The sequence below is a fragment of the Heptranchias perlo genome, chromosome 27 (genome assembly GCF_035084215.1).
Source record: "Heptranchias perlo isolate sHepPer1 chromosome 27, sHepPer1.hap1, whole genome shotgun sequence".
Lineage (NCBI taxonomy): Eukaryota > Metazoa > Chordata > Chondrichthyes > Hexanchiformes > Hexanchidae > Heptranchias > Heptranchias perlo.
Window position 1 is genome coordinate 10379777 of NC_090351.1, and position 116107 is coordinate 10495883.

At 41.2% G+C, this 116107-nt stretch overlaps 2 protein-coding genes across 6 annotated transcripts; one reads left to right on the forward strand and one right to left on the reverse strand.

Annotated features, from left to right (window-relative positions):
* The first annotated feature begins 1198 nt into the window (after window positions 1-1198).
* Window positions 1199-2196, forward strand: mcee (methylmalonyl CoA epimerase). The gene has a single exon (XM_068007800.1). The coding sequence runs from the start codon at window positions 1242-1244 to the stop codon at window positions 1713-1715; it is 474 nt and encodes a 157-aa protein (XP_067863901.1). The 5' UTR covers window positions 1199-1241; the 3' UTR covers window positions 1716-2196.
* Window positions 2197-17311: 15115 nt separating this feature from the next.
* LOC137344390 (homeodomain-interacting protein kinase 1-like) lies at window positions 17312-109530 on the reverse strand. 5 transcript variants are annotated; one of them, XM_068007299.1, is made up of 18 exons: window positions 109128-109530; window positions 99583-99912; window positions 95264-95320; window positions 93907-94999; window positions 60973-61096; window positions 52689-52808; window positions 50764-50850; window positions 47902-48086; window positions 47034-47208; window positions 44684-44903; window positions 43233-43351; window positions 39957-40091; window positions 34789-34931; window positions 31978-32151; window positions 29193-29402; window positions 27877-28127; window positions 24583-24695; window positions 17312-23357 (listed from the first exon to the last, which is right to left on the reverse strand). In XM_068007299.1, the coding sequence occupies exons 4-18, from the start codon at window positions 94995-94997 to the stop codon at window positions 22872-22874; spliced, it is 3633 nt and encodes a 1210-aa protein (XP_067863400.1). In that variant the 5' UTR covers window positions 94998-94999; window positions 95264-95320; window positions 99583-99912; window positions 109128-109530; the 3' UTR covers window positions 17312-22871. The 5 variants fall into 5 exon arrangements, with proteins under 5 accessions (XP_067863400.1, XP_067863401.1, XP_067863399.1 ...); XM_068007300.1 differs by lacking the exon at window positions 95264-95320 and having other exon boundaries at window positions 34789-34928; XM_068007298.1 differs by lacking the exon at window positions 95264-95320.
* Between the last annotated feature and the right edge of the window lie 6577 nt (window positions 109531-116107).

Here is a 116107-nt window from a genome sequence, read left to right on the forward strand (position 1 = left end):
GAGGCTCTATTAACTCAGCACAGACTGGACATTGAACCCGGGACCTTTCTTGCAGCTAACATCCTCGTGTGTAACATCTGACTCCTGGTATTGAGATAGGTGACTTTGTACAGAGTTTAGAATTTTTTTCCCCACAGACCCATAATCAGTGGGTGTCACTCGATCTCACTGGAACGGTTAACAAACACTTCCCGTTACAGGAAGGCAGCACATGCGTGTTTTAGTCAAGACGTGCCTCCCATTTCATAGCAAGGGCATCACAAGTATTTTGAGGAGGGGCAGTAAGTCCAAGGTGAAGTTGTTTTAAGCAGATAGTGACACACATAGACACTTTCAGTCTTCAGTGACGTTAGTATTTTGGAATGGCTATTTGTTGACGATATGCTGCAGAACGAGTCTGCTTAACACCATACTTCACCTCTAGTGATTTCTTACCATCGAGAACAGGAATTGAGTATAACCCCCATTATCATACAGCACAGTAATATAGTACAGTAAAATGCCTTCAGCCATCTAGGCCCTAAGTTCTGGAATTCCCTCCCTTAACCTCTCTGCCTCTCTCTCCTCCTTTAAGACGCTCCTTAAAACCTACCTCTTTAACCAAGCTTTTGGTCACCTGACCAAATATCTCCTTATGTGGTTTGGTGTCCAAATCTGTTTGATAACACTCCTGTGAAGCACCTTAGGACATTTTACTTCATTAAAGGCACAATATATAAATGCAACTTATAAAAACACATGTGCGCGCACACACGAGCCGACATGAGTGCCAGTCCAGCCAGACACAAACATAAACCAGTAACAACGGTGAGCCACCAAAGGGTTTACTTTAAGTGGTTCCAAAATCAGCTGTTTTCCAGGTGTTTGCTTTATTTTAAGCATCTTCCATTGGATTAGACCACATTTTAGATTGTATTAGTGGTGCCCTTTGAAACATTTACCTGAGGAAGGAGGAAGTCTCCGAAAGCTTGTGAATTTAAAATAAAATTGCTGGACTATAACTTGGTGTTGTAAAATTGTTTACAATTACCCTTTGAAAGGGGCAGTGGTGGCACTGACTCTCCTGCCAGGTGGCACTGGGGTAACTCAGTAGCCCCCCCTATCGGTTCTAATGAAAATAGGGCCCAGGTGAGCAGGAGGGGCGGGGCTTCAGTTTGTCCCTGTGTTTGCTCCCCCCCCCCCCCCCCCCCGGGCAGGGAGTGTCAATAAAGTTGTTTTGTTTTAAAAGAGCGGCACCCAAGATGGCGGCCTCCATGCTGAAGGTTGCCCTGGGGAACCGGGCGCTCAGCTCGGGAGCCCGGGACGCGCTCTGGAAGCTCGGGCGCCTCAACCACGTGGCGATCGCGGTGCCGGAGATGGAGAAGGCCCGCTCTTTCTACCGGGAGATGCTGGGGGCCCGGGTCAGCGAGCCGGTGGCCCTGCCCGAGCACGGGGTCCTCACCGCCTTCGTGGAGCTGGGCAACGCCAAGCTGGAGCTGCTGGAGCCGCTGGGCCCCGACAGCCCGATCCGCCGCTTCCTGCAGAAGAACCGAGGCGGCGGCATGCACCACATCTGCATCGAGGTGGACCACCTGCCCGCCGCCGTGGAGCAGCTCCGGGCCCGCGAGGTGCGCACCCTGAGCCGGGAGGCCCGGATCGGAGCGCACGGCAAACCCGTCATCTTCCTCCACCCCAAAGACTGCGGCGGGGTCCTGGTGGAGCTGGAGGAGGCCTGAGGACTGGGGCGGTGAAATGAACACCCTCCTCTCCTGAAACTGACCAGAAAGGAGGAAATTAACACCCGGAATCTGCAGAACAAAACACCCGGGGGGGGGGGGGGATTTGAACTTAACTTCAGGGGTGTCTGTGACCAAGGGAGGGGGGGAGGGGGAGCTGATGCTGACAGTGACATTATCTGATTGACCCCTTGTGTGTCTGGTTTTTATTTGATGTACTGGATTAAAAACCAAAACGACTGACTTTTCCCCACCAGCAACACTTGGCAGATCTGGAATATGTCAGAAGATCTTTGCTCTGCACAATAGCCACTCGGGGGAAGGGAGCGAGAGTTACTTTATGAAGCAATATCCCGTGGTTGTGCTCAGATCAAGGTTATCGGTCTCCTGCTCCACTTCTTTGCCCACAGGCTGTGAATTTAAACTTGGGATATTGTTAATTCCTTTGAGATCAACATTAATAAAGGTTGGGGGGAAACAATGGTATTTGTGGTCAACTTGTTTTGTTAAATTTTACACTCTTGTGTGCATTTGGACAAATCTAAATGTTAAATCAGTATTCCTCCACAGATGTTTATTAGTGAGGCTGCATCATGTACTTTGCTCACAAATTCACTGCCCATTAACCCAATTGATCTCACCCTTTCAAGGTGTCAGGTTCGGCTCAGTGGTAGCACTCTCGCCTCTGAGTCAGAAGGTTGTGGGTTCCAGTCCCACTGCAGGGGACATAAGCTGATACTCCAGTGCAGTACTGTTGGAGGTGCCCTCTTTCAGATGAGATTTTGGGCCTCAGCTGCCCTCCCAAGTGCATGTAAAAGATCTCATGGCCCTATTTCAAGAAGAGTAGGGGAGTTCTCCCCAGTGTCCTAGCCAATATTTATCCCTCAACCATAGAATCGTAGAAAGGTCACAGTACAGAAGGAGGCCATTCGGTCCTTCAAGTCCTATACAAGAGCAATTCAGCTAGGCCCACTCCCCCATCCTATCCCCATAGCCCTGCAATTTTGTTTCTTTCAAGTACTTATCCAGTTCCCTTTTGAAAGCCATGATTGAATCTGCCACCACCTCGCTCTCAGGCAGTGCATTCCAGATCATACCGTGTAAAAAAGTTTTTCCTCATGTCACCTTTAGTTCTTTTGCCAATCACCTTAAATCTATGTCATCTGGTTCTTGGCCCTTCCGCCAATGGGAACAGTTTCTCTCTATCTATTCTGTCTTGACCCTTCATGATTTTAAATACCTCTATCAAATCTCCTCTCAATCTTCTCTGTTCCAAGGAGAACAACCCCAGCTTCTTCAGTCTATCCACGTAACTAAAGTCCCTCATTCTAGTATCATTCTAGTAAATCTTTTCTGCATCCACTCTAAGGCCTTCACATCTTTCCTAAAGTGCGGTGCCCAGAACTGGACACAATACTCCAATTGTGGTTGAACCAGTGTTTTATAAAGGTTCATCATAACTTCCTTGCTTTTGTACTCTATGCCTCTACTTATAAAGCCCAGGATCCCGTATGCTTTTTTAACCACTTTCTCAATCTGCCCTGCCACCTTCAACGATTTGTGCACATGTACCCCCAGATCGCTCTGTTCCTGTACCCATTTTAAAATTGTGCCCTTCAGTTTATATTGCCTCCCCTCGTTCTTCCTACCGAGCATTTCTCTGCTTTGAATTTCATCTGCCACGTGTCCGCCCATTCCACCAGCCTGTCTATATCCTCTTCAAGTCTATCACTATCCTCCTCACTGTTCACTACACTTCCAAGTTTTGTGTCATCTGCAAATTATCGTTTCTAAAGTTTCCCCACCACCGAGGTTAAACTGACTGGCCTGAAGTTGCTGTGTTTATCCTTGCATCTTTTTTGAACAAGCGTGTAACATTTGCAACCAACGTCACTAAAACAGATTATCTGGTCATTATCTTATTGCTGTTTGTGGGACCTTGCTGTGTGCAAATCGGCTGCTGCATTTCCTATATTACAACAATGACTACACTTCCAAAAGTAATTAATTGGCTGTGAAGTACTTTGGGATGTCCTGAGGTCGTGAAAGGTGCTATATAAATGCAAGTTCTTTCTTTCAGAATGGCAACCTAACGTCTTCCCATTTAGTCGATTCTTAAATGTGTCCAGTGACCTGATATTGGCCACACCTCTGCCGAACCCATTCTAGCTCCATCTATTTATTTCTGTTTACAAGGACTGTCTTCCTTCACTGGATGTATTTGAAATAACTGGGTCCCACCCAAAATGTTAACTTACCTTTCAACCTGACCTGCAATCAGTTGGTTTACACCTCTGACAGTGCAGCACTCCCTCAGTACCAAATTGGAGTGTCAGTCGAGATGATGTGCTTTTTTTTTATTCGTTCACGGGATGTGGGCGTCGCTGGCAAGGCCGGCATTTATTGCCCATCCCTAATTGCCCTTGAGAAGGTGGTGGTGAGCCGCCTTCTTGAACCGCTGCAGTCCGTGTGGTGACGGTTCTCCCACAGTGCTGTTAGGAAGGGAGTTCCAGGATTTTGACCCAGCGACAATGAAGGAACGGCGATATATTTCCAAGTCGGGATGGTGTGTGACTTGGAGGGGAACGTGCAGGTGGTGTTGTTCCCATGCGCCTGCTGCCCTTGTCCTTCTAGGTGGTAGAGGTCGCGGGTTTGGGAGGTGCTGTCGAAGAAGCCTTGGCGAGTTGCTGCAGTGCATCCTGTGGATGGTACACACTGCAGCCACAGTGCGCCGGTGGTGAAGGGAGTGAATATTTAGGGTGGTGGATGGGGTGCCAATCAAGCGGGCTGCTTTATCTTGGATGGTGTTGAGCTTCTTGAGTGTTGTTGGAGCTGCACTCATCCAGGCAAGTGGAGAGTATTCCATCACACTCCTGACTTGTGCCTTGTAGATGGTGGAAAGGCTTTGGGGAGTCAGGAGGTGAGTCACTCGCCGCAGAATACCCAGCCTCTGACCTGCTCTCGTAGCCACAGTATTTATATGGCTGGTCCAGTTAAGTTTCTGGTCAATGGTGACCCCCAGGATGTTGATGGTGGGGGATTCGGCGATGGTAATGCCGTTGAATGTCAAGGGGAGGTGGTTAGACTCTCTCTTGTTGGAGATGGTCATTGCCTGGCACTTATCTGGCGCGAATGTTACTTGCCACTTATGAGCCCAAGCCTGGATGTTGTCCAGGTCTTGCTGCATGCGGGCTCGGACTGCTTCATTATCTGAGGGGTTGCGAATGGAACTGAACACTGTGCAGTCATCAGCGAACATCCCCATTTCTGACCTTATGATGGAGGGAAGGTCATTGATGAAGCAGCTGAAGATGGTTGGGCCTAGGACACTGCCCTGAGGAACTCCTGCAGCAATGCCCTGGGGCTGAGATGATTGGCCTCCAACAACCACTACCATCTTCCTTTGTGCTAGGTATGACTCCAGCCACTGGAGAGTTTTCCCCCTGATTCCCATTGACTTCAATTTTACTAGGGCTCCTTGGTGCCACACTCGGTCAAATGCTACCTTGATGTCAAGGGCAGTCACTCTCACCTCACCTCTGGAATTCAGCTCTTTTGTCCATGTTTGGACCAAGGCTGTAATGAGGTCTGGAGCCGAGTGGTCCTGGCGGAACCCAAACTGAGCATCCGTGAGCAGGTTATTGGTGAGTAAGTGCCGCTTGATAGCACTGTCGACGACACCTTCCATCACTTTGCTGATGATTGAGAGTAGACTGATGGGGCGGTAATTGGCCGGATTGGATTTGTCCTGCTTTTTGTGGACAGGACATACCTGGGCAATTTTCCACATTGTCGGGTGGATGCCAGTGTTGTCGCTGTACTGGAACAGCTTGGCTGGAGGCGCAGCTAGTTCTGGAGCACAAGTCTTCAGCACTACAGCTGGGATGTTGTCGGGGCCCATAGCCTTTGCTGTATCCAGTGCACTCAGCCGTTTCTTGATATCACGTGGAGTGAATCGAATTGGCCGAAGACTGGCTTCCGTGATGGTGGGGATATCGGGAGGAGGCTGAGATGGATTATCCACTCGGCACTTCTGGCTGAAGATGGTTGCAAACGCTTCAGCCTTGTCTTTTGCACTCACGTGCTGGACTCCGCCATCGTTGAGAATGGGGATGTTTGCAGAGCCTCCTCCTCCCGTTAGTTGTTTAATTGTCCACCACCACTCACGACTGGATGTGGCAGGACTGCAGAGCTTTGATCTGATCCGTTGGTTGTGGAATCGCTTAGCTCTGTCTATAGCATGTTGCTTCCACTGTTTAGCATGCATGTAGTCCTGAGTTGTAGCTTCACCAGGTTGGCACCTCATTTTTAGGTACGCCTGGTGCTGCTCCTGGCATGCTCTTCTGCACTCCTCATTGAACCAGGGTTGATCCCCTGGCTTGTTGGTAATGGTAGAGTGAGGAATATGCCGGGCCATGAGGTTACAGATTGTGCTGGAATACAATTCTGCTGCTGCTGCTGATGGCCCACAGCGCCTCATGGATGCCCAGTTTTGAGCTGCTAGATCTGTTCTGAATCTATCCCATTTAGCACGGTGGTAGTGCCACACAACACGTTGGATGGTGTCCTCAGTGCGAAGACGGGATTTCATCTCCACGAGGACTGGTGCGGTGGTCACTCCTACCAATACTGTCATGGACAGATGCATTTGCGACAGGTAGATTGGTGAGGACGAGGTCAAGTAAGTTTTTCCCTCGTGTTGGTTCGCTCACCACCTGCCGCAGGCCCAGTCTAGCAGCTATGTCCTTCAGGACTCGGCCAGCTCGGTCAGTAGTGGTGCTACCGAGCCACTCTTGGTGATGGACATTGAAGTCCCCCACCCAGAGTACATTTTGTGCCCTTGCTACCCTCAGTGCTTCCTCCAAGTGGTGGTCAACATGGAGGAGGACTGATTCATCAGCTGAGGGAGGACAGTAGGTGGTAATCAGCAGGAGGTTTCCTTGCCCATGTTTGACCTGATGCCATGAGATTTCATGGGGTCCAGAGTCAATGTTGAGGACTCCCAGGGCCACTCCCTCCTGACTGTATATCACTGTACCGCCACCTCTGGTGGGTCTGTCCTGCCGGTGGGACAGGACATACCCAGGGATGGTGATGGAAGAGTCTGGGACGTTGGCTGAAAGATATGATTCTGTGAGTATGGCTATGTCAGGCTGTTGCTTGAGTCGTCTGTGGGACAGCTCTCCCAATTTTGGCACAAGTCCCCAGATGTTAGTGAGGAGGACCTTGCAGGGTCGACTGGGCTTGGTGTTTTGCCGTTGTCGTGTCCGGTGCCTAGTGGTCCGATGCCGGGTGGTCCGTCCGGTTTTATTCTTATTATGACTTTTCGTAGCAAGATTTTACAACTGAGTGGCTTGCTAGGCCATTTCAGAGGGCAATTAAGAATCAACCACATTGCTGTGGGTCTGGAGTCACATATAGGCCAGACCGGGTAAGGGCGGCAGGCTTCCTTCCCTAAAGGACATTAGTGAACCAGATGGGTTTTTACGACAATCCGGTAGTTTCATGGCCATCATTACTGATACTAGTATTTTAATTCCAGATTTTTATTTAATTAATTGAATTTAATTAATTAATTGAATTTAAATTCACCAGCTGCCGTGGCGGGATTTGAACTCATGACTCTGGATTTTAGTCCAGGCCTCTGGATTACTAGCCCAGTAACATAACCACTATGCTACCGTCTCTGGAGTGGGACTTGAACCCAAGCCTTTCTGGACTCAGAAGCAACAGTGTTACCAACTGAGCCACAGCTGACACCTTTACAGTGAAGAGGGAACTTTACATTTAACCTGTTCTATACCTGACCTGGAGAACACATGAGGGTTGACACTGGGTTCCCAAAATAGCAAAGTGTTCCATTACCCAGCACTAACATTCTTTATTTTGATGAGCTTAAAATTCAGCATTTTTTTAATTTAAAAAAAAAGGCAAATCAACACGAGGTTGAATGATGGACAACCGACTGCCAATGTTGAGCACTTCTAAGTTAACTTCGGCATAGTTGAGATGAAGCTCAGCGCTCCATCCAATTAGCCTCATCATGTCATGGTGTAGCCAGAGGGTCCGAGCAGGGAGGGAAACCCTACGTATGATGGTAAGAAATAGCAGTCCAGCTGAAACCAGCCAACTCAGTACAGACCAGAATCGAATCTGGGACCTTTCTAGTCTGTATAAAGATAGAAAGAACTTGCATTTATATAGCGTCTTTCACGACCTCAGGACTTCCCAAAGTGCTTTACAGCCAATAGTGTAGTCACTGTTGTATGGTTTTTAGACTATAATAAATATTTTAAAAGCAGCTTTGGTACAAAGTGAGATTGCGGTGCAGTTAATGGTATTGTAAATATTATAAACTTCAGTATTATTTTATGAAATAGATGGAGAATCGCAACAAGGCGTTTGGAGCAGCAATGGGCTGCACTGATGGATAGTAGCCAACTGGGGGCAGTATTTATCCAACCACATCCCAGCTCTTGTTTTCCACCTCCAGAACCATTATGCAATACTTTTATGATGAGACTGCAGCTCTAAGCTTTTAAGGGGATTCCAGCAGTGGAATTTTCCACTGTGAAGCACTGTTATTGAATCTGTTACAAAGTAGTTTAGTTACCGACCAAAGTAATAGCGTTAACTGTCATACAAAACAACAAATCCCAACTAAAAATGGATTGAGCAATTCCCTCTCCCCCCCTGACTCTGATCCTGTACACCTGCAGTTCCAACAGGATCATTGTATGATGAGCAGGAACTGGAACAATATTTGATTTCCCCTCCCATCCCTTCCCCCCCTCCACCCCAACCCCCCGAGATCTCTTGTGGATGGGCAATAAATGCTGGCCTTGCTAGTGGCCCCCACATCCTGAGAATTTTTTTTTTTTTTTAAATTTGCACTGATGCAGTCGGAGTGACGCACTGAGGTTGAAATACAAATAACATTAAAAAAGATAATTCCATCCATCTAAAGTGGACATGTTTTTCCAAGACCTTGAAGCCAGGACATTGAGAGACAAGTAGTGCCATTCCCCAAAGTACAGTGTACAAGGTTAACGGTCGACAGAGGAGAACCACAGGCTCCAAGCTGCTATTATTGAACACATAGAACTTTACAAACTTTAAACTCGACAATCACTATCAACTGCACGGAGGGGAGAGGCAGGGGGGGGGGTAAATAATTTGAATGTTTTTGCACATACTGAAAGCAGCCATTATTGCTGCAGAGTGGCACCAGCCTTCTCGGATGGTTGACTAAAATAAGAAAGACTTGCATTTATGTATCGCCTACACAACCTCGGGACATCCCAAAGTGCTTTACAGCCAATTAAGTATTTTTGAAGTGTGGTCACTGTTGTAATGTAGGAAACGTGGCAGAGAAAATGCGCACAGCAAGAGCCCACAAATGGCAATGAGATAAATAACCAGATCATCTGTTTTAGGTGTTGGTTGAGGGATAAATATTGGCCAGGACATTGGGAGAACTCTTCTGTTCTTCTTCGAAATAGTGCTGTGGGATCTTCTACGTCCACCTGAGAAGGCAGATGGGGTCTCGGTTTAATGTGTCATCTGAAAGACGGCACATCCGAAAGTGCAGCGCTCCCTCAGTGCTTCACTGGAGTGTTAGATTATGTGATTAATGTGGTAGGGTTGGAGTTTCCCATTAAATGTGCAGATTGACCATTCAGTTAAAAACAAACTGTCTTTAAATCCAAACTGAGAAAGAAAATCTGTCTGGATAGCAGCCTCTTTTAAAAACATCAATATAAAGGAATAGCTTAACATTAGATAACAACTCTTACTGGTTTTTCCATGGGTTACATAATGGGCTTTCTACTCTAAATGTGTATTATAGCACTGTTAGATTATTCATTATTGGTATAATAAATTTGCTTAAAATGAGCACTGATATGATGCCATGCATCCTTCTAAGACTAGAGTGATCCTATTGAGGCCTAGAATAAATCACAGTGGCTTAAAAATAATGAATAGACAGGGTTTTCTGTCTCATTATCCCTACCGTGTTAGCGAAAGCTAACTGAGATCTCAAGGCTAGGATAGATACTTACAAAGGATATTCTTGCCGTAGAGGGAGTGCAACGAAGGTTCACCAGACTGATTCCTGGGATGGCGGGATTGTGGTATGAGGAGAGATTGAGTAGACTAGGCCTGTATTCTCTAGAGTTTAGAAGAATGAGAGGTGATCGCATTGAAACATACAAAATTCTTACAGGGCTCGACAGGGTAGATGCTGGGAGGATGTTTCCCCTGGCTGGGGAGCCTCGAACCATGGGTCACAGTCTCAGAATAAGGGGTAGGCCATTTAGGACTGAGATGAGGAGAAATTTCTTCACTCAGAGGGTGGTGAATCTTTCGAATTCTCTACCCCAGAGGGCTGTGGAGGCTCAGTCATTGAGTATATTCAAAACAGATCGATAGATTTCTAGGTATTAAAGACATCAAGGGATATGGGGATAGTGCAGGAAAATGGCGTTGAGGTAGAAGATCAGCCATGATCTTGTTGAATGGCGGAGCAGGCTCGAGGGGCCGGATGGCCTACTCCTGCTCCTATTTCTTATGTTCTAAGGTATAGGGAGTTGGGACTCGCTGATGAGGGTGATCGAAAATACGAGAGCCAAAACAATCTAGAGTAAGAAGGATAGAAAAGACTCAAATGTAACACAACCAACGGAGGGAGATCTGTAATGCGTAATTGCACAGTATGAACATACAAAAATGACAGGCAGGAAAAGACCAGCTGGTCTATCAAGCCTGCCCCATACTCATGGTGGCTGGAGCATGACTAGACATTTCCTACCCCATCTGCAGCCATGTAATCTCCTGGCTGAGGCAAAAAACCTCCAATATAAGAGCATCTTTAACATACTCCAGTTTCAAACTCAATTAACTCATTAATATTACAGAACCTCTTCAACTTGAAGCTTTTTTTTAACAAAGTGTCGATTAACAGTGCTCTGAATTTGCAGGGTGGAATTCAGAGAACCAGTAGAAACCGAGGACCAACTGTACATGTGTTTCCGCAGTTGCTGTTCTGGTAGCAGCTGCATTGCCCACGTTTGTAATGTAATATTGCTGAAAAAAGACACACTGTAAAATAAATGGGGTACAGAATCAATTAACACCTTCAATAAGAGAGATGGACGGGAGCTCATTAGAAACAAGAATTAAAGGCAAGAAGGATAAATAGATGGAAATTATCAGATGGTGTGTAGAGCTTGATGCCTGGCTGCTGTGACCATTGAACCGTATTATAGAAGGGAAAAATAAATCAATTAAGTAAAACATGTAGGTTGTAAAGTCATAGAGAAATTCTGGGGTTTTTCCCAATTTATTTTTAGCAGACGGTGAGAAACAATGCAGAATCTTTCCTCACATTAAATGGGAACAGTAAAGTAGATTGGATATGATCTGTGGAATGAACAGGCTTAATAAATTGAACGATCCTTTCTCATCCCAATGCTTTAAATACCACAGGCATAGGGTGATGTGTAAAAACACTATCAAGAAACATTGGTATTTCACTTCTGGGACCCAGCTGTGAATGGCTAAGATTAGGATTAAAATTTCTCAAATGGCTGTGAGGATCCTAAATGAAGTGAGTTTAGGTTTAAGTAATGAAATGGGCTCACAGTACAAATGTGTCCACAGTTCAGCACCCGATAAGTCTCACCAATGGCCCAAAGATATTTGTTGCAGAATATGTTGATCAATGCCCACCAGCGCTGTAGGAATTTTTTTTAAAAAGAGATTAATCTTAAGGATCACTGTCGAGGCAGTGCAGAAGGCAGGGTACATCTGATTTGGGAGCATACATTGAGCAAAAAGAAAAAGTGGAAAAATATTCCATGTGCTTAAGTGCAAAAATTCACCCCTGTAAAAACTCTTGCTCCTTCATATTGGCAAATGAAGTAGTAATCCTTCATAGAATTGTAGCTGATCTTTGTGTTTATATTAATAGATCACACCAATCTAACAGGACTTAGTACTGCACCCAAGAAAAACAGAAACTGCAAGTTAATGATTAGAAATCTAATCATTCAGTGGCTGTTTTTCTCAAGATATCTTTTTCCAGTCACCAGAGTTGCTAATGTGAACATTGAGGCTTATAGTTTGATATATTCATTCTGCTGGTGCTTAAAAAAAGACCTTTGCTTTTGCTGTAATGCAGTTAATATGGTCTATGCGACAAGGTCAGTTTTTGTTTATAAACTCCTGCGCTCTTTCCAGTCAAGCTGCTGCTCTAATTGGATTCAGGAAAATACTAAAAGCATGAAATACTGAAAGATTAACTTGTTGCTAACATTTTGCTAACCTTCAAAACCATACACCAGAACAGTTATATAGGCAATTCTCACAAATTTGTTCTAAATGATCAGTTCCATTATTTTGCCATTTATCAATGCAAGAATCATGGGTTTGTAGTGGCACTTTACAGGTAGTATATCGGCTTGATTCCAATTCATTGAGACCTCTTTTTTCCCCACATTCCCTCATAACGACCTCTCAGCACCTTTAGATTCCATCCTTTGTCTCACTTCACACCATTAGCTGTACAACAGTCAACCCTGGGGATTTATTGGTTTTGAGGCCATTTGGGGCCTCGATGCAAGTGATATCAACATTGTAGAGCCTCCTATAGTGGGTGGTGTGCTACTAGTGTCGCTTCTGGTGAATACTTTGAAAGTAATCTTTTTACAATGTGGGATTTTTTTTGTGGTACTGCAGCTGCTGGTAATGGTTCTGCTGCTGCCATTTACAGCTCCTCTAAACCCATCTCTTATTTATTAATTTGTTCCATTACCACCCTCCTTGCCTTGCACCATCATCACTTTTGTCATTTAATCACTTTTGCCCTCTACCCTATCACAGATCTTCCCTTTTGTTCTTTCCTCCCCTCCCCTCCATGGCTCTGTATTTGCTTAAAAACTGTTAACTCTTTAACATCTTCCAGTTCTGATGCAAGGTCTTCAACCTGAAACGTTAATTCTGTTTCTTTCTCCAGATGCTGCCTCACTTGCTGAGCTTCTCCAGCATTTTCTGTTTTTATTTCAGATTTCCAGCATCCGCCGTATTTTGCTTTCGATTTAGTGTTTAATTCACGGCCATTTTTCCTCCAGGAATGCCCCACCTTGAAGAAGTTCTGTGCTTCTCTCCGACGGGATTTCTGTTTGTCTCTTTTAACTTATTCACCTTCATTGCTTTCTGTTTCCCGTTTTGTGTTTGATCAGGTATCCACTAAAACTCACTTTCACAGCCACATCTCTTCTCTCAGTATCTGTCTCTGGCTCCGACTTAGTCCACGTGGATTCCAACTTAAATTTGTGTTTCGGATCCACCCGTGATTACAGATATCTCCATGAGATTCAGCGTTACCACTGCTCCCGCCGCTTCCTGACAACCACGCTCAACGCCCTGTGCCGCCAAACGCACAGCCACACGCACACTCTCGTCCTCGCTCTCCAGCACCACCAACTCACTCTACTTCAGAGCTGTCCTGGTTTTCAGTTCCATTTCATCCTTCGCCTCATCTGGTGCTTTAACAAAAAACGTTTTTCTCTTCCTTTCAGGTGTCAAGGACCGCAAGCTTGAACAACTCTTAGATACCAATGCCCCTCCTGATCCTTCATCCCCATCACTTTCCTCTGACTCCACCCCTCCCTCCAATGTCACCCTTTGTCGTGTTTTCACTATCCCCTCTGACCTTCCCCTCTTCTGACCCCGCACGATCAGTCCTCAGCAAAGGCCTCAGTTTCACCCCCTTACACCCCCACCTCAATTTCGAGCTCGACACAAGGCTGAGCTCTTCTTCCATCGCCTTTGCCTCCGCACCCACTTCTTTGGCCAGGAGTCCTCCCCACCAACACAGCGGACCCTTTCTCCCCTCTTCAGAACTCTCGTTCCACCTGGACCCCTCCCCCTAGCCTCTTACCTTTTCTTAATCTATTCATTGGGAATTACCGGCATGACATCGGCCGTTTCAATTTCTCTACTCCCCTCACTCACTCTAACCTACCTCCCTCTCAACTTGCAGCACTCCATTCTCTCAGGTCCAACCCTGACATTGACATTAAACCTGCTGACAAGGGCTGCGCTTTTGTTCTTTGGCAAACAGACCTCTACCTTGTGCAGGCTGAACGCCAACTCTCCGACACCTCCGCCTCCCATCCCCTGGACCATGACCCCATCGCCAAACATCAAGCCATAGTTTCCCAGACTGCCACTGGCCTCATCTCCCCTGGATATCTTCCCCCCCCACACCATTGTCTCCAACCCCGCACTGTCCGCTTCTGCCTCCCTCCCAAGATCTACCAAGCAGGACTGCGCTGGTAAACCAATCGTTTCAGCCTGGTCTTGCCCCACAGATCTTATTTCTTCCGATCTAGGCTCTATTTCTTCTCCCCTTGTCCAGTCTCTTCCGACGCCCTCCGCTACTTTGAAGGTTCCAGTTTCCCAGCACTAACTGCGTCCCTATTGCTATGGACATCCAATCCCTCTACATCTCCATCCCCTATCGGACGGCCTGCAGGCATTCTGCTTCTTCCTTGAACGGAGGCCCAACCAGTCCCCATCTAGCACCGCCCTCCTCCACCTGGCTGAACTTGTTCTTATGTTGAACAACTTCTTCTTTGACTTCACTCACTTCCTCCAAATAAAAGGTGTCACTATGGGAACCCGTATGGGTCCTAGCTGTGCCTGCCTTTTTGTGGGATACGTGGAACATTCTTTATTCCAGTCCTACTCAGGTCCCTTCCCTCACCTCTTTTTCAGGTATATTGATGACTGTATCGGTGCAGCTTCCTGCTCTCGCCCCAAACTGGAAAATTTCATCAACTTTACTTCCAATTTCCACCCTTCCCTCACCTTCATGTGGTCCGTCTCCGACTCTTCCCTTCCTCAACTTCTCTATCTCCGTTTCTGGGAATATGCTGTCAACCAATATCTATTATAAGCCTACTGTCTCCCAAGGCTACCTTGATTACACTTCCACCCCGCTTCCTGTAAGGACTCTTTCCATTCTCCCAGTTTCTCCATCTCTGTTGCATCTGTTCCGACGATGCCACCTTCCAAAGCAGTGCTTCCAACATATCTTCCTTTTTCCTCAACCGAGGATTCCCCTCACTGTAGTTGACAGGGCCCTCAACTGTGTCCGTCCCATTTCCTGCACCTCTGCCCTCACCCCTTCCCCTCCCTCCCAGAATCAAGATCGGGTCCCCCTCATCCTCACCTTCCAACCCACCAACCTCCGCCACCTCCAAACACATCTTCCCCTCCCCTCCCAGCATCCCGCAGAGGCCGTTCCCTCCACGACACTCTGGTCCACTCTTCCAAAACCCTCAACACCCGCTTTCCTCCCTACGGCACCTTCCCATGCGAGCGCAGGATATGCAACACCTGCCCTTTCACCTCCTCCCTTCTCACGATCCAGGGCCCCACACACTCCTTCCAGGTGAAACAGCAGTTTATTTGTACTTCTTTCAATTCGCTGCTCACGATACAGTCTGCTCTACATTGGGGAGACCAAACACAGATTGGGTGATCGCTTTGCTCAACACTTCCGTTCAGTCCACAAGTGTGACCCTGAGCTTCCAGTCGCTTGCCATTTTATTTCTCCCTCCCACTCTGACCCCTCTGTTCTCAGCCTCTTACACTGTTCCAAAGAAGCTCAAGGAACAGCATCTCATCTTTCATTTAGGCACTTTACAACCTTCCGGACTCTACATTGATTTTAGTAACTTTAGATCATTACTACTGCTCCCATTTTTTTTGTGCTGGTAATGGTTCTGATGTTGCCATTTACCAGTTCCTCTAGACCCATCTTTTGTTTCTTAACTTGTCCCATTACCACCCTCCTTGCCTTGCACCATCATCCCTTTTGTCATTTAATCACTCCTGTCCTTCACCCTATCACTTCCCTTTTGTTCTTTCCTCCCCTCCCTCCCTGGCTCTGTACTTGCTTAAAAACTGTTAACAATGTTAACATCTTCCAGTTCTGAAAATAGTTAACAGTTCTGACGAAAGGTCTTCGACCTGAAATGTTAACTGTTTCTTTCCCCACAGATGCTGCCTGACTTGCTGAATATTTCTAGCATTTTGTTATTATTTCAGATTTCCAGCATCTGCAGTATTTTGCTTCTCTTTTACAATGTTGACTATTCTCAGTTATTTTTGACCCTATTTAATCTCAATTCTTCTTTGATATATCTCACTATAACAGTTATGCTTGCTTCTACAACTGGACTCATTTCTAGTTTCTTCTTTACCTTTCTGACTTTTTTTTTTAAATTGAAGGTTCCTTATTCTTCCCAGTGGGTTCCCCTCACCGTTCTCCCTACAGGCTTTTGTAGTTTGTTTTTCTTACACCACTTCATATTTTAATGGGAGTCTGTGAGTGAACTATACGGCCATAATCTTAGCAAGAAAACATCTACCAGCACCTATAGTGCTACATCGATGCTCAGGTGTAACCTGGTAGCTACTGGTTGTAATTTACAGCAAAAAGTAGTTTCTGACGGGTTAAAATACCACCTTGAGGTAGAAATTAGAAAATGAGCAGGAAGATTCCTTTGAAGCAAAGATAAATTTGCATCTAGACTATGTTTATGTATCTGCTTAGTGTGGAACTGGGCAATACAGGAAGGTGCCAGGTTTAATCTGTGCTCTGCACTGAATTAGCTGATCTCAGTCACAGTGATGGAGTGTTACAATTGGCTGTATTCCTGGGTGAGGGAAGTCAGCCAGCGATACCACTTTGGATCTCTATTGACTCCTTCTGGAAAGCGTGCATTTAGACATCAGGTGAGGACAGCATCAGTCTCAGATGTGATACAGTACCCTCTTCCCCTCCATGTTCAAACAGCCTATTGGTAACCACACTCTAGGCTCATTGATGAAGAACCAAAAGGTAGAGAGAGGAAAGCCACCACCTGTGAAGCTGTACCCAGCACGAGTTAGTATGCCCCGGGGGAGTGAGGGGGGAAACTGAAGTTGAGAGCAATTTACTCCTTTGTCAAATTTTACATTTTACAAAGCTTCTTTCTCTGGATCATTTTATCTGGAATCTGAACTTCAGATCCCACAAAAGGCAATAGTTACAAAATTACATGCACTAAAAAAATGGAAAAGCCTGGATTACAAACTGCAAGCCTTTATAAAAGAAAAATTGCATTTATATAGCACCTTTTACATCCCCAAGACATCCCAAAGTGCTTCACAGCCAATGAAATACTTTTGAAGTGTAGTCACTGTTGTAATGTAGGAAATGCAGCAGCCAATTTGCGCACAGCAAGTTCCCACAAACAGCAATGTGATAATGACCAGATAATATGTTTTTTGAGGTGTTGGTTAAGGGATAAATATTGGCCAGAACACCTGGGACGGCAGACAGGGCCTCAGTTTAATGTCTCATCCAAAAGATGGCACCTCCATCAGTACTGCACTGGAGTGTCAGCCTAGATTTTGTGCTCAAGTCCCTGGAGTGGGACTTGAGCCCATGACATTCTGACTCAGAGAGAGTGCTACTCACTGTTTATAGAACAACAGACGGAATCTATGAATTTAGATAAAATGACGCAGGCACAAAATACACAAATGTAGCCCATTTTATTGGTAACTCAATGCATTTTTAACATATGTAGAAAATACTTCAATCAGAAGACAAGCTACTTTGGAAACCAAAGACAATATAACAGTGAATTACAAGATAAAACAGTTTCATCACAATGGACCCCTTTTCCCAGTTTAAAGTTAGTATTATGAACTTTTTTTTAAATAACTATAATCTCTTTATCTTTTGTTAAATTTATTATTTTACAATAACCTCTACAGTTTAACTGCCAGACTACCATAGAAAAATCAATAATTTCTATGAGCTGCCTACACATTACATGTGATAATCACATAGCTATATCAAAAAGTAAGAAACCGCAGTTCATACAAGAACTAGAGTAGCAAATAACATTATACAAACCAGTCAAATAACCTATTATAGCAATATCAATGATACAAGCCAAGTATGCTACTAACAATTGTTGCATTCGCTACAATCATACTATTAAAAAAACACTAAAGTTCACCCACATATGATTAGCATTAGTAAATGCAGACACATACAGCAAAATAATGAGAACATGCTCCAGCCAACAGTAAATAATGACACACCCATATGTAACCATATATAAGTCAACCCTATAAATATATACTGTTTATATAGATTTTAAAGAGACAGTGCTTTTGCAGCCCTACACAGGTTATGTTAAAAAATAAAATCCTGGAAAATTTTGTTTGAATCAGTGCAGCAACCTCCAATCCCTAGAAATGCTTAGTCGAGCTTAAATCAAAGTTGTTATAACGATTTTCAAAAATAAAAATCAACGATTGGCTGCATAATTAGCTTGAAGTTATTCATGATTAGTCTCAGTCTAAATTCCAATCCCTCCATCCTCCCCATCAAAAAAAAAGCAAGCAAGCTGCTATTATATTCAAAGGTGGCTGTGACAAGGTTCATTAGGTGTTGCTTAGATCCCATGTCAATCATTTTAAATACAACCAGTGTGGGCCTCTATCTCTTTAAATGTACATTTTAGATACTTAATGACTTACACAGGATACAGATGGTTTCCTTACAAAACATTGACAAAAAATTTGTTACAAAGTAGTACGTAAAGGTGCGAGAACACCGGCAGGTTTACCTACAGGTCTGTTTGACCTGCATTTATGGTCAAAACCAGTGTTATTCCTTGGGCTAATGTTTTCATAAATAAAATTAAACTTCCAAAATTTTGCATTTTACTCCTTCCAAGAAAATCCCACAGAAATTTATCATCAAGGATATCCTCATAGCAGGTACGGCCACAAGCATCTAGAACTGGGCAGAAATCTAACGTGGCGAGAGTCTCCAATGACTGCACTTGTTAATAATGAGCAACAGTAGAAACTCCACCTTTCGTTCGTATTTGCCTGTGCTGCTAATTGGGGGCACTCCATGGAACTGGAGCAACCTAGTTTGTGGACAGGATAAAAAGACAATGTGCATCTCAACCTGCAGCAAGTGCATTTCTCAATGACAGGACATGGAACAGTAATTGACAGCAAAGATCACACAGTGCTTGGCGGTAGTCACTACCATTTGTATGTTTGTCATTGTTTTCAAGGCTCGTTTTTTGAACCATACGTGTATGAATGTTAGTTTAAAAAAAACTGTCCCATTTTACAAAGCCAAGAATTATCAAAAATGCACTTCACTGCACCAATAAAATACAGATACGATACAGCAGGACTATGAAACGCCACATCATGTCAGCACTTTGCACAGTCTTAGTAGAGGTAAAAGTGAACATTTGGCTCAGCAGAAATCCAATAGTCACAATATGTCAAAATATTTTCTCTGGATTCCAGATGCAGCACCAACCTGGGGGGAGGGGCAGTAGGTTTGAGAGATTTGTCAAAATGAATCCGCCATGAGCAAGCAGTAAAAATTAGCCTCTGCAAAGTATTTTTGAGCACCACTTCCCCCGACCCCCCACAAGTCTAAGTGAACCACATTAACCTACTCAATGTGCTAAAATTTTGCTGTGCATCGTGATGTTTTAGTGGCTTTCTGTGAAGTCAAATTCAGATTTTCTTGGCCTGTGGAGTGCTCTCCACCTCTGCTGAAGATGTGCTCAGCTCTGAGAGCGATATCCCTTTTTAACTAATTATTCTGTCCTCATACCTTGGTTTGCTTTATACAAACCCGGTTTGTGACAACTAGAAAGCACACGTCTCAATGTTTTAGATATCTGAAAGGTCCAGAAGGTGGAGCACTCTTTAAAAAAAAATGCTGTAGAAATAGTAACCTGGTACAGAGCATTGGTGGAATGTTTGTCTCATGTTAGAAATTTAATTTTTTAAAAAAAACATCTGAACCAGCAGGCTAGTGTATTTCTGTAAACCCTCACAGTTCTACCAGTTTATCATTTTATAAAGCTGGTACTGCTCCTGATAAATTCTAGTTTAGATCTGTGCTCTCCAAATGTATACATAGGACTAAAGCCTTTCCTACAGAAACACCCACAAAACACCATCTCCCATTAAACCTTGAAACAAGATAGGTTTTGCAACACCAGAGGTATTTGATATAGGCATTTTTCTGAAAGCCATTTCTCTGGGAGATCGCCAAGCACGCATCAACTCCTTGCAACCTTATGAAGCCAGGGCATGAAATAAGAGAGTAAGAAAGAAAAAAAACAAATGGCTTTCATAAACACGTTCAACAGCAGATAGGGGAAATAGTGTGCGTAGTACTTTCCTTTCAAATGCGGAGTGCAGCACTGAGCAGCTATTTGCAAACAAGAATTTTTAGCTTGTTGGAATGAACAGCAGGATTTTTTTTTTTTAAAAGTTAAAAAAATGATTAGCAAATACTTGCATATCTGTTAAGCAATACCACTTATTCCATGCCCTGTAAATGAGGCAGAATAAATAGGCTTTTCTTTGGTGTGATGAACATGTGCTTTACAGTTTGCCTGCATGAAGCCAAATCTAGGCAGTCGCCTCAAAGGGTTTACTCAGAACAGCATCCTACTGCCACAAGGAATGTTAGCATCCATAAACTATTGAAAAATAAAGTTTAAAAAATTACACATCTAGAAGAACCACAACTACCTAAAGCTAATTGCACATAATTTTCTTTGTCCGAAAACTCATTAAACAAACCAAAATACTGCACTATCCTCACACAAGTACGACATGCTCAGCCATACCATTGTAACTTAATAATAAAAAGGTAAAAATCAAAAAGAACTGAAGTTCAGAAGACAGTACATGGATACATGCATTTTCACATTCTAAGTAGCTTGCTGCATTAAAAGGAGCATGGTTATATGTGCCAACTTTTTAAATGAAAAGAAAAATTAAAAACAAGAGAAACAAGAATACTGTTTCAAATTCCATCTCCCTTTTTAAACTAAAAGGAACTTCAATTAAAATACTCAACTGATTTTTTTTTTTAAAAAGACCAACTTAAATGATTTAAAATCAGTTTCAACAGCACAATACCCTTTCCTGTGCTACTCTCCCATCACTTAGTTTTGTACTCCCGAGAGGCCTTCCATGCACACACAAGTCCAATGATCTAACTGTAACAAGTTGGGATTTTCTAAAGCACAGTGTAAAAGTATTAATTCAACGTACTATGTAAAAATCTGTTAAGGCACTAACTAGGGGAAAGAACTCATCAAATAAACCCCCACAACATTCACACCTGTGCAAAAACTGAGTCAAAGAATTACTCCCATTCAGAACACACAGATGATGCCTGTTCTGCAACCACTTCTTTTCAAACACAATTACTTTTTCATCAGTGCTACAACATTTAATAAAGTTCCAAAATGTATCTAAAGACATTGCATGTACATTCCAACATGTTCCAACTTAATTTCTCTTAAAATGACAGGTACGTAAAAAAACATCCCTCTGGGTGATCAAGGAACTAAAACTTGAGTTACTAAAAATACAGAATTCAAGTATCATAATTTACATATTCCATCAAAGACTGTTGTGGCTAATTCCGTTGGAAGCTCTGAGAGTCACACGTCTTGCTTCTGCAGCTCTGATACTAAAGCTGTATTAGTTGCTAGAATTAATCTAACTAGACTTTTACATACATAGGATATTATAGCTGTAATATCACTATCTTCCACAAGCATTACCGACCTAACAACTCAATGCCACAGGCACTAGTGATTGAAGGTCTTTAAACAGTGAGCTGATGAGTTACACACCTTCAATCCTGGGTGACACGCTAAGGGAACAGGGGAGGGGCCAAAATGGCTCTGGAACACAATGTTGAGTGTGGTTTAACACAAACTTAGGATGTATGCATGCATATAGTTATTTTCAGTTATTGAAATCAGCACTGCTGATGCTCAAATGGCAGCTACAGCACATAAGGGTTCCAGCAGTGATGTAGGTGCCAGAATACACAACTGCAATGCCTACGTTCAGAGTAATGGCACAGTATGTGCTGTACAATGAAAATACACACCCGTTCTCTGCAGAATTAAAGCATGAGTGACTTTGAATAATTTACTCAATTTTTCATAATTCAGCAGTGACCTTTTTTTTAATCCTACACCCTTCCAACTTCAAGGCAAGTTTCCTGAATTCACTTAAGTGAGCTGTATATCCAAAATAAATCATTGAGAGCACAACAGCTCTTGATCAACCATGATGTGGATACAGGCAAGTGAAGTTTACAGAAGCAACTGGTTAAAAATAGGTTCACTGAAACAGTGATTAAACGGCTCTTAAGCCTGCAGCTTTGAATAAAGCTCACTAATCCTGTATGGACGGCAGCTCCATCAGCATATCAAAGCTGACTGAAATGTTCAAACGAATCATTTCTTACAAGAGCAGGTCGATGTTTTCAATTCCCGTTTTCACACTTAATTGCACATTGTACTGCTCAGAAACCAATACTTTAAGAAATACAGATTAATACAAAATTAATGTTGCTGACAATATTCTAAAAATGTGACATTTCAAACTATTTTATACACCATTGAAAAAAAATTACATTTTTTTTAAAATTTTGGAGCCCTCTCACAAATGCTCCAAAACATCTTAAAACAGTGATATGCTTGAAGATGTCCATTAATGGATAATGCAGAGTCAGGATTAGGTCAGGCTTCAACGTGCCAACCAAACCAACCAGGACATCCATTACTCACTATTTTATTATGTAATAGGCCTAGAAAAAATGCATTCTTTGAAATTCCTAAGCAATAGTATTAACACTTTCAGCAGCATAAACCCATTTCAAGTAGCAGATTCATCAGTGTGTTCAGGCAAAGAGCTGGCAAAAGTAAAGCAACAGTACGTTTAAAACAAACAGCAATTCTGTTGGTTCTGAAAATTATTCCCAAATCATTGTAAAATATATTTAAAATGTGGTCTATTTTCAATACCCTTTTAGAAAAAAAGGGTTAAAAACCAAGTCTCCTCACTGCTGGATGCTCTGCAGACATGTGACCCAGTTCAGAAGCAAAACATGACACCACAGGAGAGTTCCTGTCTAATGGAACGAAGCGCACTCCTCCTTCATACAAAACTTGATTAGTCTGGATCTTGTACAGTAGCACAGCACATTTGCAAATAAGAGAGCTACAGATAAGAATACTGATTTATTTTAGTGGGACTGAGTGGATAGCCAGCATAAAGAGTAGGAGCCCTGGAAGCATTAATGTATGACTGGGTGGCGAACGGGTGCTGGTACTGGCTAGGAGCAATGCTGGCAGATGGTAGAAGGCTAGGGCCCATGCTGACTGGCACCTGTTGGAGGAGACTGGTTGGATGTGCTGTGTACGTGGCCTGTTGCATGGCATGTCTGGAGGAGCTTTGTTGGTTCAGAAGATGGGCCATGGAACTGGAGGTTGCCAAGGCAGCAGCAGCTGGTGTGTAGGTATACATGTGGGGTTGTCCTGGAAGGTGCGTAGGAGCTGACACTGTCAGGTGGGGGTGAACACCCGGATGTGTTGGACTGTTATGCTGGAAAGAGTAGGGAGCCTGAGCGAGGGTGGGTGCCACATACGCCTGTTGCCTGCGGGGAGCAGGATTCACACTCCGCTCTTGAGACACAGATTGTTGGGCCTAAAAAGAAAAAAAGTAATAGTAATTGACTAACTATTTTAAAGCTGCATTCTTCCTTTCTAATCATGTTATACCTCTATTATCTAAAGTGGCCTTCTGAACTTCAGCCAATGTAAAAGTAGACCTTCTAGGTGTCACTAGAATACAGTAACATGATTTTTTAAAAAAAAATTCCAGTGGGTAGTGTCAACAACTAATTAACCTGAAAAATGAGTAACACAGATCATTTAGTACTGAAGTGCTGAGAAGTTCTGACATTTTCTTTTACACAGGCTTCATAACTTCAGTGAGGTAGTGGCCAGGATTTTCTGTTTCTTCACTCCCCAGCCTACAGTTTTGCAGCCATGCATTTTAATGGGTGGAAAATTACAGGCTGGGGATTTAAAGAAAAAAGGTTTCAATCAGTGGATTTTCTAGTATCTGAAGCATCATTATGCCAGATTATTTCTGGCTGAAGAGTCTGTCTGAAATATTGGGCATTTGTAGTCAGTTGAGTATTTGTAGTCAGCCAGTAATAAGGCTCTACTATCGTCTAATGTAGCAAAAATGGACTGAAAGCATTGGGGATTGGGCTCATTTTATAATAACTAATGTAACTGGAGAGAAGGTAAAATACCACTGCATTTTTCAGCTTCTTTTAAAATTGAGAGTACAATTACATGGTAGTGTAGTGGTTATGGTACTGGACTAGTAACCAAGATGTCATGAGCTGAAATCCCACTGAAATCTAGTCATTTGTGGGCTGGAACTAGAAAAAAATGGATACGATAGCTAACTGATTGATTCAGGGAGGGGAGAGCCTGCCACCCCAATCCTTTCCAGCCTACACATGACTCCCAGTCCGATATTAAATGGTTGACTCTTAATGCCCACTTAGCTGTAAAAACAATCGTTGGAGGAAGGTCCAGCATCACTTTCTCAGGGCAACTAGGAATGGACAATAAACGTGGCCTTGCCAGTGTCGCTCACGTCCTGAGAATAGAAATAAGTTACCCTCACTGGACTTTAACGTTTTATTTCAAATTCAAGCAAGTGATCGTGGTGGAAATGTTTCTTATTGCATTTTGTTTTAAAAAGGGAACTTGTGGCAAAAAAATGGCAGAAAATGTCTCTGCCAGCCATCTTTTTGAAAAAAAAACTGCTTCTCCCCCCAAATAAAATGATTTATTTTGACATTTTCTATCCAGTTTAATATTGCTATTAGGAAATTGAAAATTTTGCATACCTGACTGAGGTTCAGAGGCTGTCGTTGACGGTACAGGGTTGGTGTGGTTGAGCTCGAAATCTGCCCACTCATAGGCATGCCTGTTTTAGCCTTATAAACATTCGAAAAAAAGCCTAATGGGCACAGGAAATACAGAAGTGAGTACACAAATCAGTACTGAAAACATATCCCATGCTTCAATTAGTAGCAAAACTTCATGTCAGCACAGGAGAGAAAAGGGGGGGGGGGTGGGGGGGCAAGTTTATAACTAGAATAGTTCCATCTTGACCACGAGACCCACGCCCAGCTCCATTGACCCTATTTCCACCAAACTGTTGACCGCCCAACTTCCCTTCTTGGCCCCCATGTTAGCTAATATTGTTAACAGTTCCCTCTCCTCAGGTACTGTCCCTCTCCTCTTCAAATCTGCCATCTTCACCCCCCTCCTCAAAAAACCCACGCCTGACCCCCCAGTCCTTGCAAACTACCACCCCATCTCCAACCTCCCTTTCCTCTCCAAAATCCTTGAACATGTTGTTACCTCCCAAATCTGTGCCCATCTTTCCCGCAACTCCACGTTTGAACCCCTCCAATCATTTTTCCGCCTCTGCCTCAGCAATGAAACTGCCCTTATCAAAGACATAAATGACATCCTATGTGACTGTGACCGTGGTAAACTATCCCTCCTCATCCTTCTTGACCTGTCTGCAGCCTTTGACATGGTTGACCACACCATCCTCCTCCAACGCTTCTCCTCCGTTGTCCAGCTGGGTGGGACTGCCCGTGCCTGGTTCCATTCCTATCCATCCAGTTGTAGCCAGAGAATCACCTGCAATGGCTTCACTTCCTGCTCCCGTACAGTTATCTCTGGAGTCCCCCAAGGATCTATCCTTGGCCCCTCCTATTTCTCATCTATATGCTGCCCCTCGGTGACATCATCTGAAAACACAATCCCAGATCCACATGTACACTGACGACACCCAGCTCTATCTCACCACCACCTCTCTCGACCCCTCCACTGCCTCTGATTTGTCACGCTGCTTGTCCGACATCCTGTATTGGATGAGCAGAAATGTCCTCCAACTAAATATTGGGAAGTCCGAAACCATTGTCTTCAGTCCCCACCACAAACTCAGTTCCCTAGCCACCGATCCATCCCTCTCCTTGGCCACTGTCTGAGGCTGAACCAGACCATTTGCAACCTTGGTGTCCTATTTGACTCTGAGATGAGCTTCTGACCCCACAGCCTCTCAGTCACCAAGGCCGCCAACTTCCACTTCCATAACATCACCCGTCTCTGCCCCTGCCTCAGCTCATCTGCTGCTGAAACCCTCATCCATGCCTTCTTTATCTCCAGACAGGACTATTCCAATGCTCTCCTGGCCAACCTCCCAACTTGTACCCTCCGAAAACTTGAGCTCATCCAAAACTCTGCTGCCCATATGCTAACTCATATCCTATGTCCTGTTCACCGATCACCAGTGTTGGCTCCCGGTCCGGCAACACCTCGGTTTTAAAATTCTCATTCTTGTTTTCAAATCCCTCCATGGCCTCGCCCCTCCCTATCTCCATAACCTCCTCTCCAGCCCTACAACCCTCCAAGATTTCTGCGCTCCTCCAATTCTGGCCTCCTGCACATCCCCGATTTTCATCGCTCCATTATTGGCGGCTGTACCTTCAGCTGTCTAGGCCCTAAGCTCTTGAATTCCCTTCCTAAACCTCTCTGCCTCATCCTTTGAGACATTCCTTAAAACCTACCTTTGACTAAGCTTTCGGTCACCTGTCCTAATACAGTGAAACCTGTAAATTCGGGATACCTAAGGGACTTGCATTAGGTGCCCCCTTTTTTCCAGGTGTCCTTATTTTCAAAATGGTCTTTGAACGTACAGTAAACTGGATGAGCCAAATATCCCAGGATTGGCTGTATCTCCTGCAATGTTCCTTCATTTTTCACCCTCACCTGGGATTGTGCCGAATTCTGAAGCCCTGCCAGCAGGGTGTGATTTCAGTTCATTTTCTGTACGTTGGGTTTCCCAGTTCATTGCCATCCTGGGGTCCTTTTCCACTGAGGGAGGGATGTCGTGATCCTGGATCTGCTATGTTGGCAGCCTGCACAGGGTGAGGTGGCTGCTTTAGGGCCAGAGTAGCGGGAGATCCCAGCCAAACCGAGGGGATTAATGCCCTGCAGACCCGTCTAGGACCCCCCCACCCTCCGTGTGCTGCAACTGCTAATGTTTGAAGTGCTGGGGGGTGGCTAGAGAGCTATACTTGATATACTGGTGGAGTGAGATGTGGTGTTGCCCAGTGCTGTTTCCGGCTTTTGTTGAATGGGGAGTTCTTAACCCAGGATCCATAGTGGCAAAGAAACCACTCTATCCCTGGGATAGAGCCATGTAAGCATTCAATCCCAGAGATAGAGTGGTTTCTCTGCCGCTGTGAATGCTGGGTAAAGAGCTCCCCATTCCACAAAAACAGTTTCTATCACCCACAGCCACCTCGCCCTGACCTGTGCCGCAAGCGTTTTAATTTGTAAATGGACTTGGTGCATTGAAGGCAGTCCACAGTTTTGAGAGTGTCCGTGGATTCAAGGTGCAGCTTGTAGCTGTTATAATGCAAGTTATTTGGGACTGTCAATAAGTTTCACCGTATCATCTTATGTGGTTCGGTGTTTGACAACACTCCTGCGAAACACCTTGGGAACGTTTTACTATGATGTGGAGATGCCGGTGATGGACTGGGGTGGACAAATGTAAGGAATCTTACAACACCAGGTTATAGTCCAACAGTTTTATTTGAAAATAATCTATAACCTGGTGTTGTAAGATTCATTACGTTTTACTATGTTAAAGGCGCTATATAAATGGAAGTTGTTATTGTCAGCACAACCAGAGGAGTTTACACTTAACTCAATAAAGTTTGAACACTAAACAGGTGTGGAGGCCTGCACTTTAAGGGTTACTTCGGTAATTGTTTTCAGCTTAAAAATAGGTGATTACGTCAACAGTAACATCAGCAGTTGAGACCACATTTTTAAGGGGAGACAAAAAAAAGTCATGGGGAAGGAGTGAACTGAAAGGAATCTCAATTTGTACATGTTTTAAATTTTTTAGAAGCATAAATGGAAATATGGTCTAATTTAGATGTCCCTGGTGCCTCTTGGGTTGAATGGCTCATATGACAAAACAAGTTATACATTTATTAACACACTTTGATTTTTATCGATGCAGAATTGTTTTGAAGCAAAGATAAAATGATCTAGCTAAAATTACAACTTTGGATTGTTGGAAGCACATTTTGGTTACATCATATTCCTACCTGACAAACTGTTGCTTTCTCCCATACTATCACTGACTTGTGCCTTCAACGGCTGTACGATGATGGTGCGCGATCCAGAACTATGACAGGCATCCAATGTTCTTTTAGAGACTTCCTGTGTACTGCTGATAACATGCGTTGCTCGAGGGCGTTCACATGGGTAGGGACTATTACTATTTGAGGAGTCAGATTCGAAAGAATCATGGACAGTGACATAACTGATGACATTTGATCTCTGTTTCACACCAGAGCTAAGGAGAAGAGAAAAAAAAAAGTTGTTTAGGTTGTATGTAGATGTTAAACCAGAGTCAATATTATGTACAATTGGGTCTTTTTTTTTAAAACCATGTAGTGCTGTATTCAATTCCTGACACTGAGGTACTCAGGCTATGCCAATACTCCCAGAACCTCAACTGCTCGAAATAGATGCTGGAACAGTATCACTTAATGTATTTCCATTGGTTTGACCTTCATTTTTCCCTTTTCCTCTCAATCAATGCCCCTTATTTTGTCATCCTAATACTAATCGCTATGATAAATCTTCCTGCATGTAGAAACGCATGGTGTTGTTGTTGACCACAACAGTCCCAGTTTCAAAACCTTGATCTGTGCTGGGTTAGCTGAAACACAACCAAGATTCCTGTTCTTGATCATTATCCACTGACTACTGCTGGGAAGTGTGTGCGCGTGCATGTGCGCGTGTGTAAAAAAGTCAGGCAAGGACAGCATCGAGCTCAGCTATGATGTTTCTTCCCCTAAGATCAAAGAGTTTGCCAACACTCGATGTCAAGGCTTGTGAAGAATGGCCATTTGGGTGAAGTATCACAAGGTGGCTGCCACTTGTGGATCACACTCCAGCTGGAGTTACCACTTCAAGCTGGGACAAAAGCAAAGAAACTGGACAAAAGTATTGATGGCAGTCACTCACAATAGTGTATAATTTAGTATTTTCTTGGGAGATTTGAATTTGTCAGCTCAGTAATATTTTAAAACTTATTTTATTACTAATGTGAAGTATTTACATTTGCAGCCATATTTAAGAAAATCAACAAAGAATCTTTGTATTGGATTTGATTGAAGCCAGGAGCCACAGGTAAAATACTAACAAGTCAACTCAAAGGCAGGTTCCAAGGTGAATGAACTAAGTTCTGACAAACCACAGAGCACACTTAAAATGTGCTTTCCCCTCCAAAATCAGAGCGCTTTCTCTACCTGGGTTGCACCTGGAAGTAGTGTGGGCAGTGTCATAACTTGCTACTATAGCATGACTTCTATCTATCTCCTATAATTGTTAATGACTGTAGAGATACACCTACCTCCCAAGTTTCTGCTTGGTTTCTTCCTCTTCATCTGTGTCACTGCGGATGGTGATAACACTGACAGCGGGACTGGGTGTGTCAGGAATCACAATGGTCTGTCGCTGATGATCAAGCGTCGTGCTGCAGTATGGGGAGGGTGCACTTGCAGGACTGTTCTGAACCACCATGTACGTTTGGGAGGGAGTGACATCCAACACAGGAACATTCCTGGCAGAGGATTAAGTAACAGCCAAGTTTATTGTGGAAACCAGTGATATGAGTTTTAAAGTTTAAAATTATCAGCTGAATTTGTTGCCCAAGCTCTGTTCAAGTAAAGTCATAAACTAGTTTCAATTTTACACAAAGTTATTATTTTGCAAGAGGCTACACTGAGCTCACTGTACATTGAGACCAAAAAAAGCCCTGCTTGTGCACGGCAAGAAAAGTTCACAATGCAAGTCCATATACTCCTTTACACATTTGGCTAGAACAGACTTTAAAAATTAGTGTTGGCAATTCACCATGTATAGAGTACGAGGTAAATTTCAGGGATTTCCAATTAATCTTGACAAAATAACTGAAAAGGGACCATCTACAACAACTCACCATATATCTGCTGAACTTCATATAGAAAATGGTGAATACACAATGCACACGGATTAGATGTTACTTAACTCCAGAGGCTCATTATGTGCAGTTTCCTCTACAGATTCAAATTCAAATATAGAGTATCAAATTCCACTCCTTATAAAATAAACTATTTCGCAAGAGTACTTTTTTTTGTCAATTTCTTTCCTTTTCTGCTCTCTTTTCTTGAAGAGGCTGACTCTTGCTGCATACAGTTCCACAGGTGTCGAGCGCCCATCAGAACTGTGTCTAAGCAGCCATACTTCATGTGTGAGACTAGTCAGCGAGTGTTAGCAGACTGTTCAACCACAGGGGCACCACAGCCAAACCTGAATCCGTCTTCACCCAATGTATGCACACATGCACTTACCAGCAAAAGGCAATGGATACTGGTAAGGAGCAGGTACCCTGGCTGATTTCTCCCTCCCTAACATAGGGGGCAGTGAGGCCAACTGGGCTGTCCCTACTGCCACCCCAGCTGATATCAGCCAACAAAGCATAGATCAGGAATGGAACCAGTGACTCTCTGGTCTATATGGATCAGCTACATGCTGCCTTTATCAACTCAACCACCGGGGAGCTTGGCATTTTTTTTTTGCATGAAGAGACTATGTATTAGAAATTAATGTAATGTATTAGCTTCATGTGTATAATGTGCAAGTTTTTGGTGCAACATCTACCTGCAGATGGCACCTTTTTCAATATTTTAACTATTTACTTTAGTACAAGCAGAGAACATTATTAGCAAGGCAGAACATTTAACATCCAGCTTGGAAATGTTGCACAAAAAATTCCTGACTTCAACTTCTACATTTCTTTGCATTGAGTTTTCAAATTCTCACTTTTGCTTACTTTCTACTTAACTCTTTTAAAGCAGATTTTCTTTTGGTATAAAATGTAGAAATATTTTAAGCTATCATGTTCAACTATTCCTACAAAGATATTTTAAGCATTCATTAAATTAGAAATGATTCCATCATTGTTCCTAATTTAAAAAGTAATTGTTTATTCCACAGAAATACAGCTCTATCCACTTCATTATCCACTAATTAATACTTCTTAGAAAGTGCTAAACCGTGCAATAAAAATACCTTTCCAATCGATCAACCCACCACTTCTGTCTGAGAAGTCGATATTGCAAGAGGAAAAATATTTTAAAATTCCCCATAGCATATCAGAAGGTTGAATGCATTCCTGAAACAGAACACTACACATCATAAAACCGTGCAGCAAGAACATTCCTTGCATGCACTGAAAATGAATACTTGATTGTAATCTTTCAATTACTCAATGTGTGTTTATTGTATTTGTGTACTTTTTGCCAGAAACTTGCACATGTGGTTTTGCAAAAGAAACCACTTCCAGTACCTGTGTCTTCACAGTGACCTACAAATTCTATCACATCCCCACTGCAAACAGTTCTCCAAGGTTTTTTCATATCAATTCTGTCACTCAAAATAATCTGTAGTCCACAATTAGGCATAAGGATACTTCAGAATTTAGTAATTTGTGTTGAAATGAAAACTTTACTTTTGCTTTTTCTTTGATTACCTGCCAATTAACATATTGGTAAATTTTGCATGCCTGCATTGTTTCTTTTTGCTACAACTTTATCCTCCTCCCCCCCCCCCCCCACCCTGGCAAGGTAATGAATGCTTGTTGGGACACAGTTCCACAGGTGTAGTTGCCTTCTGCACCTTCCTCCAATGGCCCTTATTCATGTGAGAGCTTTGAAAGCAAGTGGTGGTGAGTTCATTGTTGTAGGGCATCACAGCTGACATAGAACCTGTTTGCACCCATGATACAAACAGGCATTTCCAACAGAGGGTCACTTGATATTGATGTGGAGATCTTGGCTTGTCACTGGATAGCAATCAAGAGCAGAAATCCTAGCTGATATCTCTCTTCCCAGACCCAGGTTTGCTGAGGCCAACTGTAGCACTGTAGCACCCCATTTCCCATGCCAGTTGAAACCAGCTAGCTCAACACAAACCTGGGAATCAATCTGGGACCTTTCTGGTCTCTGTGGATCAATTCCACAAAGGCAGTGAATGCACTTACTTAGCACCGGGTATTTAACCTGAAGCGTAGTGTAACTGAACTCAGCCACTTGAAGCACATCAATTTGATACACGACTGGATTTCCTTTTTAATGTGCTACGTGCAGACACTTTACCTTGTGTTGTGATGCTGCTTGTTCCTTTTGGAGGAAGACCTGGAGTTTTGGGGCTGACGTACCACATGGGCAACACCAACATTCAGGGGCTGTGCAGCTAAGGTCACATGACCGGCCAACAAAGATGGTTGCTGCACAATGGCATTATACTGGCCTCCATGGGAATGTACATTTCTGAGAACAAAGAGGAAAATTATTTTCAGTGTAAACAGCAAGCAGATATCTAACATTAAAGAATAACAGAACTCATTATCCAAAATGTGGTCGTAGAGGCAGATGAAAATAATTACCAATAAAAGGCTTTCACATGCTTTGTTGAGGATTTTTTTTTAAGATTGCTCTAATGCTTAAAACGGACCCAGTTAGCTACAAAGTACTATTGCAAAACTCAAAGATCCACACGCTTTTGCTCAACTCTTAAACGTTTTCATTTTTTCTACAGAATGATTTTCTCTAGTTTCTCTCCTATCTCCACTCACACCCTCTCCAAGCTCAGCTTGTCCAGGAGACCCACCTCCTGCTCCCTCGACCTTATTCCCACCAAACTGCTGACCGTCCAACTTCCCTTCCTGGCCCCAGTTGCCTCCCCTCTCCCCTTCAAATCTGCCATCATCATCCCCTTCTCAAACAACCCACCTTTGATTCCTCTGTCCTTGCAAACTAGCATCCCATCTCCAACCTTCCTTTCCACTTCAATATCCTTGATCGTGTTGTTGCCGCCCAAATCCATGCCCATCTTTCCCACAACTCCATGTTTGAACCCCTCCAATCAGGTTTCCACTCATGCCACTGCACTGGAAAGGCCCATATCAAAACCAAAAATGACATCCTACGTATCTGTGACCATGGTAAATTATCCCTCCTCAACCTGTCTGCAGCCTTTGTCACGGTTGACCATATCATCCTCCTCCAGCGCCTCAACTCTGTCGTCCAGCTGAGTGGGACTGCCCTCGCCTGGTTCCATTCTTATCTATCCATCACAGCCAAAGAAACCTGCAATGGTTTCTCTTCCCGCTCCCGCACCATTACCTCTGGAGTCCCCCAAGGATCTATCCTTAGTCCCTCCTATTTCTCATCTACATGCTGTCCCTCAGCGAAATCATCCGAAAACGCAACGTCAGGTCCCACATGTATGCTGATGACACCCAACTCTACCTCACCACTGCCTCTCTCAACCCTTCCACTGTCTGATTTGTCACGTGGCTTGTCAGACATCCTGTACTGGATGAGCAGAAATTTCCTCCAACTAAATATTGGGAAGACTGAAGCCATTGTCTTCGGTCCCCACCACAAACTCCGTTCCCTAGCCACCGACTCCATCTCTTTTCCCTGGCCACTGTCTGGAGCTGAACCAAATAGTTCGCAACTGCGGCGTCCTATTTGACCCCAAGATGAGCTTCCGACACATATCCACTCCATCACCAAGACCGCGTACTTCCACCTCTAACAACGCCCATCTCCGCCCCTGCTTCAACTCATCAGTGGCTGGAACCCTCATCCATGCCTTTGTTACCTCTAGACTTGACAATTCCAACACTCTCCTGGTCGGCCTCCCATCTTCCACCCTCCATAAACTTGAGCTCATCCGAAACTCTGCTACCTGTATCGTAACTCGCACCAAGTCCCGTTCACCCATCACCTCTGTGCTCGTTGACCAACATTGGCTTCCAGTCCAGCAACAGCCTCGATTTTAGAATTCTTACCCTTGTATTCAAATCCCTCCATGGCCTCGCCACCGCCCCCCTCCCACTCCCCCAATCTCTGTAACCTCCTCCAGCCCTACAACCCTCAGAGATCTCTGCGCTCCTCCAATTCTGGCCACTTACGCATCCCTGATTTTCATTGCTCCACCATAGGCAGCTGAAGGCACGACAGCCAAAGCCCTAAGCTCTAGCATTCCCTCCCTAAACCTCTTTACTTCTCTACCTCTCTCTCTCCTCCTTTAAGATGCTCTTTAAAACCTACCTCTTTGACCAAGCTTTTGGTCACCTGTCCTTACGTGGCTTGGTGTCAAATTTAGTTTTACTACGTTAAAGGCACTATACAAGTTCAAGTTGTTGTTGAAACGGAAAATATGTTTTACATTAACTCCGCAACCCAACCCAACCCAATACCCTTAACCTAAAACTAATATTACAATGGTGTAGTTATCTAGGGTTAACATTATTACTTCTTAGTGGCAGGGATCTAGGAGGATTCTGGATTAATTCTACAACATTTTCTACAGGCCACTAAATCTAGAAAAATGCACTCCAAGGTAGTCTCCGTTTCTATGAACTGCAAACCAGAGTGCCCCAGAATGCTCTAAATTATAAATGGTAAGTAATTGAGGCATTAGAACCCAGCTTTACTTCAGACCCAAACCAGCCAAATGCACCAAAGCTCAACAAATGTACCGCTTGTTTTTATTGCCCAAATGTATTATTTTTTGGACATGATTTATGAGGGATGCAATAGTCAAAACTATTAGGACATTCAATTTATTTTATAGGAGGAAGATAATCTTATTTAAGAAAATTAGGGAGATTTGTTGTATTCTGCAGACAGAAATTGTGGCAACAATTAGCAACAAAAAAAGAAAAAATATTTAGGATTGAAATTTTTCTCTGAATCTTATTTTTGAAAAGGTTTTTAACAATACAGCACAAATTCATTCATGATTATAGTGATAATTGTGCTATTGATAAAACTCTTCTTTATGTATTGGACCATACTGGTACTTACCTTCCTCTTAAAGGAATGAAAATTCAGAATTTGGTCAAAGTTAAAAATTAATTCAGAAACAGTTCATTTTATTGAAAGCAAACTTGCCTCCAGTCTGCTAGTTGTTGGGAACTAGTCATAGCTTCTGGTATCACAGTAGCGTGTGGGACTGAGTTGTGGACAGCCACTCCAGGCAACTGCTGCCAAGTTGACGGCAGCAGGATTTGCTGTGTTCCTCCAGGCCACGCCTGCTGCAAACAAAGACAGATTGTCAAGATTGCCACTGCGTGGGACACTACCCCAAAAGTTTGCAGACAACCCGAAAAGAACACAAAGCATCTAGCTGAAGACCGCACACAGCTGGCAAGAGAAGCACAATGGTAAAACAAAGATCTGTGATGTTAGATTTACACAACGCCTCCCTCCAAAGCCAATACCTGCACAGGACAAGGCATTACAGTTTAATGAGAGAAAGAGAAAGTGAGTATATCCAATATCTTGCAGCTCTGAAGCAGAAACATACATTCGGATATTCTGTGCGACGAGCCATTCTGCAGGAATACAAACACACAGACACAGCAATCTCTTCTAAGCAGGCTCATGCCAAGCAGCAAGGGGGAAAAGGGAGGGAACATTCTAACCAACCTTTGATCTGAGAAAGCAAAATGCATGTGGTCACTGGAAGCGACTGCAGAAGTTGCATGATCCATTTGAAAAATAAACATGCTACTAACGTTTCAATCAAGACCACAAAATTTAATTAGCAACCTTCCAATCACCTAAGGATGTTTCATTAAATGTCAGAGTAGCCTACATAATTAATTTTTCTTAATATACTAGCAGATCTCCCGTGGTGCTGTACACGGTGAGTCACAGGATACGCTGTTTTATAACAATAGGGGGCATTATCAACCAAGTGTGATAGGGAAAGTGTTACAGGAAGTATCTGACACTTACAGGAAGTCACGCTATATGCAAGACTTTATAGATAAACATGTTGCCATCAGGGACAATTTTAGATATCAGTTACACAGAATATGTTTTTCCTGTGCTTCTGACTTAATTACTACTTTATACATTACATATATGGAAGGACTATTTAACTCAGTGGATAGGAAGGAATGTGGGTACCCAACTGCTACAGCACTCAGGGTTAACGACTTTGTTGATTTGGATCCCTACATTGTGGGACCAGGCAGGGAAGAGTTATGGCGCACAATGAGGTTATTAGCATGTGTCATTTAAGCAAAAAGTTTTTACAGAGCTAATCGTAACAGATTAATTTCAAACAACTGTGTTTGTGTTTTTTTAAATAAGTTACTCATGAGACATCCTGAAATCCAATTAGTTTTGGTATCAAATGGGTCTTTCAAAAGCCATGTTAAAAGACTGAACTGTTCTAATGTGATAGACTTTAGCTCCACAATTTACAATTCTGGTGACAAACTTGACGCCTGCCATAAAGGCAAGGCACAGCTATCTCTTTTTGGGAAATGATTATAGGATCTGGTTTATAAGCTTACATTAGGGCTATTTTCAATATATTCAGTCTTGTTCCAAAGCTAATTATAGCATCTCATTATTTATTTCCAATAATTATGAAAGATATGAGTGAGGATTTTGAGAAATACTGTCAAATGCTACAGAAATATATGTGCTTAGATATAGTAAAAGGGCAGTGTCTTTGTGGAAAGGGGCATTGTAATTTTTTTTGTCTTTCCCCAAATACTTGGGATTCAATCAATGTCAGAACATATGGCATTACAAAAGCCATTAAAAAACAACATGGCTGTTCTCCCTCTTCAGGCATTAAGACAGTGCCTCCAAAAATCGAGCCGTTTTTAGTGCATTTTATCTTTCTTTTTAAAAAAAATTATACCGAAAGAGGGAAACAAATGAGACTATTTAAATTTAAATCAATACTGAGCTTGATCCTGTTCTCACCTGATATTCAGATATGTGGTTTTGTGCAGAGTTCAATGGATTGCGATCAGGGAGGGAACCTTTGCCAATTTTTCACTCCCTAACATTGCTCCAGCTGGGATCAGCTAACTCAGCACAGACCATGGATCGAATCTAGGATATTCCTTGTTTATATGGCTTACATGTTCACTACCTTAATCAGAGGAGTTACAGGGGAAGCCAACATCTTGTTTTAAAGGAAATTACATCCTAGTTTGAGCATCATAACAGCATCTGTCAGTCAGCTGAGATATCAGGTTTTGTTCTTTAATAAAAGGCTATCTGAAGCAGCAATTAGGCAGGATGTAAGTTACTGACCTCCTCATTTAAGATCAAAAGTATCAATGCAGAGGTCAGTTTTCTCCCTCACATCCCTGCAATCCCACTTCAAAACCATCATTTTATCTATTATATTGCTAAGGAAAAGAAAAATGCTAATTAATTTTTGCAGTCTTCACTAAAATTTGTTCAAATGTTAAATATCAGTTCAGGTTTTGATTTGGATTACCAATCTGACCACGTCACCAGTCACTGACTGCTTATTGAAAAATATCAATTTAAATCCAATGGACTCAGCATTACTAAAAGGCTCGAAACTGGCTGCTACTGTACAGCAAAATTCAGAATTTAGAAAGTTCAAGTATGGAAGAACTATAAATCAAACCCTCAGCAGGAAGATAAGAAAAATGGTGGACTATGGATTTGTAAACGAATGGCACACAGTAGGCTCTGAATTAGAGAGCAGCAGCTAACCTTATACCTTTTGTGATGAAACACTGCCACAGTGCAGACTCAGCTCTGCCAACTTAACTCTAATGTCAAGGTTTTCCAGTGATGTACATGCCTAAGTTTTGGAACAAAACAGTGAAAGGAAACAGCAGGATGTAGTGGCCAGAATAGTGTACTGTGCTGCAACATTACTGTCAGTTTATAGAGTCATAAGCAGAATTAATATCTGATAGCTACTTACAATGGAGTCTGGTGGGCTTTTGCTTCTAGTACCAATTCTGACGGTACATGTTCAGGTTTGGATATTTGATTCCAATTTTGGGTTTATATTTCCCAGAATATTGCCATACTGCCCAACAATGAGGGTGATGTTCAACTATTCAGCTTTCAGTAACCTCAAGGAATTATGCTGAAGGTCAGTAGGAGAAGTGCTGAGCTTGTAGCCAAATGGCTAGAAGTCTGTCTACCTTCCATTTCTCAAAGTTGGTAAAATGAACGTCATTAAAGTGGAAGCTAAACAATGGCCCATGTTCCGTTTACCAATTGAAAGCAATCAAATGGCCACGGTCACCATCCCAACAAAGATATTGAAACAAACATTAGGAATCTAACCTTCTAGGAAATTCATCTCTGGACTTCCTTTCCTCTCTAAGGTCCTTGAACACATTGTCCTACCACTGCCTGTTGGAATTCCATTACATCAGTTTTCACCCTGCCCAATATTGCCTGCTTCATGTCATCAATACTGTGATTGTGATCATGGTATACTCTCTCCTTGTCTTCCTAGACTTTTTCTCCCTCCACAGGTCACCTCCATGGATGCACCCTCTTTTAGTCCTATCTGTCCCAAAGTAGCTAGTACATCTCGAGCAATTGGTTCTCCTTCCACCTATACATTGCCATCTTAGGAATACCCCAACCTTGGTCCCCTCTTTTTCCTCATTGTATGATGATACCTAATTCAATCTCTCTGCCAGTCCACCATCATTGCCTGCCTCCATGCTTACCCTCAGCCCCAGGGGCCGCTGAAACTTTCATCCCCCACTTCTGATACCGCCAGGTTCTACTTCTGCAACATCCTCCTCAGCAGCCTTGAGGTCCACCCTACATAAACTCTAGCTCACCCAGAACTCCACCACCCACATCCTGTCAGTTTTCAATTCTGTGACTTGCCTTGAGACATTTTACTACTGTTACATAAATGCAAGTAGTAATTATAATGCAATTCACCCAGCCTAGCATCTAAATACATTTCTGATTACCACTTTAGCTAGTAGATTTGAAATCGACCTTTGAGCTTAGATTTTATTTTTAATATACATCAATTGTAAATTTACTTTTCACTAATTTAAAATTATATCCCCAAGTCCCACTGACCACGAAGTAATCGTCTAGGCTCACATTATCTATCTATATCTATCTCTTTCCTCACAACTCACCCTCTCCAATCCATACATACCTCTCAAAGTATGATGACTAAAACTATACACAGCACCCAAAGTGTGTCCTGACCAATGCATTATAAAACTTAACCTTTGAAAACTTGTAATATTACTGTTTTAGCTATTTATCCTGAAATTCTATTTTTTTTTTTAAATAATTGAAAATGACAGTTCTACTGGTATTCTCAAGTCTCTTTCAAAGTCTCCCTGTAGCTGATTAGGGTAGCACCAGCAGAGGCTTCCAGTCTGCTCACAAAATGTTATATAGCGAGAATAGCTATAATGAAGAGTAGAAAAACTATAACAAGGGGGAAATAAATAATCACATAGAATTTACAGCACAGAAACACACTATTCAATCCAACTGGTTGATGCCACTGCTTATGCTCCACACGAGCATCCTCCCACCCCTCTATGTCTAACCCTATCAGCATATATTTCTATTCCTTTCTCCTTCATGTGCTTATCTAGCTTCCCCAAAGGCTTTGAACGTTGTGGAGATGGGGCCAGGTGGCAAGAGATGCCAATAACTCCTGGTCTACTGTTAAAATTGCTTATCTCTATCTAGCAGAATACATGGAATGGTACTAATTTCCCCTGAAATGCTTTGTATAAAGCAGAATGTGTCATCAAGGAGATCTACAATACTATTCTGTGGACAGAATCATTCCTTTCCTCTCTCCTAGCTCATGTCTGAATATAGATTAACTCAATCTGAGTTGAAGTAGGTGAAAAGATCTGGCCCCTGCTGTTATCCTTCCATATAATTTCTCTAGGGAATTTAGATATAGTTAGGCACAATTGTACTTATATTCCACCCCATTGGTCCTCAAATGGTTTAGCATTTGTCTGGTTAATGAGCCATGAACAAAATAAATAGTCCAATAGTAATGAAAGTTACTTTCCACTCCCTTCATCCCCAACCATGTTACTGGAATTCGAGCCTTTTATAAATGTTGAGTGTTTTGGTCTCAAGTATAACTTGTATCATCATCAAGATTGTTCAAAAGAGTAAGACAGAGGAGACGTCCAATGACGTGGAAAAAATATAAGGTACACAATGATACATGCTTCCGTTCCTCTGCAGCAGCCTCAGAGGAGCATCTGTTAGTGCACAGAATCACACCAAGTGGGAGCATTTACCAGTACTGTGGTCGTCTGATCGACCAGCGCAGGCCGGCCGGCTGCGCAGTTCAGGGTAAAAGGGACCGCATACTGCGGAGCAACAGTGGCAACGTGAGGATGTAGAGTGGCCACCATCAGCGGTGTGCAGCTGCCCTGTAACGGGGGGGTGGGAGTCAGTTATATGGTACATTAGTTCTCAAATCTGCAGCGTCTCTTTTTGATGCCGTGAATAGTATGAAAATCATGTTCGGTCTTTGGCAAAACATTTTTTTAAACAAAGGCAGTACTGTGCATGTGAAGTGAATCAGGAATTAAGTTCAGATTACTCAGACTTGTTTTACTTAGGCCTCTTCCAACATCTGTCTCTTGCCCCCATCTGTCTTTGGTCAGATTTAAGTCTGGACCCCAAAATGGTGGGGATGGGAAGGGGGAGGAGAGAAAAGCACCAGTACACAGCCATCTATCCCACTGAAGTTGATAAACCACATTGAAAAGCTAAACCCGCATTTATTTTAGAAACAAATACAATTAACAGTGACTAGCATCAATATTAGATTTGATTTTAAAATGGGTTTGATACACATTCTAGTCACGCATACAAAAAGGGACACTGCCAACTGCAAGGAAAAAAAAAGAATTCCCATCATAGCTTTAAAAATTGATGGCCAAGTTTGTATCTATATTACTACAAACAGAAACACTCCTTTTCTGCTGTTTTTGAAGTTTTATATTTTTCTCCCAACAAAATTATGAAACCAGGACAGCACTGCTGTAAGGCAGGTCTCAAAATCTTGGACTGAAATGTTTATCCCTTAATCCTTTAGCAATAAGGCGTTCAAAGCTACGAAGAGTTCACTCGACATTTATAACATTACATTTTTCAACACTGTAAAAAAAAAAGTTGTTATTTATTCCAAATTGCCACAATTCTAGAGGGAAAAGAAAGAGAATTAGTAGCTAGCAAGTCATTCCCTAATTGATTACAATCATTTGTGGCCAAAACTTTTGTTGTCAGGAGGTTTCATTACATGGGTTCCTGCTCTGGATAACTCAATCACTGCACTACTGATCAAGTTCAAATTGCTGAATTGTGTCCATATGGGGCCAAACAAGGCAGGGTTACTGTTTACATAGAGACTGAACAAGAATTCAAAAATGGGTGGAGATTTTTCTCAGAATTTCCACAGTACATTTCCACTGAAACAATGTTTTTTTAAAAATTTGTTAATTTGGGATGTGGGCGTCACTTTCAAGGCCAGCATTTGTTGCCCATCCCTAATTGCCCTTGAGAAGGTGGTGGTGAGCCGCTGCAATCCGTGTGGTATGTACATCAGATACAAAATTCTGAAATCAAAACAGTATGGGTAAAAAAACCTGGACAACTTTGGCATCCCAACCCAAAGCCTAATGTAACACCAGTGGCTCAGCTATAAGCTTCAATGGTTATAGATACAGTCTCAAGTTAAAGCTACTTGCTTGCACAATTAGATGCTTATAGAGCGATTCAAGTAAAGTAACTGATTTTAGTTTGCTTTTAGCAACAGCTACACTTGATGCAAAACGCGCTCATTGTTGGCTCCATGTGGACAAGATTAAGAAAACTGTTCTATCATACCAATTGATTTTTACTTCACCTGGTGATTTAAAACTGCCTTTAAGTCACATGTGAACACACAAAAATTAATGAAAACACACAACAAATTATTTAGCAAAATGATTTTGTACCAGTAAGTGAATTAAAATGAAAATCTTCGACATAAAAACAGCAGTCACTGTACTCTAACATAATTCACTGCATGAAGTGCTCTGAAATGTTTTAGTGTGATAGGAAACTATATAAAATGAAAATATTTGTACATTATATGAAAAGCAGTTATCTTTTTGAAGTTTACAAGCTTCTTTTCCAAAAAGAAATTTTAAAAACTTTGTCTACATGAATAAAGTTATTCACAGCCAAAGAAACCTCAAAATTAAGTTTTGCTTTTGTTTAAATTATTGCCTATTCTCTCCTTGCCTCTGCAATTAATATACTCATCTGTACCTTTTCACTCAACTCATGAGCTTACCTTTGATACAATTCATTTATTTGTAAAGTTTTGGAGCAATGTCGACTTATCTTTTGCCTACTGGTGTAAACACCTATCAATGTAAAATCAAAGGTGCAGCTGGCATTGCAATGAACTAATTTGCTTCAGCCAAGACAACTGAATTTTAAGATTGGCAAAAAGGTTTATATAGCTGTCACAATCTTTACATAAATAAAATATTCTCTTTTTAACAAAATAAAATCAATCTATGCAAATGTGAAACCCCAAATCAAGAGAAAAACATTTGACACCAGCATTCCCTCGATGGCTCAGCAAATTTAACCGGTGAGTTCCCTGATGGATGCAAACCATATGGTTCCACGTTCAATCTCTGTTAAGTAACGAGTTAATTGATTTCAGCAGGACGGTGGTAGGGTGCAACTACTAGCCTCAGTGCCCCTCAAGAATCTACCACAGCTCTTATTCCTGATTGTTACCCTGCCGGACAGAATTGGGCCCGGCTATGGCAGCCCCAGTGGTCGAATAGCTTGCTGACACTAAATGTCAAAGCTCAACCAAGAATAAAGGCTACTTGGGCAAAGTACTACATTGGTGAAATTGTAGTCCAGCAAAAAGCCAATGTTTTGGGGAGAAGAGTAAACCAGCAAGAAAAAAAAAAATCAAGACCTCTGCAGTTATTTTAGCCTGTAAAATATACTTGATTAACATTCTCAACTATCTTTGGATAAATGGCATTTCGACTTAAATGTAAATCAGATGTTTTAAGCAGGCCTGATCTTCAATGCAGCTACCACATAGGCAATTTTTATAAGGAAAATCAGATTTGAAAGGGTTAAAATGGTCTGGGGAGCTGCTCTGCTAGCTTCTGGATTGCTGCAATGTGTGCAGCTGAGCCATAGAGACCACGAAGGTCCCAGGTTCAATTCCCGAGCTGTGCTGAATTAGTTGACCTCAAATGGTACGGTTTTAAGCGAGGCATGCGTGTTGGTCTCTATGGTCCTTGGTTGGGAGACGAATGAATGAGTGGTGCTTAGGGGTGGGAAGTTACCCAGGATCTCCACTCCTGATTACTATTTATGACAGCTGCCGACACTCAAACCCTTACGAAGTATGACTACTGAGGCAAGGTACTGGGGAGATGCCAGCACCTGTTGGAGCCCAGCAAGAGTTACTACCTTCAGGAGTGGAAGCACAGGTAATTGCAGGAAACAACACTCATTTTGAAATAGACAGGTCAGCCACTTACCTGAGTGAGAACACCAGGCTGAATCTGAATTGACTGTGCAGCTGGTGCCTGTGGTACAACGGGCACTGCATTCTCCACTCTAACAGAAAAGCCAGAATGTTTTGCAGATGCTTGCAGCCCTGTCAATAAAAGTAGACAGCATAATATGCTTTCCAGTAATTTCAAAAAAACTCAACAGACTAAAGGTTAAACATTTTTAGTTTAAAAGTGTAGGCAGGAAAATTTCATAAAGGTTGTAAGCAGTGTAGCAGAATCATGGTTTGATACTGATTTTCCACCTACACAGCAATCCCTGATCTCAGCCAAATGCAAGGTGCTAATCGAGGCCCCATGGGCCATTATACACACGATCTAATGACCAGTCGAAATGTCATTACAGAAGCTTGGGAACAGTTTAGTGCCAGTTCTCCTGACCCAGTTCCCCTGACCAGAGTGATTTTTTTTTTGTTTGGATGGGTAAAAAGGAAAAGTACCAACAACAATCATTAAGCCTGCACGACTCTCCCATTTTATTCAGAAACTTGAACATTATCTTACTTAATTCTCCACTTAAGCTCCCCAAACAGCAACAGAAAAGACGTATTTAAATATTCTAACAGTGGCATTCGTTTACTTCAAAAGAGAAGATGCTGCCACATGCAACCAAGCCTCAACCATACGGTTATGCTTCAAGCTCAATAAGTAGTTTCATCCCATAGATACAAAATGATTTTATTCTGCAAGTACTAGCCTTTCTCTACCTTGATTACTCCCCAACTGTTCTTTGTGCTTCTTTGCAGCTCTCAGCACCTTCCATCAACTCTTTCTCCTCCTTCCTCTCTTTCCCTCCTCCCCCCACCCCCCCGCCAACCATAATGCCTTTTCTATATTTTGCCTCCAAATTCCTCAACTTTTGCACTCACCTAGATACTCTTAATCTACATGAACACTACTCAAAATATTCAACATCTAGCTGAACTTACTCAAAAAAATTCAAAGCGGTAAGGTGCCAGTAGTGGGCAAAAATTGTCAATTAAAGTTAACTGTTAGATTAAAATATTTTCAAGTCAGAGTAACAAACTCAAAATTGCTGTTATAATGCATCAGGCAACCCAGTTTGAAAAGCAGTCAACAAGCACAATGGATACCAATAGTCCCTCGTAATCGTACAGTCCACTACTGATCACAGCACTGAACAATTCCCAAACTAAGCCAAACATAAGGCTTCCTATAAGAGGGATTTGCCTGGACAGAAAAGGAAATTGGAATCTAAATAAAAAGAAGAACAGTCTACACACACACTTCTTTCAAAAGGCGTTGGACCGATGTTACCCTACCAGCTTGGCATTCTGCATATGTGAAAAACACAAAGGGAATTGAGAAGCCATTCAGGTTTCACGAGGCATTCAAGTTGCACGAGACTTTTATCATTTGTACACGACAGTTATGAGGGGCAGAAATATGTCACTTACCTTGAAATGCTGGTGGACACACAATGAGTGCTTGCTGGAAGGGGTCAGCCTGTGCACACAGCTGTGTTGTTCCAGCCTGCAGAGGCATGCTTGGTTGTGCAATGCCCGCCACAGGTGCCACTGTAGGCTGGTATAGTGCAGATTGATAATTAAGCAGAGATACATCAGCACTGGACAGTGAAAGGGTTGCAGCTGTGGAGGTAGGAGCCAGGGTGTTGGCCTAAAGAGATTACAGGATTCAACGATCAAACTATTGGTACAGCAATACAATAAAGTGTGCCATTGGGATTTTTAAAAATCTAACAGAATAAAACACAAGTAGATTGTTCAGTTAAAAAAACCACGAAGATTATATCTATGATCCACGTAACATATATCCAAAGACCAGGCAATGTGTACTTCATACATAGTCTTTTCTTCAAAGATTCAAGGAATATTGCACAAAAACAATTCTCCCAATACAACTCTTAAGACTTCATCTTTTCACCACTGCTATTTGGCATAAGTAATTCAAAATAAAGCTGCATATACTTAAAATTCTTCCTGATGCCTTCATGTGAAGACACACGAGATCTTGAAGAAAAGCTTGCACGAGGTTCTTAGGCTTTTATACAATCAACAGGTTCAGGCAATATCAAACCACAAGAGCAACGCAAGAATGATTTGTCTCCCCTCATTTTTGTTCACGAGTTTGCTGTTTACGATTATATCCACTACTGCTAATTCTTTTTTTCACATTTGCTTTTGGCTGAGAAATCACAATACTCAATTTTAAAACCATTAAATTACAGAAGTTGTCAAAGCTAACAGAATTCCAGACATAGTAAGGCATAACAAAACGAACAGCATTATCAAATCTGATAGAATTGAAGGCCAAATTATTTCATGCACGGGTTCTTAAAAGGGCTTCATCCTACTTCATGAGCTGTAGAATAGGAATGTTAGTTTCTAATCTGGAATGGAAATCATACTAATTGAAGAGTTCCACAGTCAGCTATGCCCTCTGTTCCACATACAACCTTTATACTATTATACCTTAGCCATAACAGAATTGGTTATAATTTCCTCAGTTACATCAACCTAACTGAAACCTAAAGCTTAACCTGCAAGATTTTTTTTAAAAAGCCTGAGGGTTCCTTGCCCATTTATATTTTCAATGGAGTGCATATAGCTAGAGGAGTCACAATCCCTTCCAGTGTATAACATCCCCATTGCACCCATTTCTCTCATGAGACACACCCCTTACTGTCCCTCATTCCCTTCATTATTTTCCTTCTCTTTCTTCAGAGTTTCTTCTACTCTATTTCAATTTGAAATGTAGCTGACACATTTGATATCCATCAGAACTTTAAAGCAATATTATATTAATAGGACTCTAAGCAAAATCCAAGTCTTCATCTGTATACATTCATGTAAAACAGCTGATGGATATGCTGAAATTAAAAGGACACCACACACACTGAATATATTAAAATAATTTTCAGTATATATATGTGAAAATAGCTCCAAGACAAAGTACAAGCACCATTTCTTAATAAGGTTACAATAAAATATAAGAGGTCTCCTTCACCCCATTTATATACTGCAGTTCCTATAGAGGTCACATTTAGGCCACCCAAGGAAAACCTGAAATGTAATCTCACAATTTACACACTTTGGGCTGATCAGATTCAGTTCATACAGCAAATGGGACGAGATTGCCAGCACAACACATGTGCTGAATTTTTTCTTTCCTGTAGAAAAGGATCAGAGAGCTGTATCAGTCAATGCAGAACTCCCACTTCAGAGGCCAGGCAACTAAACAGGTGAAAGTTCAACTCCAGAATATGGCTGAAATAAAATAACTGGAGATCCACACTGCAAATTCACAGTGAGCATCAATTTACAACTTAATGAAGCACTTTTCCAATTATTTTTTTTTTTTTAAAAACATATGTGGGAGGCTTTTTTGTGAATACTGTGATCAAAGTGAGCAATTTCATGCTGGGGAGCACTCCCAGATCAAGTAAAGCACTGTTAGATACAGAGTGAAGATCCTTCTACTATGTTCAAACAATGTCCCTCAGCTTAAAGTCAGAAAAGCAGCCCCCTACTGCACCAATGCGTTTTCTCCCTATTTCCCACATCAATCACCCTGTGGCCTCCGTGTGAGATTGCCAATTTTATGCCAAATTAGAGATGCGTGTGTGTTGTGGATCCATGTCCACTAGAGACTGCATTAAGACTGCCCAAACTCATTTCACATGGGATCCCTATAGCAAGATGAAGGAGACTTTCATCCCATCAGTCTAAGCTGGATTTAAACAAAGGCATTTTTATGTGCAACAGACTTTAATTATATGCCTCATACCTGATTGTGCATGGTATTGTGCATGGTGTTGAGTTGGTTATTGAAGGCCATCGTCAAGTTTGTGCTTGTGTTCGGCGCAACGTGTGCAATAAATGGGCTTTTATTCTGGTTTACTGTTTCGTAGTTGTTGACTCGCCGTTTGCATATCTCCATATTCTGAAAGCAGGATTTCACACTGCAAGAGATTTAAATATGTTTATTTTATGAATGGAATAAGCATGTTTAAAAATACACGTAGCAGTGCACTTATTTCCACTTACTGCTGTGCGCAGCCATACAGCTGCTGCAAACATATTTTTTCCGAAGTAAGAGCAAAAGAAGCACAATGAGTAAGTAAAAAAGTTTCCCCCTTGCATAACCCACCAGAAAAGAAGTTCGGTTTACATACAAATACTTTTTGTAAATATTCCTTCATCCTGTAAGGGTATAGCCTGGCTTGATAGGTTCTAGGGAAGCCATGTACTGGGCACATATGAAGATGTCACGATATTATAAACAAATGCTGCAATGTGCTCTCCCATTCTATCATATGTACTCCTAGGATCTGTGCCATTTGGTTTCTCCTCCCAGCTAAAGGCTGTTTGCTCCTCATGCCTGACCTCTCATCGCTTAAAGTATGGGATAGAGTTTCCAGCCTATCTATGGAACACACTTGAACATCAACCTGCATGCCTGTTTTATGCAAGTATTTGGAAATTGTACCGTATTTTGGGAACCAGAGATGCTAGCACAGCTCTTACATAGCATAAAAGTAGCTTGAAATAATCTCAACTAGGAATCTTAAGTTCTAACAGTACAATTTCCAAACCTAGTTCCAAAGAGATTTGTTGCACAAATAATTTTTATTTACATATTTTAAAAAGCTTACTGATTGCTATGAGGAAAGTCAAGTAGATGTGTCATGGTAACAAACGGATGGTTTAAGGTTTTTAACGGATTAACCCTCTTGTCAGCATCTATCGTCAACATTTTCTTCAACAAATCAATATATTCCCTCCGGTCTGCCTTCTCTGCCAACATGTCTGTTCCCTCCAAATCATTCGGCATGTTCACCTGAAAGTAGAAAAAACATTAAACAATGTAAATGCACATTAGGAAAGAGACACAATGAGATACTGGGCTTGTCATTAAGTGTTTAGGATAAATATCTTGAACTCCTAAATACTGAACTTATTTTTAAGGCAGCTGTAGCACTGGAATCCCAAATCAGGCCCAATTTTGAGTCTCACCTTAAGTGACAAATACACAGTTTACATGTTGCAGCTGGATTTTCTGAGGATGAACTGGAACATGAAAACTGGGTAGGGGTTAGGCTAGTCCATCACTGCACTGGTGTGTTTCATGTCACATTAAGCAATGAATACCTGGTATGCTGTATCGCCAAAATGTTTAAGAGATGAATGTATGCATTTGGCAAATTTCAGCAATCCTCAGTGCATTGAACACTTTTCATTCTTTCAGAGTCCTTTTTATGTAACACGGGAGAAGATTAATTTTGTTTTCTCCAGAAACTGGTTACATAGAACCTTTTATCAGCAGGGCTTGAAATGTACAACATGCAATAATAGTACTCTAATGATTAATACATCTGTGGATTAAGTACTCAGCTATGCCTTGCGTAGTAACTAATCTTGTTACACACTAGTCACTTATTAACCTGTAAAGCCTGTAAATTTATCAGTTTGTAAAGTAAAACTATATACTGCCAAACAACATAATTAAGCAAATACAGGTTTCTAAGATGTGCCCTCATTCCATAAATAGTCTTTTAAAAAAAACGTTAAATCTCCCCCAATGGCTAAGTTTGAAAATACGGGATGCAAGCGCCATAGACTAGACGATCCCAGGTTGGATTCCTAGTCTGTCTCAAATTCTAGTTGTGGTTACAGCTGGAGCAATACAACTGAACTCAGTACTGCTGGCCATGGTGGGGGAAGAAGAGAAGGGAAAGCAGAAAAATTATGAACCAGATTTCCCTCTTCCGATCTCTGTTTAGAGACTGGAATAATCCCCTTTGTGAGTACTGGATGAGGAAATGATCAGGCTAGTCATTAAGCAGTCTTCCAACCCTCACTTTCTAGACTTGTGCATAGAGAATGGCCACTTGGACAAGGCACTGGAGGTCAAACACCAGCATGAGTCACTGCCTTCAGGAGAAGAGGGCAGAAAGTGCAGCAGAAAAAAAAATTCTTAAACGTATGATGAGCCATCATTCTAATGTTGAAATAAGTTACAGAATCTTAATTCCCAATACAGGATTTATCTGAAAGTAGAATTACAATTAATGGTATTATTATACTGCTTAATATCAAAACCAAAGTAGTTACATTCAAGAAACTCTTGGAAGGTTCATAGAAACTGCAGTCAAAGGCAATCTACTGTGTCCCATCAAAGTTGGCATAGGTTGTTTCTATCACTGGTATAACCGATCTGAGTCCAACTACTAACACTTAAGACAATAACATTTGAAATGTATCAGATCTGGTTTCATTCTTTGATAAAACTCTATTATTTAGCAGAATCCATTGTAACACACTGGCACTAGAATTAACAGAGGTGCATAATTCAGCAGATCAAAATGGTCAAGGAGAAAAACTAAAGAAGTTGAGGAGGTGCAATATCTACTGAGGGGATTATACAATGTACTTCCTCCATTTACGCCCGTAGCAGCACTGGATGTCAGGAATATCTATGACTACCCAACGTCCAGCATTGTTGAGGCCATGGGACCACCCCCCCCAGCCCCCACCCCCATCCCCATGAGGAAAATTTGCATATGTGGATGTCAGATGGCTGTGATGCCCTTTATGATAAAATATCACTTGCTGCTTCCTTAACCATGGGACCAATTTTTCATATTTAGCACAAACTACAGATTAAACCTAGTCTTTGTTTCAATGCAAAACCGAGGAATGCCACTAACCCATCTGGGAGCTTTGTACATGGACTAAATATCAACATAGGTGCAACAATTGAAACTATACAGAAGGACCAGTTCACATAACAGAATGTCTAAACTACAAAGCACCAACACGCTTATACAGATGCTTTACTACCTGATTTGTACATTACATCCTTTACTACCTGATTTGTACATTACATCCTTTACTACCTGATTTGTACATCCAACAGTTCTCTATAAGCACTAAAGAACAATTTAGTTGACTATGTAGACCTAACAGAAACAAAAAGATGATTTCCAGATGTACAAGGCTGTATGATCCCGACTTGACCAACACACATTAAATTCTGAGCAACTACACAATATCAATTTGAAAGGACTCCTGATGAAACAGCACCATTCAACAGTGGTTAAAAACAGGTGCCTAAGTGCATCTGGTGGGCTTGGTGAAATTGTTCACTATACAAACCCAGATCATAGGTTTTAGGCTCTAAGGTCCTTAATGGCCTCAAGTATGGCCAGTTTTGTTGTCAACAAAAAATATGGAAGACTGTTGTGGGGAAGAGCAAAGAAGGGGAAGGATACAAGGGTGATTAATTCCTGGTGCTGCCTCAAATGTGCTTTGAGATCAGCTGATCAGAAGTCAATTTGGAGGAGATGGGGCTTGCAGCCCTTGCGGCTAAAAAAAAGTGCAATGAACACAGGAGCTTATATGAAGAACTGGGATCAGAAAATCTATTAAAATCAACATTTATTTTAAAATGATTCAACCAATAAGCAAAAGATTCCACAACATGCAGCAAGCCAATTTTCAAGTTCCATGCTTACCTGAGCCATATCATCCAAACAGTTGAAAATGTACTTTCTTGCTTCCTTCGATTTGATCCCTGTCTCTAACTCATGTTCTTCTGGTGTCTAAATAGAAAAAGAATTACTCTCTGAACAACAAAAAAACTCACAAGCCATAGTGAAAGTTTATTACAGCATAGTAACACTGAAATATAAACATACAATCCATTCTTTGTGTGTACTTTGGAATATATAGAGAATATAGCCAGTTATGTTGATCCAATAATACTGAAAAACTTACATAAAAACTGCACAGACCACAGCTAATAGCAACTGCACAAAAAAAGCTGAGCACTATATTTCTTCAGCCCATACTTTTAACTTGCCAATGGCCAGATTATTTTTCTGACTCCCTTTTAGAACATCATATAAGTGATGTGGAAATCAATCTGCAGCATAGACAATGTATGATTAGGTTTTTAATTTTAAATGATTAATCCATTTCTTTTTAAAGATAGTTATGGCAAATCTACAGAGTTTCAAATTAATAGAATTATGTGGCACTATACCATGGTGTGGGGGGGGGGGGGGAGGGGACTTTTTCAAATTATTAATTTAATTAGTGCACCTTTTGATAGATTGACAAAGGAATTCTGGCAAGAATAACATTACACTTTTAAACATTGCCTTTGTGTAATAAGATTATCTACACCTCATTTCTCAATACCATTGCAGTCACCAATTTTTTTACATTGGTGCCTAATGTACAGGTTCTTTCATTCATAGCAACTGGTTACAGTTCATATAGAATTAATAAAAACATCACTTGGCCTCAAACATTTTATATATTTTGTTAAAGGTAATGTCAATTCCAAATTTCTATTACTTGCCCTCAAAATCTTTTATTCTAAGGCAGGGGAAAGAAAGGAGAGAAGAGACTGTTAACCAAATTCAGATCATGCAATCTGAAGTAGTTAAAACTGGTCACCTAAAATGTGTTTTTGACACTGCAGTTGGCCAAAAAACTGTCTGGCAACTATATCATCTCTTATTGGAAGCAATATACAAATAACCTTAAAAACCCTGAAACAGGTGGCTGTACAAAACTTCATACAGAATAGCTGGGAGGGAGCAGACAACAATGACTATACCATCTGATACCTGCAGCGGTGTGGCATTAATTGAAAAGAGACTTTCTTCTCTTGCTGTGTAAAGATTACGTTGGCCAGTAGGTGGATTTTGCAGGCGACAGGCACTACAATAGTTACTCCATATTGCAGTCTACACTACAATCGGGACAGCATGAAATTAATGTGAATTGGGATTTACATCAATGTGGCTGACCAGATCTACTCAGAGGAGAACAAGCTCCATACCACTGCTCACAAACATGGAAGCTAGATAACTGGTTAACAGCTTTTACCAACTGCGGGGATGTAGTAGAACTTTAAAAGTCACAAGCTCAGCAGATGCAATGCTAGAAATTCTCCAACCAGATCACCCCAGGATGAATTTCAGTCTGACATTCACACCCAAGCTTCTCAGGGGAAAGGACAGGAAAGGAAAGGAGTTTGCCAGTTACATCTACATCTGGTATCCTTTCCCACATTGTTCAAGCATGCTTCTGATTAGCCATCAAGCAGTTCAGACTACATTTGTACTTGACAACCCCGTTTCCAAAAGTGCAATCAATACAGTTATACACTCATGATTGGTGTCGGAAGAGGAAAGGGAGAAAAAGCCAGACAAGAGTTTATTGAAGATAATAAGGAGCAAGTTAAAAATGCATCAGCTGAAAGCTGTCTTTTTAATTGATTGTAAGTGCAGAATGGAGATGCTTGAAAAAAAATACCTGGCTTTCAGTTTTTAAACGTGCAAGTCTAATTGGAAAGACCAACTTAATCTCCCATGGCAGTTGCATAGAGAAATAATTTTTTAAAAATCAGAAAGAAGATATAATTAACCTTGAGCTTCCACAATGGATATCCTGAATCTGGATCTCTGTTAAAAAACCTTGTTGTCTTTGTTCCTGCACTTAGCAAGTACTCAGCTGGCAAACCTTGTGTTTGGGAAATGTAGCGAATCTGAAAGAAAGCGCAGAAAAGGACAACCATAAATGCAACCTTCCTTCAATTGGAAAATTTGTATGCAGATGATTTTGGTTAAAGTCCTACACAATGCAGAAAATCCTCTTCCCTCCCCCTAATATAAAGTTCATTGCTGAACTACTAGTCAGTCTGCAGACTGCTGCTGTGCAATGCAAGACCATGTTATGCTTGATGACCAGGGAAAGTAATTTAAAATAATGCCAACATCTTACAACAGGCCCTGTAATTTTCACCTATAGTGTAACTTCCCTACCAGTTTCTCTACTCGCTGCATCTCCAATACAGCAACAGGCTTTAAATTGCTGGTCCACTGTCCTGCCTCTCAGTCTGCCCAAGAATGAAGGAAGTTTCCAGGTGGTTGCTCAACAGCTGTTCATACCATCAGCTCCTCTCTCTGCCACTTCAATTCAATTTTAAACAGTGCTAGTGAGTTGATCACACACTGACTGTACGGGCAGCTGTTTGAGTAACCAGTTGGAAACTTCCTTCACACTTGGGAGGACAAAAGTGCAGAGCAGCAGCACTTTAAAGAATTATGGCAGTTAAAGCTAAAATGCAGTGAAAAGAAAAAATGGCTAGGAAAGCAAATACCAGCGATTTTAACCATTTGTCCTACAACTGCCCTTCAATTCGGCAACTTTTGTCACACTAAATCACTTGCCCCATTGATGGCTACTTAGTGCAGGCTAATCACCAGCTAACAGTCAGGGCATAGTTATATCAACATACCAATGTGAAAAATTTGGTCATTGTACCACTTGTTTCTGCGTCTCAATTCTGTAACAGTAGGCCACAATCAAAAAGCAGAAAATTAGTTAAAAAGACTGGAGGCTTTAATCACACATCAACTTCAAAGCCTTCATTTCATTTAATGGATCATTGGTTTCTGACTAAATATAATCTACATAATCTCTACCCCAAGCAGCCCCATTATACTCAGTCACAATAACAGAACAGATTGTATTGCAACATCCCTAGTTACCATGGCACAACTGGCATATGTCTTTATTAGGAAATGAGGTGACATGAGGAAGATATTTGTGGGAATATGAGCTGGTGTTCGTACCCACTTTGAAAAATGCGAGTTATATGATACAGAATCATTGCATGCTATATATTGGAATCAACCAGCTCTTAGCCAGAGTGGTAGTTACACAGTTGATCAAAGTGTCCTTCAGCTGGGGCCAACAGTTGAGTTAAATGCTTGGACATTTTTTTCTATTTGTTCTTGGGACGTGGATGACAAGTACTGAGCTATCTCAAGGTTGATAATTTTATGACAACTAACAGATTTTTTATGGTAAATCAATGGATATGCCATTTTATAAGAATTAGCAATATACCACGTAATGCACAATGTATTATTTTGCTGCTAAGATGCAGCTGTGTGGAAATTGGCCTGTACCTTTAAGGCAACCGCTGAAAACAGTCACATCCTTTGGTTAATTATATATTCACTCATCTTAGGCTATATCCTGAGACCAACTGTATATTGGCAGTTGCTGATTAAACCATAATGCCTCCCCAAAGAAAAACCAGTAGGCAATACCTGGCTTTCATTTAAAAAAAAATAGATTTGTTTAGCATCGGTGACATCTGAAGTGTGACAGGCAGATATGCATGAGCTATATATAGTGCTTTTTAATAAGTATTGGTCTCCTGACTATCAAAATTGGTCCTTGACTTTACCAAGTTTACTTTTTTCCCCAAATAATGTTAGCACAATAATTAGAGTTGTAAATAGATGTTTAGGCTAATACAAAGCCCATTGCACATCATGGACAACAGCCATTCAGGTTGAAAGAGTGTTCCAGATCAGTGAAACACTAACTTCAACATGCAGTCAGCTTTGCACATTAAACAAAATATAGAATCTAGCCAACTAGTTACCAGCTTTTACATACCTTTAGTAAGGTAACAGCATTGTTATAGCAAACACAGGCTCCAGAATTGTGATTACGCCATTCTTGTGATTCCGTAAAAGTATGCAACAGCCTAGCACCATTAAAAATGCAGGCGTTATTGCTCTTGGAGAATTATGGTATTAAAGATTTAAAAGGGATCAATGCCCACTTCCCAGTCACATTATTTTATCTGAATTGTTTACTAATTGTACTTAAGTACCAGGAAAGCCTTGCATCTGCCATCATGTTTACTATCCCTGTACTTATTGACATGCTAGTTCTTGGTGACATCAGATATTGGCTGTGAAGCGCTTTGGAACAGCCCGAGGATGTGAAAGGTGCTATATAAATGAAAGTTTGTTTTTCTTTCTCTATCCTTTTATGCATTGATCGTTGGGGGACTCACGACAAAATGTATCTGGAATTAACTGCAGTTTTGCTGCAAAGTTTGCCAAGCATCATTTGCTATGGTACAAAATTGAGTGGTTACAAAGGATATAAAAGAATGGCGTAATCACAATTCTGGAGCCTGTGTTTGTTATAACAATGCTGTTACCTTACTAAAGGTATGTAAAAGCTGGTAACTAGTTGGCTAGATTCCATATTTTGTTTAATGTGCAAAGCTGACTGCATGTTGAAGTTAGTGTTTCACTGATCTGGAACACTCTTTCAACCTGAATGGCTGCATACCTTTGTTACTCAACGAAATCTTTATATGGTTTCAGATCACTTTTATATCCTTTGTAACCACTCAATTTTGTACCATAGCAAATGATGCTTGGCAAACTTTGCAGCAAAACTGCAGTTAATTCCAGATACATTTTGTCGTGAGTCCCCCAACGATCAATGCATAAAAGGATAGAGAAAGAAAAACAAACTTTCATTTATATAGCACCTTTCACATCCTCGGGCTGTTCCAAAGCGCTTCACAGCCAATATCTGATGTCACCAAGAACTAGCATGTCGATAAGTACGGGGAAGGGGTCCAGGTTGGATCATTTGGGGACTCCCAAAGTGACAGAATAGAAACCTTTGCTAGAGATACGAAAAAATAGAACCTTGCGAGGCTAGACCCACCAGGTTGGACAATGGAAGGAGGAGGATGGTGTGGTCAACATGCTGATGGCTGCAGAGATTGAGTAGGGACAACGCACCATGGTCACAGTCACAGAATATTAGTGGAAGGGGCCTTATGGGGGGATTCAAACAGAGTTGAGGGAGATATGGACACAGATCTGAAAGGCCTTTGGAGAGGAAAGGGAGATTGGAGATGGGCTGAGGGTGGGGTTTTTTTTTGAGGGCAGGGTGATGATTGTGGTTTTGAAAGGGAGAGGGGCAGTGCCCGAGAGTGAACTGTTTACAATGCCAGCTAACAGGGGGGCCAGGAGGGGAAATTGAGTGGTCAGGAGTTTAAATGGAAAAGTGGTCAAAAAAGCAGATGAGAACACAGGAAGATAGGTCACCTAGGTGAGATGAGCTCGATAAAGGGCATGGGGAGAGAAACTAGAGACAGAGGTTCAGGGCTAGGAATGGACTAGTGGGCAGGTTCGATTTGGTAGGGAAGTAGAAGTGGATAGAGAATTAGCAACGGCAGCTGAATGGATTTATCTTTGTGACAATGAATCCATGAGCTCTTGCACTTGTTAGAAGTAAAGGTGGAAGAGGCAAGGGAGATGAATTTGAAGAGCAGATTGGTCGTGGAGAAAAAGGACCTGTAATTATCTTTGCCCTCCAAGATGATCCCGCAGTAGTGGATAGTTTTAGTAGAGCTCGATGTGGTCCAGCCATATCTGACAATGGATGGCTAAGCAAGTTGTGCACCAGGCACACTCAAGATTTCACCCCTAGGACTTGAGGGAGCAAAGATGGAGGCCATACCAGGTACATGGTGAGGACAGGAGCTAGTGAAGGTTTTGCTGGGGACAGAGGCATCAAAGATGGAGGTGAGGAAGTGGTTGAGCAAATCAACAGCTACAGTGGAAAAAGCTAGTCACTTGCCTACCTCAGTTAGAATGGCATGTGCAAGAAATGTATTTAATGGAGTGGTTTGGGGGGGTGGGAGAGAAAGAGAGAAGAAGAGGTGAAGGAACGTTCAAAACATTGTCTTAATTTCTTACTTTTGTCTCATTTAACTGTTTAACAATTTACAATGGATTATATGGAAACATTTACTGTTAACATTAACTACAGTATATTACAGTAGGCTACTAGTTATCACAGCTTCACGGCAGATAGGCTGGTGCCAATAATTTCAGTCATCTGCTGCTTTACGCACACACCAGCTTTCTGATAATCAGCTGGGACAAAAACAAGTCTGTTGCAATATCCACACCCACTTACTGGGGCCCACTTCCCAGAAATGAAAGTGCTAAGTACAATAAACATATCTTATCTCACTTTCAAGCACTAGGTCACTATGCAAGTCATTTCATAGACACAGAAATATAGATGGTAAAAGTGATCTTTGTATAAATATACAAAAGTGAGTCCAGAATTAAATCTCAGCATTTCACACTTTCACTTTTTAAAAAAAAGTGCTTGGAAATTCTGATCTGGAGTAATGAACTCTCATTTTCTCCATGAGCCTAGAGGAACAGGAGCACAATCATTAACCCAAGTGTGCCATCTTCAAGTATTAAGGACTGAAGTGCACCAATAGCTGCATTCACATGCACAGCCATTGAAAAACTTTAAAAACTGAAGAACAAAACTTTAAACCATTAGACCTCCAACATTGGAGGAGTTTTAAAAAAGGAAATAGTAGTTGCTACAGTTAAGTAGCCTACTCTTACCAGCTAGTAAAATATCTTCAAAACTTCTGTTACTGCTATGTATAAATACAAAGCACATGACAAATATGCTAGAGTATACGCTAACTGGTATTATCCCGAGGCATTCACATGAAAAATACAGATGGGAATGTTAGAAGTCAAGGCTGGTTAAATACATGTTTTGTTTCTACATTTAGTCTCATAAATGCAGTAAAGATGGTCACAAGGGAAGTAACCTCAAAATGTACTTTGTTAAATTTTTTTGCTTCTCAAAGTAAAGCAGGTCAATACTAAGGGATAACAGCGATTGGAAAATTTGAAAAAAAAATTGTAAATTTTCTCCTCAGTTATGTATGTAAAAATGTCTCTAAGAATGTTTCATTAAATACACACACACACTATGTGGTCACAACATTCCAACGGTATTTCTGCCTGTAGGTGGCGCTGTGAGCATAACATTACATGACAGTGTTATGTGACAGGGCCACCTAAACAAAAAATTAGTAACTCATCTTTGGAATCATGAAAAAAGGAGGAAAAAAATGTAAAAAAGGTGCTTCAGAAACATAGAGCACCTTAAAAAAAAATCTACAAAATGCTAGAGCACAGAAACAAAGAAATCAAACAAGGAAAGAAATGAAAGGCACCTGCAGCCAAATACAGCCTACAGAAAGGCTCCTAAACTCAAACCAGAATAAGTTGAAAACAAATTATGACTCCCCAAGTCCTTTAAGAAGTTGCAGAATTTCTCACCAGGTGATAGGCAAGCAGAAAAATTGCTCAACCACGAAAAAGTGAATTCAAGAAGCCAAAAACCTAAACAGAGGCAAAAATCAGGCAATGAACTAAATTTCCCCCCTCCCATCCCCAGGCAAAAATTGGATGTCGCCCCTCTCCCGTTGAAGCAAAATTCTCAGTCTGATACAGGCCCCCCACCCCTCGCAGTTGACACAGAAATACCACTCCCCAACCCGACAAGTCAAAAAAAGTCACACCATGATACTTCCTAATCCGATTGGAAGCAAAATTAGTTGCCTGGAACTCCCCTCCCCCTGCTTAGCCATTTTAAATTTTGTCCGCTTGCCATTTCCCTCTCCTTCCATTCCTCCCTCCACCCTCCCTTCTCCACCTCACCCTACATACTACCACCATTCCCCTCACCCCCCCTCTCTCACTGCCACTCTCCAGTCCTCTCCCTACACCCCCTCCTCCCCCAAGTATGTCCCAGTTCCCCACCCCTCCTCTTTCCCTGCCCCTTCTCCTCTCCCCTTTAACTCATGCCACGTTATCCCCATTCCCCCCCCCCCTTCCTCTGGCTCCATCTCGGTTCAATTATCTATCTGCCTTCTAAGCCTGCTTGGCCTGAAAAGTGCCCTGGTCTTGAATCCACATGTTCAACACCATGGGATAGACACACACCACAAGCATATCTCTCGTGTCAAGATTAAGTGCAGTCTTAGAGGTTGGCGGCTAATTGGACCAGGGTGAGTAGAATCAATTCAGTCATACATTTAGTCCCTACTTTAATATAATACTTCAATTTTATACAGAGTTAAATAGAATAACTTACTACAATTTGGGAAGCAGAGAAGTAGGGTTGGTTAGAGCAAAGGAGTTTCCTTTTAATACAGGCCAAGGAGCTAGGTGGCAGGAGGGTGTAATTACAGCGTGGCAACTTTACATATTGCTGTTTCCATTATAAAGGTGGACATAGCAATTTATAATGGGAAAAGTTGACAAAAGTGTGATAAAACATGACAACAGGAAGGAAGATGCAATTTTTTTTTGTATAACACACACACACAGGCAGACTGAGGTTAGTATTCAGTCATTTACTTCAACTACTTTGAAACCTAATCCAGACTGACTGGTAGACAGATTCCTTTCCCTGTTGGTTGGAAGGGTTCTTGTGAAATTAGTACAAGTGATTTCAATCCAGTTTCTAATGGGGACTGGGCCACAGCAAAAAAACTGCCTATAATTGAGTACTAGAATTATTTCATATTCAAAGAGACCATAAGGAAACATAAAAATGGAAAGATTCACTGACACAGTAGAAGTGCTGTTTTAAAGCTAAAAAAGGAAACTTTAAGACTTTGAAAAAAAGGGAGCTACCTTCTGATTTTGGTTACACATGGCTTTGACACTGATTGCCCAAAGTGGAAAGATACTTCATTCCCCAACACCAAATTGCACCACTTCAAGGACAAAATTTAAAATGGCTCATCTTAAGACTGCTTGCCTTGTGATCAAAAGCTACATCCTTGCTGCATTTCTGCAGCCATTTTAACCAACCTCTGCTGTATTTTCCACATGATTACCCCAGGCTAATGCCTGGTGGAGTCCATCTTAGCTTATTCATCATGTAGTTTGCTCCAATTTCACACGAATTTCATATGTCCCCTGCATTTACTTTACCAAAAGTAAGTAGAGCAGACTCATGCATTACCCAGACTCTCATCACCTTTTCTGATTTGAACCTCCTAAACTGCACTCGTAACTTTTGGCAGGATATACTATCATTTTTACTGATGGCCATTTGTCCAGCTGCTTTTGTTGAGATATGGTTGGGTTTGATCAGTGGTCCAGATACTTGAATTTTGTTGCAGCAGTGTTTTGGGCAAGCTTAAGTTTATGGACAGTGGAAAATGGGAGGCTGGCCAGGAGAGCATTGGAATAGTTGAATCTGGAGGTGACAAAAGCATGGGTGAGGGTTTCAGCAGCAGATAAACTGAGGCAGGGTGAAGATGGCCGATGTTGCGGAGGTGCAAATAGGAAGTCTTTGTGATGGAGAGAATACGAGGTCGGATAGGACGCTGGCGAAATGGAATTGGTATCGAGGGAACGTAGCTTGTGGCAGGAGCCGAAGACAATGGCGGTCTTCCCAATCTTAATTTTCATCGTGACTACCCATTTAAAACTGCAATATCAATTCATCTTTGGATTAGATCTCTTGCAGATAACGGAAAACCTGTGCTTTTACACTAGTGTCAATTTTGGGAGAGCGACTCTATACTGGCTCCCGGCAACACCTCCCTGTTAACATTTCTACCTCGTGCAGGGCAGAAGCAGAGCCAGTAAGTCAAGCAACAGCTCGTAAATCCAAGAAGTGACTCACCACCAGCACATGGCAAGCTGGGCATTTTTTTTTAAAGAAATATGAAAGTGCCCTTTACCTTACAAACATGCAAGTTGAATATTGGCAGTCTAACAACTCGATTACCACTTTACCACCCCCCCACACAAATCAGGAAAGTATTTAATCCCAATGGGCCTACTGTTCTAAAGCAGATTCCAATTACAATTAATAGTCTCAGCACAAGAGAGTTCTCCTACTAGTTATTAAGAAAAAAAGTAATTTACTACTTAAATGGTGATGTTTTCTTCACTTATGGTGGTACATGATCAGCAGTAATATATACAAATATTCAAAATTTCACAGATTTTATGTAAGGTTTTGCGTACCTGATCATACTCTGATGCACCTGGATACAATGGCCACCCCAGAAACATCTCTGCAATAACACAGCCTAGCGACCACATGTCGATAGCTTCACAGAATCGTAATCCAAGAATGATCTCAGGAGCTCTGCAAACAGGGAAAAAAAATGATTATACTACCACTCATAAAAGATTTATATGCATTACTTTAGTGGAGATTTAAACCAGCATTCTAAATTTAAATAACTAGTTACAAAGCATGCCATTAAACATTTCAAATTTCCCACTGTAATTTCTACAGCCATTACAAAAGGTGCAGGTGTGAACGTACAGCGGCAGAAAATCAAACATTGTAACAGAAGAACCCCCGTAAAATGTTAAAAAGAGAATTCAAAGCCAAGGCAATAAATGCTTGTCCATCTTTAAAAGAAGTCCTAAATTAATGAAAAAAATGATTGGAGCTGTCAGGTAAATATTGTCAATGTTTATGCCAGAACTCCCCAAACACCTAGTTTGAGAAGTTGCTGTTCAATCTGGAGCTACAAAAAGTTCTGCATTCATTAAAAATATTAAATGCTCCAAAACAAAATTTACCTAATATACAAACTTTTGACAAAACATTTGCTGACATCATCTGCAGGCACACAGTCACTATACATATTTATGCTATCAACACATAGCTCTACCTCGCCACCACTTTCCACAACTCTGTGAATCAGTCAACTGAAAATCAGGAAGACCAAAGCAATTGTTTTCAGTCATCATCAACTCCACCCCGAGTCACCAATTCCATTCCCCACCCCAGCCACTCGCTCAGGATGTGCAAAACTTTGGTGTCATGTTTGGCCCTTCAAATTTGTGATCCATTACCAAAACCACTTATTTCCATCCTACCTCAACCTCTCCAACACCAAAACCTTAATTCATGTTTTAGTCAACTCTAGACTATTTCAACAATGACCTCCTTGCCAGCCTTCCATCCCACACAAACTCCAATCTGTTTAAAACTCATTCACCCGTATCCTGTCCCACGGTCAAATTGGATCATTCACCAGCCATCCCTGCTAACCTACAAAGGCTCACTGTTGCTGACGTATTAAATTTAAGATCCTCGTCCTGGTCATAAAATCCCTTCACAGCTTTACATGTTCTATCTCAGGTCAGAGGCTAGGTATTCTGCGGCGAGTGACTCACCTCCTGACTCCCCAAAGCCTTTCCACCATCTACAAGGCACAAATCAGGAGTGTGATGGAATACACTCCATTTGCCTGGATGAGTGCAACTCCAACACTACTCAAGAAGCTTGACACCATCCAGGACAAAGTAGCTCGCTTGATTGGCACCCCCATTCACCACCTTAAACATTCCCTCCACCACTGGCGCACCGTGGCTGCAGTGCACACCACCTACAAGATGCACTGCAGCAACTCGCCAAGGCTTCTTTGACAGCACCTCCCAAACCCACGACCTCTACCAGCTAGATGTTATGGGGCAGCAGGTGCATGGGAACACCACCTGCACATTCCCCTCCATGTCACACACCATCCCGACTTGGAAATATATTGCTGTTCCTTCATCATCTCTGGGTCAAAATCCTGGAACTCCCCACCTAACAGCACTGAGGGAGTACCTTCACCACACAGACTGTAGTGGTTCAAGAAGGCAGCCCAACACCACCTTCTCAAAGGCAATTAGGGATGGGCGATAAATGCTGGCCTTGCCAGTAACGTCCACATCCCATGAATGAATAAAAAAAAGCTCGGTAATGTTCTCCAATTTTCAAATCCCACCCACACCCTCCAGTCCTCAGATATTCACCCCATCCCTTCATGACAGTCTTCAGTTGCCTCAGCTGTACTCTAGAATTCCATGCCTAAACCCTTTAGCTTCATTACTACTCACTGCGCCTTTTAAAACCTTCTCAAAACTCATCTTTGCGACCAAGATTTCAGTCACCTCGCCTAACTCTCCCACCACAGCCTGACATCCATTCATTTATTTCCGTTTCCATTTATTTTCTTCCCCTCTCTGTAAAGTGCCTTCGAATGTTTTCTACATTAAAGGTGCCATATAAATGCAAGTATATAATATATTATGATATAATGATATAATATTTCCAATTTCAATAAACAACCTGTGTTTCTAAAATTGTAAAAATTGTTTCCACTGGTTGACAATAAATACTACAAAAAGCTATTGGAGCTGAGACTATACCAACTTTTAAAGGTAATTGGATAATAATTGCAAAAGGAAGAATATACGAAGATATGGGAAAGGGCAGGGGAATTGCATTAGAGTGGATAACTCAAGTTGAAGAGATAGCACCAGAGTTATGATGGGCCAAATTGCCTCCTTCCCTGTTAATTCTGATTCCAAAGCTAATAGACTAATTATACAGTTAAGAATATTAGAGGTCAAACACGTACCTACGAAATGAGTCAATTGGTTAAGTGTAAACTTGGGAAGACAGGCTGCAATTCACAGGCCATCAAAAAGATACTTTCCCTTCCCATGACTACAGTAGATGCATCACATGGTGTAGTCCTAAAGCATACTGCTAAAAAGTGTCATAGGCTCAATCTTCATCAGGCTTGGCAAAAAGTGGACCCCTTCAAATGACCAAACAGCCTGCAGATACTCAAACAGGAAAAATGGCCGTTTAGGACAGGTACCTGACAACTTCAGAAGCGCGAGCCACTTCTTCAGGAGATGAAGGGAAAACATATGTTGATGAACCAGAAAAATAACTGAATAAAAGGCAAAGTATTATCTAAACACGTCTGGCCAGATGGTTGCCAATTTTAACTAAAATCTGTTGGGCAGGTATCGGCGTTTTTGTTCCATAGACAGGGTGCGCCATTCCAGTATAATTCAGAGACTGTGGATCTATGCCAGTAGTGGTGTCAAGTGTCCTGGAATTTTAGAAGCTAGTCTAGCCTCCTGAAAACCCATTTCTTCAACCTCTCCTAACAATCTTCCTTCCTGTTTGGCAACTGTTTTCATTATGCCTACTTGTGAAGTATCTTGGAATACATTTTTAAAAACATTAAATGTACTATATAAATGCTATTTTATATGTACTTTAGTTGAAATTCTACAATCCAGATCTTTACGTTTACACCACTAAATCTGGCTGCCACAAAAAACAAGGTCTCTGTGCTGTTGGGATAAAGCACCTGAACTTAATAGTGTAAATACAAGGAGCCAGCTCACGGGTGCTAGTCTCCCGGAATCTGAACTAAATGAGCACCACTGTAAAAGAGGATTTTGACTTGTATCGATTAAATCTGGGCCACACCTCACACTGAGGCTTCAGTGTTGCCATTACTGTACATTAAGATTCCTGCCAGGTTCCCAGATTTTAATGTCTGATTGCAGTTACTAAATTTACTACAGTTATCAATCATGATTTGTTAACTGAATTATAAAATTAAACAAGGAACCATAGCATACACTCAAACTTAATACTGCAGAGCAGAAAGCCTCTTGGTAATGTTCAGGAGTTAAGATACTGCCAGGAATGCGCTTATATCAGAAAAATGTGATTCTGAGTACAAGATTTTCCATGTCATGAAAATATAGTAAAACTTGCCATAAATGAGTAAACAGGTAGATTAAGAGTCACCAAATAAAATGCCACAAAACCAAGTGCTGAAAATGTAGTACAAGTGGAAAGTTTGATGTTCTAGTGGTCAATTCAGAAAATATCACAGGAGATAAGAGCCTTTACACAGTGAGCTTCACTACCTGCCCCAAAGTGAAATTTTCTTCATCCAGTGGTCACACTTCCAGCAGGGATAAATGGAGAGGTAAAGCATACCACCTCCAACTTTCCAACCAGCTGACATCAGCTAAATGTGCCTAGTAGGTCTGGGATTTAATACAGACTGTTGTGGTCACTAGGGCTCGGCGTCACACAAGGTGGTGCATCCATAAAAACACACACACACACACACACACACACACACAAATATATAATTTTTTGAGAATTTTTTTATTATTCTTAGATGGGAAAGTAAAAATTAAGTCAGTCATTCATTTTCTAGGACAGTGAATTGGCATTTGTTTGATTCTATAAACTCTCATTCCCCCCACTCCGAATCAAGAAATTGTATCACAGCTATATGGAACATTTTTTTAAAACATAAAATGGATGGATGTTACAATGTGGCAATGAAGAAATCAGATATCAACCAGATCACTGCCAAGATATAATGAAGAATTAAGCCTTTGTTTCTTTTATAATGTAACTTAAATCAGTGGTTTTCAAACTTTTCTTTGTGGGGGCCCCATCTCAATTTCAATACATTCCCAGGAATTTCCTGCCCTAACATTCAAAAGACAATGTCAGCTGCCCAAAGGAAAACAGTGTTATCATTTTAGAAAATACTTTTTAATTAAGCAACAGAGAATCAAACTCAGCCAAAATGTCAGGACAGAAGTTTGATAACGTGCTATAAAATAGGCTTGTTACCAAATTGCAGCCCATGGGATTAAAGGGGCAGTGGCAGCATGGATACAAAATTGGCTAAGAAACAGAAAGTAGAGAGTAAATGATGTACGGTTGTTTTTCTGAAGGGAAGTATACAGTGTTGTTCCCCTGGAATCGACATTAGGACCACTGCTCTTTTTGATATACATTATTGACCTGCACATGGGTATAGGGTCACAATTTCAAAGTTTGTAGATGACACAAAGCTTGGAAATATAGTAAACAGTGAGGATAGTAGCAGATAGAACACAGACAGGCTGGTGAAATGGGCAGAAACATGGCAGATGAAATTAAATGGAGAAGTGTGAAGTGATGCATTCTGGGAAGGAGAGGCAATATAAACTGAAGAGATGGTTAAGGGAAGATTTAATAGAGGTGTTCAAAATTACAAGGGGTTTTGATAGAGTAGATAGGGAGAAATTGTTTCCTCTGGTGGGTGGGTCAGGAACCAGAGGTCACAGGTTTAAGATAATTGGCAAATGAACTAGAGTGGAGTTGAGGAGAATTTTTTTTTCCCCAGCGAGTTGTTATGGTCTGGAATGCACTGCCTGAAAGGGTGGTGGAAGCAGATTCAATAGTAACTTTCAAAAGGGAATTAGATATATACTTGAAAAAGAAAAATTTGCAGGGCTATGGGGAAACAAAGGGGTGGGACTGACTGGATAGCGCCTTCAAAAAGCCAGCACATGAATGATGGGCAGAATGGCCTCCTTCTGTGCTGTAAGATTCTATGATTCCAAGTAATTCAATTTTTCATGAACCACTTAGCCAGACGTACAATCAACTTCAAACATGCTCACTTTGCACCAATATCATTTCAAACATAACCACAGAAATATTTAGTAAAAGGCAAGAGTTATATGATCCGAAGAGAAACCAGAGCACAGTGCATGCTCTTAATATAGCCACACTAGTTTTACACCAATTCAAGCAATATTTTAAAATAAAATAAAAATTTAAGCCCATTTTTAAAAAGTGTGTCTAAGAATACTGTACAGCATTTTATAAATATAGAAATCATGACGGGGTGATGGTCGACCCAAAATACAAACATCTCAACTGTTCCATCTTGCAGTCGGTGTCTTTCAATCTTTCCTAACCACCACTTCCCAATGTGGATACTTGCACAGTCGTCACAAAAGAAACCCACTGCAAAGTGATTTCTAAAAAATTTCCAACAATAAAGGTGTTTTTTCAGTGGATTGGTGCCAGCATAGGTTAAGAACGTGTACAGTTTGCATATATTTTATGTTGACCATGACCATTACTTGCACTATGTACAGTACTGGCATATCTGCCATCATACTAAAATCTTATCACATAGTAAGTTTATTCTGAAAGTTTTACTGGAACCCAGATGTGTGTATATAGAAACCAAGTTGGTTTCATACCAACTAAAATTAGTTTCCAAGCTAGTACGGGGTGAAAATTTGAATTGAAGTTTCAGGCATATGCAAACGAAGCACAGCAATCAGTATTTATGACAGCAACAACACAAATAAGCACTCGCAAAAGACTCAGGGTACACTGGTTTGTAACAAACTAGTCACATTCCCAGAAAAAAAGCGGTATCATTTGCATGCTTGTGATGCAGAATACTGCAGTTAGCAAAAAGAGCGTATGCAAATTGTAACATTGCTATAGGTTATTTTACCACAGCTCATACATGCTGGAGTCTGGCCAGTCACATTACATTGGGTATCAAATGCAAATTAAACCCTCTGCATTTAGTGCCCTCTCCCCACTAAGGTGAATGGCCGACTGAGGAAAGTCTCCTTCTTACAAGATCAAAAGGTTCACACCACTTTAGCCCCAAGTAAATTAAAACATGTTAGAAATACCTAAAGTTAAACATGTTCGAAAGCCAAATGGTTAACAGCATACAACTCTAAGGCAGTTTAATTCCTAATCTGCTGGCCACAAAAGCTAGCTCCTTCTAAAAGTATATGGTGTTTGAAACACGAATAGAAAACTGTAATTTTTAATATATATAAAAAAAATCATGGAAGGGACCACATTTAAAATTTTACAATTTCGGAATGCACGCTTCCTTTAAGAGTTAGCGTGGCAATTCATTTGATCATTCATGTTCTGAAATAATTAAATCATATATTCACAGGTGCTATGCTATCCCGGTCACTAATAGACTCAGTAGATTTCAAACAAAATGGGTTGTAGAGAAAACAATGCAGTCACCAACTGATATTAGACAAATACATATATTATATATGCATAATCACAGGAATATTTTTGGAAGGTACGGTTCACATCACAGCTGCGTAGAACTATGGTGTACACCTTTTAAGGAGCACTTTACTAAAATTCTAGACCACTTTTACTTAAGGAAACTATCAAAAAAACTTGAAGTAACAGTCTAACAAAGTAATGTGCATTTCAAGTCTTTCCAAAACCTGCAATCAGCATTATCTCAGTGAGTAAACTTGCAGCAGCAGTGAGTATTCATCTAAACGCAAAGGACGCATTTCCTGCCTACTAATGCCTCTAATTGTAAGTTGACTTAATAGCACAACAGTCTCCTGGAGTAAATCATCCGACACAAATCCATAGCATGACAACATGACTTTATATTTCCATTTGGTGTCAGCCTTGGCTGACTGGTAGCACTCTTGCCTGAGCCAAAAGGTCGTGGGTTGAAGCCCCATTCCAGAGACTTAAGCACATAACCTAGGCTGGCACTTCAGTGTAGTACTGAGGGATTGCTGCACTGTTGGAGGTGCCATTTTTCAGATGAGACATTAAACAAAGGCCCCATCTGCCCTCTCAGGTGGACATGAAAGATCCCATGGCATTATTCGTAGAAGAGCAGAGAAGTTTTCCCAGTGTCCTGGCCAACATTTATCCCTCAACCAATGCCTAAAACAGATGCGGTTTGTACGACCTTGCTATGCATAAATTGGCTGCTGCACTTCCTACATTACAACAGTGACTACACTTCAAATGTACTTAATTGGTTGCGAAGTGCTTTGGGATATCCCGAGATTGTAAGGGCACTATATAAATGCAAGTTCTATTTTTCTATATAGCACGTAGAAAATTGTCACTAGGCACTTCACAGAAGCGTAATCGAACAAAAATGGACACTGCGTCAAAGAAGGACACATTAAGAGGTGACTAAAAGCTTGATCAAATCAAAGAGCTAGGGTTTAAGGAGGGTCTTAAAGGAGGAGGGTGGCAGAAAGGTTATGGGATGGAATTCCACAGTACACGTCTAGACAGCTAAAGGCACGCCCACTAATGGTGGGGCAGAGGGGGATGCACAAGAGGTGACAGTCGGAGGAACAGGGTTGTTGGGGAGTTAGGGAGGGGTGAGCCCATGGAGGGATTTAAACACGAGGATGAAAATTTTAAATTTGAGACACTGTGGGACCAGGAGCCAATGTAGGTCAGCAAGGATAGGGGTGATGGTGAACTGGACTTTGTGTGGGATAAGAAACATACTGAATTTTGGATGAGCTAGTTGGGAGGGTTGAGGGTGAGAAGCCAACTAGGAGACCAATGGATAGTCGAGTCTGGAGGTGACAAAGCCACAGATGAGGAAGTAATATTATACAGGCCACACCCTCAACTGGTCTGACTCTCTCCAAATTGGAAGCACCACAGATATAACACACAGTCATGAATTTGTTCAATGCAGTTTGTGGCAATGCTCCCTGAGGGAGCAGCGAACATCCAGTAAAAGACAGCAGTGTTAAGCATAGCCAGCCATTTCAGTATATAAACACAAGAGGAGTAATGTATCGACATATTAATGCACAATGGTCCCTATGGAACACTGTGTTGGCCTTTCATGTAAACACTGGAGCCAGCAAAACGCTAATTCATTGCAACAGTCACTGCACTCCAAAAAAGTAATTAATTGTGTGAAGCATTTTAATGTGACATGGTGCTACATAAATCCAAATCATCATCTTCATTACTGCTGGCAGTCTTGCTTCTGTTAGTACAGTAAAGAGCATTCTAATTTTACCATTGCATTTACAATCATAGAAACATGAATGTAGCATGAAACCAAGCGTGCTAACAGGGTACAATATCTTTAACATTACTGTATAGTGTTATAGGTTTCCATGTAGTTCAAGGCCCTTTATTTACTTATCTGAAGCAATTTCAAACAGCTGGACCAATCAAGATCGCAGAGCCTCCCAATATACACATTATAAACATGCATATGAAAAGAATTCTGGAACAGGTGTCTTTCTAATAGAAAGCTCAAGAATTTGACAATCACCTTCTAAAAAGTAAACTGTGACCACAGTGCACTATTCCTCCTCAACCTCAAATCAGTTCTAGAGTATTTGCTTATCTGTTCAACTGCCTTACACAGTACTTTGGTCACCATGAGACTAATTTACTATTGTACAAAATGGTCATTTACAATTCAGTGGGATAGCTGGCTTTTTAGCACTTGAAAGTATGGAATGTTTTTTTTTTAAGAACATTTCAAGCAACAGCAGCAATCCCCTTTCAACGCTAAATATAAACATGCACAGTATTAATCTCTCACTGCCAATATACAAGCAACTGCACAGGATGTGAATAAAACACTGCAACTATATCTTCCATGACCATAACTCCACTCACAAACAGCAAGGATTTTACAATTGTCCATATTCTTCAAACTAAATTTTAAATTACTTTCTTGGGCAAAATGTTCCGACTGGATGCCGTAAAGTCGTCATTAATTTTCTTCTCTCTTCCAAACTTTCTGCCCTTCATCGCCTGATAGTGTCAGTTCTTGATGAAGTATGGCTCTTTGAACACTAATCAATTTTCATGCATAAGCATAGGCAGTGAGCATCAGGGGCTATATGACAGTGTTAATAACACCCCTCCAGTTACCAAAATATTGTACACTGGAAGAAAAGGAAGTTTAAAAAAAAAATCAACTCCAAACCATAAACAAAATAAAAAAGGTAAATGACTAAGTTTTACATTCTAATTAGATGGTCATATCTTGCATACACCCATTTCCTGGATCAAACTTAATCCTGGTTATGGTGAATTGCTGGTAAGAACTACTTTGCCAATTTACAAGTTCCCAGCCCTTAAAAGTTCTCAAGCAAGACCAGGTCTGCAGACTGCTGGGAGGGTTTCCACTAGAACATATTTGTGAATTGCTGAAATCTTTGCTAGATTCTGTGATTAAGAATAGTCTAAAGCTAGAAAGGAAGAGCATTTTAAGACTCAATGACATCCATTTTGAAATGAACAGGCGAGAACCCAGAAAACAATGTGAATGCACAAATGGATGTAAACAGAGCTTAAACTGAAGGAGGTGGAAATTATTGCATAACTTGAAGTATTGATTCCCAACAGTGTGTGCAGCACAAAATGTGTCAACGGATGCAACAGCTCATAGGGTAGTTGTATCTATACCTTAAAACTAATTTAGAATAGCAGCTACAGCAATCTGCATTGATTTAAAATTCCATCTAAGGTTTGGATTACAGAATAAATGAACTTAAAAGCAATTCTAACCAGTTTTTGGCTTCATGCAACAAACTCTGTACTCCTGCCCTTGATTATATAGTTGTATTTAGAATGCTTAAGCAGAACAATCATCTGCTGTAAATAGATCCAGGAGTTTATATAATCAGGAGGCTAATCCACAATTCTCAGTGTATGTCCGCACGTTTACATAACCATAGATTTTAAGAGGAAAGATTGTTTGATCAATTTTATTCTACCATGTTTTATTTTTAAAAGAAACACAAGCCAATTTGCAAGTCCAGGTTGAAACTTTCTGCGACGTAACCAATTTAATGCACCATCAGTAAAAAGGCTGTTTACTATTAGGTTTCAAGCCCACTTGGTTAACAGCATGCTCATTATGCCTTGCAACGGATGACGAATGTGGGGGGGAAAGGCAAAGTTTCACATGACCCGATCTAAATTCTGAGAACTGGAATATAAAATCAGAACATACAGAGTTCAAGATAGTGACAGACAAGATACGGACTACATCTTAAATTACCAATTCAAATTAATCAGAAGTTACATAGGTTATTCCCTCAACTGTGGTCTTACTGCAATTCTAAACACTAAACACAATTCAGATCTCAATATCTATGGGCAAAATGACAACATTAATAAACCAACAGTCATCAGCCAATGGCCTAGTGAGTAAAAGGCACCACCCAGAGTAGCACTAGGCCATCCAGATCAGAAGATCACAGGTTTGATTCGCAGACTGTGCAGAGTTAGCTGATCTCAATCAACTTAGCAGTGGGATGCTACTTGGTCTCAGTACTCCTGGGCTTGAAGGAGGGAAAGAAGGAAGAAAGAATAGTCCGATTGCTATTCAGTGACCCCTGCTGGAAAGTGCAGGTGTGTTGATGTCAATTAAGGGCAGGGCTGGTTTCAACTGTTTTGCCCTCCATGGTAAAAAAAACTGCTAAAACTCACCATCAATTCACACACATGAACAGACACTTGGTTAAGGTACCTCATCCAAGCAGCAATCAGCATTTTAGGAGAGGTGTAAAACAGTGGGAAATCACTGGCAGCATGTATACATGTTCTAGCATACTGTACTGGAATTTCCTGATCTCCATACCAGCCAGGAAGATGCCAGAGACCTGACACTTATCCAGACAGCTGAATCAAGAATGGCATAGCAGTGGCTTAGAAGCTTATGTACACATTATCACATTTGTAAAGGTTTTCAGCACTTTTTGGAAGGGTGGGGGTAGGAGGGGGAGAAAAATTAATTACTTAACAATCTCAACCCCCTTCAGTGCCTGCTGTCATGTGTAACCAGGAAGTACGGCATGTTAATCAGAATCTATCTCAAATTCCAATGTAAACTGATCACTGTTTTCTACTTTGACTTAATTTGTGGGTGTGACTTCAAGATTTAGTGCTTCCTACTAAGCATTTTCAAGCTACCTCTGAACAATACTTGCCGGGCGTCATGCTCACTTAAACACATACCATGCCGAGACAAGCTCCCAAAATTCTAATCCCAGCATGCATCATCTTAACAGTGACAAAGTATTAATTGCTCTCTGCACATTAAGAGTCAGCTATTCTGTTCTGCCATCTCAGTGCATTGACAATCTCTTTATTAACTTTGTTCCTCTTTAGCTTTATAACAATATCTCCCTTGTACAATATTGACATAACCAACATATACCATTCAGGCTAATTTGTAGCAGTCTAGGCTCCCAGTAAGAAGCAGAAAGATAAATAAGAAAGCTACTTCTGTTGTGTTAACTCTTTCTGGAAGCGACTTGCATCTGGTAATGACAACATAAGAAAATAAGAAATAGGAGCAGGAGTCGGCCAATCGGCCCCTCGAGCCTGCTCCGCCATTCAATAAGATCATGGCTGATCTTATCCTAACCTCAAATCTAAATTCATGTCCAATTTCCTGCCCGCTCCCCGTAACCCCTAATTCCTGCAGTTTGTGACTGCAACTGAAGTAAATTTACTCAAATTACTTTCATTTTAAGCAGAGGAAATGACAGTGAATAAAATGCACCACTGGTTTAGGTAGGGGCTAGTCACTGAATGGTGGGGAAGAATTGCAACAGGGCAGAACAGAATCATAGCAAAAATACTACAAATGGAAAGATGAATGTGTCAAAGCAATGACAAGCTAACAAATTGCTTGGTTTTTTTTCCAGTTCACCAAAAAGTAGATAATAAACTTGATTAGCAATGGTACTCTTCCCACCCAACTTTAACTACGAAATGGATAGTAACTCCTTACAGTCAATACAACTAATACAATGCTACAACCAGCACTAAAAATGTTTGATGCCCAAATTGTAAGACAGAATGGGAGAATAATTCAAAAATCATTCATATAACTTAAATTTGGCTATAAAAACCATCCTTAATGAAACAGGTTTACAGTTCGGACATTTATGGGGTGCAAAATGCGATTTGAAGCACTGCATCCAACAGACAAGGTGAGATAACAGCAGTGAAAGTCATTTGCCATAAACAAACCTTCCACCTCTATATAATCACAGCTGCATCAGTTCACAGGAAAAATGCATGAGCTGTTGTGCTCATCTATACAGACTGTGATCAAACAAGACTTTGTGCATGAAATGTTTTTTTCACACTGCACTCCTTAAGATCCATAAGGAGGAGCCATATCTATGGAAAATTACCCATACGGCAACCAGGGCAGAAGCAGGAGGCAAGTGGACTGCCAAAGGCCATGTGCAGAGTCATCAGCATTTACAGCTCCAGGAACTCTCAAAACAGTTCAACATAGATCAAAACAATTTTAAAAAATGGATTTTTAGTCTGACTTTTCCAATTTCACTGTTTATACTGTACTGTTAAGATGCAATTCGCCACAGCTTGTGTCAACTCGGCTGCAATTTCCCCACTAAAAACAAGGTATTGGATTTGTTCTAGGTATGGCATAGTAGAGAGGTAATTGATAAGAGATGTGATAAAAATATGCTCATCACTTCCCAACACTCTTCCACAGTTTGCGAAATTTATCTGGCCAACTAAAGTTTTGAGGGAGTTCACTTACATAATTTGGCAAAGCCATTTTAAGAGCATTTTTATGTGTTACATTATCACTGGTACAACAATACTAAATGGCAAAAAACAAAACAAACAAATCTGGGACTCTCAGCAATAAGGGGTGTGTATTAAATAGGATAAAGACAGATTGATTTAGGAGGCTTAATTGAATTATTCCATTCACAATGCAACTAAGCCATGATGCCTTAGAGTCTCTAGGGCTATCCACCTTTGGATAAACTACACACTGAACATTCAGAATTTTGCAACCTGTGTGCTTAGAGTACACAAAGCAAGAACTGGAACAAGGAAGTGCAACCAAGACCATAGGAACAGGAATCAGGACTGGTAACACAGCTGTAAATACGACATTTGAAAGAAAATTATTGAAAAGCTTTTAACACGAAAGTTCGATACAGTCCTACTTTTCACATTAATGTCACATCTACAAAGATTCCAGAGGTTTGTAATCATTTTTTTTTCGTTCAGGGGATGTGGGCGTCGCTGGCAAGGCCAGCATTTATTGCCCATCTCTAATTGCCCTTGAGAAGGTGGTGGTGAGCCGCCTTCTTCAACCGCTGCAGTCCATGTGGTGAAGGTTCTCCCACAGTGCTGTTAGGGAGGGAGTTCCAGGATTTTGACCCAGCGACGATGAAGGAATGGCAATATATTTCCAAGTCGGGATGGTGTGTGACTTGGAGGGGAACGTGCAGGTGATATTGTTCCCCATGTGCCTGCTGCTCTTGTCCTTCTAGATGGTAGAGGTCGCGGGTTTGGGAGGTGCTGTCGAACAAGCCTTGGCGAGTTGTTGCAGTGCATCCTGTGGATGGTACACACTGCAGCCACAGTGCGCCGGTGGTGAAAGGAGTGAATGTTTAGGGTGGTGGATGGGGTGCAAATCAAGCAGGCTGCTATGTCCTGGATGGTGTTGGGCTTCTTGAGTGTTGTTGGAGCTGCACTCATCCAGGCAAGTGGAGAGTATTCCATCACACTCCTGACTTGTGCCTTGTAGATGGTGGAAAGGCTTTGGGGAGTCAGGAGGGGAGACACTCGCTGCAGAATACCCAGCCTCTGACCTGCTCTTGTAGCCACATTATTTATATGGCTGATCCAGTTAAGTTTCTGGTCAATTGTGACCCCCAAGATGTTGATGGTGGGGGATTCGGCAATGGTAATCCCGTTGAATGTCAAGGGGAGGTGGCTAGACTCTCTCTTGTTGGGGACGGTCATTGCCTAGCACTTGTCTGGCGCAAATGTTACTTGCCACTTATGAGCCCAAGCCTGGATGTTGTCCAGGTCTTGCTGCATGTAGGCATGGACTGCTTCATTATCTGAGGGATTGTGAATGGAACTAAACACTGTGCAATCATCAGCGAACATCCCCATTTCTGACCTTATGATGGAGGGAAGGTCATTGATGAAGCAGCTGAAGATGGTTGTGCCGAGGACACTGCCCTAAGGAGCCCCTGCAGCAATGTTCTGGGGCTGAGATGATTGGCCTCCATCTTCCTTTGTGCTAGGTATGACTCCAGCCAGTGGAGAGTTTTCCCCGATTCCCATTTCAATTTTACTCGGGCTCCTTGGTGCCACACTCGGTCAAATGCTGCCTTGATTTCAAGAGCAGTCACTCTCACCTCACCTCTGGAATTCAGCTCTTTTGTCTATGTTTGGACCAAGGCTGTAATGAGGTCTGGAACCGAGTGGTCCTGGCGGAACCCAAACCAAGTATTGGTGAGCAGGTTATTGGTGAGTAAGTGCCGCTTGATAGCACTGTCGACGACACCTTCCATCACTTATCATTTGGAGTAAAGGCTTTTCATCTAGTGATATATAAAAAAAGCTTTATGCATTATCCCATTTTAAGAATTAAACTGGATGTAAAATTTACTAAAAGTGACAATTTCTATTGAGATCATTATTTAGTTTGGATAAGGCATCAACTGATAATTTAATCCAGAATGCATTTGTCCAACATCGACTCGAGTGACCATTAAGTAACTGCCCGATGGTACAGTACATTGGTACTGTGCTGTAATGGCCATGGAGTTAGATGACATGGGTTCACACTATAGTTCCTAATGTTGTAAATTCAGGAAGACAGTGAATGGAAATTAGGCACTCGTGCATGGGAAGACAGAATCAGACGAAGTCAATCCAGACAGGTCTCATTTATCATAATGATTTTTATTACCAATTTAAAAACCCACATTTTTCAAGTTATATTTTTAGCATCAAAATGGGAGAAAAAAAATGGTAAATTCAGAGAAAAATCAGTTAAAAAAATTTGAAACATTGTTAAAACTCAAGAAAACAAGTTAAACTAAACATCACAATTTGGGGGAAGGGAGCGAGAGAGAAATGGCACGTGAGGTGAGAGAGTGTATATGTGGGAGGTTAGACAGCACATGCACGCAAGCGGCAAGAGAGAAAAAATATACAGAAAGAGGAGGGAAGGAAGGGCGGCGGGGGGGGGGGGGGGGGGGGGGGGGGGAGAGACAGACAGACAGACAGACAGACAGACATAAGAGTATGTGAGAGAGAAAATACCAAGCATTGGAAAGAATATTTCTGGAAATATAGATTTTCAATTTGTACTCTTAAATGTTGTTCAAATCTGAAGATTTGATGGAGAAGATGGAGAAAGAATGTTGACAGAATCTCCTGAAAACAAAAATAAAGTGATGGCACTCAAAGATAAAGCAAACCAAGAGAGCTCATGAAAATACCAGAGCAGGTAGATCATAGTATGAGAAAGAATGTCTATGTAAAAAATAGGGAAAAAATATTTTAAAATTATTTTCTGTATACAAATTATGTATAGATAGGAACGAGGACTGCAGAAATACCATATTTTTAAAAATTTTAAAAAGAGAAAGAAAATTGAATGATTGTGATTTCTAACTCAATTTGAATTTGCTGCATTTGGCCACTGGTTCTGAATTGGCAAATGATACTGACTTTGGAAACTAGTTCCACAAACAGGTAAAAGAGAACAGAAGTTGCATTATTTTCTATGTGTCCTATTCTGTGTTGGCAAAGCAGGTCAGTCACTGACCTTATGACTGTAAGATTGTAGAGATAGGGGGCAGCAAGAATGAATAAATGCAGATAGACGATCCAAAGGTACGCACACATCATGTGTGATGTCAACACAGCAGGTTAAAAAAAGCAATGCACATGCTGACATCACTGATGTGACACATATGGACCTGATTTTGGGTATGAACGTCAGTGTTTTGGGGGGCAAATTTGGGAAGAAATCCCAATACGCCTGGGGAAAAAAAAAACTTTTTTTTTTAAAAATAGAAATCAGTTTTTAAAAAACAACAATTTCAATGATCCTTATGCATCTTTTAATAGACACAGTTACAATACAACAGTGGTGAATCCCACCCTATTCATCTGAGGAATGGTGCACAGATACCTGCAGTCCCAACTTAGTGTGCACTCAGAATGTGGAAGAGTGAATTGTGTCACAATTGTGTTACAAGCACTGCACAACTGACCAAATGACTTCCTTCATTGCTGAAATTTCCAAGATTCCACAACCAGAAATGCAATTTCGCTGATCCACAGACTATCAGCACTCCCATGCAGAAATACTTCACAGGGAATTTGCAGAAATACAGGGAAATAACTTCAGCAGTAAAGGGCTTAACCACGTCTATAATATATTAAAAATCTTACATCTCTGCACATTTCCTGTCATCTTTTGCCATTATAAATTCCTATGTCCACATTTATAATGGAAACTGCATATATAAACTTGTCATGTTGTAGTTACTCCATCCGGCCAGGAGAGACATTGCTGTGCCACCACCACCACCAAGGGTGTAATTACAGCGTGGCAAGTTTATTTAGGCATTTTCAATTATAAATGTGGGCACAGAAATTTATAATGGTAATATAAAATTAGGGACAAACTGTATTAACTTTCCAAAAATGTATTAACTACCATAAACCAGAGTTTGAAGTAAAACATAACCTGCCACCAGCCAGAAGAGTTTTTTGGTGCACTTCTGCAATCTTTAGAATGACTAATTTATACAAGGCACTAGCTTTCGGTTGGTTAGTTGTTTTTCTAAAACATGCTTAAGACAGGATGATGTTGCACATTAGACTCCTAATGCTGTGCAAAAGTAATATCAGATTCAGTCCCCCAACTCTGCTGAGCTTATTCTCAACCATGCTAATTCCCCTCTAAACCATTCACACTCCTTAGTAGCCACCTCACAGCAGCACTGACACAGGCCTGAAAGCAGATCACCCTCAGTCAAAGCATGGCCCACAAGAACAGGGGGAACTTATCTCAAAATATTGGGGAGCATCACTAGATATGGTCTAGTTTGGATGATTTGACTGATGCAATGGAAAAGACATGAACAGTCCCCAAACAGAACAGGCAGTCAATATCAGCTGTGGCACTGCAATGTAACTTGGGCCCCACAGATTAGGGTTGTCATAGATCTTTAAAATCACAAACAGATTCTCTCTTCCCTCTTTGCATGCCCTCCACACCTCTCTGCTGGCCTGACCCAAGACTAAACACAGACTAGGACCACAGGTGAGATCAAAGTAACACCTTGCAACTACTGCAATTACACAAACATTTTGGCTGCAAGACTGCATCCACCAATTCTCTGAACTAAACAGCAGTAAACTGGCTCACAAGTTATAGATTTCAGCATTTACAAAATGCTGTAATTAAATCTCTATCCATTAATACATTAGATGATTGCTTTAATATATTCGTATATGAACCTGAATTGCACATGTACCTTCCCCAAGAGAAAAAAAAACAAACATGCCATATCCCATAGCACTCTGGCTATCCAATACATCTTGTATGATTCCCAAATGATCATTTGTGTCCTGAGAGCACTATTAAAATATTCAAATGATGCAAGAGTAATGACATGATGCCTCCTGCCTCATTTTTTGCACGTTCACACAGATCACTCAATTTTCCAGTTCTGCAGCTGTCTAAATCTGCACTTGGGAGTTGAGTAATTATGAATATGGCCTGATCCCAGAAACTTGAGTGCTTTTAGCACATGACCATTCCAGTGCAATCTACACCAGTTCTTAGCCATTTAGAAGTGACTTACACCAATACATGATCAGCCCAACTACACAGCAACATACTGAGGAATTCCATCTCAAGCTATGATAAATACCATACAAATGTCAGCACTTCTGTCCGATTATGATTCACTTATCCCTTCTTCCCCTCCAGTTAAAGTCGACTAATTTTGATTTTATTTTTAAATGTTGAAGTGGCTATAGTTGCCATTAGTTGACAATTTGCCCTATGTGGACAGGAGATAAGAAACTCCACTGGTTGCAATTTATCTCAGTTTAGATATTTACAGTGAAGACAACCCTCAAGAATGTGTGGTCTGCATATATACTTCTCATCTCTGCTCGTCATACCTGGGTCTTACCAATTAAGAGCCAGAGCCACAAATCGACTCACATTTCCAGCACCAATTGTCCATCTCAAATAGAGGCACAGAAGGAGAGAGGCTAGAAAAATGGCTGCTGTAGAAAACAGAAACAGTATGTGTGTATTCGGGGGAGGGGAGGACTGAAGAGAAGAAGCTCTGCAGACTGGGATTAAGGGCGTACCACGGCATCTAACCTGTGCCAGGATGGATGATACCACTGGGAAAAGTATTCCATTCCTTAGGATGTATCAGTGTGATCAGCACAAATTTAGTATTACTAAACTAGTCAGTCAACTGATGTTCAACAATGAATTTGAGTCCATGAGAAGTAAAATTTGATGCACCAATAACATTTCTTCAATTTGAGGTGTGTGGATTGATAGCAAGGCATTATCTCTATCTAATGGCCATTTTTAAGAGATAATATAGATAAAATGGAATTGCAATGATTTCTGTAGGCACAGTTTGCATGCAATACATCAAAGTAATTTTGTGACATAGAATTTGAGAAACTGCAGACTTCACACTGTACGTAGATGGTATTTACTGAAATTAGCAATCCCAGTTCACCACAACTCACAGATCAAGTAAACAACACCTCAGTGATAAATGGAAACAAAATTACCAACACTGCACATTTCTTTTCAGGTTCCTCATACCACCCAATTCCGACTCCCACTGCACGAGTTTTTATTTGACAAGATTCCACATAATCTATAAATCGCAAGAGCAGAGAAGGTTAAGGGGAGATTTGATAGAGATGCTCAAAATCAGGAAGGGTTTTGATAGAGTAAATAAGCAGAAACCGTTTCCAGTGGCAGAAGGGTCGGTAACCAGAGGACACAGATTTAAGGCAATTGGCAAAAGAACCAGAGGCGGCATGAGGAAAAAAAATTTATGCAGCAAATTGTTATGACCGGGAATGCTCTGCCTGAAATAGTAGTGCAACCAGATTTAATAGTAACTTTCAAAAGGGAATTGGATAAATACTTAAGAGAAAAATTGCAGGGCTATGGGGAAAGAGCAGGGAAGTGGGACGAATTGGAAAGCTCTTTCAAAGAGCCAGCACAGGCACGATGGGCCAAATGGCCTCTTTCTGTGCTGGATCATTCCATGATTCTATACCTTAGTTGCAGCAAACAGGACAAACATTGGACAAATAGTCCAGTCACTTCAGATTGTCCCAGCCCAATTTTAAGACTGCTGCTACTCATTTAACAGGCCAGTATCAAGTCCCAATATATTAAATGATCAGTATGTACCAGCACTTTCATTTTAACAGGATATACAAAGTCAGCAACTGCATATCTAGAATTTCCAGAATTCTACTAAATTACCCTCCCCAACTATCAGCTTGAAAACACATCTCTCTGTGGATGGATACATACACACACACATACATCTAAAGTTTAAATTGGGAATGAAATTCTCTACTGGCAGACAAAAGAACAGCAGCTGGTGAAAGAACATCGGAACAGTCAGCAATTTTTTTTTTAAATATGCAAAAAGACCAAATGGTAGCCTGATGCAGGAACTGGCTTTAATCCTGAAAACACTAGAAATACACAGCACTGGTAAAGACAAAAGACAGGTTAATGTTGTGGAAATGAACTCTCAGAGCTGGAAAATAAGTGAGTCCTTTATTGAAACTGAACAGAACAAAACAAAAAGGGTAAGAAAGGCTCACATCTTTCAACTCATGTTGATAGAGATGGGGGTGGGGGGGGAAAAAAACAGAAGAATAAAATAGAAAAAGGAACATAGTGAGTTAGAAGCAGGAACAAAGCTTAGCTGAAAAGATGGATCTTAAGAATATTTTTAAGGTGAGAAGAGAAGTAAAGATGCATAGGGGTTTAGGGAGGTGGAGGAGGGAAATGGAAAATGATGCACAAAACGCCAGATTTGGAGGACCAGAGTGTGTGAAGAGAATGCAGAGATAGGGTGTGGTGAGGCCATAGATGAAAACTAGAGGGTTTAAAAATGAGGGCTTTAAATTCAATGCCTTGGAGACAAAAGGCCAATATTATTCTGCAAAGATGGGAGTGACAAGTGAACAAGTATTATGTGTTGAACAGGATGCTGGAAGCAGCACCAGCATCAACCACCACCAAACAGCCAATGAACAACTTGCATTTATATAGTACTTTTAAAATAGTAAACACTCCAAGGTGCTTCAGAGACGTGAAGAAAATAGATGCCAAGCCAAAGGAGGAAAGTTGGTCATGGATATGGGTTTTTAAGGGGAGCCTTAGTGAAACAGCCAGATGGTAAGAGTTTCTTTGTGGTACATAGCTGTTCACAATAAAAGACTCAAAGGCTAAGCACAATTAAAATTTTTATAGTTTAGAGTGCCTGATTTTTTTAAAAAACAAAGGCCACCAGTTTAGCAATGTTTGATATTGTATTTAAAATTATATTGGATTTGGGATGTCTACAAATATTGAAATTTGGATAGCTATGACACATATTTGGATGGGCTTCTCACAGAAGTTGATCTTGAGCTGCAGAATATGCTAGCCATTTGCAAATTACAGAGTTCACTAATGTGGGGAATTCTTGCTGCAGAAGTACATTTATTTGTTGAACAGGATGCTGGAAGCAGTCAGCATCAACCACCACCAAACAGCCAACAATGAACAACTTGCATTTACTTGTTCACTCGTCACTCCCATCTTTGCAGAATAATATTGGCCTTTTGTCTCCAAGGCATTGAATTTAAAGACCTCATTTTTAAACCCTCTAGTTTTCATCTATGGCCTCACCACACCCTATCTCTGCATCCTCACACACTCTGGTCCTCCAAATCTGGCCTTTTGTGCATCATTTACCATTTCCCTCCTCCACCACCTCCCAGCCATACAACTGCTGGCAGAGCCTTCAAACCTGATCTCTGGAAATCCCTCCCTAAACCCCTATGCAACTTTATTCATATTTTTGTGGGTCTACAATGCCATTGGCTCGCTAAATTTCAGTTCATTTACATTTAAGTTGCAGTTAGCAATGGGAGAATCACGCACCTGTTGCCAGCTGCACTACTATAATGTAAAAGCACCTTATATAGCTGTGAAAACACAGTGCATTTACAAATACGAATCAAGTCTATCAAACCTATGAAGGTTAACAAAAAATGGATGTCCAAAAATAGACCCATGATGCCATTTATTCACAATCTACCTGATTTTCAAACACCTCAACTTAATCAATCATTGCGGCTGCTTGAGCGACGTTGCCACCTTAGTACTAGATTCCAGCAGTCTTTTGTGCTATAGTTTCATGCTCACTAGAAACTAAGTTGCGACTCATTTGATTTAGGATCCTTAGAGAGCAAACACTGGAATATTTGTTGGATTCCAACCTTCATCATTAAGGTGAGAGGTGAAAGGTACACCACCCAGTCCTTTTTATATATAAAAAAAGTACAGCTCCCGCAGTAGTCCACTGGATAAAGCAAACATATAACTAAGCCATAAAGACCAGAGGCTCCCAGGTCAATTTCCTGGTCTGTACTGAGTTAGCTGCACACTGGCAATGGAAATCCTACAACTCACCTCAATAGCCCTGGGATAAGAGTGGCAGGGAAATCAACTAAGATTCCAATTCTTGATCACATCCAAATGATCTGCGCCAGGAACTGCACAAGTATAGTCCTCAGGTGAGCACAAGATTGGGTCAGCTATGACGCCCTGCCAATGCTCCAGTATATGGTCACTTGGTTAGGTGCCAAAAGGACATGGAGCAACTGTGAATACCCCCGTCAACATCATAACAGGAGGAGGGGAGAAAGGAGGATGTTGGGGGGGGGGGGGAAATCAAGGGATAGGGGGATTGGGCGGGAAAATGGAGTTGAGGTCGAAGATCAGCCACAGCGGAGCAGGCTCGAGGGACCATATGGCCTACTGCTGCTCCTATTTTTTAATGTTCTTATAAAGAAAGTCTGATTTCAACTTGTGAATATATTTAATGCCTAGTCAAGTATGGTTACATTACACTTCCAATCCAAGATCAAGTATGCAGAATATAGTTTAAAAAGACACACCAAGATCAGTGAATGCATTATAATATGAGGTCCATTCAATGCATTACGTGCATATAAACAGGACTCTTGTGAAGGCTTTAGACAATCTGCCTTTAGGCCACCTGTTTAGATTCAATGTTGGTAGCGATTTTGAGAGTCAGCTAATGGTCCTGCAGCTTTAATTCTGAGTCCTCGTGGCAGCAGCAGAGAGCAAAAACATGCATTACACTCAAGTGAATATTTATACCATAACAGAAAAGATGGAGTTTTTCTATATTTTGAAATATCTTACCATTAAGGCAATCTTTGCATATACCAGTGTGGTGCAACAGGACATTGATGTACTAACTGCACCACAGGGCAAGAGGATGCAGATTGATGATTTCACACAGCAAGCTTATCTCAAATTGGGGCAAGGTGCTCAGCAGAAGTGGACTATGCACATCCTAACAGTTAGCTCAAAAGCAGCATTGGCAGAAGCCCGAGAACAAGCTTAGTCTAGGAATTCAGAAGTACACTGTAACCAAGACAAAAAAAGTTGTCTTAATTTCTTCACTGATAATACGGTATTACTTGAGCTAAATTCAATATACTAAAATGGTAAATGCAATGCAACCTACTTGCAGTTTGTTTATGCTCAGTTACATTCAGGATGTGGCTCTAAGTATTCAAAAGATATCTGTGAAACCGCTCCATTTATACTGCAAAACAATTTCACCAAGAGGGAGGAAAACATGGCTTCTGTTTGCCTAGTCATTTTTTTAAAAACTATACAAAACATATTTTAGATAAGCATACAAAAGAAAGAATATAGACTTCATCACATTTAATAATTTCACGATTTTTTTTCCACACTGCACGATCCTACAAGAAATTTTAACAGATTTGAATTTTGCACTTGAACACCATCACACATAGAACCATGGAGCGGTTATATCACCTTCCACCTGGTCGGCTGCAAGGAGTAACATGCCGTATACACTCGAAAAGTATGAATTACTGGTTGAGGGGGGAAAACAAGGCATCAATGCAGGACTACACTCCTGTTCTTAACAGCATTCAAAGAACAGTCTTCCTCACCTCCACCTTTGATGCCCTTGTCCACTAAAAACTTTACTCTCTCCCATCCAGGTTATTCCCCTTAGTACGACCTCCACCTTCTGCTCCCTCAAGTCCAAGGGACGCAGACTTACATGTACCTGGTACACAGCTGGCTTAGCCATCCAACATCAGATCTGGATTGACCACACTGAGCACTATCAGGACTCATTCTCCTCTACCAAAACTACCAATTACTCAATGATTCTCCTGGAGAGCAAAGATGACTCCCAGCTCTTGACCACTATCAACCATCTCCTTAAACCGGTCTCGCTTGCCCCCTCCACCATCACCTCCAACAAGAGGTGCGAGGAGCTCATTGACTCCTTTGTCACTAAGATTGAGACCATCTGTTACACTGCCTCTGCCCGTTGCCCACCAAGCCAAATCCAACCAGCCCCCCCCAGACTCCCCCTGCCTGAGCACTGATCCCATATTATTCTTTAGTTTCTGTATCTCCCCTCATGCCCTTTGCGAGCTCATCTTGTCCACAAGACCCATCCCTGACTCCACTGACCTCACTCCCACTAAACTGCTGACCACCCAACTTCCGTTCTTGGCCCCTATGCTAGCTGACATTGTAAACTATTCCCACTCCTAAGGCACTGTCTCCCTCTTTCAAAACAATCATCACCCTCTCCTCAAAAAAACCCACCCTGAACCCCTCTGTTCTTACAAATTACACCCTACCCATCTCCAACCAACTTTTCCTCTGCAAAGTTCCTGAACATGTTGTTGCCTCTCAAATCAGTATCCATCCTTCTTGTAACTCCATGTTTGAATCTCTCCAATCAGATGTCTGCCCGTCACAGCACTGAAGGGAGGTCAATCAAAGTCACAAATTACATCCTCTGTGCCTGTGATCGGAGTGCATATTTCCTCCTAGCCCTCCTCAACTTCTCTGCAGCCTTTGTCGTGGTAGACCACACCAATCTTCTACAATGTCTTGTCTCTCAATTGTCCAGTTCAATGGGACTGCCTTCACTTGGTTCCACTCTCACCTATCAAATTGTAGCCAGAGCATCTCCAGCGGTGCCTCCTTTCCTCTGAGTCTCCCAAGGATATACTGTTGGCTCCCTCCCCTACATGTTGCCCTTGGTAACACCATTGGAAGATATGGGGTTAGCCACATGCATGTTGGGGACATCCAGCTCGACCACTGCACCACCTCTTTCGACCACTGCCTCTGTTGTCAGATTGTCTGCCCGACATCCAGTCTTTGGATGAGCCGCAATTTCCTCCAGTTAAATATTAGAAAAACCATTGCCTTGGGCCCCACACCACAAACTCTACCAGAGACTTATTCCATATCCCTGCCCAGGATTGTCTCAAGTTGAACCAGACTGCTCATAACCTCAGCGTCCTATTCGACCCCGAGCCGAACTTCTGACCCCATATCCTCTCCATCCACACTATGTAACAATGCCTGCTTCAGCCCATCTGTTGCTGAAGCTCTCATCCATCCCTTTGTCACCTCCAGATTCGACTATTTCAATGCTCTCCTGCCAGCCACCTATCCACCACCGTCCATAAACATCAACGTATCCAAACTTTTGCTGCCCATATCATATCCCATACCAAATCCCGGTTCCCATCACTCCTGCCGACCTACGTTTACTCCCTATCCAACGCCTCCAGTTTAAAATTCTCATCCCAGTGTTTAACTCCCTTCATAGTCTCACCTCTCCTTACTTCTGTAACCTCCTCTCTCTTCTTACATCTCCCCCCCCCACCCCACCACTTCCACAAAACCCACCTCTCTGATGAAGCTTTTGGTCACCCCTACTAATGTCTCCTTCTTTGCTCAGCATCCATCTTTGTCTGATTATGCCTCTGTGAAGTACCTTGCAATGTTCTTCAATGTTATTGTGGTAAATATTAAGATAAATTTAAACATTTAAATTCAGGGCTTGCATCGAGAACCACCTTCAAAACTTAATTAATGTATCGTCCTTCCAAAAGCACTGTTCATATAAAGCTAAATAAAACAATGTAACAATTTAGAATACATTACAAAAAATAAGGATCCTGCTCAGAGTCCACTTGCCAGTTTTCTCCTTAACTATATTTATACTCTGCACTTTCTGTACTAGCAACACATCCGCTAGTATATATTACACATATTTTTACTTTCAAAGTTACCTTAGAAAAGTTGATTTCATGCTTTACCTTGTTCTGGTGTTTTATACAAATAAAATTAGTTACTCAAAATGGATTGGCTGGGGTTTTCATTCAGTAATTTTCCATTAAAAGGGAACAGGGCTTACAAATTCCTGACATGCTCTGTGAATAGCTAATCTTTGTGCCAATCATAACAAATTCTAGAAGTCGTAGGCACAGGTTCAAGCCGGGAACCTGCTAACTTAGGTGCCTTTAGCCAATAGTTGAGTTGTATTGTACCTAATACAATACTAATATTTGAATCATCAATTATTGCTCTGAGCTATTTTTTGCTGGTCATTTTACCATTTTTCTCAGCTCGTCTTCACTTAAAAATGCTTAAATTGTTATGTGCCTGAGCCATTAGATAGTTGTTCAGACTAGACTAACATTTTTGTGCAATATTTTGGCACATTTTTCCAGTCAGTTGGAAATCACAAGGCAAGGTAAGGAAGTACCCTGCATTTTGTAAACCGATCAAGTTTTTATGACTTTTATTTAATAGCTACAAAAAGCACTCATTAAAGTTACTTACTCCCAAAGCACAGATAAACTTACATTCAGATATATTAGAATATCCCCCCATTCACTTTTTGGATGTGCATGTTTTTTTTCCAAAAAGGATTAGAAAAAGGAAACGGGGAGAAAAATCAACCAATAGAGAAGGGCTTATAGTTTCCTCAAATTCTATTTAAATGGCTCTGGTTTTTAAATGTGAAATTCTGTAATTTTTTTGAAACTACTTTTTCAATGTTTTAATTTTACAAGAATGAGATGGTTGTACAACGATGCAGCGGAATGGAAAGTACAAGACCACTCAAAAAACTGTGACCTCAAAACATTCTTGCTCAAACCATACACTGTATACAGGATGAAGTGTTGCAAAAACACACTTTCCTGCATGAGTCAGAGTGCAAGCTTCATTTCCAGTCATCAGCATATTGGTCATATGCTCAAAAAAACACCCTGTGAATTGAACACATCTGTAATTGATCGCCTTGGGTTCCAAGTAGGCCACGCGTATGCATTTTGATACCTAGTTAAGGTTAGAATGTCTCAATGCAAGCGCTGTACAGAGAATCATAAAAACCAAAAAAATCCCACCAAGAGCAAGAACCACAAAATGTCTGTGTTTCATTAGAATGCCACCTGTCAAATGCTTCCAATCAATCATATTGAGAACCATTAACCTTTAGCCCCATACATTTTCAGTTAAAATTTGAACAATTATGTCAATACGGTTATTACAAATTAAGTGTATTTAGGAGAGACCTGCAGTTACGTATACTCTTATCACATCACTCAGAAATAACACAAAGTACTTCAAAAGACAATTACTTTTAAAGTGCAAAGACTGTTTATGTACGCAACAAAGCCACCATTTTGCACACAGCAAAATCCCACAAAAAATTAGATGAATAACCAGTTAATCAGGATGTTTATTTTTTTTTTAAAAACATCATTGGTTGAGGGAGGAACACTAATCCAAATGCAAACAGTACTCCTGGTTTTTCTTTGAATAGTGCCATGGGATCTTTAATGCCAACCTAAACCAGAACAAGTAGATAGGGCCTCGGTTTACCATTTCAACAGAAGGACCTCTGACAATACAGCACTCCCTCAGTAACGTACTGGAATCTCAGCCTAGATTATGTGCTTAAATCCAGGAGTAGGACTTGAACCTTCTGATTCAGAGGCAGGAATGTTACCACCTGGGCCAAGCTGTCACTCAGCTGATGAGAAAACACTGGCAACATTTGCCTACATAACAATAATCACTGCCTATCATAAAAATAATTCATTGTGTTAAGCACTTGAGACATTTTGAAGTATTTTTACTTTTCGCTCTGTCGGCAGAGGTCTAGACAAATGTAAATACTCAGACATGAAGCTACTCATGCAATATTGCAATGGTTCAGTAATTGCGCAAGCTCTCATTGGTGCCAATCAACCCTGTGCATGCTGTGAGGCAAATCTGGCAACAGGAGCTCTACACATATACAGTTACTCCAAAACTGCAAATGTCAATTTGCGATTAAACATATCCAGGTGATGCACAGTTTGTGCAAAGTTGTGATTGTGACTTTGTGAATACAGCCAGGATCCTCCCCAGTTTCAGGAAAGATCTGTACAGGCTAGCAATGCTAAAAGCTACAACCAGATGCCAAATACCATTAGTAGAAGCAGTGTAATTTTGCTTCCTGGTTGGAGGTAGAGATTCACTGCCATAGACAACTCTTGCAACATAAAGGTGTTCTTCTGCACTTTGATATTTAGGGCCACATTGGGAGATTTAAAATTTACTAAATTTGGAATTTACACATTAATTAGAAACTCTGCAAGACATGTTCTCCTGTAGTTGTAGATTCATGCTAGGCTACTGCTTCACAAGCACAACCCTATGTAGCTCACTTAAGCAATTATTCTTTATGCGTAAACTGGGCAGTGAGTGCCAGCTCACTGTTCACCTGTGAGGAGTACTATCCACAAATCTAATCTCGTCCTTGCCAAACACCTAAACGTGCCTTTTCCAGAAGTTGGGGGTGGAATGGAGGGATCGTCACTAGATTGTGATTGGTAAGAGGAATCCTAGCAAAATTAGGATGCTACGGCTAATTGTAGCACTAAGCCACCAATTTGCCTAGATAAGTTAGCACGGATCATGGATCAAACCGTGGGCCTTTTTAAAAAAAAATAACACAGCTACAAGGTTAGCCCTGAAACTCTGCACGTTACTTGGTTCTTCAAACATAACAGAGAAATTACAACATGGAAACAAGCTATTCAGCCCAAACAGTCCGTGTCGGCATTTACCCTCCACATGAGCAAATAGTTCTAATCACATTTACCCACCCTGTTCTCATATCCCTTAACCCCTTTTCCTTATCCATCTATCCAATTTAATCTTGAATGTTGACATAGTTCCTGCCTCAACCATGAACCTTGGAAATGAATTCCACAGATTAACAATTGTGAGATAAGTTGTTTTTTCTACCCTCTGTTTTAAATCACTTACATTTAATCTTGATTCTATGGCTCCTCATTTATGACCCCTCAACTACTGGAAACAGTAGGTAAACAGGCATGCTTCTTTCTACTGTGCCAGTCTTTCATCATTTTAAAAACTTCCACTATATTGCCCTGTAATCTGCATTGTTCTAACAAAAAAAATACAATTATTCCAAGTCTCTGTATTGTATTTCCTCGTACCAGGCAACATCCTAGTGAATCTGCACTGTACCCTCCCTAAAGCCTTGATGTCCTTCCTAACAAAACAAATAAGCGATAATGACAAAGTAAGGCACCATACTACAAGTCGCTACATTTTAATCAGATCACAAGAGACAAATGATTATCACAAATCAAATCCAATTTTTATTTTATTTTAGAGTTTAGTATACAGCATTCAGCAATGAATGCATCCAGGTTAGGCATTTTTAATCAAGCTTCATAAAAAAAAAATTGAACAGCAACTTCTCTTTACTAGGCTGAGTATAGAGGTATATTTACTCTATAGAAATTTTAACCCGACAACACAGTTGGAAATTTAACTTTACATTGTGGGATAAAATGATCAATGCAAACGCTTGACAGAAAGGAATTAAGGAACAAAATACTTCCCCAGATAGTCATGTGATGGAGAGCAAAAATGAACAAAAAGTCCCCTAAATGTAGTCAAATTACATATATACAAAAATGCCATGTGCACCTCATGCTCATTTTCCTCAATTATGGTGGAGGAAGGAAAGAATGTCAAAAGTGTGAACATGGGCAAGTACAGTTTGTGACATCAAGTATTTTCCCTCATTTCAGCTTCCCTCCCTATTCCCAACACTGTTACATGAACTAGTGAACACATTGTACTCTTCAGGCTATTATCTTGAACTTGCTGCAACTTAGTACATTTCTGAAACAGAAATCACAAAATGAGTTACTGCAATTGGTCTATAACCATGGTAAAATGTGGCTGCTGGACACCTTAATCCTTCACAAACATGCAAACCTATTCCAGTTAAGAACGAATACAATAGACGTAAATGCTGGTTTTGGATTTTCAGTTTTTAATTCACATTTGTACGCACTAAAGAGTTATCTCCAAAATAATGTAATTTGTAATACTGGTGCCCCAAGAAGGTGTAATGAATAAACAGTTTACAAAGAAAAAGAGTTGGGAGTTATTTTCCCTCTCCTGACAGCTTAGAGAATTTAACCTCAGAATAGAATTAAATCTTCTAAGATTACATCTTAACTGAACAGAAAAAGTGTATATATGCAAGATTTTGAACAATTCCATAGGTTGCCAGCTTTCACTTCACTGTTGGAATACTTGAAAGTCCTTTCCTTCTCCCACTCCCCTTGCTTTCAGATGAAAGTGCTGATTTCTGTACAAAGCAACAATACTGCGAACTTACTTGAGAGGAGACGGGGGAAGGTGGTTTAGACATATCTTTACAAAAACCTGGAGGACCTCCAAGAGGGAAATACCAACAGAGTAAAATCACCATAATAGTCATATTCCAAACAAGTGAGGTACTGCTGAGAGGTAGCAGAGCAGAAAAACTTTTGGCAAACCTCAGATGAAACCAACTAGGTACTGTATCTCTGGATGGCTGAACTATACTAGCTACCAAAAAGGTGCAACTGACCACAAGCTTTTTTTTCAATAAAATTCATTTTTGAATATAAAACTGAAAAATAAGTGGTGTGTATTTTGTATTCTTTGGCCAGAACTGTTGTGGCCAAAGCACTTGGGGAATTTTTGACTTGTTAGTACACACCCCTCTCAATCCACTACCTAAATTTATATCCTGGACTGGGAGGCAAATATATTTGGAAACCCTTGACTGATCAAATTATTTAACCTGTTATAGAATTCATTCCACATTTAAAACTTTTTTAAAATTATTCATTCATGTGATGTGGGCGTCGCTGGCAAGGTCAGCATTTACTGCCCATCCCTAACTGCCCTTGAGAAGGTGGTGGTGAGCCGCCTTCTTGAACCACTGCAGTCTGTGGGGTGAAGGTTCTCCCACAATATTGTTAGGTAGGGAGTTCCAGGATTTTGACCCAGCGATGATGAAGGTACGGCGATACACTTCCAAGTCAGGATGGTGTGTGACTTGGGGGGGGGAAGGTGCAGGTGGTGGTGTTTCCATGCACCTGCTGCCCTTGTCCTTCTGGGTGGTAGAGGTCACGGGTTTGGGAGTTGCTATTGAAGAAGCCTCGGCGAGTTGCTTCAGTGCATCTTGTAGATGGTACACACTGCAGCCACACTGCACCGGTGGTGGAGGGAGTGAATGTTTAGGGTGGTAGATGGGAAGCAAATCAAGCGGGCTGCTCCGTCCTGGATGGTGTCGAGCTTCTTGAGTGTTATTAGAGCTGCACTCATACAGGCAAGTGGAGAGTATTCCATCACACTCCTGACTTGTGCCTTGTAGATGGTGGAAAGGCTTTGGGGAGTCAGGAGGTGAGTCACTCGCTGCAGAACACCCAGCCTCTGACCTGCTCTTGTAGCCACAGTATTTATGTGGCTGGTCCAGTTAAATTTCTGGTCAATGGTGACCCCCAAAATGTTGCTGGTGGGGGAATTCAGCAATGGTAATCCTGTTGAATGTCATGGGGAGGTGGTCATTGCCTGGCGCGAATGTTACTTGCCTACTATTTAAAACTTGCTAAATGTTATAAAATGTTTTCACGAAATTAATTTGTAACGGCAGCTTGCTAATGAAAACAGTTTCTTAAAATTCCCAAGTTAAAGTATGCTGTTTAGTTTGACAACCAATGAATCGTTACAAAGGTGTTGGGAAAGATTACACCACACCTTTATGAATATTTGTTCTACATATAAAGGGAGCAACTTGTACATCAGTGCAGCTCACAGGTTTTTAACAAATCAAAATAAGCATAACTAGCAGGCAATTAATAATCCAGATTCCAAGGTACAGTGGCCACAGCTTATAACGGGTGCGTTCGTGCGAATGTGATGGCTGGTATAACGTTTGACAGACTTTTGTATGGTTTCTTACTGCGTCAAATACATCGTTCTGAAAATGCATTATCGAGGTTGGTATGTTTATGAAAGTGAGGCATTCCGATCCCTCACAGTTCCTATCCTGAAGTGCGAACCTTACATAAACTAAAAGCTCTACTGCCTCAGAATTTGCCATGTTATTGACCTTTGTAAAGAATAACGAAGAGAACTGTTCAGAGACCAAAGCCATAGAACCTTTTACAGCGCAGGAAATATTGAAACCATCTCCACCACCCCTGAGAATATAAGGTTCTGATCTCCAGCTTTTCATTACCCAGTCGTTGCTGGCAACCACTTTGACAGTGAGCATTACTGTCACCGTAGGCTTATATCACATAAAAGATGTCTTTAGTGTCAACAGTGTAAAAAGCCTAAGCATGTTAAAACATACCTGTCAATCTTTAATCTCACAAGAGTCGAAATCTTGGAGGCTCTGTATTTCATGCACATTATCTATTTGCATCAATTTCAAGCATCAATACTTATTATTTTATTCAGTCCTTCAATGAGTAGCTAACATTCCTGTTCTCGTTTGATCTAATGTGGTAACAGTACCAGTATAGTGGGCTGATTATTACCTGATTGACCGAACTAGTGAGCATGCACAGCTGTTTCTGCCCAAAATAAATGGAGCACTTAAGATGCTATAACTGGCAACTTTGAAATTGACGTTAATGCAAATAGATAATGGTTATCACTTTTTGGCCAATGTAAGCGACTGCTCGTTTTAAATGTGGACGTTTTAAGTGGTGGAAACTGTGTGATTGGATCTCCATACTTCTCACTCTGAAATCATTCCCAGTGGAAGAGGGAAAACATTAATTTTACTGCCAAAAATTAAGTGCAGATATACAGGCACCAATTCACTCAAAAGTAACAGACTGGAGAACTGGTAATGCTATGATGCACACCATCTCCAACCCATGATCTTTTTGAGTATAATTCCCCAATGGGAGCATTGGATAATGAATTTAATCCAGCAGGATGTAAATGAGGAATTTAAATTAAAATAGCCCAGGCCTCAAACTGATGACGTCGGGGCAAGGGAGCAAGGGGTTTGATGCTTGCCCCGCTCCCACTTAAAATCGCCCCCATATACGGATTTTATTTCAATCAATTTGGCTTTGCCATTGAATTGTTCTACAACCGCTACAAGAACACGATATAAGCTCCAAGAAAAATAAGAGATCATTACACTAACCTGTAATACCGAGACTGCAAATACGTGGAACAAACTGCTTTTAAAACATGACTGGCTGAACCAAAGTCTATGACCTTCACCCTATAGGGCTGACGGGTCGGATCCACCAGCATGATGTTCTCTGGTTTCAGATCTGCATGAATTAGGCCGAGGCTCTTTAGTTTCATTAAGGCCGTGGCCACCTGCTGCAGGATGGGTCGAATATACTTCAACGGCAAAGGGCTGAACTTGTTCTGTTTGAGGAAGTCATACAGGTTCTGCTCCAACATCTCAAAGACCAAGCAGGTATGATTCTTGTGCTGAAAGCACTCATAGGACCGGACAAAGTTGTAATCGTCAGCATTCTCGGTGCTCAACCGATTTAAAATGCTCACCTCAATCTGCCCCTGCCGTGCATAGGAGGGATGGTTTTTCAAGATCTTGATAGCCACAATTTCATTGGTGCCCCTTTTCCAGCATTTCACCACCTGCCCAAAAGTGCCACGGCCAAGAAACTCCAACACCTCATAACTGCTGGTCACTGAACAAAGTATTTCATGTTGTACCAGCTGATAATCCCCTTCATTGGTGGAACTGCCATTCTTTGAAGTTACAGTTGATGTGGTGGTGGCAGTTGTACCCACCGCAGTCCTGCCCGTGTTGTTCTGAAGCATCGGAGGTGGGTGTTCCTCAATTATTTGCACACTGCCACTGCTTTCAATCTCCTCACTCTTTCTCTTCAGTCCACATTTTTGATAGGTATCCAAGAGAGTGACTGTGCTTCTGCGTGTCAAGCTCTGCACTCCGTTAGATGACCCCACAGACAGGGCCGCCGTACAGGCCCCACTGTCAGCACTCGTAACTGGGATCAGCCCAGACGTGGCGGGGAGGTGTAAATTCTGGTCATAAACCAGTACGCTGCTCGGTGCCTGATGGGACAGATTTGCTTGTCCTTGAGTCACTGATGGATTTTTGCTCTGATTATAATGTTTTGTAGTGCAGCCCTGTCCCGTTGCATCCCAGTTGGAAGGCTCCACTTTCAATTTCTTCACGCTGCAAAAGGCACTGGACTTTACTGACATTGGTGAAAACACTTGCAGTTGTGAGGCCATACCTGTCAAAAAAAGACAATCGGTTTATAAACTTCACTGGTTACACCTGAGCTCTGCACGTACACAGAATTGTAGATGATATGAAACTTATAGTTAGAGACCTTGATGAACACAGCTCATAAAATTAAAAATTCTCAAACAAATTTTCCCTCCTGATTACGAGCAACTCTTAGCCGAGAACTCCATACAGTTAATATGGGTATGTTTATTCAACAGATGAACAAAATGAAGTGTTTACTTTACTGCCTTTAAAAAGAACTCTTTACCTTTTCTATTAAAACTGGTAACTGAGAAGTGGAATATTCAAACGTTTGGACACATTCCTAAAAATAGACCAAAATAAAAGTACTTTTAGCTGGTTAATTCTTTTTCTTCGAAAACACTTTAAAAGGAGACATTACTGCAGATCTAAATATATTATGTGTTACATCGAATGATATGGCACAGAAGGAGGCCATTCGACCCATCACGCCTTGGCTAGCTCTTTTCAAAGAGCTGGCACATCAGGCCCACTCCCCTGCTCTTTCCCCATAGCCCTGCAAATGTTTCGGCTTCAAATAATTTATCCAATTCCCTTTAAAAGTTATTATTGAATCTGCTTCCACCACCCTTTCAGGCAATGCAGTCCAGATCATAACTCGCTGCGTAAAATATTATTTCCTCATGTCGCCTCTGGTTCTTTTGCCAATTACCTTGCCAATCACTGAGGGATATTGTACAATACCCTGGCAACTGTTCACCTACTATATTTCCTCAGCAAATGTCTTTTTCATTCCAGAAGTTTGTAAATCAAAAAGATCCTCCAAAGAGCCAAAAGGAACTTTCTCAATGAAACATGTTACAGTGACATTAATCGGGCAAAGAAAGATGGCAATATATAGGTTTCACATTTTAGTAACTTGAAAATCAGAGTGCAATATATGGATTTTTATCTGGTTAGCATTTTAAAAAATTTACTCAATTGCAACTATTACACTAGATTTCTCAGTATCTAAAAGTAATATGTGGTAGATGCATCATGTGATGTAGCATTAAGCCATAAAGACCGAAAGGTCTGAGGTTTGACCTCTGCTCTGTATGGAGTTCTCATCTAAGTCAAAGTAACAGGTGGGGTGCTACAATTGGCCTCAGTGCTCTAATCTACGCAGATCAATCAAAAATTTGGGCTTCTGCTTCTGATTGCCATCCAATGACTACTGCTAAAAAAAACGCCTGTGTATGGGCATTTACTAGGACAGAATTGAAATCAGATGTGATGCCCACACCCTAATCATGCAGCCTGCTGACAATCATTGTTTAAGCTCACACATGAAGAATGGTTACTTGGTTGAGGTACCTTAACCCTGCCAGCACTCGTGGAGTCATAACTCAGCTGGAGGCAGTATCCATAGCAGGGAGAAAACGGTGTGAAAAAAAGAGCAGGAGAAAGGAAAAAGCAACTTTTGCTATTCAGTAGCTCATGCACTGTGTGGAGTAGCACTGAATCGTACAAAGCTGGAACTGAGCAGCACTGAGCTTGCTGATCTTAAGACAGGACAGTTGTGGAGAGGATACAATGAACCTCAGAGTCCTGGAGCAGGGGCTAAAACTTTCCCAATGATCCTTTCTGGAAAGGGCATGTGTGTAAATGTCAGGATTATGTCCAATACAATGCTGCTTTCCCTCCCCCATTAATCTAGATTCACATATGAAGAATGGGCAAACTATTGGAAGGCTGCAAATTCATATGGAGCCATATATCAGCACAAGAGAAAGGGAGAAAAGTTTCTTACACCAGTAGAAATGTGTTGTCTTTTTTTTTTAAATGCAGCAAGTTGTATTTCTTTTGGTCACCATCTTCCCCATTTCAAACAAACACAGTGGAAACATTAGTTCATTTGTCATTATCCCTCTCTAGTATCTCCTGAGATTGCCTACAGTACTTCATTACTACACAACACAAATGCAATAATCCACTCATAATGAACATTTTCTGAGCTACTATACATTAGGTACCATTTCCACCAAGGGTGCATTTACAATACATCTGTAGCACCAGCACAAAGCAGTTCTGCTTCGCTGAGATGCTGCAATCACAGTGCAAATACATTCTGAATCCAATAACATGACATCGGAACAAAACTGAGTGAGACTCCCTGGAGGAGGGAGTCAGAGTTCCGTTTCGCTTCACTTCGGAATCAGTTCTGGCCTTCACATCTGATTTATTTGATTCATACTGACTTATTTTAATTTGTAGTGTGAATGCAGTGAGATGGTCATTTCTTAACTTCAAAATGCATTTTTTTTAATGTAACAAATGCAATTATCAATACGTTTCTCAGAAAATCAGATTTACATTTAATCAATATTTAAACATCCAATATTAGAGATAAAGAGTAAAGTTGCAAATGTTAGAAATAGGCAGTGGGTTACTTAGCTTCTGAAAGGAAAAAGCAGTTTCAGGTGAAAATATTTTACGGATCTCCTGACTGATGATTTAAAAGGAGGAATGTATGTACATTAGGGAGGCTTGCAAAAAGAAAACTATTAATGGGAGAATTTAACCTTTACATGCATTAGGTAGAACTAACAGTACAAGCACAAAGAATAGATTTACTTCATTTATTCAGGATAGCAGCGTGTCTTCAACCGAACGATTTTCAGTAACAAACCAAAAATAGATAATTGTCTGGTAATGAGCAAGCATATGGGGAATAGGGACCATAACATGAGTGAATTCACTATCAGGCTTGAAAAGACCGAAAGGATGATTACAAAGCAAAGCTTTGGATTTAAACAAGGCTAATCCTGAAGGGATGAGAAAGCAATTGATTAAAATAGGGTGCGACAAATTATTAGTTAGCAAATCTATAGACCAACAGTGAAATCTATTCAGGAAGGTAATTCATGGATTATCAAACAAGTACATATCTCTGAAAGGCAAAAGGGAAACTTCTGGATGATGCAACCATGTTCTAAAAGAATGGTTAGACCAGTATTAAACAAAAGGAGCTTATACAAGGTCAAAGAATAGTGACAGGAATGAAGGCTGGCAGGCTTACAGAAAGTAACAAAAAAAAAGGTAATGGGGGGAGGGGGTTTAAAAAAAACTTGCAGATGACAAAGGTTAAGTTTCTTTTTAGTACAAGAAAAAAAGAACGGAAAAGGAGGTGGTGGGCCCATTAAAAATGGATTTAGACAAAAGGGAACAGAGGCTGTGCCCCTTTTGGATTGCTCCAGGATTTCTAGAGCTTTCTGGGGGGAGGGGGAAGAGGGGGCAGAGCCGGACCTGCACATGCAGTAGGCACAGACCCAGCGATGACCCACTTCACTACCTTGGACTTGCAGTTGTGAGGAACATAGGAACAGGAGTAGTCCATTCAGCCTGTTGAGCCTGTTCCACCATTCAATGAGATCACGGCTGATCTGTATCCTCCATCTGCCTTAGCTAGCAAAGATCTATTGATCTCAGATTTAAAATTATTAATTGAGCTAGCATCTACTGCTTTTTATGGGACAGGTGTTCCACACTTCGTGTGAAGTGTTTCCTAACTTCTCTCCTGAATGACCTGGCTCTGATTTTAAGGTTATGTCCCCTTGTCCTAGACTCCCCCACATCAGTGGAAAAAGTTTTTACAAGCCTAGTTTAAGTAATCTCTCCTCATAATCTAAACCTTGGAGCCCTGATAACATTCTGGTGAATCTGTACTCCTTCCAAGGCCAATATATCCTTTCTAAGGTACGTTGCCCAGAACTGTGCACAGTACTCCAGATGTGGTCTAACCAGGGCTTTATATAGCTGTAGCAAAACTTCCTCCCTTTTATATACTAGCTCTCTACTTATAAAGGCTAACATACCATCAGCCTTTTTGATTATTTTTTGTACCTGACTACTACATTTTAGCGATCTGTGTACATGGACCCCTAAATCTCTTTGGACCTCCACCGTTCTTAGCTTTTCATCATTTAAAAAATACTCAGATCTATCCTTTTTTGGTCACACTTACCTCCGTTGAAATCCATCTGTCACAGTTTTGACCACTCACTTAATCTATCACTGTCTTTGTAATGTTATTCTCCTGTCTACACTATTTACTATGCCACCAATCTTTGTGTCATCGGCAAATTTGGATATATGGTTCTCTATTGTGTTATCCAAGTCACTAATAAATATATTGAATAGTTGAGGCCCCAGCACAGATCCTTGTGGGGCACCAGTCACTTCTTTCCAATTTGAGTACATACCCATTATCCCTACTCTCTGTCTTCTACCGCATAACTAATCTCCTAACCAGGTCAATAATTTGCCTTCAATTCCATGAGCTTTAATTTTAGCTAACAGTTTCTTATGTGAAACCTTATCAAATGCCTTCTGGAAGTCCATGTAAACTACATCCATAGACATTCCCCCTATCTACTACTTCCTCAAAAAGTTCAATTAGGTTCGTTAGACAGTATCATTATATGCAGCTCTTCATTTATTGCCATCTCACACAAGTTACTGTAAATTCCTTGCTTGTTCCCACCAGAAGCCCTCCTATCTTAATACTGGCTCCATAGAAATACACAAACAAAATAAAACTCACATTAGGGAAGACACACCCACCTTGTATAAGCAGCAGTCACGCCACCACACTCCACCAGCAGCTCTTCTCACAGACAAAGTTCCTGTAGTAGCCAGATTTTCTCCAGTCCTCAAATCCTTCCACACCAGCCAGTTTTCTCCCAGACCAGATCCCCAGCAAGTACTGTTTCCAGTCCGAGCAACTCCACCTCCAACGCAGCTTCTTGTTTAAACAACTACAACTCCTCCCACAATACTGAGTTTCTTCCTTATGAATGATGGTTCCAGAACTATACAACGGTTACTTCAGCTTCTACACACTTCTCCTCTTGAAGTCACCAAGATCAGTCTGCCCTACTTTCCAGTAGAAGCCTGTGTAAACATAAAAGAAAACCTTTATTAAACGTCCTTAAATTCTGCATGTAGGAAAAATGTTGTGTATTCTTGTTAAGTTATATAACTCACTTGTGCATTGTACAGTACTTTTCCATACTGTGCAACATATGTCTAACAGTTTTTCAAGGTAATTCCACACACGCTTCTCATTTACATAGAATTACATGTCTTGGTGTAACTTTTCTGGGCAAGTTTCTAATAGTTTTTATGTCACTGTTTTGCTTGCTTTCATTTTCCCTCAAACTCATTCCTCCCTTTTGTCAGAGTTGACCAGCTACGACACCATTAACATCACCCACACACAATGTGAAGATGCACATCAAAATCTCCTTCACCCCTTGCTACAGACAGCAGAAAAGAAGTTATTCTGGTACAAGATAGCTACAACTGTAATGCACAAAAACTTGTGTCTGGGTGCTATGTACAAGATAATTCCTCTCCCCCCTGCCCCCCCAAAAATGCTTAGAATTTTAATTTCATTCTTCACAAAAAATAGGTCAACTGTTCAAAAGTAACAGTATGGGCTCAGATGATCAGCACTTCCATTCTCAATTATGACAATAGGGATATGCTATAACCACAAAGATTATGCTGAGGCTTTATAATGTATTGGTCAAGACTAACTTGAAATACTACGTACAATTTTGGCCACCATGCTTTAGGAGCACTCAGAGGTGAGAGACAAAAAGTCCCACAAACGTAATGAGATGAATGGCCAGCTAATGTTTCTGTAGTGTTGGTTGAGGGAGGAATTTTGACCAGAATACCAAAGAACTCCCTTCTCTTTGAATAGTGCCATGGTATCGCTAATATCCACCTGAACCAATGATAAGGGCAGATAGGATCTCAGTTTAATGTCTCCTTTAAAAGGAAAGCATGTTATAAATGCAGTGCTCAATCAATACTGACCTGGTATCAATCTAGATTATTTGCTCAGGTAGGAGCTTGAACCCACTACCTTCTAACTCAAAAGTTGAATATCATACCAACTGAGCCAAATTGACAATTACAACAGATATTAGAAAATACTTATTTGTTTAAAAAGAGTGATGAGCATTTGGATTAATCTACCAGATAAAGTAGAAGAGTCAAAGGCATTAGGGGTATTCAAAATACAGTTTAATGCTAGGCTGGGTAAGCTGGAGTACCAAGGATATGAGCTTCATTGGGTCGAATGGGCTTTTCCTGTTCAACTATTTCTCAAATTCTATTATGTCTGAAATACAGGATAAAAACGACTACAAAAAGCAAGTGAGTAGTCACGCTGTCGTTAGAATACTTTATCTACTAGCCTTTAAGACACACCACCCATAATAGTGTTACGGAGCATTGCAACCTAAATAAAACTGTTCACAACCTTTATAATCGAGAAGACTAAACAGCCATGAGCATAGGAATTATGTACAGCTATTTTACTTGTTTATTCATGACCCTTAAATACTATGATGTTGACTATACGAATGGTAGTTTACCAGGTGCCTTTGACTGGAACATTTGAGAAGTTCCCATCAAGGAAAAGTCTGCATTAACTGCACATGCATCATAGCACCAAAACTGCTTTCGCAACTTTGGAGCAACTGAACATGTATGAATCTTGAACATGGGCAACTTGCCATTTTTATTAAATCAAATACGGTATAAAAAAAATTCAGTGCAACAAAACCCAGTACACAGTGAAGAATGGAAAAAATTGAGATGGCAATTAAACTTTATGAATGTGTTAAATAAAGTTTCAAGTTTTTAAGTATAATTTTTAAAAATTCTTAGAAAGGATATATTATTTATCCTTCGAGCCAATACAAGGCTTAAGGTTTTCTGTAATTTTAAGATGACAGAAGTGCCACTTGGACAGTGCAAAGGGCAGTGTCAATTTTATGATCCAATATACTTTAGTTTGGTGACTAGTCAACTTTCCTGAAACCTGTTAAAGCTTAGTAATTTTCTCAGCTTTTATTCTTAATTGGCTTTTCAAATTTTGTCTTCCCAGTTAAATGCAGCTATATACAGTAGGCATGGTCCCTGTATATGGTGAAAAGAACCCTTCAACAGTAATACTAGTGGGACATAGCTGGCTGTCCACAGGCCTTAGAATGCTCCTGTTGTACCAGTCACTGTAAGACAAGAGAAGCCTTGAGAACTCATGGCTGAATTTCAGCCATGCCCTCAGCACACAGTTAATATATATATATATATATATATTATGGAAGAGCTGTAACAAAACACAGAATGTCAGATGCAACAGAAAGAAAATAAAAAGTTTGGAAGATAGGGGAATAAACACGCTGATGTTATTTGCAAGTTGATGTGTTGCTTTGTTTTCTACTGCCAAAAGACAGGAGGTAACTTGCACTAACTAGTTAGAGTGGAATTTCCCAGCAGTGTTCCAAACCCTACTGATCAGTAACCATAAAACAATGATTGCAAAAACCCTGACAAATCACAATGGTCTACTCCTCAACACTGCAAAATATTTATGAAGCTTTATAGCTATTATATACAAGGCTGGGGGAATTTGCATATTTATCTTCTGTTTACTATGTTACCAACAACACAATTACATTTGTTTGACAGCAATCCTAACTCCATGTCCTAAAAAAGTAGTTGTGTTAATCCTCCATTCAGAACTTATTACAAAGATGCTGCGTGAATTTCAATGTATCCCTTAAAAACAGTGCATCATCAGTATCCATAGCTAACAAGAACTGGGATTACCCCAATTCACCATTGGAAATTTCAGCATTACCTTAAACAGTAGAGCAGACATTGAACAGGCTGATTTGGAAGATTAAGAGGCCAAAGACGTGAGGGAGCTGAATTAGCAATGATAAGGTTATTGCATCAATTGAGCTTGGCTTCTTCAATCAGTAATGTTAATGTCAGTCCCCTTTCTGGCTATACATAAATTACAGTAGCACCAGAACTTAAACTGCAGGCAGAGAGATTTCATTCCCCATTTACCATTAACAGAACACTGGCCAATTAGCAAATTAATGACTACCCCCAGCTCATCCACTGCTTCCATCGTCCTTCAAGTAGGTTTCAACAATGCTTCTTAAAAATGGTGATAAAAAGATAAAAATTGTTGCACAGATTCAGCATGCAACTTGGAACATAAACAAGGTTATCAACAACTACTCCCACCCAATTCCTCCTCAATTAGGTCATCAGCATTGTTTATGCAAAAATACTACCTTAAACAAAATACAAGCAGAAGATGGAATAAAGATGAAGTGACTCAGTTTTCCAGTTACTATGTAGTTTGCTTTGGACAGTTTGTACAGCAAGGCTAAGGGTTGTTATTAATTCTTTCACAGTGTTTGTCTACAGGAGATTTTTATATCCATTATACTGCAATTTCTTTGTGATTCTGCAATGTACTATAGGAACCCTAAGGGACTAAATTGATACCCTAAACACTCAGCATAATACTTCAAATTCTGTCAACACAATTATCAGCAAGGACAGAAGTATTTTTAATCCAACAAGAAATGTAATTGAACATAAAAAACATGTTCTCAGCTTTTAGGTACAATACCAAGGCCAAAAACTGTTTCCTAAAAAAAAATGTCATGACAAAAATGTAAATAAAGAGCAGCTATTTGAAGGCTGTAATTTAATCTTGTACTTCAGATATCTGTCAACCAAACCCCTCAATGTACACCTTGCAACTTCTTCCCTCCCACTGAATCCATATATATCCCAAATAATTCAATGTGCAATGTACATGATCATAAAGATCTGATGATACTTGTTCTTATGGGAAGAATAGAAAATTAATTCTACGTAACAAAAGCTACTTTCCAGCAAGATGCTCATTTTTTTTAAAGCTTTGTACACATACTCACTATGAGCAATTTAAACATCCTAACTCCCATGCCGATTGTCCCTAACCATTCTGAAACATCAACAGTACTAAAATAAATGCTGCCCCTACATAGCTGAATAAAATCCAATGTCACCTACCAGCTACTATGCAATGCTCCACAATGAAAAAAGGCCCAAGACGACAAGCAGTCTACTCATAATACAGTTTACGATTTTAAAAATCACACATACGTGTTGTGTAAATACTGTACACAAGATTGTTGACCATGTTTGTTCCATTTGGGATGGCATTCTATGTAACTCATTGGTAAGCTTTGCAATCTCTCTTGCTTCTACAATAAGAGTATTCACTATCCAATAAATTCTTATATTTTTGATTAACTATATGAAACCAATGGATCTCAGGACAGGTATCATCTCAAATCATGAGGCCCTCACCTATGTAGGTAGAAGCCAAGTGGGATAAATAGAGCCCATTGTTTAGAAGTTTCATTCAAACAATCTCAGATACAAAGTTCCTTGTGCTCCAAAGTACTGGTAGTAGCACTAATTGAAAACTATAAGCAAACAGCTTAACCTTGTAGCAGACTATATATGCTATCACATACAATACACATTTGGATTCTTGGTTAATGCTCTATTTTGTATTGTTCCTCATTAGTACTATTAGCTACGGTTAGTCCAGAAGTAGGTGTAAAAACAGGGTTATGCTTTATATGTTTCTCACTTGCAAATACACCACTGTGGGTTCAAAAGATACAAACTCAAAAGACATGGTGTAGAAATGTAAACCAATATAAAATAATTCTGCATTGGCAGCGATAGATGAATTCATAAAAGGGGAATCTAAATCTCAGTAGTGACGTCATTCTTCTTCTCTACACAATAACTGTGAATTCATCTCAGCTGTTTCTCATTTCTCTGGTCAGGGCATTAAAAAGCACAAGACTGCAATTGACAAAAAAACACTCAACCAACATAACCCCTGCTCTGCCATCAGGGAAGATACCTATCAGGAAAGCCACTTTCTATTCCACAGGAAGAGATGGAGGAAAAGGGGGAGGTGAGCTCAAATAAACTTGTCTGCATCTTTCAGTGTTCACTGTAGAATTGTAAACAATTTTACAACACCAAGTTATAGTCCAGCAATTTTATTTTAAATTCACAAGCTTTCGGAGACTTCCTCCTTCCTCAGGTAAATAGGACTGGCAAAGGCTCACTTTCCCAACTAAAATTTTTTTATGGCACGCAAGACTCTCACCGAAAAATAGGTGTTCACATTCATAGTCAGTTGTCTGGTATACTACCCAAGTGACAATTCTTCATGTTTGGGTCTTGGCAGTAATTAACAGGCTATTCATCAATGAGTCTACTCAGATTCTCTACTGACCTTTGGTAAGATTAGATCAGTGACACAGGACAGCAAATGGGACTGGGAACACTGGCTTATTTTTACCCTTTAAGCCTAAGAGCGCTGAGGTCAAATGTAGCACCCTAACTGCTGCCCCAGCTGAGATTCAGTCACCTCAGCAACACATTGGGGCTACCTAGTCCGAATGGCTCAGTACAATGTTAGGCAGTGCTTTTACTCACTAAGCTATTTGGGAAGCATAGCTTTTTTTTGTCCACAAGATAAATGTAAATTAAAAAAGAATGTGATGGCTTAGCAATGTAATTTGGGCCCATTTTAACTGGATCTATAGGGGTGACATGCAGTTGCCCCAATGTCACCTAACAAGAATCAGCACCACAAGTGCCCCTTTAATGGCATCGCTAATATAATAAACAAAACTATGGTCCAATCAAACTAAAGAAGCTTAAAATAAAGCAAAAAAAGTCCCTGCAAAACCAAAAGGAACTTTAAATCATAACGTTATTCCCAGTATCTATAAGACACTCTATTCTCTGCGGTGCCCACCAGTCACTGAACGCCTCAACCGTACCGATGGACACCATTTAAAAATTTTTGCACGCTACTGCTCCGCGCAACACCCTCCACCCCAGATCCCCAACGATGCAGGGAAGGGCCCCCGCACAGGGAATTTGGGACTAGTGAAATTTTAGTGTACATACTAAACGACAAATAAAGACACGGTATTCAATCCTGCAAATGCAATCGTAATAAACATAAACTTACAACATATGCTGTACTATACTATTATAGAAGACCAACATATAACCACAAGCTATATACCAAAATGATTTCCACAACCTAGGATACATGTGTTCAAAGCAGAACTAAAATTATCATTCTAAACTTGCAGGCATAAAACCTAACCAGTAACCACATTCATAAGTCTTGAATCTAAAGCTAAGTACCAACCCTCCTGACCAAACCTTAAAGGTTTTATCTAAATACAAAAGCTAAAAAAAAAATTACTTTTTTGATAAGAACCTACAATCCTAACACCTTAACATTTTTTGTTAGAAGAATTTAACTGACCGCTTGGGAAAACTTTCAGATAATGTGCCATAATTAACATTTTTACAAGGAACCACCAGTTTAACACTAGCTTCCCCCTTATGCTCCACTCCCAGGGTCTTTTGACCCTATTGCATAACTAACAAGACAGGCACTGCTCTGGCTTTAGCTTAGTATAGCAAAATCTACATAGTCATTGGGTTAATGATCTGGCAAAAAATACCCCAGCAATGCTTTGGTAGATTAAAGTTCAAATTTAAATGTTTTGACTAATTTACTTTGCAAAAAAACCCAGGACTCTCACTGTTAAAACAATAGCCCTCTGTCCACCCTAAAATGTGGTAATTTTTCCCTATTGGCTTAGTAAACTTGATTTGTAACTCACCCTGCATGTAAATCAACTATTTCCCTTTTTTATATTCAACTGAACAGTTATTTCAAAGGTTAGATCTGCAGGTGTAATTCTGTTTGGTTCTACAAGTACTTCGTTCATGGGTAAGATGCCATATGCAGTTGAAATAATAAGCAGTTTAAGGTTAAATATGGCTCTGAAATCCTGAGGGATTCTGTTCTGAGTTGAAAAATGCCAGAGATCAAAAGCTGCTACTACAGAGCATGCCAAAAGTCTGGTTAAATTTTCACATTCCACCAGCCAAGTTGCTAACCCAACCAGTGTTAAATCCCACCTTACATTCAAATGTACCTGGACACACAGATTTAAGGTTTAAAAAAAATTAAAACTGACCTAACTGAAGGAACACAACCTTCATGATAACAGGCATAAAACCACAAGGAAGACTTCTTACTGTGACTTTAATGGTATCTTTGGTATTATTGCCAAATTGGACTGGACAAAAGCTGCCAGCATTACTTCACTGCCTCTGTACAAAGACTACTTTTTTAATTTATCCATGTTGATAAGCAATGGCAGTACAGAAAGCCACCTTTCAATTTTTACCAATTAAGAGATCAAACTGCCACGTCAGCTCTTCTCAACTGGTAAGAGCTGACCCAGCCAGAGGGGCCATTTCAACAGGATCCGACAGCTACAAATCTTCAATAGGTTTAGTGCCACACCCTTACCCCATTTGCGCTCAGTTTGCTCTACTTCAACCTCCAGAAAACATTAGAAATTGTTCTTAATAACATACTTCCATCTCCAAACTCAACATCACTTTAGGTTTAATGAATTCAACAGATGCCACAAGTGTCACTAACATCAGAATCTCTCAACCACACCAAACATACCACAGACTGGGTAAACTGTACACCTATCCATAGCAGGAGCCTATAGAAAACATAAGTTTGATAGAATAGACGCTGTCTAACTTTTTTCAGATAGGTATAACTGTAAATTTCCTGCACAATATCACACATTATTGCCAACATTTACACAAAAGAAATGTTCTCTGATAGCAACATAGCTATTGCAGTAGAAAATGTATTCACAAAATACAAACAAACCACATTGGATACAAACACTGAAGTAGGCTCCAACAATACCCTTTACTAGTTGCTGAACTAGACCTCCAATTACAATGACAGCAAGTTCACTGAACAGTAAACTCCTATTATAAGTACATTGTTTTAACCCTATTCACTGCTATCACTCTAAGTGAAGAAGGAAAAGGGTTAAGTTGGACCCTTGCCTCCAATACCAAACCATATTTGTGAAAAGAAATTTTTAACTGCATGTTGTGCCTGGTAAAGTGCATTCCAGTCGAGCATTTGTCCCCCTCCTGCCTAAGTCCAAGAACAGCAATTCAATATCAACTAACAAAGTATCTTCATCTGCTACATCTTGTACCCACAAACAGTTTGGGATATATGGCACAAAACAATGTATACATCCAGGCTAAGAAATCAGTTGGTGATGCAAGTGTTACACCGTAATAAACATATTTAGTATCAGAGTTCAGTCATAACTCTATATTCATTCAATGGTGCTACATGTGGTCTGCTATCACTAGTACATGTTGACATGTCACCAACAGTATTCTGTAAATATCATTTCCAAAAAGTGTACAAAAGATGGGCAAGAAATCCTCGATTCAAGTGCCCAAATTGTCAAAATGAACCTTGAAAATAAGCAGCTGGAATACTCAACATGTTGAACATTAATATTTAAACAGCTGGATGAACAGATAACAAGGTATACCCTGACTTCTCTGCAAGAGCAGGAAAACATCTATCAAACAATATCAAAAATACATTGGATTGGACCAATGAAACCGCCATCATAAGCACACTTCGTGCAATCTATACAAATGCTAAAGGTATTAACATGTGTGTTCATGGTTTGAATGACTTACAAGCCAAGGTATATAAAGACTGAAGCTTCTCAATTCTAGATTAGCTGTTCCATTGTCCACAAGATCAATACTTAACACTGACTCAAGAAATCTATATCTGACACATGAAAAATTCAATAATTCATAAATACAAAGTAACACTCAATGGTCAACAAGATCACGGACTAAACCAATCCTCGAACAAAGGCAGACATTTACAGGTTTACAGAGTAAGCACGTCTCAGCAGCGAGCACTAAAATCCTGGTAAACTAGTCATCTATTCACCACTTGGGATGGGGAGGGGGGAATACCTTCTCTATTCACTGAAACGACGCTTTTACAAATGACATGTCGATGCAATGAAACCAGATCACTTTCCAACCCGATCACAGCATTTCTAATAAATGTATGGGAGTGGGGGGAGGTTTAAAAGCAGCGCCAGTAAATATGGCACTTCCAGCAATTTTGCCCCCCCCCAAAAAAAAACCCAGTGTGTTTAACATCTGTTTAAGTAAAGACCAACAAACCCCCCCCCCCCCCAAAAAAATAAAATCTCGGAGACAGGGTTGCTTCTAATGTCCCTCCACACAGCTGATGAACAGGAGCCGAGGGGTTGCAATTACCTTGTTTCAATCATCGGGTAGGGTCTTACCTGATTGCAGTGCTGGGGGGTCAGTGCTGGCAGCCGCGCAGTGACGGTATCAGAAGGCCCGGACAGTCCCGACCCGACCCCACCATGTCGCTCGCTTCCTCCTCCTCCTTCTTCCTCCTCTTTTTTGTTTGCCCCTTTGGATTTAAAGCTGGAGCGTCCGTCGGGGAGGGGGATGGAGGGGTAGGGGCGGAGGGGGCGGGAGTGGGGGTGTCAACAATAGCGGAGGTAGCGGGGCGGGAGGGTCTCTGAGGCAGGCCGCATGGCCTCTCCTCTCCTCTTCTCTCTCTCTCTCCCCTCACCCGGCTCCGGTCTCTCGCCCGAGCTCCGATTCTCCCCGTCCTCTTTTTTTTCCCCTCCTCCTCCAATTGTTTTGTTTCTGCGCTTCCCCCAACCCCCCCCGCCCCCCTCGCACTCCGGGGGCACGCGCACGTACACGTGCGCGCCCGCGCGACGTGCGCGACGCAGCGGCTCGAGGGGCCCCGCTGGAAGCGCCTGGAAACTACCACGCAACGGCCACCATCCGAACACAGAGCGGCGGCAGCGGCAGCAGCGGCAGCGCCGCCGACTCCTCTTTACAAACACATTAAAACGTCCCCCGCTCAAGGGGATTTTTTTTTTTAAAATAAACACACGGGTAGATAAATAAAAAACCGATTTAAATCGAAACGCCGACTCGCGATCGCGAGGGTTTTCCTTTCGCCCCACTCGACTTAAGTCTGAGGAACGATCGCCTCCAGCTCTTGTTCCACAAACAAGGGGGCCACCAACTACCCGGCGATTACCTACCGCATCGATTTGGAATGTTGTGCCGGAAGTCCCGCCTTCTCCCTCCAGCCTCATGCGCCGAAGCCGAAGCCCAATACGCCGCTTCGATTGGTTCACACGGACGCCCGTCTCCCTTGCGCGAACGGGTTCGAGCGTGGACGTCATGACATGAGGAGGGGTGCCTGCACGCATGCGCGGCGTTGGCCGTAATGCAGTGTGGGGGTTGGAGTTTTTTATTTGCTTGTCTTTCCCCCCACCTTCCCCAACGCAACTGGGCATAATGACGGAGGCTGTGATGTTACAAGTGTCAGATCAGTGCAGTGAAACAAGGCCAGTTTCAGCATGAAGATCATCACAAGTTTTGACTCAAGTCATCAATTTGACCTCAAAGTAAAAAGCCACTGGGAAAAGTTTCTTTTTAATTTGGCACTTCCTTCACATTGGGCCAGTCAACCTCAACTTTTCGGATTTACATTTAACAATTCGATCCGTGTGTACTGATAATCACAGGGAACATGTTTTCTCATCACTTTTAAATCATTACAAATGACAATCCCTATGACTCATCCTCCTCAACACCTCTGCAGCCTTCCACCCAGCTGACCTTACCATTTCTCAGTTGTCAAGCTCCATGAGACTGTCCAGACTTGGTTCCACTCTTACCTACTGTCATTCTCACCCCCAGCTACCGTCTCAAACTGCAAATATTGACACAATCCTTATTGAATTTAACAACTGTTATTTGAAAATTCTGAAGTTATTGATTTTAGTTTGGATCGATCATCCATTTCAGAATATTAGTGACAGACTCCAGGAGGCACTTGTCGAGGCATACTGTCAGTGTTTTAGGGGCCCAGTTAAAGTGTGGCGACCAAAGCAGCACAGGTCCCTCTCTCCCCAAACCTGCTAAAAGTTCCCAAGCCCAGCTGCCATTGAATCAGAACAAGTCCCTCTCTTCTCTGAACACCACTACCAGGGTTAATGGCAGCGATAGCAACCTATGTACGTGGTAGACAGGAACTCTCACGTGGATTTCCTACATACTTTAAAAAGAGGCCACAATCCATGGATTCAGAGCAGCATTGAAAGGAACCAGTTAGCAACAGGAGACAGGTAGGAACGAGACCAGGTGTGGGGGGAATAGATAGCAATGAAAAGGAGTGAATCGATGGAGGTGAAAAGGGAAAATGGATGGCAATGAAGGGAGCAATGGGGCGATGGATGGACATTGAAACAGAATGGATGGAGGTAAAAGGGGGAAATGGATGGCAATAGAAGTAAGCAGAGATAGATGGTTAATGAAAGGGGGAAGGAAGGGACAGAAGCTGGGACCAGTGCTTTAGGGGGTGGGGGAGAAGAGAAAAGCTGGCACCAGCACTTTGGGGTGAGAGAGGAAGCAGAGTACAGAACATTAATGGAGAAGGCATGGTGAGCAAAAGTACCAGCTTCAACTGGGTGGGGGAAATCAGCGACAGCATGAACTCTGGGGCGGGGGGGGAGGGCGGGGAGTCCCAGCTTCAACTGAGGGAGTAGAAGAGTACCAGCTTAACTGAGTTGGAGAGAGAGAAGAATGCTATTATAAAAAGAAAGACTTGCACTTATATAGTGCTTTTCACAACCTCAGGATGTTCCAAAGCACTTTACAGCCAATTAAGTACTTTTGAAGCGTAGTCACTGTTCTATTGTAGGAACTATGTAGGAATTATGAACTAGGAGGATTGGAAGAGAAAATAGTGTCTATGTGAACTGGGTTTGGAAGGGATTGAGTGCATTTGAAACTATTATTGTTCTATCATGCAACTACCAGGATGATAGAAGGTGCACTAGATGGTCTTTTCTCGTCTAGCAATTCCTATGTTCATAGAAGGACATGGGCAGCAGGCGCATGGGAACAACACCACCTGCACGTTCCCCTCCAAGTCACACACCATCCCGGCTTGGAAATATATCGACGTTCCTTCATCATTGCTGGGTCAAAATCCTGGAACTCCCTTCTTAACAGCATTGTGGGAGAAACTTCACCACACGGACTGCAGCGGTTCAAGAAGGCGGCTCATCACCATTTTCTCAAGGGCAATTAGAGATGGGCAATAAATGCCGGCCTCGCCAGCGACACCCACATCCCATGAACAAATAAAAAAAATGTGAACTGGAGCGCTAGGAGATTGGATGTGGGAGAGTTGCTGTTGAGGTAACTTTTGGGTAAGTGATAGCCTGGTTTGTCTGTTGAAAATCCAAATGTCCCTTTGTTTTTCCCTTTATAAAAATTAAAAATCCATTTTTTTAAGTATAATAGTGCTCAAAATAATCCACGATGTATCAGTTTTAATATAAAAATTCATTTCTTGAGGCACATGCCCCACAAGATTGCCACGGAAATCCACAATCAATTTTGTGTCTTCAACATTTGGTTTTTCCTTTCACGCTTTCCTGTGTTTTTTTTTGCCTCCGATGCAATGAATATTGGGCATACCTACTGCTTAAGTTACAAAGTTTGTATAATTATTTGTTTTGAAATGTCATGGCCATTCTTGAGTTGTAAGCTTCTTGGGGGCTGTGTCTGTGGGTCAGCTCTTGCTAGTTTTCTAGGCTGGCATGTATATGGGTGTTCTGGTGGGTTTCATGCAATCCCATCAATCACTGATCTGTACAAAACAGGACATACTCCTCGGGATCCCTGTAGATACTAACACACCCCTCTCCTGAAGCTGATAATTCATGCTGAGATTTGTTTCTATGAACATCAGTAGACCTCCAGTACATCAATGAGTAACCATTCTTCATGTGTCAGCCTAAACAAAAAAATGTTTCACAATAGAAGGCACCACAGTCAAACCCAATAAGTTCATCACTCAACGTCCACCCATGTAAATCAGCAGGTGCTACTGGATAGCAATCAATAGTGGGATTCTGACTGATTATTCTCTTCACTGGACCAGGATTTCCTTGGGACTTGCGGCATTGAAATGGTTGGGCTGCTCTCAACTCACGCAGAAGCCGGAGGCCCGAGGCTCATTCGGATTTGGGCCTCTGGCCTCACCTGAATAATTCTGGCAAGCTGCGGGGGTTTGTTGAGCCTCCTGAGGCAGCTCGCGAGCTTCCTCTGGACCAGTTTTTGCTGGGATTCTGGTTGCAGCCCTCAGGTAGATCCTGGGGAGGAGAGGAGAACAATGGGAGGGCCAACTGTGGAGTCAAAGGGGGCACTCCTGATCCTCCTGGCTCCACATTAATGTAACTAGAATCATAGAATCATAGAGCACACAAGGAGGCCATTCAGCCCATCGTGCCTGTGCTGTTTTGAAGAGCTATCCAATTAGTTCCACTCCCCTGCTCTTTCCCCATAGCCCTGCAGATCTTTCCTTTTCAAGTACATATCCAATTCCCTTTTGAAAATTATTATTGAAGCTGCTTCCATCACTCTTTCAGGCAGTGCATTCCAGATCATTACAACTTGTGGCATAAAAAAAATTCTCCTCTTCTTTCAGTTCTTTTGCCAATTATCTTAAATCTGTGTCCTTTGGTTACTGGCTCTCCTGCCAGTGGAAACAGTTTCTCCTTATTTACTCTATCAAAACCCCTCATAATTTTTAACACCTCTATTAAATCTCCCCTTAGCATTCTCTGCTATAAGGAAAACAATCCCAGCAACTCTAATCTCTCCACATAACTGAAGCCTCTCAACCCTGGTATCATACTGGTAAATCTCCTCTGCATCCTCTCCGAGGCCTTGACATCCTTCCTAAAGTGTGGTGCCCAGAATTGGACACAACTGAGGCCTAACCAGTGATTTATAAAGGTTTACAATAACTTGCTTGCTTTTGTACTCTTATGCCTCTATTTATAAAGCCAAGGATCCCGTATGCTTTTTTTGATTGCCTTATCAACTTGTACTGCCACCATCAAAGATTTGTGTATGTCAACCCCCAGCTCTCTCTGTTCCTGCACTCCCTTTAAAATTGTACCATTTAGTTTATTCTTCCTTCCAAAATGCATCACTTCATACATTAAACTTCATCTGTCATGTGTCTGCCCATGTAACTAAAAAAAACCTATCCCTTTATGTTGGCAGCCTCCAGCAGCCCCTTTAAGGTTAGGCCACAGAAGGACCCAAAAAAACTGAGTGAAGCATGTCCAGCCCATACTCCACTTTGGAGAGGGGTCCTTAAACACGCAATAGGCCCCTCGTTAGCAAATGCAAGGGGCCTAATACTTGTTTAAGGAGGCCAGCAGGAACGCCTGAATATTGGCCAAACCAATGTATTCCGATCTATTTCAGGTGCCCTTGGGGCGTGGGATATAGCAGCACAAAATTGGACCTTTCTGCCCCTGTTTTGTGCCTGAGAAATGGTCAAAACTAGGTCCAATTTTGCCCCCTCGTTTGTTTATGCTGAGACTTTTTAGGTAGCGTAAATTACAAATGTCATCTTCTAAATAAATGGTAAAAAAAATCTGTAACTTGGAATGTTCATGAAAACTGCATACAGCAACTGAGTGTGTCCATAACTCAAACAATTTTCTGCAAGTGATCAAATTCAGCGTGGAGAAAGGATTTGAAATTCAGAATTCTACCTCAGAGTTGAAGCCATTATATCCACCCTACTGCTTTTCAATTGAGATTAGCTAATTCAGCACTGAATGGGAATCAAACCTGGGACCTTTATGAAGGGGATAAATGGTAAGAAATGGAGATGTTCACCACCCTAAAGGATAGGGCAACAGGTGAGTGGGAACACTATCACCTCCAAGTCGTCACACACCATCCTGACTTGGACATGTATCACTGCTCCTGCATCGTGCTGGGTAAAAATCTTGGATCTCCCTATCCGTCAGCACAATGGGAGAACCTTCACCACTAGGACTGCAGCGATTCACGAAGAAGGCTCACCACCACCTTCTCAAGGGCACTAGGGATGGGCAATAAATGCTGGCTTTGCCAGCGACACCCACATACCAAGAATGAATTTTTAAAAAGAGCTTGAGTTGGAAGCAGTGTGTTGAGTCATGCAGTCAACAAATTGAAGATTCAGGGATGAGGAAGAATGTGTAGATGTATCAGAGCTTAGAAGCAGCAAGCAAAGAAAGTTCAAAGGAGAAATGACCATAAAAAATATCACTAAATTGAGAGATATAAGAAAGGTTGAGATGGAGAGAGAATATAGGTGAGAGAAGGATGTTCTATCAGACAACATGCTTTTTCCTTTCACCCGATGCATGATTGCGAGAGGAGTGTTAAAAGAACTTCCCTAGACATGTGAGCAGTATTCAAGTTTTAGACAGAATTGGGCTTTCTGGATAATTATGAGTTGTTCTGAAGAAGTTTTTGGCACAAAAGGTTTCCTGGAGGGAGCTGTGGCAATGAAGGAAATATAACAGTTTTAGGCTTGCTCGCCTAGTCTGTGTCTTCTCCTCATTGGCTCTGTCCCAAGGACTTAGGGAGCATTACCTCATTACTCCTTTTCTAAATAAGGACTTGTGTCTTATCACATCTCCTTTGTCTTTCACAAAACTTAGCTAATTCAAATCGGTTCCAGCCAGCTCAGGCCAGTGACTGAACTCAGGTTACTTCAGTTCAAAAGTTGCTTTTGCCTGTGTGTCAGCAGTTCGAAATAAACTCAGTAGTTTCTGCAGTCCCTGGCCAACAAGTTCCATTTAAGATCAGAGGAGATAATGAGGCCAAAAATTATCATCAGATGGAGAGACCAAGGATGGAAGGATTTAAGTTAAATCAGACTCATGCGAGACATGAGGAAACTTTATCTCTCCAAGATTTTCATTGCTCTGTTGAAGGTGTAGTAATTGAATCACTTTGCTGTGAGAGGAGGTTGTGTCCATCGAGACTATGCAGTCTAAGGCAATTTGATAAATATAGAATATAATCATCAACAAAAGAGTGGATATGTTTGGATGATGACTGAAGTTGGTCATTAAGATGGAGAGAAAGCAGAGTACTAGGGAACGCTGAAATGATGGAGAAAGAGCTGGTTGTGATTGCCCAACTATTGCCAAACTATTCCTGTGGAATTATGTCCACTAGGCAACAGATTGAGATCGTCCAAACTCCTGTCACTAATCACACGTGTGCCAGCTGTGGCTCAGTGATAGCACTCTTGCCTCCATCAGAAGGTTGTGGGTTCAAGTCCCACTCCAAAGACTTGAGCACAAAATCTAGGCTGACACCCCAGTGCAGTACTGAGGGAGTGCTGCATTGTCGGAGG

Excerpts from the sequence above, each read along its gene's own strand:
- mcee (XM_068007800.1), top strand. The coding sequence starts at position 1,242 with ATGGCGGCCTCCATGCTGAAGGTTGCCCTGGGGAACCGGGCGCTCAGC.
- LOC137344390 (XM_068007298.1), bottom strand. The coding sequence starts at position 94,997 with ATGGCCTCACAACTGCAAGTGTTTTCACCAATGTCAGTAAAGTCCAGT. Across the intron at positions 29,403-31,977 it reads AAGCAGCATCACAACACAAG|GAATGTTCCTGTGTTGGATG; the intron begins GTAAAGTGTCTG and ends ATCCTCTGCCAG. Across the intron at positions 28,128-29,192 it reads ACCAAGCAGAAACTTGGGAG|CTCTGGTGTGAAACAGAGAT; the intron begins GTAGGTGTATCT and ends TCTTCTCCTTAG.